General features: G+C 42.8%; 1 protein-coding gene and 1 long non-coding RNA gene across 2 annotated transcripts; both read right to left on the bottom strand.

The window, feature by feature from the left end:
- Positions 1–29557: 29557 nt before the first annotated feature.
- Positions 29558–30257, bottom strand: LOC120527126. Its single transcript, XR_005633282.1, has 2 exons — positions 30225–30257; positions 29558–29669 (listed from the first exon to the last, which is right to left on the bottom strand). It is a non-coding gene; the product is annotated as an uncharacterized LOC120527126 (long non-coding RNA).
- Positions 30258–34252: 3995 nt separating this feature from the next.
- ednraa (endothelin receptor type Aa) lies at positions 34253–124975 on the bottom strand. Its single transcript, XM_039750220.1, has 8 exons — positions 124605–124975; positions 104027–104550; positions 95742–95869; positions 78457–78655; positions 75123–75275; positions 71037–71170; positions 38904–39012; positions 34253–35533 (listed from the first exon to the last, which is right to left on the bottom strand). Exons 2-8 carry the CDS (start codon positions 104477–104479, stop codon positions 35462–35464), a joined length of 1248 nt encoding a protein of 415 aa, XP_039606154.1. The 5' UTR covers positions 104480–104550; positions 124605–124975; the 3' UTR covers positions 34253–35461.
- Between the last annotated feature and the right edge of the window lie 19204 nt (positions 124976–144179).

Below are 144179 nucleotides of genomic sequence, written 5' to 3'. Positions count from 1 at the left end.
AAAGTCAAACAAAATTACACTTTTTATTGGCTAATTGGCTAAGATTACAATATGCAAGCTTTCAAGGCAACTGAGGCCCCGTCTTCAGGCAAGATGTAATCATGTAATTGCTTTGTAATTGAAATTGTTTGTATTTGAAATTGTTTGTAACTGATGTAATTGATTACATCTTGCCTGAAGAAGGGGCCTGTGTTGCCTCAAAAGCTTGCATATTGTAATATCTTTAGTTAGCCACTCGACTTGTTTTCTTCTGTAAACTTGAACTTGAACATTGATGGTGGTCTTCACGGGGGGCACAGTGGGGTGTGCTGTTGCCTCACAGTAAAGAGACCAGGGGTTTGACTGAAGGCGTGGAGTTTGCATGTTCTCCCCGTGTGTGTGTGGGTTTCCTCCTACAGTCCAAAGAAATGCTGGTTAGACGAATCGGCGACCAAAGTGTGTGCGGTTTGTGCGTGTGCGTGTGTGTGTTCGCTGTGCAATGGACTGGCACCTTGCACAGGGTTTGTTCCTGCCTTGCACCCTCTGCTAGATGGGATAGGCTCCAGCAGACCCCCACGACCCTGTTCAGGACTAAACAGGCTTTCAAAATGACAAACCTTGATGTTAAAGTAGTTCGGATTAACGATACCTGAAGGCTTCCCTGCAATTTTCCTTGTTAGCCACTAGAGGGCTCCAAAGTCCATTAAATAAAGTCATCGGTTTTTCTTCTCTCGCCTGCTGAAATCAATGTGAGGATTTCCAAACCAATTCCAACAGGAACTTTAAAATACAACTGCTCTGCACCTTTGCCATCCCTGTCTGTAAATTAATTTTCTGAACATAGTAAGTATAATGACATTAATTCTGCTGGGTCTTACACTTGTACTGTAAATATGTACTGTAAGTTCATTGTTATAGGGCAGCCTTAGGTAAATGGACCTCCTAAATGTAAAGCAAAAATGATATGAGGCTACTGAGGGGAAAAGGCAGGAAGGACTCGGTCAGGGGGGGCAATAAGTCATTTGAGTGGGTGGGATTCCCCTTCAGCTTAACTGACTAACAGGGTTCACCTGGGTGGGAGCCTGGCAGGGATGACTGATAATAATAATACTATTAATAATAATGGATGGCACGGTGGTGCAGTGGGTAGCGCTGCTGCCTCACAATAAGCAGCCCCGGGTTCACTTCCCGGGTCCTCCCTGCGTGGAGTTTGCATGTTCTCCCCGTGTCTGCGTGGGTTTCCTCCCACAGTCCAAAGACATGCAGGTTAGGTGGACTGGCGATTCTAAATTGTTCCTATTATGTGTGTGGGTGTGCCCTGTGGTGGGCTGGCACTCTGCCCGGGGTTTGTTTCCTGCCTTGTGCCCTGTGTTGGCTGGTATTGACTCCAGCAGACCCCCATGACCCTGTAGTTAGGATATAGCGGGTTGGATAATGGATGGATGGATATTATTATTATTATTATTATTATTATTATACATTTTATTTATATAGTGCCTTTCCCATGCTCAAGGTACTTACTGTGCTAAGCCAGTATGGTTACATATTCAGAATATGTGTTTGTTTTATTATTCTGTTATATACACTCAGTGGCCACTTTATTAGGTACACCTTGCTAACACCATGTTGGACCCCCTTTTGCCTTCAGAACTGCCGTAATTCATGGCACAGACTCAACAAGGTGCTGCAAACCTTCCTCATTCCTCCACATTGACATGATGGCCTCACGGAGTTGCTGCAGATTTATCAGCTGCACATCCCTGATGCGAATCTCCCGTCCCACCACATCTCAAAGTCGCTCTACTGGATTGAGGTCTGGTGACTCTGCAGGTCATTTGACTCCAGTGAACTCCTCGTCATGTTCAAGACACCAGTTTGAGATGATCTGAGTTTTGTGACATGGCATATTATCCTGCTGGATGGAGCCATTAGAAGATGGGGACATTAAGAGATGGACATGGTCAGCAACAATACTCAGGTACGCTGTGGCATTTAAACGATGCTCAGTTGGGGCTAAGAGGCTTAAGGTGTGCCAAGAAAATATCCCTCACACCATCACACCTCCCGCCTGAACCACTGACAACAAGGCAGGATGGATCCTTGCTTTCATGTTGTTGACCCCACCATCTGAATGTCACAGGAGAAATCGAGACTCGTCACACCAGGTGACGTTTCTCCAGTCTTCTATTGTCCAATTATGGTGAGCCCGTGTGAATTGTAACCTCAGTTGCCAGTTCTTATCTGACAGGAGTGTCACCCGCTGTGGTCTCCTGCTGCTGTAGGCCACCTGCTTCAAGTTTCGCCATGCTGTGTGTCCAGAGCTTGTGTGTCCAGAGCTCGATTGTAATAAGTGCTTATTTGAGTTTCTGTTGCCTTTCTATCCGCTCAGACCAGTCTGGCCATTCTCCTCTGACCTCTGGCCCTTTGAACTGCCGCTCACTGATATTTTCCCTTTTTCGGACCACTCTCTGTAAACCCTAGAGATGGTTGTGCGTGAAAATCCCAGTAGATCAACAGTTTCTGAAACTCATCTCAGGCCAGCCCGCCAGATACCAACAACCATGTCACGTTCAAAGTCCTCTTTCTTCTTCATTCTGATGCTCAGTTTGAACTTCAGCTGGTCGTCTTGACAACGTCTACAGGCCGAAATGCATTGAGTTGCTGCCACGTGATTGGCTGATTAGATATTTGTGTTAAACGAGCAGTCAAGCAGGCATACCTAATAAAGTGGCCAGTGAGTGTCTATAGCACCTTCAGAAAATATTAGAAGAATCAGGATGAGAACGGGCCATTCAGCCCAACAAAGCTCGCCAGTCCTGTCCACTTAATTGTTTTAAAATAACATCAAGTGGAGTTCTGAAGGTCCCCCGTGAAGTCCTCCTGTCCACCAGACTACTTGTTCTCTTACTCCAGGTGTCTGTGGTCCTCCTGAGTGAAGAAAAACTTCCTCATGTTTATGTGAAATTTCCCCTTCACAAGTTTCCAGTTGTGTCCCCGTGTTCTTGATGAACTCATTTTAAAGTCACCGTCTCGATCCACTGGACTAATTCCCTTCTATAATTTGAAACACTTCACTCAGGTCTCCTTGTGTTTAAACTCTAAAGTCTCAGCTCTTTTAATCTTTCCTCAGAACTCATCGCCTGTAGCCCTGAATCTGCTGAGTTGCTCTTCTCTGGACCTTCTCCAGTGCTGTCATGTCTTTTTGGAGTCCAAAACTGCACCCAGGACTCCAGTTGTGTTATAAAGCTTGAGCAGAACCTCCTGTGACTTGTACTCCACACATCAAGGCGCTATATAGCTTGACATTCTGTTAGCCTTCTTCATGGCTTCTGAACACTGCCTGGCAGTTGACAGCTGAGAGTCCACTACGACTCCTAACTCCTTCTCATAAGGTGGACTCTCGATTTTCAGACCTCCCATTGTGTATTCAACCCTTATATTTTTACTTCCTATGTGTAATACTTTACATTTACTGACATTAAATGGTTAAAGGTCTCAAGTCCTCATAACTCATCCCCTGAAGCCCTGAATCAGCCAAGATGCTCTTCTCTGGACTTTCTCCTGTGCTGTTATGTCCTTTTTATGGACCAAAACTGCCCACAGGACTCCAGATGAGGCCTCACCAGTGTGTTATAAAGCTTGAGCAGAACCTCCTGTGACTTGTACTCCACACGTCAAGGCGCTATATAAACTGACATTCTGTTAGCCTTCTTCATGGCTTCTGCACACTTGTCTGGCAGTTGATAGCTTAGAGTCCACTGCGACTCCTAACTCCTTCTCATAAGATTGACTCTCCATTTTTAGTCCTCCCATTGTGTATTCATACCTCACATGTTATCTTCCTATGTCTAATAATTTACATTTAATTCCATTCCATTTTCTTCAGCTTAGACTGTAAAGGCTCAGCTCTTTTAATCTTTCTTCATAACTCATCCCCTGTAGTCCTGGACTCAGCCGAGTTGCTCTACTTTGGTCTTTCTCTAGTACTGTTATGTCCTTTTTGAAGCCTGGAGACCCAAACTGCACACCGTACTCCAGATGAAGCCTCACCAGTGTGTTATAAAGCTTGAGCAGAACCTCCTGTGACTTGTACTCCACACGTCAAGGCGCTATATAACCTGACATTCTGTTAGCCTTCTGAATGGCTTGTCTGCCAGTTGATAATGTCGAGTCCACCACGACTCCTAACTCCTTCTCATAAGGTGGACTCTCCATTTTTAGTCCTCCCATTGTGTATTCATACCTCACATTTTATCTTCCTCTGTCTAATAATTTACATTTAATTACATTCCATTTTCTTCAACTTAGACTGTAAAGGCTCAGCTCTTTTAATCTTTCTTCAAAACTCATCCCCTGTAGCCCTGAATCAGCCTAGTCGCTCTTCTCTGGACCTTCTCTGGTGCTGCTCTGTCCTTTTTGTAGCCTGGGGACCCAAACTGCACACCGTACTCCAGATGAGGCCTCACCAGTGTGTTATAAAGCATGAGCAGACCCTCCTGTGACTTGTACTCCACACATCAAGGCGCTATATAACCTGGCATTCTGTTAGCCTTCTTAATGGTAGTCTGATTGTGGCAGTTGATCGTGTCGACTCCACAATGACTCCCAAGTCCTTCTCATAAGGTGGACTTTTTGATTTTCAGACCCCCATTGTGTATTCAAACCTCACATTTTTACTTCCTATGTGTAATACTTAATATTTACATACATTATATTTTCTTTTGTTTAAACTGTAAAGGCTCAGCTCTTCTAATCTTTCCTCATAACTCATCCTCTGTAGCCCTGAATCAGTCAAGTTGCTCTTTTCTGGACCTTATCTAGTGATGTTATGTCTTTATGGAGACCAAAACTGCCCACCGTACTCCAGATGAGGCCTCACCAGTGTGTTATAAAGCTTGAGCAGAACCTCCGGTGACTTGTACTCCACACATCAAGGCGCTATATAACCTGACAGTCTGTTAGCCATCTTAACGGCTTGTCTGGTAGTTGATAGTGTCGAGTCCACTATGACTCCTAACTTCTTCTCATAAAGTAAACTCTCGATTTTCAGACCTCCCATTGTGTATTCGACCCTTATATTTTTACTTCCTATGTGTAATACTTTACATTTACTGACATTAAACGGTTAAGGGTGTCAAGTCCTCATAACTCATCCCTTGTAGCCCTGAATAAGCTGAGTTGATCTTCTCTGGACCTTCTCTAGTGCTGCTATGTCTTTATGGAGACCAAAACTGCACCCAGGACACCAGATGAGGCCTCACCAGAGTGTTATAAAGGTTGACGCTTTCACGTTTCTCATGTTTTGTCGTGTCGCAGCTTTGGGTTAAAAATCATTTTCATTGATTTCTTTCCTTCACCAAACAACACTGAACACTCAGGGATGACACAACAAACAAAGGGATTTAGACATCTTTGCAGATCTGTTAATAAGAAACCATTGAAATCTCCCCTTAGCACAAGTACTCAGACCCTTTGCCATGACACTTCGGTGCGCCCCATTTTATTGATCACCACTGAGGTGTTTCTACACAGTGTTTGGAGGACGTATTTGGAAAGGCACTCACTGGTCTGTAGAACGTCCAACAAGAGACACAAACCCAAGCCATGACGTCACAGGAACTGCCTGCGGAGATAAGTGACAGGATTGTGACAAGGCACAGATCTGCGGGAAGGCTACAAAAATGAGTCTGCAGAACTGAAGGCTCTTGGACAAGAATTGCCTCCATAATTCTTACATGGAAGACATACGGAGCAATCGTGACTCTTTGTAGATATGACCGCTTGGCTAAACTTGAGAAATCTGGGGGAGAAGGGTCCAGTTTAGAGAGGTGACCAAGAACCTGAAGGTCACTGCGCAGAACTTGTGCGGAGATGGTAGGAAATTCCATTAGGGACAGGATTGAGTGGAGGCAAAGATCTGGGGGTCATCCACCTGAAGCATAGCAGGGCCCGGCCAGGACTTGGATGGGAAAAGCTTGGGTTGCTCCTGGAAGAGGAGTGTTGGTGAGGCCAGCAGGGGGCGCTTTCCCTGTTGGTCTGAATGTGACGGGGACAAAATGGTGCAAATTGCATAAAATCGAAACATAGCAAACAGATGGACACTTGCCCTTCTATCAAGGTGGATAATGTGATTTCTGTCTGTTCAGCAATTACTCTCTGTTGGACGCATTCAGCGTTAACATTTGCATTGCACCATCTATCAGAAAGTATTTTGTAATTCATGTAGTAATAAAATGGATTGCATTTTTCATTTTGACAGATGGTGTGTCATAGACATTGGCACTGCTTTTATGAATCTCATAACAAATGGCATAAAACAGAGACACAGCAACCAGACAGACACACAGACACTTATCCTTTTATTCAGGTGGATAAAATGATTTCTGTTCATTCAGCAGTTACTCTCTGATTGACGTATTCAGCGTGAATATCTGCAGTGCACCATCTGTTGGAATGAATTTTATAAAGCGTGTAGTAATAAAATGAATCACATTTTGCATTCCAACAGATGGGGCATCACAAACATTAGCACTGCTTTTACAAATCTCATACAAATGGCATATAACAGATATAGCAACCAGATGGACACATGGACACATGTTCTTTTATTAAGGTGGATAAACTGATTTCCGTCCGTATGGTAATTGCTGTCTGTTGGATGTATTCAGCATTAACATCTGCAGTGCACCATCTGTTGGAGTGTGTTTTGTAATGCGTGTAGTAATAAAATGAATCACATTTTTCATTCCAACATATGACGCATCACAAACATTAGCACTGCTTTAATGAATCCCATAACAAATGGCATGTAACAGAGACATAGCAACCAGATGGACACACACACACTTATCCTTTTATTCAGGTGGATAAACTGATTTCTGTTCATTCAGCAGTTACTCTCTGATTGACGTATTCAGCGTGAATATCTGCAGTGCACCATCTGTTGGAATGAATTTTATAAAGCGTGTAGTAATAAAATGAATCACATTTTACATTCCAACAGATGGCACATCACAAACATTTGCAGTAATAAGGTGCACAGCATTTGTCATTCCAACAGATGGGGCATCACAAACATTAGCACTGCTTTTACAAATCTCATACAAATGGCATATAACAGATATAGCAACCAGATGGACACACGGACACATGTTCTTTTATTAAGGTGGATAAACTGATTTCCATCCATATGGCAGTTGCTCTCTGTTGGATGTATTCAGCATTAACATCTGCAGTGCACCATCTGTTGGAGTGTGTTTTGTAATGCGTGTAATAATAAAATGAATCACATTTTTAATTCCAACATATGACACATCACAAACATTAGCACTGCTTTAATGAATCCCATAACAAATGGCATGTAACAGAGACATAGCAACCAGATGGACGCACACACACTTTTCTTTTCATTAAGGTGGAAGAGCTGATTTCTGTTCATTCAGCAAATACTCTCTGATTGACGTATTCAGCGTGAATATCTGCAGTGCACCATCTGTTGGAATGAATTTTGTAAAGCGTGTAGTAATAAAATGAATCACATTTTTCATTCCAACAGATGGCACATCACAAACATTTGTAGTAATAAGGTGCACAGCATTTGTCATTCCAACAGATGGGGCATCACAAACATTAGCACTGCTTTTACGAATCTCATACAAATGGCATATAACAGATATAGCAACCAGATGGACACACGGACACATGTTCTTTTATTAAGGTGGATAAACTGATTTCCATTCATATGGCAGTTGCTCTCTGTTGGATGTAATCAACGTTAATATCTGCAGTGCACCGTCTGTTGGAATATATTTTGTAATGCATTTCCTCTCATAGTCCAAAGACATGCAGGTTAGGTGCATTGGTGATCCTAAATTGTCCCAAGTGTGTGCTTGGTATGTGTGTGTGTGTGTGTGTGTGTGTGCCCTCTGGGGCTGGCGCCCCGCCCGAAGTTTGTTTCCTGCCTTGCACCCTGTGTTGGCTGGGATTGGCTCCAGCAGACCCCCATGACCCTGTACTTAGGATATAGCGGGTTGGATAATGGATGGATGGATGAATGGATGTAATAATACAATGAATCATCTTTTTCATTCCAACCGATGGTACATCACAAACATTAGCACTGCTTTTACAAATCCCATACAAATGGCATAAAACAGAGACATAGCAACCAGACAGACACTTGTCCTTTTATTAAGGTGGATAAACTGATTTCTGTTCATTCAGGAGTTACTTTCTGTTGGACGTATTCAGTGTGAACATCTGCAGTGCTCCATCTGTTGGAACGTAAGGCGTGTAGTAATAAAATGAATCACAACTTTTATTCTGACGGATGGCGCATCACAAAGATTATCACTGCTTTTATGATTCCCATACAAATGACATTTATAATAATAATAATAATAATAATAATGCATTTTATTTATCAGGCACTTTACATTAGCAGTAAATCTCAAAGTGCTACATAAAAAGTTTAAACAAAGGCAACACAAGATAAAAACAGAGATAAAACAACAATAATTATAACATTCTTGTTAATAAGTTTTCCTAAATAGAAAAGTCTTTAGCTGTTTTTTAAAAGAGCCCTCAGTCTGCTGTGTTCTTATGCCCTCTGGTAGGCCATTCCAGAGTCGTGGAGCAGCGGCTGCAAAGGGTCAGTCACCATTTGTATGAAGTTTGGTCACAGGGGGATGAAGGCGGTGGGTATTTGCAAAATGGAGGTTTCTTGCAGTGGATTGTAGTATAAGGAGTTCCTTCAGATATTGTGGAGCATTTCCATGGATACACTGGTGAGTAAACAAACAGAGCTTGTCTTCGATACGGAGGTGGATAGGGAGCCAATAAAGTGAAGTGACTGAAGGATTGGTGAAATGTGTTCATATTTCCGCACCCTCATCAGGATTCTTGCAGCACTATTTTGAATTTCTTGGAGCTTGCTGCGGATCCCGATGAGGAGTGCATTACAACAATCCAACCTGGATGAAGCAAAGGCACGAACTAGCTTTTCAGCATCACATTTAACAGAGATATAGCAACAATCAGACGGACACACAGTCACTTGTCCTTTTATTAAGATGGATAAACTGATTTCCGTCCGTATGGTAATTGCTGTCTGTTGGATGTATTCAGCATTAACATCTGCAGTGCACCATCTGTTGGAGTGTGTTTTGTAATGAGTGTAGTAATAAAATGAATCACATTTTTCATTCCAACAGATGACGCATCACAAACATTAGCACTGCTTTAATGAATCCCATAACAAATGGCATGTAACAGAGACATAGCAACCAGATGGACACACACACACTTACAGTATCCTTTTATTCAGGTGGATAAACTGATTTCTGTTCATTCAGCAGTTACTCTCTGTTGGACGTATTCAGCGTGAATATCTGCAGTGCACCATCTGTTGGAATGAATTTTATAAAGCGTGTAGTAATAAAATGAATCACATTTTGCATTCCAACAGATGGCACATCACAAACATTTGCAGTAATAAGGTGCACAGCATTTGTCATTCCAACAGATGGGGCATCACAAACATTAGCACTGCTTTTACGAATCTCATACAAATGGCATATAACAGAGATATAGCAACCAGATGGACACACGGACACATGTTCTTTTATTAAGGTGGATAAACTGATTTCCATTCATATGCTGCTCTCTGTTGGATGTATTCAGCGTTAATATCTGCAGTGCACCATCTGTTGGAATGTATTTTGTAATGCATGTAATAATACAATGAATCAGCTTTTTCATTCCAACAGGTGGTACATCACAAACATTAGCACTGTTTTAATGAATCCCATAACAAATGGCATAAAACAGAGAGAGACAGAGCAATCAGATGGACAAACAGACACTTGTCCTTTTATTTAATGTGGATAAACTGAACTGATTTCTGTTCATTCCGCAGTTACTCTCTGTTGGACGTATTCAGTGTTAACATCTGCAGTGCCCCATCTGTTGGAATGTATTTTGTAAGGCGTGTAGTAATAAAAGGAATCACATTTTTCATTCCAACAGATGGCGCATCACAAACATTAGCACTGCTTTATTGAATCCCATAACAAATGGCATGTAACAGAGACATAGCAACCAGACGGACACATAGAAACATGTCCTTTTATTAAGGTGGAAGAGCTGATTTCTGTTGGTTCGGATGTTACTCTCTGATATTTATTCATAACTCTTTCAACTCTAATCATTTTTGAGTCTCAAAATCACCCGCTATGTAAGAGTGTAGCTCACTGCCCTTTAGTCCTTCTGGAATTCTTCTGCATTTCTGGCCAGAAAGTCTTTTCCCACCATATGCAAATTCTTGATGCAACACCCCCTACAACATCCCACCTAGTCCCTGGGGCGCAGTAGCTATTTAGTTTAAAAATAATTTGGATCATATGGCCGCAGCCATCAGTTACAACACACAACCACATTTTTTTCAGGACTTGCGGGCTGCAATTGCAACAGCTTACCTGATCTGACCATGTGGTGCAACATGTAGCCAACCACCAGCCGTCCTTACGTCCCACCCCTGCTATTCTGAAATGTTGCGCAGGTCAATTGAATCACGTGGGGCGGGCAAACGTCAGATGGCATCTCCATCTCTTAGTCAAGAGCTGGGTTTCTTGAGTGTTGTTGGAAGATGTGAAGGATGTGCAATACTCTCTCAAGCAATCTGTCATATAGCGCCTTTCACCTTGAGGCACTGTGCCTGAACAGTACAATGCAGCTACCATTACTGACACCATCATAATTCTGGTGAGTTAAGTGACATATCAGGGAAACACAGTGAGCTGGCCAAGTGTAAAGGACATTTGAGAAGTGCCTGTTGTCACACACATGCTCACAGGGGGACGCTGTCAGTGCTCTGATAAGGTCAGCGATACCACCATGTGAAGAGAGGGGGCGCCATTGCTAACAACCTTTGTCTTTCCATTCACAGCTCTGAAGGATGGCAGTCAGAGGATGACTGACCACGTCCCACAATCCCCCTAGCCACGCCCCTTCCTAGCTGTGACATATACAAAAAGCCGGTGTCATTCATTGGACCAGGATGTGAGAGGAAGTACTAAAGAGCTGCACTGTTTGTTAATGGCAGTGGCCGAGCATTTAAACTTTGTTTTGATATTAAAAGTGGAGTACCGAGTTGGCTCCCCAAAATCTTTCTTCCTTCCTTGATATCCATTTTTGCATTAATTGGTCATATAGTGCCTTTCACCATGACAAATTTTACTTGTGCTGTTGAATTCTACAAAAATGAATGACACCATGACGTCATCATTGCAAGGATATTGTGGACGTCCAACCTGGCTGTCACCGTTTACTTCAAAACTCAAACCAACACTGCGCTCGATGACGCGATTCCAGAAAGAAATGTCACCCTCTGGTGTTCTTAACAGAAACGTGCTGGCGATCACGGTCTCTGCCTCTCCAGCTCAACACGCATCAACAAGTGGCACCTACGTGAGGCCTGGGGGTGGGAAGAGGTGGAGGCAGACGCACGAGAGTTCAGAACAAAATAAATCAGAACATTTGTCACGTCATGAGTTCTCCAGTAAGACCAAAGTAAGTTTCAGGGCCCAGCAGTTCATGAGTGTTTGTGTGACTCCTCGCCCAGGATGCAGAAGTAAATTAACTCTTTTGTTGTAAATTCACAGCTTAATTCACTGTCTATCATATAGCGCCTTTCTATCTATATATCTATCATATAGTATCTTTCATATCTATCTATCTATCTTTCATATAGCACCTTTCTATCTATCTATTTATCTATCTATTATATAGTGTCTTTCACTCTGTCTATCTATTATACAGTGCCTATCATATCACTCTATCCATTATATAGTGCCTTTCATTTCTATCCCTTACATAGCACCTTTCTACCTATCATATAGTAATGTCTTTCATATCTATCTATCATATAGCACCTTTCTATCTATCTATCATATAGTGCCTTTCACTCTATCTATCTATTATATAGTGCCTTTTGCATCTATCTATCTATCTATCTATCTATCATATAGTGCCTTTCACTTTGTCTATCTATTATACAGTGCCTATAATATCTATCTACTATATAGCACCTTTCACTCTATCCATCATATAGTGCCTTTCATTTCTATCTTTCTATCTATAGCACCTTTCACTCTATCTACTGTATCTATTATATAGTACCTTTCATTTCTATCTATATATATCTATCTTCTATAAAGTGTCTTTCATATTTGTCTATCTATGTACAATGCCTTTGTTATCTTTTTTCTTCCTGTGCTACATAACAGTTATTGTTGTATGAAATGTTTATTTTGTTGTTAACTTGGAGTGTATTTACGGGGATTTGGACATTGATATTACAAACTAAGTTTGGATTTGAATCATTTTTATGCAATTTGGATTCATCAGTTTGGAGAAAGGTTGAGATCAAAATTGCTAAGTTTCCATCCTTCATGCCCGATCTCTTTTTAACACAAGGGGTTTTGTGTGTGGGTCGTGTTTCACGCATTTTAAGTAGAAGTGCACTATGGAAAGCCTACAATGAATGAAACACTGAGTGGCACCCTACTCGATCAGTGAAGTCAGCTCAGTGTCACCCGCTCCTCTAACACACACGTCTTTGGGATATGAACACAAACCCATAGAGAAACGGGAACTTCATGGCATCTGTAAGAGTTGAACTTTTGGGGGTGTAGGGGCACTGAGGCTGTGACTTGGCTGTATCATAAGCCCCTCGCTTTTTTTTTTTAACCCGTGCGTTTCAGCCTCAGTAAAACGAACCTGCGGTACTGAACTCACAAGGCCCGGAGAGACTCAGTATTCACGGCTCCTGATTGGCTGCCCTTTAAAGGCTTTGTAACATTATTAAATCACATTTCAAATTCAGTAATTATAACTTTTTTTTTTTTGTCTGCATTTCACATTGTCTCTCACAGACTTTCCAGACATTAAAAGGAATCATATGTATTTTCATTGCTCAAAGGCAGGTGAGTATCAGGCCACATCTGTTAAATCTTCGGAGATCAAACTGACTACAGATGGCCAACAAGCAACGCTGGGGCACTTCTACAATTATCTGGGAGTGAAAAGGCAAGAGTACGCGAAATTACCCCCAAAGACCAATTATATCCAATTACAAACTGCTTTCCTTTTTTTTCGAGCCGAGTCTGGCGGCGGCTCGTTAACCTCCGGGCACGTCGACCCCCCCCAAAAGAGTTCGGAGAGTCCGGCTTTACGCGGCACGAAGGTGGCTCGTTTACCTCGTAAGCATCTGGAGCGCCGGGCTGGGTGCTGTTATGTCAAACGAGCTGCTTCTGCAAGTCCTGCGCTTCCGTCTGCCGGTACCGGGAATACTTGTAGCGTGGCGGTTACTTCGCACCTCATTATGGGGCTGGCGAAGGTGAGGAAGAAGGGGAAAAAATTCCGAACGTTGTGTCGTCAGCATTTGGATGGAGATGAGCCTTGGACCACCCAAGCTCGTTTCCGTCCGCTCTGTTCTTCCTAACTCCTGGCACCCATACAGACAAGAAACGCTGATCGTCGTTCTTCATGTATCAGTACAGATATCACGGATGGACGGTTAGCTAATCCAGAAGGTAAAGACGTAGCAGCTGTCGTCAATAAAAGATTTCGGCACAAGTTCGTCATTATATGGGGCCTCAAATCACAGAAACCTTTATGTCATTTAAAGCAACAAAACCTCTTTGGCCACCATACAGCACAATCCCCTAGTGGTCTCCAGGGCCACTGCAACTTTGACTTCTGTCTGGCCTTGAACATCTGTGCGCCCGCTTCGTCTTTACCGTTATCCTGGGTCTCGGCTAAATATCATTATTATGGCCAAGAAGGACTCTAAAAGTAATAGAAGAACAGTCAGTCAGCCATTTCCCAACCCGCTATATCCTAACACAGGGTCACGGGGGTCTGCTGGAGCCAATCCCAGCCAGCACATTGCATAAGGCATGCAGGAACAAACTAATTGATATCATTTCGCATATTTTTCCGGATTCTGCTTTTGATGTTTCTTTAATCCATTTGGCCGGTTTCTTGTCCTTAACCGTTTTAACGATTAATCTCCAGTTAGTCCACACTTTCCCTCCTTCTTCTCCAAAGTTGTTGTTTTCTATACAGTTCATCGTGGGTTTGTAGAGTTTGACGATGTTGACGGCATACGGTCTTTTGCTGGTGGTTTTACACGAGTTATGTTTTCTTAGCGCACCTCCCATCATATATGTTATATATCAGTATAAGTGTACATTTCAGTTCAGCTATTGATGTCTGATTGTGGGTTGACACCTGGTGATTTGATTGGTAATGCCTTGCACATTTGTTAGTTGTTCAAATAAAGACAAGAAAGAAAAAGGCACGCGCTGTCTGCTCCTCCGTTCTTATCAAATGAAGGTGAACTGTATTATTAATACATGACAGTGGCGACGAGATCAAGCAGTTAATTTTGAGCACTGTGACACTGAATAACAGCAGCGAGAACCGCACCGAGTAAGCGGAAAAGCAAGGACCCGACGCGATAGTGCAACGTGAGTACGATAAATTGCAAACATGTCGTACATCGGAAAGATAGATATTTTTGATAGTTCCACGGAAGATTGGAATATGTATGTTGAAAGGCTGCAACAGTATTTCGCTGCAAATGATATTCCAGCTGAAAAACACGTTCCTGTGCTACTGAGTGCCATGGGAGGGAAAGCTTACGGCCTCCTCCGTAGTTTAACTGCCCCAGACAAACCCGCTGAGAAAAGTTTTAACGACTTAGTCCGTGTAATGCGGGATCATTTGTCACCAAAGCCATTACTGATCGCGGAACGTTTCAGATTCCATAAGCGTAATCAGAACGAGGGAGAGACAATTGCGGCTTATGTGGCAGAACTGAAAAAGTTATCAGAATATTGTCAGTTTGGTGACGGGCTAAACGATGCATTGCGTGATCGTTTGGTTTGTGGAATCCTTCAAGAGGGAATCCAGAAGAGGCTGTTAACTGAGGCAGATTTGACATTTAAACGAGCAGTAGAAATTGCTATTTCAATGGAAACTGCAGCTAAAGATGCACTTGAACTACAAAGAGGAGTGAATACGAGCAGCGTAAATAAAATGGCGGCAGCCAAGATAAGCAAAGTACATAAACGGCCCTGCTATCGCTGTGGACGCGACTCCCATCTTCCCTCACAGTGCCGATTTAAAAAGAAGAGTGCAGACAGTGCCACAAAACGGGCCATATTCAAAGAGTTTGTCGTAGTGGAAAGGCAAAGTTTAGTGCGGAACACAAAATGCATCACAGCGACAAGAAAAATGTGCATAATGTTGCAGAAGTCTCTGACATTGATAGTGAAGATGCATTAGCAAGTCTGGAATTATTTAGCCTTAGTGGAAAAGACAAGCAGGCAATCTGGCTCACCCCCAAGATAGATGGCCAGGTGGTAAAAATGGAATTGGACACTGGCTCAGCTGTTTCAGTTATGTCACTGAAAGATTACAAGGTGTATTTCAAGAAGGAGAAGCTGAACCCTCTTCTGTTCTTCTCAGAACATACACAGGTGAAAAGGTTATGCCTATTGGAGTGCTGCATGTGACAGTAGAGTATAATGGAAGAAAAGAGGTACTTGATTTACACATAATACAAAATGGAGGTGCACCATTATGGGGCCGTGAGTGGTTAAGAAAGTTGGGAGTTGACTGGAGAGAGATTAAAAGCCTCCGTGTTTTGCCTGTTGTGCAACAGACTACAGAAAAGAACCTAGAGCTGATATTAAGAAAAGCCGCCCCGGTATTTAAGAGTGGCATTGGGACTCTTCAGCACATTAGAGCTAAAATTGTACTTAAGAGTGGTGCGACCTCACGGTTCCACAAGGCACGTCCAGTACCCTATGCCATCCGACCCCTGGTTGAAAAGGAATTGGATAGGTTGGAGTCAAACGGCATACTTTCTAAAGTAGACTGGAGTCCTTGGGCAACCCCAGTTGTCCCAATAATAAAGAGAAATGGTACAGTCAGGCTCTGGGACTTTAAGGTCTCCATTAATCCTGAGCTACAAGCTGAACAGTATCCTCTGCCGAGAATTGAGGACATTTTTGCCAGTTTGTCGGGTGGTCAGCGTTTTCAAAGTTAGATTTAGCAGATGCATACCTCCAGATGGAAGTAGAGGAAGACTCTAAAGTGTTCCTGACCATTAATACAATAAAGGGTCTTTATCGTTACAACAGGCTGGTGTTTGGGGTAGCCTCTGCCCCAGCTATTTGGCAAAGAGCAATGGATCAGATCCTTCAGTCACTGCCAGGCGTCCAGTGCTATTTAGACGACATTATTGTCACTGGAGCGACAGATGAAGAGCATTTAGAAAACCTCAAAAAGGTTCTGAAAAGGTTAGAAGAGTATGGACTAAGAGCCAGGCGAGGAAAATGTGAGTTCCTGAAGCCCAGTGTCAGGTATTGCGGGCACACCATAGATGCCCAAGGTTTGCACAAATGTCAGGACAAGATTCAGGCTGTATTGATGGCACCACAACCACAAAATGTTTCACAGCTTAGATCCTTCCTGGGGTTTGTGAATTATTATAATAAGTTTCTTCCAAACCTGGCAACTGTGCTATATCCACTCAATGAGCTATTACAAGCTGGAAAACAGTGGAAATGGTCCAAAGAATGTGAAAATTCATTCCAAGATGCAAAGAGACTGGTGACATCTGACACAGTCCTAACCCACTTTAATTCGTCCCTTCCAATCAAGCTGGCTTGTGATGCTTCTCCATACGGCATTGGAGCAGTGATGTCTCATGTTATGGAAGATGGCAGTGAGAGGCCTATAGCTTTTGCATCACGCTCATTGTCTGCAGCTGAGAAGAATTATGCCCAAATCGATAGGGAGGCATTGAGTCTAGTGTGGGGTGTAAAAAGGTTCAACCAGTATCTTTTTGGTAGGGAATTCATCCTTGTCACAGACCACCAACCGCTAACCTCAATTTTCAGCCCGCAGAAAGGAGTTCCTGCCACAGCTGCTGCCCGAATGCAGCGCTGGGCATTGTTTTTAGGTGGACACAGGTACAAGATTGAGTACAAACGTACAGCCTGCCATGCAAATGCAGATGGGTTGTCGCGACTGCCACTGGAGGCTGAAAAAGATGAGTTTGGAGATGAGGAAACAATAGATATGATCTCCATCAGCCAGATTGAAAGTCTGCCCGTCACGGCAGACATGGTGAAAACAGAAACAAAACATGACAAGGTCCTGTCTCAGGTGTATGCTGCCACACTGAATGGCTGGACAGCCCAGCACAAATCCCTGCTGGCTGCATATTACTCGAGACGTGATGAAATTGCCTTAAATGCTGGATGTGTGATGTGGGGGTTAAGAACTATTGTACCCACTAAACTAAGACACAGAGTATTAAAAGAGCTTCACAAGGGACATCTAGGTGTGGTGAAAATGAAGGCACTTGCCAGAAGTTTTGTGTGGTGGCCAGGCATTGATGAAGACATCGAGAAAATAGCGCAGCAATGTAGTGGCTGCCAGATGGTTCAGAATGATCCAGAACGTGCACCACTTCATCCATGGGAATGGCCTACATTACCATGGCAGCGGCTTCATATCGACTTTGCAGGACCATTCATGGGGACAACTTTCCTGGTGGTAGTCGACGCATGCTCTAAATGGCCAGAGGTTTTCATTATGAGCTCCACCACTACTTCTCACACTATTGAAGTACTAAGGAATTTATTTGCTAGAACTGGAGTTCCACAACAACTGGTGAGTGACAACGGACCCCAGTTCACAGCAACAGATTTTCAGATTTTCCTCCACAAAAATGGCATACGGCACATTACATCTGCCCCATGGCATCCAGCCACAAATGGCCAGGCAGAGAGGTTTGTGCAAAGTTTGAAACGAGCCCTTCGAGCAATGACAAATGAGAAGCTGACCCTTCAGCAAAAATTGGCCAACTTCTTATTTGCATATCGAATTCCATCCATGCTACAACTAACCAGACTCCAGCTATGTTGTTCTTTGGGCGTCCTCTTCGCTCTAGATTAGACCTGCTGCAACCAAATATTAAGCAGACTGTGCAAGACAGACAAATCAAACAAGGTCATAAAGCAACGGACAAGGTTACACGTAGCTTTGCCATTGGACAATCAGTTCTTGCCAGGAGCTACAGAGGAGATCAGAAATGGGTTCCTGCACTAGTGAAAGAGCAAACTGGTCCCTTGTCATACAAGGTAGAGGCTACTCAAGGTGTCATATGGCGACGTCATGTCGACCAGTTGAGAAAATCAGGGTTGGTTAGAGCTAAAGAGATACCCACACTGCCTGTTGACTCCCCTGCTGTTGCTCCTACAAACTGTCCAGAGCACTTACCATCTCCTCAAGCAGCACAAGTACAGAGCCCATGTGCATTATCTCCATCACCTTCTGCAGAGGCTAACACTGCTGTAACAATTCAAGAAAAATTACCCTGTGAAGAGAGACGTTACCCAATTCGCATACGCAAGCCTCCACAGAGACTAATTGAAAATTAAATGTAAAGATAGAATTCAATGTTTTGATTTCTTCAGAGAAAAAAAAAAGGGAATAAGTTAATTACTTCTAATTTTTAGATGGGAGGAATTGTTATATATCAGTATAAGTGTACATTTCAGTTCAGCTATTGATGTCTGATTGTGGGTTGACACCTGGTGATTTGATTGGTAATGCCTTGCACATTTGTTAGTTGTTCAAATAAAGACAAGAAAGAAAAAGGCACGCGCTGTCTGCTCCTCCGTTCTTATCAAATGAAGGTGAACTGTATTATTAATACATGACAATATATCCGGCCATGTCCACAACCTTCCCACTCCTTCCTCTGATCAGTTTGCTATTTACACTTGTGTACTTGTAAACGTGTACCATTTAATTATACTCATTGAAAACTAGCGGGCTCCGCCCCCTGCTCGCGGTTTGGTTTACCGGTTTTCCATTTTTAAGAGATTGTTACATATGAATTATTTTCACTTTTACTTTAAAACTTTTGTAAAAACAACACAGGGTGGTCCAGATCTAATTATGCAGATCCATATTATCTGGATGACTTTGATTTTTGCGGGGACGATTTCAGTTCGGCGCAAAGACGATTCTTCATGCCCTAAGTTCGCACACTTCTCAATGGTCCGGGATTTTTTGGGTGATTTTCTGTGTAATAAACTTAATAAGTTATAGAGTAATGAAAACTGCATAATTAGATCTGGACCAACCTACGAGGTGTGGCAGAAAAGTAATGAGACTGATTTTTTATTTACCAAAGTTTTTATTTTTTTCAAACATCAATGTTATCTCCTTCAAAGTAGTTCCCTTGGGCAGCTACACACTGATGGAGACGTTGTTCCCACTGTTGGTAGCAGTGCTGGAAGTCTTCAACCGGTATGGTCTTCAGCATGTCCGTTACACTCTTTTGGATGTTTTCTAAAGTCCCGAAATGACGTCCTTTGAGGACATTTTTCAGTTTAGGAAAAAGGAAAAAGTCACACGGACTGAGGTCAGGTGAGTAAGGGGGCTGGGGAACCACAGGAATGCCTTTTGAGGTCAAAAATTCTGTTATGGAGAGGGCAGTTTTTCGGCACCATTTTGGCACAGACCTTTCGCATGTGCAAATGTTCAGTCAAAATTTGATGAACGGTAAATCTGTTCAAATTTAATTGTTCACTCAACATTCTTAATGTTAAACGACGGTCTTGCTGCTGCTGGCGAACTGCGTGTTCTGCATGTCGCTGTTTTATGAGCTGGGAGCACATGAAGCGTATCTGCCAAAAGCATTCCAACAACTGCTTGGTTAGATATCCGTGAACTTGCTTTAAATGTTATCACACTGCCTTGTCTCACGTGATGTTAACGTGTCTCTTGCGGGATGTCAAATTGTCTTCGTGTGACGTTAAAGTGTCTCTCGCGGCACATCAAATTGTCTTCGCGTGACGTTAAAGTGACTCTCGTGGGACATTAAATTGTCTTCGCGTGACGTTAAAGTGCATAGACATTGAATACTAGATGTCGCATGACCAGCAGCATCATACGTCACCGTCGCCGCCATATTGCGAGTGGCACTGCTGTGGAGTGAAGTAATGGATAAAGATGCCTCACGCATGTACTGTTTGGGATTGTACAAACCGCTGTACGCGCCAAACCAGATCCCGGGAGATCAGATTTCATAGGTAAGGCTGAAAAATTGTTTTGGTTATATTTGGCCATTAGAAAATCCCGTTTTATAATCTTAACTTTAACTACGCCAGGCTAAGCTAACAAAGCTATGCATTTATGTGCTCAAGTGAGCCTCCAGACAGCGTTTTGGCTAAACGTATTTAGTCACTAACTATGTAGATTGTTGATAGCTGTTGTGGTTCATTGCCGGCCATTCATCCACCAGGTTTAGCCCTCCCTGCAGTATGGAGGTACCAGCAGGGAATTATGGACAATGGAGTTTTTATCCACAGCCCTGCTGGAAACCATGGGGGCCGCTAGAAGGCGCTGCAGGGAGGAGCAGCGACTATTTGCCCTACACCTCGGAAGTACGTCCGAGTCACATGGACAAGAGGAATGACGTGCTTCTGGGTTGAAGAAAAGGACTTTTTATTTGACCTGGAAGTGATAAGGAATCATGGACTGAAGGATGGGAAACACTTCTGGGTCAGGAAATATAAAAGGATTCTGGGAACTCCTAAACAACGAGATGAGTTGGGTGGAAGGGTGGCAACGTGTCTGGGAGAGGAGGATAGTGATTGATTATTAATTTATTGTGTATTGGAGATTTATATGAGTATTGTGGAGAGGAGGGTGCTTTGTGCACATTATTATTATAATACATCCATTATTTGGACTTTTATCTGGTGTCTGGCGTCTGATCTGAGGGTTCAAGGGGACGACAAAGCCCTAATCTGTCACACTGTTAACATTTCTCAAACTTGGAAGGTTTCCTAAAGAAATCCACCTCAGGAAGCAGTGGGAGGTCAGGTAGCCCTTAGACGGGATTTGGAGAAAGCTGTCCTGTGACGTGTGCCGTGCTAGTTTGGTAACAGATGCTGTGCCGGCATCATATGATCAAAGCTACCACTCGCTCACATTAAAAATGATGATGATGATTCCTTCTGAGGGTCCAGTCAAGGTGGTCAAAGTAGCTGAGTGTCTTATCTGACAGTCGACATTAGGGCAAGCTGTCAGTGTATCTTTGAATGGACATTAGGTCCCCTTGGACCCTCTGCCTGTGGCTGTAAATACACCCTGGTCATTGTAGATTATGCCACTCGGTATCCTGAGGCTGTCCCCTTGCGTTCAGCTAATACAAAAAATATCGCACGAGAACTAGTAGGGTTATTCGCTAGGGTTGGGATCCCCAAAGACGTCTTAATGGCCAAGGGACTCCCTTCATCTTGGTGACGTTCAGGGAAGTGGCCAAGTGACATAGAATAGGCATGTCAAACACGCGGCCCGCATGACAGATCCTAGTTAGCACTGAACTTGTACAAAATGATTACTGTCGTTTGCGATTGTATCATTCTGCATCTTCAGCGTTACTTATTGACTTTTCGTACTTCCGCCTTCTGACAAAAGTGCGTTTTCCCATGGCATTACGGTACCAGAAACGTCATCTGCTAGTATAGCCTCGAGCCTTGACCAAAGTTAATGAGCCACGATGTCGCAACTGAAGTGCTAGGCTGCAGCAGGGGTGGCCTTAGGCATGTGCAAACTGTGCACCTTTACAGGGGCGCCACGCCAATATATATTGTATATAAAACAGAAACAGAAAATAACGACACAGCTGACGGCAATATGGCCGAAAAACATTGTGTTTCTTGTTAATTAGTACGCTGTATTTACTACTGTCGCTAGAGTCGGAGCAGTAAGCTATATGTAGTATTATAACGTTCTGCCGTAATGAGAATATCATGGGCCGCCACTTGGTTTTCAAGTTAGGGACATGCGCATATAGAAGTGTGTCATGAGCACGAGGTGGCTATGTAGTGTCCGCAACAGACGTGGCCATCCGCCGTGCATGAGATACCATATTGACATTGGCGGGCGAAGGAGCCACCGATTCTTTCTCTGCCAGGGCCGCCACGAGCCTAGAGCCGCCCCTGCTAGGCTACACTACTGGCTAAGCTGCCGAGACTGGCCACTGGGCAGAACTGACCATCATGTGGAGTAATAGTTTCACGTTTTTTTGCTCTAGTTTTATGTAATTTTGTGCTAGTATTGTAACGAACAGTCAGTGCTGACTACAGCTGAAGATCTGAAGTGGACGCGAGAAGTTGGTGAGTTGTTTATTAACAAATTTTTGTGATTTTTGAGGTTGTAAAATTAGTGTAGGTCAGGGGGCTTTTTGCATATCGGCTTATTTTACAATATAATCTTTGAAGTAAACTTAGTAAAGTAAAATTAGATTTTTGGAGGATTTGTTTTCCAATTTGAATTACTGAGCAATGAATTCAGTGAGCGTTTTCGTGATTTCAGTTCACACGAACAGGACTTTTGCGCCGTTTACGTCACCATACTCTTACAACGTTGAGAATGCGCCTGAGAATATCCAAATGCAATTGATTGAACTGCAGTCAGATTCTATTCTGATGGCAAAATACCAACGAAGTTGGTGTGCCAGGCTTGTATGCTTACCTGCCACCCTCGTATGTGCAGATCCGTAAGTTGGCATCGAGAGTAGTGTCTGTGTTCAGAAGCACTTACCTTTGTGAGAAATTGTTTTCGTTAATAAAAGCTACCAAAACCCCACATCGCTCAAGACTTACTGTCGAGCACCTTTCATCCCTCATAAAAGATTTCAAGCCTGATATTGACGAACTGGTTACTAACAAGAGATGCCAAGTGCCGGGACAAAAGAAATAGATCTCACAGTGTAAGATTCCTATATAAGCAATGAATAGAATATAAAAATATAAGGACCTAGCTAAGAGACTAAGACTCTAATTGCATACTGTTGTACGGAGATTGTATGGAAATAAATTGCTTTTCTTTAAATTTTAAGTGTTACATTTTTAAAGTTTTCAGTATTGGAAAGAAAGTGACAGTAACTTTGTATAATAGTATAATAGTATTTGTTACAGTGCGGCCCGCTGACGCACGTATGGCAGTCAAAGCGGCCCACCAATGGTAGTGAGTTTGACATGCCTGACATAGAATACGGCGTCCAAAAACCTGAATCTATCATCCACGGTTTAATCAGAACTTGAAGCAGATGCTATGCAAGGTAGTTAGCAAGGATGGGAGAAACTGGGATCAATTATTCCCCCTCGTCCTTTTTGCCTATCGGGAAGTCCCTCAGGCCTCTACTGGATTCTCTCCTTTTAAGTTATTCTATGGAAGACAACCACATGTTAAAAGATGGTTGGGAGGAAGAGGCCCTTCCCTCCTCTAATATATTGGAGTACAGTGGTGTGAAAAACTATTTGCCCCCTTCCTGATTTCTTATTCTTTTGCATGTTTGTCACACAAAATGTTTCTGATCATCAAACACATTTAACCATTAGTCAAATATAACACAAGTAATCACAAAATGCAGTTTTTAAATGATGGTTTTATTATTTAGGGAGAAAAAATCCAAACCTACATGGCCCTGTGTGAAAAAGTAATTGCCCCCTTGTTCAAAAATAACCTACCTGTGGTGTATCACACCTGAGTTCAATTTCCTGATTACTGCCACACCTGTTTCAATCAAGAAATCACTTCAATAGGAGCTGCCTGACACAGAGAAGTAGACCAAAAGCACCTCAAAAGCTAGACATCATGCCAAGATCCAAAGAAATTCAGGAACAAATGAGAACAGAAGTAATTGAGATCTATCAGTCTGGTAAAGGTTATAAAGCCATTTCTAAAGCTTTGGGACTCCAGCGAACCACAGTGAGAGCCATTATCCACAAATGGCAAAAATATGGAACAGTGGTGAACCTTCCCAGGAGTGGCCGGCCGACCAAAATTACCCCAAGAGTGCAGACATGACTCATCCGAGAGGTCACAAAAGACCCCAGGACAATGTCTAAAGAACTGCAGGCCTCACTTGCCTCAATTAAGGTCAGTGTTCACGACTCCACCATAAGAAAGAGACTGGGCAAAAACGGCCTGCATGGCAGATTTCCAAGACGCAAATTACTGTTAAGCAAAAAGAACATTAGGGCTCGTCTCAAATTTGCTAAGAAACATCTCAATGATTGCCAAGACTTTTGGGAAAATACCTTGTGGACTGATGAGACAAAAGTTGAACTTTTGGAAGGCAAATGTCCCGTTACATCTGGCGTAAAAGGAACACAGCATTTCAGAAAAAGAACATCATACCAACAGTAAAATATGGTGGTGGTAGTGTGATGGTCTGGGGTTGTTTTGCTGCTTCAGGACCTGGAAGGCTTGCTGTGATAGATGGAACCATGAATTCTACTGTCTACCAAAAAATCCTGAAGGAGAATGTCTGGCCATCTGTTCGTCAACTCAAGCTGAAGCGATCTTGGGTGCTGCAACAGGACAATGACCCAAAACACACCAGCAAATCCACCTCTGAATGGCTGAAGAAAAACAAAATGAAGACTTTGGAGTGGCCTAGTCAAAGTCCTGACCTGAATCCAATTGAGATGCTATGGCATGACCTTAAAAAGGCGGTTCATGCTAGAAAACCCTCAAATAAAGCTGAATTACAACAATTCTGCAAAGATGAGTGGGCCAAAATTCCTCCAGAGAGCTGTAAAAGACTCATTGCAAGTTATCAAAGCGCTTGATTGCAGTTATTGCTGCTAAGGGTGGCTAAACCAGTTATTAGGTTCAGGGGGCAATTACTTTTTCACACAGGGCCATGTAGGTTTGGATTTTTTTTTCTCCCTAAATAATAAAAACCATCACAAAAAAACTGCATTTTGTGTTTACTTGTGTTATATTTGACTAATGGTTAAATGTGTTTGATGATCAGAAACATTTTGTGTGACAAACATGTAAAAGAATAAGAAATCGGGAAGGGGGCAAATAGTTTTTCACACCACTGTATATCGCGCAATTACGTGATAGATTAGCTAAAATCAGACCGGTCCTCAAAGAACACCTACCGCGTACTCGAACAGTGCAGGCGCGGTGCTATAATAAAAACACGACCCTCCGGGAATTTCACCCAGGCGATCGCATTACGGTGCTCATACCCTCGTCACATTCTAAATTATTGGCTCATTGGCGAGGGCCCTACGAAGTCAAGGAGCGTAAAGGGCTCATCAACCATTTGGAAAAACAACCCAACCGTCGACCGAGCGAGTGGGTGTATCACATAAATCTGCTGAAGCCGTGGAAGGACAGGGAAGCCAACCCGTTCTCCGGCCAGCCCTGCTCCCTTTTTGCAGAATATCCACACCTTAACTTCGGTTCAGAATTATCCTGGAAACAACGACAGGAGCTGGAATCAGTGATCCTGCCCGTGATGGGGATAGTTAATGAGCAACCCGGCCGCACCATCCTGGTTGAACACGACATCATTACAGACCCAGGTGTGGTTGTACGAGAGAGACCCTGTAGGCTTCCTGAGGCGAAACAGGTGGAAGTGGAGCTGGAAATCAGACGAATGCTGGAAATGGGAGTGATGGAACCAGGCCACAGCCCATGGTCCAGTCCTATTATTCTGATTCCAAAACCTGATGGGTCCTGGAGGTTTTGCAATGACTTCTGGCACCTCAATCAGGTCTCCAAGTTTCATGCGTACCCGATGCCTTTAGTAGATGATTTGTTAGAGAGGCTCAGTAATGCTCAATATATAACTACTCTATACCATTAGCGGCCTCCGCCAGAGACAAAAACGCCTTTAGCACACCTAGCGGACACTGGCAGTATACGGTACTCCCATTTGGCTTGCACGGGGCACCAGCGACTTTCCAACGTCTGGTGGACACTCTGTTAATGGCCCCACCAGGCCTACAGTGGATGGTGACATCATCTTTTCCGACACCTGGGAGGACCATAGACTGAGGGTGAAAGCGGTGCTCTCGACATTGGCGCAGGCCGGACTTTGTATCAATCCAAAAAAATGTTATTTCAGGTTGAGAGAAGCCAAATATTTGGGCTACTTAGTGGGCCTGGGCTCTGTGAAGCCACTGTGTTCGAAAGCCATTCTCATCAATTGGCCCCGTTCCGATTACCAAGAAGCAGGTACAGGCATTTTTGGGATTAGCGGGTAACGTCCTTGACGAATCTGACTAAGAAAACGCCACCCGTGAAAGTGGGTTGGGATGATGCTACTGAGACAGCATTTAGTGACTTGAAAATGGCCCTGACATCAGCACCGGTTCTAATTTTTCTGTCCCTTTTATTCTCCAGACCGATGCATCAGACACCAGACTCGGAGCCGTGTTGATCCAATGAATTGATGGGGCTGAACACCCCGTGATGTATCTGAGCCGGAAACTGTTGGACCGCGAGAGGAGGTATGCGGTGGTGGAACGCGAGGCCTTGGTGATTAAATGGGCGGTGACCCATTTGAGGTACTACCTCTTGGGACGGGAGTTTACCCTGGTTAATGACCATGCCGCCTAACAATGGATGACGGTGGTGCATAGGGACTCTAACCCCCGTGTTACCAGGTGGTTTTTAGACCTCTGACCTTATAGGTTCGCCGTTGTTTACCGTCGGGCCGCCTTGCAGGCCAACACTGATGCCCTCTCTCGTGTTCACGACCTCTTGGTGCAGCTCGCCTGAGCCGGTGGGTTTGGGCTAAGGTGGAGGGGGGGTCATGTCACGCACAAAATGTCGACAAAATCCACGGTGAGTAGACGGTCAAGAGATGGAGGGCTACAAAAGGGTACTACCCTTTCTCTCTCTCTTTCCACAGAAGCAAAGAAGAAAAATAAAACCGCCGTATCGCGGAGCCAAAATGACCGACTTGTCATTCCGTTCCCTCCTCGATGATGTCACGAACAAGTCAGAGCCAAGACGTCACTTCCCCCATTTAATTTCCTGTAGCCATTTTGATTTTCTGTATAAATATCCCCCTGTTATTTTGTCAAATGCTTGGTTGAACCCTTATGTTTCAGCTTTATTTTGACCTGTCCGTTGGACATTACACGGGGCGGTTCCCCAAAACTTTATTCGATTGGCTGTCGAATTTTCTTTCTATTACAATATATATATTGTTACGCATGAGCGTTTAGGGAGCAGCTTAAGGACCCGACGAGCAGCGTGAAAATCGCAAGTCAGGGGACGACGGCGGTGTACTAACCGCTCTCTCTTTGTTTTAACAGGAAAGACGAGAAAACACCGCCATGAATACGGCCCGAAAGCCTAGCCAGCAGGCCGAGCCACTTCTGGGTTCCTTGTTTCCCTCTGGTCCCCCGATTATGAGGTCACTACATCCCATGTGGCTCAGCGCCTCCTTTCCCAGCATTCCCCGTCCTTTTCCATTCCCACTGCATAAAATGTCCGTGTTTCCAGTGTATTCCTATCTGTACCTGCTATTTCATGTCTGACCGTTTCAATTGCAACTCCAGCGTTTACAATACACGGGGACGGAATCCCCAATTCTTAACCACTGTGTTCCTGTGTTTTCTTTACAATATATATATATATATATATATTTGTTCACTTTCAATATATCTGCACTTTATTTTACATCACTGATTTGCATTGCCTGTTATTTTGTCGCCTGGGGTAAAAGGACTGTTTGTAAGGAGTACGGCTTGTTATTATCTGGAGAATCCTCAGGTTAGCCAAGTTAATAGTCTTGCTTGTGTAGTTGTCAGTCTGGGTAAAGGGGTCGGCCATTGCAACGTCATTTTAATTTTCTATTTAAATAGGTTAACATATTCAGATATGTTGGCGGGCAGCAAATTGAAGCGCCGCGCCGCCCCGCCCCGAGCGGCACGAACTCGAGCTTCGCCACTGGGACTATGTGTACAAATCGCTCCAGAATCTGAAAGTGAATGAGCAAACGCTCAAAGCCAACTAAAAACTTTCACGGTGTTGAGGAGTTTGTGTTGTCTTTGCTTTTCTTTAGTGTACTTTCAATTTTATTTTGATCTCCTCTTTTGCAGGTTACCTTTTGACCTCGGTTTTTTGTCTTCTCCATCTGCGGGTCCTTCATAAAACATTCCCTTTTTGCCTTTTCCTCTCCTGTTTTTCTGGCTGAACAACAACAGGTATGTACAAACTCATAGGAAGAGTTCCTATAAATCCACACCAATTAAGACCTTGCACTGGGGTTCACGTTTGCAGAATATTGACTCAATTCCAGACAGCGTTGGACTCATAATTTATTATTTGTTTACTTACACCTTTGACCTTACATTCCTCTAATACTGTTGTACATTTTCACAGACGAGTACAAATCATTGCGGTATAAAGTGAGGTGCAGTAGAAGGTACAGAGCGATTTATCTGAAAAGCCATTAACATTCAAATGCAAACCAACGATAACAACAACCCAACCCAAGAAGACGGTTCATTGTGACACAAGCGCTTGACGTCAGTCCACATGATGTTGCCTTCTTTTACTCTTCCAGCTCAGAGGCCGCCATCCTGTAAATGTGAAGTGAGGGTCTGAATGAGACAGGACGTCCCAAGTGAAGCTCTTCAAGGCTTTTCTGGCTTTAAGAATAAAGCGGCTCACCCATACGGACTGACTAAGCCACTTCAAACGTTCCAGTCATTTGTCCGCTGACATACAACATAAGCTTAAGAGGATTTCATGTGAAGAGACTGTCGTGTCTTGCCCGGGGTTCCAATATGTGTCTCATTTGTTCAATTTGGAGTCTTTGATTTATGCCGACGATGTTAACGTTACTTTTATGTGCATTATTCTTTGTTTTTCATCTTGTCTATAAGCTGCCTATGTTATGTTCCATGTGTTTTGTGGGCGGTCCCCCAAGAGGCGGGGCCACCTGCCAATCAGCACCAGGAACTGCCCCCCTGCCCTTATAAATCCAGAGGGTCTCCCACAGTTCCTGGCGGTTCATTTCAAATGTACCAGTAAGATTGTGACTTTATGTGTGCCTTTTTTCTGGGCTTTTTTTGGGGAATTCTTGGATTTTTGTCCCGTTTTTTAAATTTGTTTTGAATCTGTTTTTTGGGACTTTTGATTGATTTGGATTGTATTTATGTTTTATCAATTCTATTTTTTTTGTGCTAGTCTTATATATAAACGTCTACAAGTGGGAAGTGTGTGCTTCTGTTTTTCTGGCCCGGAAGTGAGAGGTGGAGTCGGGGTAAAGGCTCTACCTTTGAGGAAACAGAAACTCGCTTAGCCGCTAATAACACAAGTGAGGCCAGCATGTCGTCAAAACAAAACCTCAGAAGAAATTCAAAGTAACGTGGCCGCTAATACAGAAGCGAGATGAGCACATCGACAAAACGAAACCTCTGAAGAAAGACAAAGTCACTTAGCCGCTAATACAGAAGCGAGGTGAGCACATCGACAAAATGAAACCTCCTAGAAGAGAGACACTCGCTTAGCCGCTAATAACACAAACGAGACGAGCACATCGACAAAACGAAACCTCCTAGGAGAGAGACACTCACTTGGCCGCTAACACAGAATTGAGATGAGCACATCGACAAAACGACACCTCCTAGAAGAGAGACACTCGCGTAACCGCTAATAACACAAACGAGACGAGCACATCGACAAAACGACACCTCCTAGGAAAAAGACACTCACTTGGCCGCTAATACAGAAGCGAGATGAGCACATCGACAAAACGAAACCTCCTAGAAGAGAGACACTCGCTTAGCCGCTAATAACACAAACGAGACGAGCACATCGACAAAACGAAACCTCCTAGGAGAGAGACACTCATTTGGCCGCTAACACTGAATTGAGATGAGCACATCGACAAAACAAAACCTCTGAAGAAAGACAAAGTGACTTAGCCGCTAATACAGAAGCGAGGTGAGCACATCGACAAAACGACACCTCCTAGAAGAGAGACACTCGCTTAGCCGCTAATAACACAAACGAGACGAGCACATCGACAAAACGAAACCTCCTAGGAGAGAGACACTCACTTGGCCGCTAACACAGAATTGAGATGAGCACATCGACAAAACGAAACCTCTGAAGAAAGACAAAGTGACTTAGCCGCTAATACAGAAGCGAGGTGAGCACATCGACAAAACGACACCTCCTAGAAGAGAGACACTCGCGTAACCGCTAATAACACAAACGAGACGAGCACATCGACAAAACGACACCTCCTAGGAAAGAGACATTCGCTTAGCCGCTAATACAGAAGCGAGATGAGCACATCGACAAAACGAAACCTCTGAAGAAAGACAAAGTGACTTAGCCGCTAATACAGAAGCGAGGTGAGCACATCGACAAAACGACACCTCCTAGAAGAGAGACACTCGCTTAGCCGCTAATAACACAAACGAGACGAGCACATCGACAAAACGACACCTCCTAGGAAAGAGACACTCACTTGGCCGCTAATACAGAAGCGAGATGAGCACATCGACAAAATGAAACCTCTGAAGAAAGACAGTCGCTTAGCTGCAAATACAGAAGCGAGGCAAGTACATCTAAAAAACGACACCTCCTAGAAGAGAGACACTCGCTTAGCCACTAATAACACAAACGAGACGAGCACATCGACAAAACGAAACCTCCTAGGAGAGAGACACTCACTTGGCCGCTAACACAGAAGTGAGGTAAGCACATCAGCAAAATGAAACCTCTGAGGAGAGAGACACCCAGAGTAGTTCCTTTCAGTCACCTGACATCTCTACATTTCAATTTTTTTTCTTGACGATTTAAATAGTTTCTAGTTCCCCGGGCATTTTACAGCAGAGGCTTACACAGCTGGTAAAGCATAAATGTTTTATTTTATTAGTTGTAGGTTTGCATCTGACCAATGGCATTTGTAAAATCTGTGAACTGAGATCCTTTGTGGTGCGAGACCACAGCAATACACTTTGTGACTTTTCTTGAGACTAACCTTTTGATGTTAGCTTCCTGGTTGTCTCCAAACGTTTGCTCCTGTTTCAGGCTTTTTTGATTTTTGACTAATACAGGGTGAGCCAAAATGAAGTAGCACATTTCTCAAGGTCATTGCGTGAGGTATAGGTAGCTGAGTGGGTTGGGGTGGGGGGTCCTTTGATAGGTGACCCTTTGTAGTTTTCAGTCGGCCACATGCCTTGATCCGGTGTGCACACCGTGGTTTTGCTATCGATGTGTTCTTCAAAAACAACAAATCCATCATCATTACGTTATGCGCCTTCCGTGCTCTTCAGCATTCCTCCTAACGGTGACGTCCCAAATCAGAAAACAATTCTTCAGTGGGTGGCTGAATTTAGACAGACAGGTACAACATTGAATAGAAAATCTCCAGGCCGTCCTCCGACTGTACGAACGCCTGAAAACATCCAAGGTGTAAGGGCATCCATTTTGAAGTCTCCTAGACGTTCAGTGCGCTTCTGCCTTTGGCATTTACAACACCTTTTGAATTTTGCATGAGGACCTTAATTCCCGTCCATACAAAATGACGGTAGAGCAGGAACTGACTGTGAGGGACTGAGAGAGCCGTAAACAGTTGTGTGCCAACATTCTGTACGCCGTTCATCTAGATGCCATCGTCTTGTGACATCAGCGATGAGGCATATTTCCATTTGAATGGCTGGGAAAATAAGTTAATTTCACTATTGGGCTGAAACCAACCCTCGTGAACTTTATCAGAGACCCCTGCACAGTAAGCACGTTGCAGAATTTGCCATTGTAGGCCCTTACTTTTTTGTTGAGAGATTTGAGCAACGGTCACCATCACTTCAGAACGTTACATTGAAATGCTGGAGAACTGGAAGAAATAAATGTGGTGGATGCCTGGTGTCAACAGGATGGAGCGACAGCTCATACGGCCTGCGCGTAAGTTTTGTGGGAGGGAAGCTGATCTCCCTGTGCGGCGATGTCGGGTGGCCTTCACGTTCGCCTGATCTCGCTCCGTGCGATTTCTTATCTCAAGTCTACACACACCGACCTCAAAACCTCGAAGCCCCTCAAGGATGCTATTCACTATGAAATCACCGCTATTCCCCTTGAAATGGCCGAACGAGTCCCACGAGCGTTCAGAGATCGTCTCAAAGAGTGTATCGCTAATGACGGCCACCACCTCGAAGAACTCATTTTTAAAACACAGTGGAAAAAAATCTATTTGGTATACCCGTTCTTGTGTCGTAATGAAATTTATTTTATCTTAGCATTAAACGTTTGAAACGTGCTACTTCTTTATAGCTCACCCTGTATTTAGGTGTTGATGAAACGATCGGCTTGACCTTGGCTTGATTTCTGACCACAAAAAAGAAAAACACTTGTGAGTCAGCATCCTGGCTTAGTTCACAATAAATCACAGAGTACTGGTCTAGTGATTACCGTATATACTCATGTATAAGTCGGCTCTAGAAAGCTGAAAAATCGATCATAAAATCAGACCCCGACTTATATGCCCATTCAAAAATGCGACACTTTTTTTTTTTTTCTTCTTGCCTCCTCCAATTTCGCATCAGTTTCTCAGATGCATCAAATTTTGTTGCATTTTGTTTCGCAACTTCAACAAACGTTTCATTTAAAACCATTTTCATATTTTCTTCTGATTGAACGCTCCATCGTAGATAAGGGATGCTCTTACGATAAAGGTATATGAGGGTGTGAGATACAAAAGACACAAATCAGTGCAAACGTCGCTTCAGAATAGTTCGGGTATCACCGTGAGGTCACGTGGGCACGATACATAGAAAAATAAAGGCCGTGTGCTCCGTGGTGACTCTCTCAGGTGGGTGTTAGCATATCGTAATCTCTTGGACCAATAGCGGGAGTTTTCCGCATTTGACTTATACGACTGACAGTATAAAATACCGGAAATTATACGGTAAAATCAAGCCCCGACTTATCAGTGGGAGAACATAACTGTGAGTATATATGGTACATATATTCAAAGAGAATCATAAGCATACATGAAAATAAGTATTACCGTATATACTTGCGTATAAGTCGGTTCTTGAAATTCGAAAAATCGATCATAAAATCAGACCCCGACTTATACGCCCATTCAAATTTGCGACACTTTAATTTTTTTTTTTTTTTACATCTTCTTGCCTCCTCTAATCTCGCACATCAGTTTCTCAGACACATCGAATTTTGTTGCAGCAGCGCAGTTGCCAATTTCTTTCGCTACTTCAACGACTTTTAATTTACAACCAGCTTCATTTTAACTTCAGATCGAATGCTTCATCGTGGATAAGAGATGCTCTTACGATAAAGGTGTATGAGGGTGTGAGATACAAAAGACACAAATCAGTGCAAACGTCGCTTCAGAATAGTTCGGGTATCACCGTGTGGTCACGTAGGTACGATACATAGAAAAATAAAGGCCGTGTGCTCCGTGGTGACTCTCTCAGGTGGGTGTTAGCATATCGTAATCTCTTGGACCAATAGCGGGAGTTTTCCGCATTTGACTTATTATACGGAAATTATACGGTAAAATCAAGCCCCGACTTATCAGTGGGAGAACATAACTGTGAGTATATACGGTACATATATTCAAAGAGAATCATAAGCATACATGAAAATAAGTATTACCGTATATACTTGCGTATAAAGTCGGTTCTTGAAACTCGAAAAATCGATCATAAAATCAGACCCCGACTTATACGCCCATTCAAATTTGCGACACTTTAATTTTTTTTTTTTTACATCTTCTTGCCTCCTCTAATCTCGCACATCAGTTTCTCAGACACATCGAATTTTGTTGCAGCAGCGCAGTTGCCAATTTCTTTCGCTACTTCAACGACTTTTAATTTATAACCAGCTTCATTTTATCTTCTGATCGAACGATTCATCGTAGATAAGAGATGCTCTTACGATAAAGGTGTATGAGGGTGTGAGATACAAAAGACACAAATCAGTGCAAACGTCGCTTCAGAATAGTTTGGGTGTTACCGTGTGGTCACTTAGGTACAACAGAGAGAGAGGGAGAGGTTTGGAGCACATGCCGATACAGCGCATTGCCGCACCCACATGGAAATAAAAAGGCCGTGTGCCCCATGGCTACTCCCTCAGGTGGGCGTTAGCATATCGTAATCTGCTTGTACCAATACCGTGGGTTTTCCGCATTTCACTTATACGAGTGACATTATAAAATACCAGAAATTATACGGTAAAATCAAGGCCCGACTTATGCGTGAGTATATACGGTAAATCTAACTGAAGATCTGCCAGCTTAATAAAATGAATTTAACGGAATTTAAAAACGACACCCGTGACACACTCAATCAAGAACGTCATTCTCAACATGGAGTTTGTCATGTGCACTAATGAAGCGCATTGCATTTTTTATTCCAACAGGTGGCGTATACAGCTGCCACAATAAACTAATAAATCCATCCATCCATTACCCAAACCCACTGATCTAGCAGGATGATGGGGAAGCTGAAGTGTATACCAGCAAGAATTGGGTGCCAGCCCAGCCAAGCCCAATGCAAACATACACACACACACACACAGAGATCAGGGGCCAATTTTAGCTTTGCCAATCTAGATAACTTGACATGTCTTTATTTATGAATTAATTTTTTTTTTTTTACTGTAAAACAGAACACTTGAATTTGGCAGGAATTGTTTTGCCCATCACTAGATGATGTGTTTTGTAATGAACAAGACAAGTCACGGCTCCCTTTAGCGCTCTATGTTGTTTGACCCCGTGCCCAAGACTAATGATCATATTTGCACCACCTTGGGGCCTTCAAAGATGCCACCTGTTTGAAAAGATTTTAAATGACAAGGTTATTGAGGAAATGTCCGAGAGTAGTTGGGTTCAGATTGGCACAGGAAGGGGGCAGAGCTGCTGGCGCTAATGGCCATTATAGGGGACAAATGAGGAGTGGAGCAAATATATTTAGCTATTCTTGAATATGTTTCAAACAATTAAAAATAAAAATTAAAAGACAATAAAAAGATGTGTTGTATAACTTCCGGAAACCCTTGTATAATATTTCCCTAGTTATACATATATATATATATATATATATATATATATACATATATGTAGATATAAACATTAGAAAAGGTTTGTTGACAACAGGTCATACAGCTTACACCGTCCATATTGTGTTAACAGATGCCCAGTCCAGCTTTTTATCATTTTCTTCTTGTCAGGGTTGTGTAATCACTCAATCATACGTCACTAAGCATTGATTAACATCGCAGTCCCAGTCTGTCATCCTGTATTCAATGAAGAAGATGCTCAGTGAACAGAAGAACTTTCATTGTAGGTTTTTACGCAAACCCAGTCAGAGCAATGCCATATATAGTAGCTTATACAGGAGCCACGTCTCTCCACGCCGCTTCCGTTGTGCAGTTCAGTCAGTTTACCCGTGGTGAATGGTGGCACTTGGGTAGAAATGAATTTCACACCACTTGGGTGGCAAGAACACGACATTTTCAATTCTGCCAGTCCTCGTGGGTGACTCACACACCCCGGTCCAGGACATGGCAGTCCAACGTCCCTCTACTGCAGGCTCGTCCCGTTCATCGTTGTGCTCATTACGGTGTTTGTGTGGCAACAACAGCAGAGGCAGGACTGGAAAACAAAGAGAGTTGAGTCAGGTTTATTGTTGTGTGTCCTTGGGCGCAATCACATTCATAAGTGTGCGTCTTCTCAGAACAGTTAGGATAAAACAATAGCAACAAAAAAACAAAAAATACAAAACATGTCACGTGGCACAATACAGTCGGTCCTCTGTGTCCGGTACCAAAATACACTGATGCTCATATCCCTTCAATAAAATGGCGTAGTGTTTAAAGATAACCTCACATACTTCAAATCATCTCTAGGTTACGTGTAATATCTAACACAACGTAAATGCTATGTAAGTAGTTGTTATACTGGATTGTTTAAGAAATAACGACTAGCAAGTGACATGCCTCTTTTTAGAAGATCTAAGATTTTTATTTTCTCATTGAGGTGTTCCCTCTTAGCTTCTGAGGGGCTCCTCTGAAACACTGAATTGCTTTTTATGAGCCATTATATCACAAGAACAAAGGGTGCACGTGATGTGACGCCAAGGGTCTCACAGCACCTCACAGTCGGGATTGCTGAAACGAGGGGCAGCGCTTGTGGCTCTGTGCGACCCTGTCAGTAATGACGGTTTGCGGCAGTTGAAACTTTAGCATTTAAATTACAGTGTGCTGATTACTTACAGCCAGTCAGGGTTTATACAAAGAATTTCCAGCCTGCACAGATTTTTGGATGTGCGCATGTAGAGATAACCTTACCTAAGATTAAAGCTAATGCCCTGCCCAGGGGTCTGCAGGCTGATGGACGGACTCACTTGGGTTGGAGCAACAGTTTAAAAAGTCCCATTACAGTTTAAGGTTTAGTTAGTGCTTGTTTAGTCTTCTTTGTTGGAGTGTCCTTTTTGTTTTTGGAGGATGCCTGTGTCTTTTGTATTTTGTTTAAGAGCTGCAGTACTGTGGGACGAGTAAAGATGGAAATCGTGCACCAAACTGGCAGGACAGGACAGGAAATGAAGCACAACCCTGGCAGAGTCCCACAGCCACTCAGAATAGTGCTGAGGTTTGTCCAAGTATGTGGACGCAGCTCTCTCTGCGTTAACACAGAAGATGAACAGCCTTTATTAGGGGTCCTGGAAACCCCTCCATGTTCATTATATGTTAATTCAGCATATTGAAGTTCTGCTTCTATTTCCTGTTGATTAATTAAATAAAGATTAAAATAAAACAAATCTATTAAATTTGCCTGCCTACTAATGATATAGGTCCTATCACTCTGCCTATCTTAATCCCTTTCCTATCTATCTATCTATTATATGGTGCCATGTTTATCTATCTATCTATGATATAGTGCCTTTCATATCTATCTATTAAAAAGTGCCTTTCATATCTATCTATCATATAGTGCCTTTCATATCTATCTATCTATCTATCTATCTATCTATCTATCTATCTATCTATCTATCTATCTATCTATCATATAGTGCCTTTCACATCAATCTATCTATCTATCATATAGTGCCTTTCATATCTATCTATCTATCTATCATATAGTGCCTTTCACATCTATCTATCTATCTATCTATCTATCTATCTATCTATCTATCTATCTATCTATCTATCTATCTATCTATCTATCTATCTATCTATCTATCTATCATATAGTGCCTTTCATATCTATCTATCTACACTGTATTGCCAAAAGTATTGGGACCCCCCTCCAAATCCTTGAATTCAGGAGTTCCAATCACTTCCATGTCCGAGCAGCTGCAGCCAAGTCTGACATCACGAAGTGCAATGTAAAGCAGCGGATGTAGTGATGTAAAGTCCACTGCCATTGGACTCTCGAACAGTGCAGACGTGTCCTCTGGAGTGGCAAATCATGACATCTGATGGACTAGTCTGGGTTTGGGGGTTGGCAGCAGAATGGCAGAGCGTTAGTGAATTTTCCCTTGGGATTAATAAAGTATCTATCTATCTGTCTATCTATCTATCTAGTGATGGCAGTACAGCCATGTGGCGCCATTACCCGAGGGTGGTCCGGCTCATTGTTGAGAACTCAATTGGCTGGACCAGGCCAAGGGGACGCTAACATAACACCTTGCTGTGGCAGATAGAGGGTCATTTCTGGGACATGGGACTGGACCGTGTGTGTGCCTAGGGGATTGCCAACCAGGATCCTGAGATGTTTTGTAGTGTGGTGGGTACAGCGAGCGACCTGCTGTACCACACTGCCTGCTCCCCGTCCTGACCTAACCTTATTAGCAAAAAAATATATGGGGGGTCATGAGGTCTCTGGAAAGGGGTGTGTGGCGCTCCTGATATCTCAGCAAAAGGACGAAGGTCCAAGGCTTTAGAGTCCTGGTGCTTCCTGTTTGTGAGACATGGACGCCATCCAGTGACCTGAGATGAAGACTGGACTCCTGTGTCTTTTTAGAGAATCCTTGGGTCCCGCTGGTTTGACTTTGTGTTGCTCATGGAGTCCCGAATGAGGCACATGACCTGCATTATGAGGGATCGTCAGTTACAGCACTATGGCCATGTGGCACCATTACCCGAGGGTGATCCGGCTCATTGTTGAGGACCAGGCCAAGGGGATGCCCATGTGTAAAACTGGGCTGTGGCAGATAAGAAGGTGGGACTTGACCCCACAACTGCCCTTTGCCAACCGGGATCCCGAGCTGTTTTGTCATGTGGTGGGCACAGTAACACACTGCACCAGTGCATGCTCCCCAACTTGAACTTTCATTAAACTCATACTATTTTCGCATCTGTGCATATTTCTGCGCTCCCTTATTGATCGTGTACAGAATCCAGCATTTTGTCTACTTGTTCATTTCTTTTGCTGGAGCACTGGATGTAAACTGAGTGGTGGGCACCTTTGAAGTGCTTTACCTGTCCACTCTGATCCGATGTGCAGATCGGACGTCTCCGTGTTCTTGACATTTTGGAAAAGTAGCCCACTGATATTCGGTGGCCGCCATTTTGTTTAAGAAAATCTTGCATCCCTTTCTGTTTTTTGGCTGTTTGTAGGAAAGGCCGCCACTGAGCGATTTATTTATTTATCTGAGTACGCAGTAATTGCAGAGGAACGTTGTGTCCTTTGACAGCCTGCTTTGCTTCGCTTACCCCAAAGTGCCGTGGGCCACACTGGGGACTCGCAGAACACGCCATGTAAACAGAATTTGCGTCAGGTCACACTTCAGTGTCTTGACAGAGTGTCCCCTGCCTGACCTGTAAACTGGCTCCAGTGCTGTGATTAATCGGGGGCCGTGTCACCCACCACCGCCGGGGCAGCAGCATACAGCTGGTTCTCAGCCAGCGAGAAGTGTGAGTCTGCATCCTTATAAAGGAACGGCTGCCAGAAAAGCATCAGGAGAAGTAAGTTAGTAAGAAAAGAATGAAAGAAAGAAGTGCAGCGCCGGCCAAGGGCTTACCTGGAAACAATTTTTAAATTTCTTGCTGACAAAATACAAAGCGATTGGGTTTATACAGGAATTCATTGTGGCCATATTCATCCCGATGTAGTCCAACCCCAGGAGAAATCTAAGGAGGAGAAAGAAAATAAACGTAACCATCACAACAAAGTGCAAAAATACGGAAAATACGTTAATGACATAACTACAGTTCTGCTAAAAGTCACAAATGGGATTATCAGCTGGCATGCAAACAGATGCCCCTTACGATCACCCAATGTGTGAGTCAATCAATCAGCCTTATTCTGTAGCGGTAGAGTAGTACTGGCGGCCAGTAAATGCCTGCTAGAGTCCTTACACGTTAAAGTTGAATCCATACTTGAGGACTCTACCGGTTTACTGTGATCACTTCACTGCAGCAAAGTCACTGGCAGCAGATTAAATATTGCAGTAAGAAACTGAACCTGAAAATAGACACACTTTAGTGTGATCACTAGATGAGGGGTCCCCAACTCTGGTCCTGGTGGGCCGCAGTGGCTGCAGGTTTTCATTCTAACCCTTTTCTTAATGAGTCACCTGTTTGTGCTGCTAATTAACTTCTTTTGAATTCATTTTAATGGACTTGTTTTTTTTTTTTTTAAGATTTGTTCCTCTGAATTTCTTCATTTCTTTTGCTTAAATGGCACCCAAACAGAAATGAAATATGAAGTGAAGGAGCTAACAGACGACCATCTGAGTCAAGGCCTCAAACTCCAACCAATTTCACTCCAACCAGTTGCTTAAAGAGGCACTGAGTCTCGTCGTTAATTAAACTCATTCTTTAATTTCATGGCTTTTTGCTGCTCTCATTGTGTAATAGCAGACATGTCCGAAAGTGTGGATTTTCTCTTTTCTCAGAGCTGTGATAAAATGTTTTGGGGGTCCTGAGCAGATCAACATTCCTGAGACCTTCACTTTTCTTCATTTTCAAATATTGTATAATGGTCACAGTTTGATGGTCCTGTTTTGGCTCATTTTGTATCTCATTATTATTTGGCTGCTAATTAAAGAAAAAGAAAGAATTAAGGGGTCTGAGTCTTCAAGAGCAAGTCAATTAAAATTATTTCAAAAGAAGTTAATTAGCAGCAAAAACAGGTCAATAATTACGAAAAGGGTTAGAATGAAACCCTGCAGCCACTGTGGCCCTCCAGGACCAGAGTTAGGGACCCCTGCAATACATAGTTCACTATGGTACAGTTCAAAATACACTACTGTGAACAACTGTCTTGTCATTTTTCTAACCCTAACTCTAATTCAAACCAGAGTCACGGGGCACTGGAACGCATTCCTGGTGGCACATGGCACAAGGCAAGAACAAACCCTGGGCATGGTGGCACTGCACGCATAGATAGATAGATAGATAGATAGATAGATAGATAGATAGATAGATAGATAGATAGATAGATAGATAGATAGATAGATATGAAAGGCACTATATAATATACAGATATATATGAAAGGTAATATATAATAGAAAGATATGAAAGGCACTATATAATAGATAGATAGATAGATAGATAGATAGATAGATAGATAGATAGATAGATAGATAGATAGATAGATAGATATGATAGGCACTATATGATAGATAGATACAGTGGTGTGAAAAACTATTTGCCCCCTTCCTGATTTCTTATTCTTTTGCATGTTTGTCACACAAAATGTTTCTGATCATCAAACACATTTAACCATTAGTCAAATATAACACAAGTAAACACAAAATGAAGTTTTTAAATGATGGTTTTATTATTTAGGAGAAAAATCCAAACCTACATGGCCCTGTGTGAAAAAGTAATTGCCCCCTTGTTCAAAAATAACTGATAACTGTGGTGTATCACACCTGAGTTCAATTTCCGTAACCCCCCCTACCCCCAGGCCTGATTACTGCCACACCTGTTTCAATGAAGAAATCACTTGAATAGTGTCTAAAGAACTGCAGGCCTCACTTGCCTCAATTAAGGTCAGTGTTCACGACTCCACCATTAGAAAGAGACTGGGCAAAAACGGCCTGCATGGCAGATTTCCAAGACGCAAACCACTGTTAAGCAAAAAGAACATTAGGGCTCGTCTCAATTTTGCTAAGAAACATCTCAATGATTGCCAAGACTTTTGGGAAAATACCTTGTGGACTGATGAGACAAAAGTTGAAGTTTTTGGAAGGCAAATGTCCCGTTACATCTGGCGTAAAAGGAACACAGCATTTCAGAAAAAGAACATCATACCAACAGTAAAATATGGTGGTGGTAGTGTGATGGTCTGGGGTTGTTTTGCTGCTTCAGGACCTGGAAGGCTTGCTGTGATAGATGGAACCATGAATTCTACTGTCTACCAAAAATCCTGAAGGAGAATGTCCGCCATCTGTTCGTCAACTCAAGCTGAAGCGATCTTGGGTGCTGCAACAGGACAATGACCCAAAACACACCAGCAAATCCACCTCTGAATGGCTGAAGAAAAACAAAATGAAGACTTTGGAGTGGCCTAGTCAAAGTCCTGACCTGAATCCAATTGAGATGCTATGGCATGACCTTAAAAAGGCGGTTCATGCTAGAAAACCCTCAAATAAAGCTGAATTACAACAATTCTGCAAAGATGAGTGGGCCAAAATTCCTCCAGAGCCGTAAAAGACTCATTGAAAGTTATCATAAACGCTTGATTGCAGTTATTGCTGCTAAGGGTGGCCCAACCAGTTATTAGGTTCAGGGGCAATTACTTTTCACACAGGGCCATGTAGGTTTGGATTTTTTCTCCCTAAATAATAAAACCATAATTTAAAACTGCATTTTGTGTTTACTTGTGTTATATTTGACTAATGGTTAAATGTGTTTGATGATCAGAAACATTTTGTGTGACAAACATGCAAAAGAATAAGAAATCAGGAAGGGGGCAAATAGTTTTTCACACCACTGTAGATAGATAGATAGATAGATAGATAGATAGATAGATAGATAGATAGATAGATAGATATGAAAGGCACTATATAATAGATAGATAGATAGATAGATAGATAGATAGATAGATATGAAAGGCACTATATAATACATAGATACGAAAGGCACTATATAATATTACGAGATACATAGATGTGAAAGGCGCTATATGGTTGATAGATAGGTAGATTGACAGATACGAAAGGCACAATATAATAAATTGCAGTGGGCTGGCGCCCTACACGGGGTTTGTTCCTGCCTTGAGCCCTGTGTTGGCTGGGATTGGCTCCAGCTGACCCCCGTGACCGTGTAGTTAGGATATAGCGTGTTGGACAATGACTGACTGACTGATTATATAATGGATAGATAGATAGATAGATAGATAGATAGATAGATAGATAGATAGATAGATAGATAGATATAGAAAGGCAATAAATAAAACACAGAAAACTGCTGACTTTTGTGTGTGTGTGCTCACACTCTTATGGACTGGCAGCGCCCTGTCCAGGGTTTGTTCCTGCATTGCACCCATTGCTAGCTGTGATGGTCTCCAGCACCACCTGTGATCCTGTTGAGGAATAAGCAGGTTAGAAAGTGCCCGACTTACTTCTGACTGGACAGAAGCTGTATTCATATATGAGTGGCACAGTGGTAGTGCTGCTGCCTTGCAGTAAGGAGTCAGGGGTTCCCATCAGGTCAGGTGGATTGGAGACACTAAGTTGTCCCAGTTTTGTGACTGTGTTCATCCTGTAATGGACTGGTGCCCTGACTGATTATGCTTTGTGCCTTCCGTCTGCTCTGACAGACTCCAGCCCGTCGTGACCCAGCTCAGGATTAAGCAGGTATGGCTTATTCATTTTGTATGGCACCATACGCAACTCTTTAGCAAAATGCATAATTAAGTGGTGAAAATATTTATAAAAAGTGGCAGAATCAAAAACCATGAAACAGATTTGGGTGGAAATCAGGGAGGATCTTGTAACACACACACACACACTTCCAATAAAAATGAATGCAACAGAAACGGCTGAACTTTTACTTTAAAATATAAGGAGCGCATAAAATGCAAAAGAACTGGCATCATGTTTTGAATAAGAACGAGACGTGACGAGAAGTGACATTTTACTTTTAATTCGGAGTTCAGCAGTCCCGGGGGATGACATGAATGTAAAGCGAACAAATAAATAAATAAATAAAAAGGTCTGCCGGGAAGTAAAAACAGGCAAGTCATTCCAGGCAAATGGGCGCAATTTCGTTTTCAAATTGAGAGATTGTTTATGCGGGTTCTTGGCACGCTAGTGCAGCGACGTTAAAAATAGTCGAATGCGCGGAGCCCTTCATTCTGAAGGGAGTCTGATGACGGGAGCTGTCGGCCACAGCTGTCCAGATAGGCTTTGCACATGGAGGCCGGACAGGGCACATCCAGTCCCTTCCAGGATTCACTAACCTGACTCCACACAAACAAATGAGTCATGACTGCAGGGGCCCATAAGTTATTTCCTGCAGTGCCGTTAGTGGAATGTTATCCTAGGGTGGGCATTTGAATAAATGTCGGGTGCAACTAATAAAACTCGAAATCGGCTGAAACGTCATTGGTAATGACTGAAAGGAGAAGAGTAACCTGCTCGCGAGCACGTGTGTGTGTGCGCGCGCGCGACTATCAGCAAGCGAGTTATCTCAAAGGCAACGGTAAAGTGGTTAAAGAAGACGCAATCAGCCAGTCTGCTAGCAGGAATACTTCTCTGCAAAACAAAGAACAAATATATATAAAAGAAGTTTGGTTCATTTTCAGGCATCTTTTGCCTGTGAGTGCAAGGCGTATAAATCAGATCATGCCGAGTAGACGAGCCTTTTGGGTAGGCACTTCCTACACCGACCCACCAGTAACCACCCCCTGCTCCTGGGAGCCTTTCTGTGGCTCCGTTTTTTTTTTTTGTCCAAACCACTGTCTGTTTTTTTTTTTTTTAATTTTATTCCCACCTTCACTAACATGCAAAAATAGAAAACGTACCCCGAATAACATAAAGGGTGTTTGGAACGGATGGAAGAAATCCAGGGCAGAGTTGCTAGAGGGGAGTGTGGACAAAGCGAACACCCTGCACCAATTTCATAATAGACCGGCTGTACTCCGCGGCTCCACCCACGTAGTAGTGAAACAGCAGTGGTGTAGGGGCTGGCGGAGGGGGCGGCATTAATGGGCAAAAGGCTCAGCGCAATTCGTGAGTAAGAAGTTGGGTTCGGAAAGATATCACTCATGAATACAAAAAGTAAAAATATCTGATTTTTATCCACAAATGCTTCAAAAATAATTTTCAGACTGTCTTTCTGTAACGGCATCAGACACAGCAGTTGAAATTTATGAGGCAATAACACAAATAAACATAAACATTACGCCAATATTCATTTCTAGGAAGACAAACAACTAATTTACAATTTATAATTTTGTTTCGTTATCAATCCCAATGCGTTCTTGCTCTGCGCTGAAAACATTCCCACCTATCACTTGTACACTTCACTGGTTCTGGTTTTTGCAGCGTAATTAAATTAAACTAATAATTACAACACGGATTATCAGTGCGTCTGTACGATATTCTTATCTAGTTGATGCTTATAAATAATTATATATGAAAAATTATTGCTGTTTCTCTCTATATGAATAAATATATGCAAAATGTATCCTAATTTTTCTCTATACGTTATTTCTATTTTCTCTTCAAATAGATTAACATTTTCAGATATGTTGGAGGCCGGCACATTGAAGCACCGCCCCGCGCCCCGAGTGGCACGAACTCGAGCTACGCCACTGTGAAACAGGGCAAACTTTAAAAATCAATTAAAAAAATGTGATCCTGACCAACTCGGGACGTTGTGGGTCGGTGGGGGGAGTACTTCGAAGACCTCCTCAATCCCACTAACATGCCTTCCAATGAGGAAGCAGAGCCTGGGGACTCTAAGGTGGGCTCCCCATCTCTGGGACTGAGGTCACCGAGGTGGTCAAAAAACTCCTTGGTGGCAGGGCCCCGGGGGTGGATGAGATACGCCCGAGTTCCTTAAGGCTCTGGATGTTGAAGGACTGTCTTGGTTGACACGTCTCTTCAACATCGCATGGACATCGGGGACAGTGCCTCTGGATTGGCAGACCGGGGTGGTGGTCCCCCTCTTTAAAAAGGGGGACCGGAGGGTGTGTTCCAACTATAGAGGGATCACACTCCTCAGCCTCCCTGGAAAAGTTTATTCGGGGGTTCTGGAGAGGAGGGTCCGTCGGATAGTCGAACCTTGGATTCAGGAGGAACAGTGTGGTTTCCGTCCTGGTCGCGAACAGTGGACCAGCTCTTCACCCTTAGCAGAGTCCTGGAGGGTGCATGGGAGTTTGCCCAACCAGTCTATATGTGTTTTGTGGACTTGGAAAAGGCGTTCGACCGTGTCCCTCGGGGAATCCTGTGGGGGATGCTCGGGAGTATGGGGTACCGGACCCCCTGATAAGAGCTGTTCGGTCTCTGTACAACCGGTGTCAGAGCTTGGTCCGCATTGCTGGCAGTAAGTCGAGCCCGTTTCCAGTGAGAGTTGGACTCCGCCAGGGCTGCCCTTTGTCACCGATTCTGTTCATAACTTTTATGGACAGAATTTCTAGGCGCAGCCAGGGTGTTGAAGGGGTCCGGTTTGATGGACTCAGGATTGGGTCACTGCTTTTTGCAGATGATGTTGTCCTGTTTGCTTCATCAGGCCGTGATCTTCAGTTCTCTCTGGATCGGTTCGCAGCTGAGTGTGAAGCGGCTGGGATGAGAATCAGCACCTCCAAATCCGAGACCATGGTCCTCAGCCGGAAAAGGGTGGAGTGCCCTCTCAGGGTTGGGGGTGAGATCCTGCCCCAAGTGGAGGAGTTTAAGTATCTCGGGGTCTTGTTCACAAGTGAGGGAAGAATGGATCGTGAGATTGACAGGCGGATCGGTGCGGCGTCCTCAGTGATGCGGGCTCTGCATCGGTCTGTCGGAGTGAAAAAGCTGTAAGGCAAAGCTCTCAATTTACCAGTCGATCTTCGTTCCTACCCTCACCTATGGTCATGAGCTATGGGTAGTGACCGAAAGAACGAGATCGCGAATACAAGCGGCTGAAATGAGTTTCCTCCGCAGGGTGTCTTGGCTTTCCCTTAAAGATAGGGTGAGAAGCTCAGTCATCTGGGAGGGGCTCAGAGTAGAGCCGCTGCTCCTCCGCATCGAGAGGAGTCAGATGAGGTGGCTCGGGCATCTGATCAGGATGCCTCCTGGACGCCTCCCTGGTGAGGTGTTCCGGGCACGTCCAACCGGAAGGAGGCCCCGGGGAAGACCCAGGACACGCTGGAGGGACTATGTCTCCCGGCTGGCCTGGGAACGCCTTGGGATTCACCCGGAAGAGCTGGAAGAAGTGGCCGGGGAGAGGGAAGTCTGGGTATCTCTGCTTAAGCTGCTACCCCGCGACCCGACCTCGGATAAGCGGAAGAGGATGGATGGATGGATGGATGGATCCAGACCAAGCGGAATATGGTGGAATATTTCGGACAAAATAAAATAAATAAATAAATAAATAAATGCGTAAATAAATAAAAGTACTGTGAAATGTGAGCATAAGTAAATTAAACTCTACAGCTCTAATCAGTGGCAAAATTGTTTGAAAAAGCAGCTGCGAATATGCACCTGACTTTATACTCGTAAAACAAGGGTCAAATACTCGTTATTATCCAATATTAGTTGGAGCTGCTTTGGGCATTCCATTTCAAAGTACCTAAACTAATACAGCCGTTGTAGGTTACCGTATATCAAACTGGCTCATTCGCCTTGTGATCGTCTTCTCCGACACACCATATAGATCTGCAATCTGTCGTACGTTTAAACCGCATGACAGAAGGTGTTCTATTGACTCTGCTGGAATGTCAAAGGATGGACGTCCAGATCAGGGAACTGTGTCACCTGAACTGGGGCCTCATGTATAACGCCGTGCGTAGAACTCGCACTATAACATGGCGTAAGCACAAAAGCCGAAATGTGCTTACGCACAGAAAAATCCAGATGCAGGAATCTGTGCGTACTCCAACTTCCACGTTCTTCGCTACATAAATCCCGATCAGCGTGAAAACTAACGCTCGTGCACGCATTTTGTAACGCCCCAAATCCTCCCAGAATTACGCCTATTTGAATATGCAAATCAATATAAATCGCCCTTAAGCGCAGCCTTCTGTGAAAAGACAATGGGAAAAGCACGGGGAAAATATAAGAATTTCAGCGAATACCAAGTGGAGGCAAAGGAAAACATACTATTTGTTCAAATAAACCGTGGTATAATCAACAAAAGGAAGTTGATCGAGTGACATAGCATGTTGGAGAAACTTGAAAGCTCACATTCACAAAATCGCACAGTGCCGGAAATAAAAAAGAAGTCACATATCAAAGTCGCCGTGGAAAGCCGAGTTGTAAGCCCACTGTCTGAGTGTCATATGAAAGCTTATTAGGGTACAGAGAAAAAAGGCACACGGTGGGGAAAAAGCACGAAATGTCAACTTCAATCTCGACATTTCCACTTTAATCACGTAGTTTATTTTGTCATTAAAGTAGAACATCATAAAATTCATCTTAAAATCGTTTAATTAACCAGTTTCTCAAATCACATCGTAATTAAAGTAGCACGTTAAATGCTTTGTTTTGTATTTGATCTTCTATGTGCTCTGTGTGTGTGAATCACTACTTGCTTCTTAAACTGGCTCTCTTCCTCCAACTGGACACAGAGTCCATGACATTCGTGATATTACAGCTCTCTGAATAAATAAATACTGAGATGTATACGTGATGTCATTTTCATGATGGTAGGAGTTAAAGAACGTTTGTGCTCATGACACAAGCATTTAACTTTTGCCGAAATTTGTCGCTGCGTTTTTAGCTGTGTTGTTTTCTCTTTCTGTTTTATATTCAATATATATTGGCGTAGCCGTCACTGCAGTCAGTGCTTTTCTTTCCCCAAGTAACCGATCGCCACACAATCAGCTCTGTAATAGACGTTAAGCCATCTGTAAGCTTAGCCGATTCTTCAAAACGCTTAAAGAACATTGAAATATCTTCGTAGTACATGTTTAATTATTCTGTCCTTAAAGACACTCCCAGTGAAGAATATAGATTATTTAAATGAAGTTCAAGTTTTATGTGTATAATTTAACAAACATATTTTGCTGCATTTCACCTTAAAAATGATATCATAATCATATGTAAATACGCGCTTTATAAAGTGGCTCAGGTTATGCAATATTATAACTATAGTGCTATAAGTTTACAGTGAGGTGATTGTACTTATAAGTCCTAACAGTTCTACAAGGAGCAGTTGATTGGCTGCATTTAAAGTTCTTGGGATTAAACTGTTTCTGAACCGCGAGGTCCGTACAGGAAAGGCTTTAAAATGTTTTGCAGTGGCTGAGACAGCGTGTCCTTGAAGCTGTATACCGATAATTCTCTTTCCGATCAGCTGCTGCTGTGATTCACACTCAGATACAGTGATATAAATACTCTGAGTGGTGCAGTGAGAGAAATATGGAAAAAGATGATCCGCTGTGGCAACTCCTAACGGGAGGAGCTGAAAGAAGAAGGAGAAGAAGAAGAAGAAGAAGTAAGAGTAACAACGCTAAAGCAGTTATGGCATTTGGAATACTATGGCTGTTCCCTGGACCATTATATTGTTACGAGTTAATTACAATCAGATGCATTACACTAATAAACAATATGCGGTTAGTTTCAGTGTATTTATAAAGCCACGTCATGAAAATAATGAGTAATCACACAGGAACAGTAGCACTGCTTTGACGCTGGGTGCCGCCAGTTTGCAAAACCGAGTGGAGAACTTGCGTACGACAAGGCATGAGGTACCGTGGAAAAGTGCGTGGCTTTACGCCAAGTGTAGGTTTTATACATCGCGATTTGAACGTGGAAAAGTTCTTACGCAACATTTCTGTGCGTATGTACCGTTTATACATGAGGCCCCTGGAGTGTAGTAGAGTCTGTTCCACCTGTTCTTTGATAATTTCAAAAATAGTTTCATCTATACCGGAGTCTAAAAGGGCCGCCAACATTGTAGTCCTAATTTCTTCCGATAAATCTTCAGTTCTCTCTGTGAAATACGTAATATTTTCGGCAAAATCCATTTCATCGACAGTAGTAATCATTTTTCTAATTAATTCTTGTGCTATCGATTCACCAATCAGTAACTAGAGGGCGTGTTAGAGCCCACCCTCTCAACTTTGACGAGTGAAAGTGACAGTTTTATTTCAAGTCGTATTTCATGATGGTTTGCAGGAATGTTACGGACAAAATGAAATTAATAAATAAGCAACAAAAAACATATTTCGTGACTTATTTATTTATTTATGCTCACATTTCACGGTACTTTTGTTTATTTATTTAATTTTGTCCGAAATATTCCTCCATAGCGGAAAGTCGGTACGGTATAACATCAGACGTCGCCACTGTATCTGATGGTGTTCAGCTCAGACTGGGCGTCCCCGTATGGGGAAAAGAGCACGTGACTGTGATATCTCTGCCAATTAGCAGCTACCCTCTAAAACACACGTAGCTCTGACCTCTCTCTCTCTCATAAAAGACAAATGTTACTCCTTAACAATCTCTAGATCGGGGTGCCCACACTTTTTTGACTTGCGAGCTACTTTTAAAATGACCAGGTCGAAATGATCTACCTACATTAAAATGCTATTTAAAAAAAAAATTACTTCTAAGAGTATACAGTTTTACTGCACCATACTTTTTGTTTTTACTTGAGTACATTTGTGAAGAAGAAACGCTACTCTTACTCGGCTACATTGGGCGACACTCGACTCGTTACTTTTTTTTCCATCAAATAAAGTCTGACTGACAATTTTCAATCTGTTCTGTGTAGCGGATGCTGTCAAGTTGCGCACACGCCTTCCATTGCGTCTCCAGCTCTGACGCGAGGTTTTGGATGTCCCCCAAATCAAGGCGCTGCAGCTTTGAGGACAGATGTTGCATTTTTCGTTTGAAAGCATTAACTGAGCTAATCATATTGACCACATGGTTTTCTCTTTTCCTTGCAGCTGTAAATTAAGCTCATTCAACATGTTGGTCAGATCGGGAAAAAATGCCAAGTCTAGCAGCCAATGATCGTTATTAAGTTGCTTGAATTCTGCATGTTTAATGACGAGGAGAAACTCCTTTTTCTCCAGCCAGGGGTCTTGAAATCTCAGCAGGAATTTCTCCCTAGCCATCTGCCTCAATGAAGTCATCTTTTATCATCTCTCCATCTTGGAAGGACTTCTTATGCGTAATGATGGAGTGACTCACCCAGGACGATGCTTCAGTGTGTCTGCCTTTGCTTTTGAATTCACCTGAGTGAAAAAATGACGGCTGTCTGATTAACTGCGATTTTAGTTCCCTCTCCTTTCTCTTTCTCAGATCGCTTTTCGGAAGGAAGTCAGTTTTGTAGTTTTTCTGAACAGTTCAGAAGTGCCTTTCCACATTTTCCTTCTTTGGAATAGCAATGCTAGATTGACAGATCAGACAAACGCACTTCGAATGCTAACTACATCACAGCCGGAGTTTTGCAGTAGGTCGCGCGTTTGATCGTGCCTGAGGGATGACCAGTGTGTTAGAAGAAAAGAGATCTCAGACTGGCCGCCCTGTATGTCAATCAAGTGGCAAACGCCATAGGGAGGATATATGACAGACTAATGTTAATTTTTTTTTTTTTAAATACAACACTGCCTTTGCAATCTATGCATTGGGCACCCCTGCTGTAGACTAAGACACAAATCAGCATCCTGTCCTCGCTGTCAGTGTGAGAAGTTATTTGTGGCATAGAACCAATTTTAAATAAATAATTGAGTCCCGAGAGCGTGCGGGCTCAGATTGGGTGCAGGTGTGTGCGTGATGGCACTGCTCCAGGGTTGATTGCGGTGCTTGGCCGATTGTGCAAAAGCTAGCAGAGCGATCAAGTGCCGCATTCACGCCTCTGAGTGGGTGAAGGGTCACATCTGCACCCAATCAAGCTAATGTAAGAGGAGCCTACACGGCTGAGAGGCACAGACAAGATGAAAGGAAAGAAAGAACAGAAAGAAAAAGAGAGACAGAGGTTAAAATGGATGGATGGATGATGTAGACAAAGACAAGACCGGGAGACGCCACGGTGCGGAGGAAATGAGAGGAGGCAGCTGGGAGGAGAGCCCATAGGACAGGCCCAGCCTGTGGTCCCACCAGGGCTCCAGACTGCACCTAATGCAAATGCGACCAAAAATAAATTTGGTGATTATCAATTCTGCTTAGTTCACCAGTGGCAAATGAAATCATTAAAACTTTAAAACAATTATATTGTAACAGCTGCAAAAGGCCGTTTTTTTTTTTGTTTTATTGTTGAGTGTATGTGCTGTTAACATACACTGTATTACAGGGGTGGGCAAAGCAAGTCCTGGAGGGCCGCAGTAGCTGAAGGTTTTTGTTCTAACCCAGTTGCTAAATTAGAAAACATCCATCCATCCATCCATTATCCAACCCACTATATCCTAACTACAGGGTCACTGAAGTCTGCTGGAGCCAATCCCAGCCAACACAGGGAGCAAGGCAGGAAACAAATCCCGGGCAGGGTGCCAGCCCACTGCAGGGCACACACACTAGGGATAATTTAGAATTGCCAATCCACCTAACCTGCATGTCTTTGGACTGTGGGAGGAAACCGACGCAGACACATGGAGAACATGCAAACCCAGGTCCCCTAACTGCAAGGCAGCAGGGCTACCCACTGCACCACCGTGCCTCCCAATTAAAAAACATTCCCTGCCAATAATTACATTTCATGGCTTGTTAGTTGTTTTAACTTTGCTATGTCAGGTCCTTCTCATATCCTTCATTTTTTTTTCCTTTCTAAGGATATTACCCAAATAATTTGAAGTCTAAAACGGAGGAGTAATTCTCAGTCCTTCACTTTTCTCTATAAATCCAATAGTGCATGATAAATACACACAGAGGTGTAAATGGTAACAAGCTAAATGGAGAAATGCTACTTTCCTTTCTTATTTGCATCTTACCACTAATAAGGAGCAATTAAAAACTGAGAATAAAGCTGTTTAAGACTAAAATAAGCAATAAGGGTTCAACATATTAACAAGCGAGACAACAAAAGTGAAGCAGTGTTACTTGAGCAATAAGGGTTTCTTATTAGGCCATTGGGTTGGAACAAAAACCTGCAGCCACTGCGGCCCTCCAGGACTGACTTGGCCCACCAATGCTATATCGCCAAAAGTATTGGGACGCCTGCCTTTACACACATATGAACTTTAATGACATCCCAATTCTTAATCCATAGGCTTTAATATGGAGTCGGCCCACCCTTTACAGCTCTAACAGCTTCAGCTCATCTGGGAAGGCTGACCTCATGGTGTAGGAGTGAGTGTGTTTATGGGGATTTGTGACCAGGAGAGCATTTGTGAGGTGAGGCAGTGATGTTGGACGAGAAGGTTTGGCTCGCTCGCAGGATCCGCTCGAATTCATCCCAAAGGTGTTTTGTCGTGTTGAGGTCAGGGTTCGCTCTGTGCAGGCCAGTCAAGTTCCTCCACACCAGACTCGCTCCTCCATTTCTTTACAGGCCTTGCTTTGTGCACTGGTGCCTGTGCCCAGTCATGTTGCCATCCCCAAACTGTCCCCACAAACTTGGGAGCATGAAATTGTCCAAAATGGCTTTGTATGCTGAAACATTAAGAGTTCCTTTCACTGGAACTAAAGGGGCCAAGCACAACCCCTGAAAAATGACCCCACACCATAATCCCCCCTCCAGCAAACTGTACACTTGGCACAAGGCAGACAGGCGAGTCCTGTTCTCCTGGCAAACTCAGACTTGTCTATCGGATCTCGTGATTCATTACTCCTTCGGACACGTCTGCACTGCTCTCGAGAGTCCAGTGGCGGTGGGCTTTACACCACTGCATTGCACTTGGCGATGCCAGGCTTGGATGGAGCTGCTTGGCCATGGAGACCCATTCATCCCATAAAGCTCTCTCTCTCTCTATGCTGCACTGTTTTTGAGGTTTTGGAAGTCTGTAGCTATCGACTCTGAAGAAAGTTGGCGACTTCTGCCCACCTCAGCATGTGCTGTCCCCGCTCTTTGATTTCATGCGGCCCACCACTTTGTGACTGAGTTGCTGTTGTTCCCAATTGCTTCCACTTTGTTATAATATCACTTACAGTTAACCGTGGAATATTCAGTAGCGAGGAAATTTCATGAATGGCATCCTATCATGGTACCACACTTGAATTCGCTGAGCTCCTGAGAGCGACCCATTCTGTCACAAATGTCTTTAGAAGCCAGCAGTCTGCATGCCGAGGGGCTCGAAGTTATACACCTGTGGCCATAGGAGTGATTGTAATGCCTAAATTCAATGATTTGGGGGTTTGGGGGTCCCAATACTTTTTTCAATATAGTATATGTGAGAGTATGGGTTTCCCTTGCATATCCCTGGGCCACTTAAAGGCTGCTTTATATCCCGTGCTGGGTGTGAGGGAGTCGTGGCAAAAATGATGTCAGTGGTGGAGACGCGCCTGTTTTTCTTTTTATTTTATTAAAGTCAAATAACATTCCATACAAATAACTCAAGTTTTACAAAAAAAAAAAGAGAGCTAGGCCAGCACTTTACTACTTTAAGCTAGTAAAAATAAGTAAATAGATAAATTAATACAGGAATAAAGATACATGGAGTAAAAGAGGGGAGAGAATTCACTTCCTCAGTTTAAATGCTTATTCTAAAATGTTATTGATCAGATCCTGCCAAGTTCTGAAAAAGTTTTGCACAGATCCGCTAAGTGTGAATTTGATTTTTTTACAGTTTCAAAGAGTGTATAACATCAGTTACCCACTGACTTAGAATAGGCGAGTGATCTTCCAGTCGAGCAAGATAAGTCAAGGGCAGTGGTGCCCTTGCGGTAGATCGCAAAGGTAGTGCAGGCAGATCGCGTTGCATTCAAAACATTTTTTTTTAAACGTTAGTCTATCACAGCGTTTCTCAACCTTTAAGTATTTGCGACCCGAATTTTCATAACAGTTTTAATTGCGCCCCCCCTAACGTTTTTTTGAAAGGAGCCCACTGATACCAATTTGTTCTTTTTTAATTAATGATATATCATAGATGCATATTTTATTATACCTACTTAACTTCTTATTGTCATTTATCTGACTCTATATTTATTTTTCTAGTATCAGAATGTAGTTTAAGTTAATTTGTTTTGGTTTCAATAGATGTATTTTTCATATTTCCGATTCTTGTTTTCTTTTTTTCACATCTTCGCGCACCCCTTTTTGTTACTTCGCGCCCCCCACAGGTTGAGAACCACTGCCGTGACGGTTAAGCAAACGTCTTTTTATGTTGCAGGTCGTAGTTTAGGACAAACGCCATATCATTCTAAAACTTATCTCAAAGTGTCATTTTCTTTTTCTGTGCATAATAAAAGTTTTAAACGATAAAAAAATGAACATACGTAACTATCCGAGAAATGTGCTTGCTTTTTAAAGCAAACCAACGAGTTTGAGAACCACTGGTCTATCATATATCCTCCCGATGGTGTTTGCCACTTGATTGACATTCAGGGCGGCCAGTCTGAGATCTCTTCTCTTCTAACACGCTGATCACCCGGCAGGCACGATCAAACGGGCGAGCTACTGCAAAACTCCGACTGTGATCTAGTTAGCCTTCCAGTTTATATCGACTAAAGAAGCGATTTAAAAAAAAAAATGTTTGGGGAGGGTATGGGCAGAATGTGGAATTAGAAGAGGATTTTTTTTTCCTCACAATGTCACAATCGAAGTGTGTTTGTCTGATCTGTCAATCTATTATTGCTATTCCGAAGAAGGAAAATGTGGAAAGGCACTTCCGAACTGTTCATAAAAACTACGAAACTGACTTACTTCCGAAAAGCGATCCGAGAAAGAGAAAGGAGAGGGAACTAAAATCGCAGTTAATCGGACAGCCGTCATTTTTCACATTTAGCTGAAGTCTGGGGCTCATGGGACAGTTTTTGAACTCACAGAGAAAAAGTACCCAAACATGAAGAAATGTGCTACCTCCTTGACTGCATAATTCGGTTTTATTTATTTATGCGAGTCAGCCTTTTCTCACATGAAGATTATTAAATCCAAATACTGTAGTGACCATAAATGTACTGAATTGTTATTGTGCGATAAGGGTTATTCAGTTATGCAAGGTACGACAACATATATTTTATGTATAAAGTATACTCCGTGTCTACGTGTATGTATGTATATATATATATATATATACTCAGCAAAAAAAGAAACTTCTTCTGACTTTCAACTGTTTTTACTTTCAGTAAACTTAATGTGTAAATATTTGTATGAACACTAAGAGAGTCAACACCATAAGACATAAACTAAAAATGTTTCACAATGTGTCCCTGAATGAAGGGAGGCTCAAAATCAAAAGTACCAGTCAGTCTGTGGTGTGGCCACCAGCTGCTTGAAGTACTGCAGTGCATCTCCTCCTCATGGACTGGACCAGATTTGTCAGTTCTTGCTGTGAGATGTTACCCCACTCTTCCACCAAGGCACCTGCAAGTTCCTGGACATTTCTGGGGGGAATGGCCCTAGCCCTCACCCTGCGATCCAACAGGTCCCAGACGTGCTCAATTCCTTCGACGATAAACACGAATCCGTCCATCACCCCTGGTGAGACAAAACCGTGACTCGTCAGTGAAGAGCACTTTTGCCACTCCTGTCTGGTCCAGTGAAGGTGGGTTTGTGCCCATAGGCGCGCTTGTTGCTGGTGATGTCTGGTAAGGACCTGCCTTACAACAGGCCTACAAGCCCTCAGTCCAGCCTCTCTCAGCCTATTGCGAACAGTCTGAGCACTGATGGAGGGATTGTGTGTTCCTGGTGTGACTCGGGCAGTTGTTGTGGCCATCCTGTACCTGTCACGCAGGTGTGATATTCGGATGTACCGATCCTGTGCAGGTGTTGTTACACGTGGTCTTCCACTGCGAGGATGATCAGCTGTCCTTCCTGTCTCCCTGTAGCGCTGTCTTAGGCGTCTCACAGTGCGGACATGGCAATTTATTCAGCAGTCCTCATGCCTCCCTGCAGCATGCCTAATGCACGTTCACGCAGATGAGCAGGGACCCTGGGCATCTTTCACAGTCGCTAGACAAGTCTCTTTAGTGTCCTGCGTTTTTAGAACTGTGACCTTAAATGCCTACTTTCTGTAAGCTGTTAAGGTCTTAACGACCATTCCACAGGTGCATGTTAATTAATTGATAATAGGGTTAATTGAACATGCATGGAAAACATTGTTTAAACCCTTTACAATGAAGATCTGTCAAGTTATTTGGATTTTTAAAACATTATTGTTGAAATACACAGTCCTGAAAAAGGGACGTTTTTTTTTTGCTGAGTATATATATATATATATATATATATATATATATATATATATATATATATATATATATATAATTTTTAATGTTGGTAGATCATTTCGACCTGGTAATTTTAAAAGTATCTCGCAAGCCGAAAAAGTGTGGGCACCCCTGGTCTAGGGAAAATATTGCGCCAGGGCCTGATTAAGACGAATTTGGGCCTGATGCTGCAGCGCAAAAAAGGCCTATTTTTTTCTCGGCATTGGCGCCTGTGCATTCGACACTCACCGTACATGCGCACTCAGACCGACCAAGGAGCCTTAATTGCTTGCGATGCAACCAGCCAGCCTTTATTGAACATGAATAATAATAACGACGTAGTATCGTAACAACTCGAGATTAACATCAAACTATGTAACATCAACATTCAATAGCAATTGTCTGAAAAGTGCACTTAATGCAGAAAACCTAATAATGAAATACACAAAATGTCGCAATTCTCTTACGAAACAGAGTAAGGAAAAATGAATTTGCAGAGACATTGGGTCAAAGTGACTCAGTTCAGGCTTTTGAGGGTAAATATTTGTCCACGATTTAAATTTCATAATAGACCAGAATCCTGTTGAGGACTTTATAAATTCTAAACATCCATGCCGGGCCCGCGGGCCGGCTTTTAGTTTTACCTTTACAGATAACCATTTATATAGCCATCGATTTTTACTGTGCAACTAACTTTCAAGGTGAAAAATGTAGTACGTGGCACTTACCGAACAATAATCAAGTGGCAAGAATCCCCAAGATATTGCAAAAAAAAACGCAGCTAAATTACTAAGTAAACTGTTTAGCGTAAAATCGATAGCATTACATTGAAATCTTCGGTTAACATTAAACACAACGACTTTATAGTTACGTCACAGCGCAAAGAACAATAGTAACTGTATAATAAGTTAAGCTGTGTCTAGGCGTCCGAAAGTCGGACTCCAAATTTCATTCTAGGAATTATTTTGAGGTTAATATTGCAAAGGAAAACTGTTCAGCTTCTGGAAAATTCTCGTCTGTTTTCATCTGGGCCTATTTCAGGAATGGGCCTAATGCTACAGCATCAACAGCACCCACCTTAATCCGGCCCTACACTGCGCTGTGCTGCCGAGGGGATGACCATGAAGTTCAACGAGACGCTGGTTACGCTTGTGAGTAACGAACGAATGGCTGAATATGACACAAACCGTTCATCAGAACAAAGGTGGGCGTGCAAAACATTTGAAATTCCTCTACCCATCATATAGATGCCCTGTTATGATGATATCACTGCCCCGTGGAATTCAGTTGTCCCTTCCGATTTCGTGCAGACACACTAAGGTCTTGTTTTCGCGCATCACTGCATGACGTTTCTCTTCTGATTTAACGCATACACCTCATGCAAAATGCCGGCCTGTCTGTCAGTAAACGTGTACGAGCAGCCGCCAGCCCGCAGTTTCGTCATACACAGCGATGTGATGAAGTCTGCGTTTTAAGGCTGCAGGCAGGGGCGGACTGGTCATTAGGGCATTTGGGCAATGCCCGCTGGGCTGCGGATTCTGGTCTGGTCATGGGCCGCCGTTTCATGAAATAAATCGTATGTGCTGGTTACTGTTTGACATTAAAAAGAATTTTCTAAACTACTAAACTTCTAAACTACTTATCTATCCGGTTCTGTGATGTATACAGTCCTATATAATATACCATATTAGGTCATCACGTTGTTTTAGTTTTCAGTGCACAACATTGCAGCGAAAAATGTCATCAAAACTGCGTTTTGCCGATTTCTGTTTCGATACCGCTACATTTCGGTTAGCATATACATTATTGCAATTTATTTGATCTCATATCTAGTATTTAAATTCTTCGGTAATAAAAATTAGTATAGATTATGTATTATGCATTTTATTGTTCCCTGGTCGTCGGCGTGAGCGATAATTAGTGGTTTTCAGCTGCGATTATTAGTATGACGAAATAAAGTTATAAAGCACAGGATAAGAATTTTTCATATTAGGACGGAACATTTATAATTTAACGTTAAATTAATGGAACATTTCAATCATGTGAGGTTTTCATTATAACCTCTGTTATTTCATTGTAAATGAGCAGTTTGATTATCGAGTTGAAAATAATTGTTTCATACCTGCAATCACTTACTTTGCTTTAGGCCGCCTAATCGCCTATATGGGTAATTATTTAGCATTGAATTAAGTGAAGTTCTGCTAAAAGCAGCGAACTGCGTAAGATACTAACCTACTAGGGTACTGGCACTTGGACATGACATTTGACATGTACTCTAATAACTTGTAAGCCGTGTTACTGGATTTTTATTTTTCATTAAATTTTATTTCTAAGCATGTCGTCAAATTTTAAATTGTGTCTAAACAACAGTGTATAGATTAAGTTGGGTAACAGTTTGGATAGAGTTCATATCATAGGCTTATAGCAAATATAGGGAGCCGCGTACTCATCGCAAGTTTTAAGAAAATTACAACGAATGATGGGCCAGTTTTGAGAGTTGCAGGTGTATTAATGTCGCTTTACCCGGCTGCTCTGTGATTGAAAATGGTATTGAAAAGTTAGTTGTTACTTCAGTCGTTCTGGCGGGCGCACAATATGTTGTGTTACCAATAAATTCTTCACCGGGAGCTCTTCAACAAAGAAACATGGAAAATAAGATTTAGTAAAAATAATAATTTAATAATAATTATAATGAATCATTTATTACTTGACACTTAAGAACTCTGTACAAAGGCTTTTTAAAAATAAATGTACTAATCCACTTTCACGCCATACGTGGTGCCTTGCTCTTAAACATTTACTCCGGTAATTTTTATCTGGGGAGAAAAAAATTCCACGGAAAAGGCGTTGCTGTGGAACTCAAATGTAACCTCCGGTATAATGAGTGCCGTGTGAATGAAATAGTTTAACTTCTATGGAAAAAAAAAATCCCTTGCCTGTCAGGACCAACCCTTTAAATTGGGGTGGGTGGGGGATCTCATATTTCAAAAGGGAAACAAATATTTATTTTTATGCACTTTAAGAGATGTTCTCGGTCAAATGTGAGCAAAATGTTTCTTTTTTTATTTTAAAAGTGGAAAAACAAGTATCGCTACTCCCTCAGATTCTGTTCAGTTATAAGTGTTTTGTTGGTTTTATTAGGCTAGCGGGCAGTGCCAACTTGCTTCACTCGCCAACCCCCGGGCGGGCGCTACACGCTAAGCACTTCACGGCTCTGCAGCTCGGCATATGTACAATTTACGCAGATTATTATTTTCATGGGAATTGTTACATATACGTAATAAAACTAAATATTTTACATTACAGTAAGTAATTAATCATATTAAAAAACAGTAAAACGGAATAAATTGAAAGAAAATTATGTTTCATGTTGCGTTAAGAGTTGTTCGTTGCGTAATGCGATTTCATTCTGTTTGGCTTTGAAATTAACACGCACATTCTTTTTAAACTTACACTTTTACTGTAAAACTTCAGTAAAAACAAAATTTGGAATTCACTTTTCGTCTATCGCATTGAATTTTGATTCTGTGTTTGGACTTTCATCGTGACAACGCAAACTGCCCGTGAGTGAATTTCGTTTCTTCCTCTCTAAGAAATAAACCGACTTTTTCGAATGTTTGTCCCTGTGATTTTGTTAATTGTTTTTGCAAAAGCTAACGGGAAACTGTCAACGTTTTAATGCGAATGGCATATCAAGATCTCCTTTGGTGTCTAATGTTAGATGGACTATATTACCTTTCTTGTCGCCTGTTAAAATTTTACATGTCAGAATTGTTCGACCAATTTTGAATGCAACTAATCTTGTTCAATTGCATAGCCCATCACTCAGACATAAATTACGCAATTACATTACGATACAACAGTGATTTGGCCGGTGGAAGACCAGACGGTGTTAACGGTTGTAGACATTATTCATAATATTGTAAGTTGATGTTTTCATCTTCTGCACCATCACCACCAACTGTTTCAGCAGAGTTTGTTGATACGCATTTAACCAATTTGCTGTGTATAACTTTTGCGTTAATTCATTTCACTTCATCATTTCTCAGTGCTAGGATTGTCCATTTACTCATTTCTTCTGTTGATAAACCTTCGAGATGAAATTCTTTGATAAGATTTGGACATAAGTCTTCTTTAATTGGGAACTTAAAGTGAGGAAAACATAATAATTTATAAGAGCTGAGTGCACAGGAACTGTGTCTGACAAAAGCTTTCACATCAATGAGAGGTGAGAGGACCGCGGGCGTGGGCCGTGAACCAGAAATGGTGGAGAGGAGGGCGGGACTTGAAAAAATCTCATGGCAATAGTCTCGTCTCGCAGGACTTGGAAATAATCTCTTGAAAAAAGTCTTGTCTGGTCCCTGGATTTTCTTTTATAATAGAGAGATACAGTAATCCCTCCTCGATCGCGGGGTTGCGTTCCAGAACCCCCCGCGATAGACGAAAATCCGCGAAGTAGAAACCATATGTTTGTGTAGTTATTTTTATATATTTTAAGCCCTTATAAACTCTCCCACACTGTTAACATTATTAGAGCCCTCTAGACACGAAATAACACCCTTTAGTCAAAAGTTTAAACTGTCCTCCATGACAAGACAGAGATGACAGTTCTTTCTCACAATTAAAATAATGCAAATAGATCTTCTTCTCTTCAGGAGCAGAGAATTTCAGAGAGAGAGAGAGATCGCTCGCAAAGAAAAGCAAACAATCAAAAAATCAATACTTGTGCTTTTAAGTTTGCCGCGGCATTTTTTAGAGGAGCGTCAGTATCTTCTAAGCAAACAGCCTCTGTGCAAACAGCCCTCTGCTCACATCTCCTCCGTCCAGGCAGAGAACGCCAGAGTGAGAGAGAGAGAGAGAGAGATTAAAGCAACAATCAAAAAATCAATACGTGTGCTTTTGTGCTTTTAAATATGCAATATTCAATTTAGACATGAATGCTGTCAAAACAAAACAATGCAATTCCAAATACACAGATATGACTTCTTCATTTGTCATTTTGTCACATGTCACTGTGTCACTTTATTCACAGGTCAAGTCACATGTCTGATGTGTTTTTTAGTTAGTCAGATGACTGGCACTGAGGTGTATGGAGGAGTGGAGCCCCTTAGGTTCTCTCTTCTGGAGTCATTTAAATGTTTGTCTGTCCGTCTTGTTCTGAACTTTGATTTCATGACATTAACGTCAGACTCACCGAGGTATGGAGACCCAAACAAAGAAGATGTTTTCAGAGCTGATTGGTGAAGATTCTTATAGTTCTCTGGCTCTACTAAGCTCCAGAAATGCTGTTGAGACTTTAACTGCACATTATTTTGAAGGTTTACTAATATATAATATATAAAATCCAATGTCTGTCTCTCTGTCTGTCTGTCTGCCTTTCACGAGAGAACGACTTAACAGATTAAGATCGGGTGTTTTTCTAGAATTTGCTTGAACATTCCAGTTGATTTTGTGACTTCTCTCATTTCACTATGTATCAGAGTTCGCTTGCAGTAGCAATTTATTTACGCGAATCCGAGAAACACACAGCGAGCCGAGGGCGGGGCTTTCCTCACTCACTCGGCATCTTTGGGGCGTGGTCCTTAACTCCGCTTAGATAGCGAATGAGAGAACAATTGAATTCAACTTTGTTTGATATTTAAAATAAAGTGTTACTTAGGTCTTGATGAGTTTGAGTCCAGATATTCTCTTAAGTGTCTGCCAAATTGAAAAGATAGACTGCAATTCAGATTGTGGATCGTGATTTTGTGTTAAAAGGATTGTGATGTGATTTTTTGGAAAGATCACCCACCCCTAATTTGACTAATCAAGTTTTCAGACATGCAGGTTAGGTGGATTGGTGATTCTAAATTGGCCCTAGTGTGTGCTTGGTGTGTGGGTGTGTGTGTCCTGCGGTGGGTTGGCACCCTGCCCAGGATTGGTTCCTGCCTTGTGCCCTTTGTTGGCTGGGATTGGCTCCAGCAGACCCCCATGACCCTGTGTTTGGATTCAGTGGGTTAGACAATGGATGGATGGAAGTTTTCAAATTTATGCAGGATTCATTAACCCTTTGGCGAGCTACTTGGAAAGGGCTGGCGAGCTACTGGTAGCCCACGAGTGACGTGTTGGAGACTCCTGGTCTAGTAGTTTGATGTTGGAGAGAAAAGAGGAGAGCTGTTTGTTTGTGTACCTGAGCCCGGCTCATTTACAGTTTCTAATTTATATGATAAAACTGAACCCGGCTCATTTATAGTTTCTAATCTATACTAATAAAAGGCAAAGCCCTCACTGACTGACTGACTCAATGACTCACTCATCACTAATTCTCTAACTTCCCGTGTAGGTAGAAGGCTAAAATTTGGCAGATTCATTCCTTACAGCTTACTTACAAAAGTTGGGCAGGTTTCATTTCGAAATTCTACGCGTAACGGTCATAACTGGAAGGTATTTTTCTCCATATAATGTAATGGAGTTGAGCTCGAAAGCCGTAGGGGGGGCGGAGTTTCGTGTGACATCATCACGCCTCCCACGTAATCACGTGAACTGACTGTCAACGCAGTGCGTAGAAAACCAGGGAGAGCTCCAAAAAGCGCTGAAGAAAACATGCATTATATAATTGAGAAAGCAGCGAAACAATAAGAAGTGAGCGAGTGACATATACTACCATATTCATGAGTGCTGCTACTTCGGAAACTAAGCACGGTGTAAACTTAAAGTTTAAATTAAGTTCATAGACAGGCTACCGCTGGTGTTTCACATGCCCACGGGTAATGCGGGATACAAGTTTAATGAGGGGACGCAGGATATAAACGAGAGTTTTGATCACTTTATAACTAAGTTAAAATTGCAGGTGAAGGGGTGTGCTTATGCAAATTCCGAGAGACTGTGTTTGTGGGGGATTGACGGTTATATGGGTGGGGGGAGTCACGTCATCATCTCCCCTCCCATTCATCTTATTTCGCTCTGAGCTGAGCTCCACAGCTAACGCAGTGTTACGACTTTGTGACGCTGCCACCAAATACTCACAGAAAAATCCACAAGTTAATACACACGCTGTCTCTATAGAGTTTCTCCACACTGAATCCTCCAGGCACTACTTACAAAAGGTCACATTGACAATCGTGTTACGTTATTTTTAAAAACTTTCCTTTTCTTAGCACAAGCACAGCTGAGAAGCTTCGAAGCACGTGCTCCATAAGCGCTAAAAATAATGCATTTAATCACACTTTGCATTACAAGCAAAGGGGAACTTCTGTCAATGCATGATTTCCTGGTACACCGATTACTTTGATCAGCGCATCCCTATTCATTTTACCCTCGCACCACCTTAGTTTGAGAAGAAGTATGAAAAAATATGAGGTTAACACAGAAAAACAGATCACCAATTCAAGCTTTATGAATAATCGATTCGCCATCAATAATTGTTTTGGTAAAGTCATACTCAGTGTAATCCTCCTTCCATTTTATAATTTTTCTGCCACTAGCCATGATTAAATGAACGGTAAAAAAGTAAGAACAAAGCGAGGGTGACTTATTTAGGCAGGTATATATATGACAGCAACACTCATGACAATGTCAATCATGTTACGTTATTATTAAAATGTTTCCTTTTCTTTTCATTACTTCTTTAACACACTACTTCTCCGCTTTCGGTGGGCGGTATTTTGCTATATATATATATATGAATGACCTCCAAAGAGCTGAGACGTTTGATATCGTGAAGCGTGTCTGCAAAACTGGGGTCTCCTGCCCAGCAAAAGTCGAGCAGCCAGCGCCCGCGCATAGCTGTGCCGGCCTTTGAGACGCTGATTGCGCTTCTGCCTTAAGTCAAAGTGAGCACTTTTAATTTTTTTCATCCTCCACCTGCGCTATAGCCCAGACAAGTGCAAACACGGGACCCCTTTTCTACACCACGGCAAACTAATATTAAGGCGATTAGCACTTTCTTTTGCACGTATACGATTATGAGGTTGTCAGCTCGGATTATGAGGACTGACAGTGTCATCACAGCCGATTAATGGCGGGGACGTCTCACCAGTCTACACAAGACCCACCGACTGTCCCCAACAGGCGATCATAACGTCAGCGAACACATCTCTCTATACTATATAAAAGAAAAAGGCAACTTTCCTTTCTTTACACCTTTTTTCCTTTTATCCCAAACCAAAGCCTTTCTCTCTTAACACTGCAGAGGACACAAAACTAATTTTCTTTAATTGCTTGTAATGCTGGTAAGGCACATTACCAGAGGCAGAAATTTGAACGTTCACAGAGAAAATGTAATTTCTATACCACAGCCGTCGTGCAGCGCCTTTCAAAAGGGATCTACTACCGAGAGATGATCCATATACATTTTAGCTGCTGTTAGTTCTACTTACCTGTTGTGTTACACAGTCTTTAAAATGTAGTTTACCCGCAACCACTCCAGTAGTGCTCAACGTACCTGTACTTCTTAAAACGTTAATGTTTTACTGTTTAATAACTTATAGACTATATTTTATTATTTTTCCCTTGCACTCAGTGACCAAAGCTATACACACACATATAGACACATACATATATATATATACACACACACACACGCATGCATACATACATACATACATATATATAATTTGTGTGTGTGTATGTATGTGTGTGTATATATAATGTAGATAGGTATGTATATATATATATATATATATATATGTGTATATGTAGATATGTACTGTATATAGATATGAAGATATGTAATGGTGTATATATATATGTATATATATATATATATATATATATATGTATATATGTATGTATGTATATGTATATATGTATATATATATATATATATATATATATATATATATATATATATATTGTCACACACGCTGTAGCATGGGAGGCAGCTAAAGGGCTCGAGTGAAGGCAGTTCTGAGCCATGCGGGATGTGGCAGAGCGCACTAACTCTCTTTCTCACTTCCCTGTAGACCTAACCGGGAGGTTCCACCTGTCTCTCTGGACGTCACTTCTGGGACCGAGCCAATGGAGACAGACCTTGCCAGCTCCGCCCCTGATGTCACATCCGGGACTAAACCAATGAAAGATGAACACGTGCCCATCCTTATGACCTCACTTCCTGTCTCCCCTTTAAAAGCCTTCCCTTTTCCCTTCTCTGTCAGTCTTGTTTTGGACTCTGTTGTAAGCACTTCAGTGCTGGTATTTGAAAGAAAACGACTTGCAGCCAGGATACCAAATTACATGGGTGGCTGCCCCAAACCTTTTCTGTCTTTGTCTCGTTTTGTGACAGTGGCGTAGTCGGCAGGATGGAGAAGTCCCAGAAGAGAAGGGGACAGGACCTGCAAAACACCCAGGTGGGAGCGTGCGGGGCCGAGTATTCAGGCGGGAGGGTGCCCGTGGTTGGCGAGACCGGTGCGGGCTCCGCTCCCAGCACGCAGAACTAGGCCATCTAGAGGCCAGGGGGTGTGCGGGTGGGGCTCACCAGTGGGCTGCCCTGGAGGGAGACAGAGGGACTCAGTATGCTCTCTTGGGGAGAGTGCCTGCCCCCAGTGAAACCACAGCCCCATTTACCACCTAGGGGTGCCCCAGACTGGCAGGTGAGTAAAATAACAAGTGGAGGTTGGACCCTGAGAGGCCGACCAGTAAACAAGCCTGGTCCTTATGGGCAAAGTATGGCAGTGGCTACGGCCCTTGGAAAACAAGCCCTACCAGGTCATTGAGCAGGTAGCTTGCTATCTGCTCCTGAAAGCACTTCCCAGGGCTTCACCCAGCCGGTCTGGGGCGCAGTTTAAGAACATGTCAGGGCTCATAGAGCTTCTGGAAACACAGAGGCGGCCTCACACTCTGGGAGAGCAGAACCGTCCTTCTGTCAAACTCAGCCGGGTATGTCCCAAGACCTAGCCCCTCCCTGTACACCCGGAGCTTGCATCGGCGTCCGGCCGCTGGGCGCAAAACCGCTTGGAGGCGAGGAGGAATGCAGGTGGAGGGAGGAGGGCTTGGTGTGCTCTGACAAACCCGTTGGCGGTCCCGCATACAGACGTGGTGATCGTTAACGGGTTTAAAACTTCCGCTCTGCTCGATTCCGGCAGCAACATTTCCATTGTTGCTACCGCGACAATGGCTAAAGTTCAAGACCAGTATAACCTGTGTCCACGGGGAAACCCGCTGGTACAGGACCGCCGCTTGTGTCATTAGCTACGGAGGGTCAGTCCAGAAAGTAACCGTGGCAATCCTTCCTGATCCTCCACACCCGGTGATACTAGGGCGGGACTGGTCTGAATTAAAAGCGGTGAGACACATACCACTCCGGGGTTAAGTTGGGCCTCGTTATGGGCGGAGATGAACCGTCTCAAGCTGCCTCCACGCCGTGTAATCAGCCGGCAGAGAGAGGAAGCAGCCGTCCTGGCTGGCGTGGCAACTCCGGGCGTCGCAGGCTGACCGTCATCCACCAGCGCCGGCGGGCGGGAGGAAACCACGCCCATTGAGGTCGGCGCTGACCCTCTCTCCGTGTTGCGGTTTCAATTTAAAAGCGCCGGCTTCTTTCAAAGGGAGCAATGGAATGACGACTCCCTGAAGTTTGTAAAAATGCAGTGGTCCTTGTCAATGGCCAGCGCACTAGTCAGTCGATGCCACAGGGCCCCTACTTTGTGCTAGATAATGACCTCCTTTACCGTGTAGCAATGCATGACGGGCAGGAGGCGAGGCTGCTGCTAGTGCAGCGTACCTTCCGGCGGCAGGTCTGCGAGCTAGCACGCCCACCTCCTAGGTGGCCACCTGGGCACCGAAAAAACTCTGGAGCGGATCAAGCTCCGGTTTTACTGGCCAGGAATTAATGAGGAGGTTCGTCGCTTTTGCGCTTCCTGCCGGAGTGTCAACTGCGACAGATTCCTAGGAGGGACCGTGCTCCTCTTGTTCCTATTCCATTGATTGGCGTTCCCTTCCACAGAATCGGGTCGACCTGGTGGGACCTCTAGAGCCCTCAGCCGAGGACACAAGTACATTTTAGTCCTCGTGGATTATGCTACGATACCCGAAGCTGTTCCGTTGCGCTCAGCTACCTCTAAAGCCATCGCGGGAATTACTAGGGGTATTGCGCGTGGGGATCCCCAAAGAAGTCTTGACAGACCAGGGGACCCCTTCACCTCGGAGCGTTCAAGGAGACTGCCAGATTACTGAAAATAAAGCATTTAAAACCTCGGTGTATCATCCTCAAACCCGGATTAGTAGAGAGGTTTAATCAAACTCTCAAGCAAATGCTGCGTAAGGTGGTCAGCGAGGATGGAAGGAACTGGGATCAGCTCCTCCCCCTCGTCCTTTTGCCTATCGGAAGTCCCACAAGCCTCCACGGGGTTCTCCCCTTTGAACTACTGTATGGGCGACAACCTCGGGGCATATTGGATATTTTGAAAGAAGGCTGGGAAGAAGAGGCTCTTCCCTCCACTAACATACTGGAGTATATCAGCGCAGTTCTGCGATAGATTTGGAAAGATTCGGCCTGTCCTTAAAAGTCACATGGAGGAGGCTCAAGCAGCACAGGCCGGTACTACAACGGCACGTCTCTTCGGGAGTTCCGCCCGGGAGATCGGGTCATGGTCCTAGTGCCTACCTCCCACTCTAAGTTGCTTGCCCACTGGCAGGGGCCCCTACGAAGTTAAGGAGAGGAAGGGACTGGTGGACTATTTGGTGAGTCAACCCAATCGTCGGCCAAAGGAGCGGGTATATCATGTGAACCTGCTGAAACCGTGGAAGGACAGGGACCCGATCCCTCCTCCGGCCAGCCCGCTCACTCTTCGCTCACACACACGACCTTAACTTTGGCACAGACTTGAGACCCAGGCAGCGGCAGGAGCTGGAAACAGTTATCCGGACCGTTCGAGAGGTAGTCAGTGAACACCCCGGAAGGACCTCTCTGATTGAGCACAACATTGTGACAGAGCCCGGGGTTGTTGTCCGAGAACGCCCGTACCGTCTTCCCGAGGCAAAAAAGGCTGAAGTGGAGCTTGAGATCAAGCGCATGCTGGAACTAGGTGTGATTGAGGAAAGTTATAGTCCCTGGTCCAGCCCCATTGTGCTCGTCGGTAAGCCTGGCGGAGTTGGAGGTTCTGCAATGACTTCCGTCGGCAACCAAGTCTCCCAATTTGATGCCTATCCAATGCCACGCGTGGGCGACCTCCTCGAGAGGCTTGGACAGGCTCAATACCTGACCACACTTGACATGACAAAGGGTACTGGCAGGTTCCTTTAACGGACTCCAGAAGGAAAAACGCGTTTAGTACCCCTAGCGGACACTGGCAGTATCGTGTCCTTCCATTTGGGTTACGGGGCTCCAGCAACCTTTCAGCGTCTGGTGGACAAAGTGCTTGACCTCATAACTCATACAGTGCTGCCTACCTAGATGGCGTGGTCATCTATTCCAGCACATGGAAGGAACACCTACAGCATGTCCAAGCGGTATTACGGACACTTGGTGAGGCGGGCTCGGATTAATCCCAAGAAATGTTTCTTTGGATTAAGCGAGGCCAAATATTTAGGCTACCTGGTGGGTCGGGTACCGTAAGGCCACAGTGCTCCAAAATTGATGCCATTCTGAAATGGCCCGTCCATGAACCAAGCGGCAGGTCCAAGCCTTTCGGGTTAGCGGGTACTACCGCCGGTTTGTACCCGGTTTTGGAGAAAGCGCGCCTTGACTGATTTAACAAAGAAGAGGGCCCGAACATTGTGGTATGGACTGCAAAACAGGCTGCATTTGGTGACTTGAAGAAGGCCCTTACGTCCGCACCTATTTTGATGGCACCTAACTTTTCTTTGCCTTTCATCCTCCAGGCGGACGCGGACACAGGCCTGGGAGCCGTGCTGAGCCAAAGTGTCGATGGTGTGAACACCCGTCATGTTCCTGAGCGGAAACTGTTGGACCGGGAGACCAGGTATGCGCGGTGGAGAGGAGGCTCTGGCGATTAAATGGGGATCACTCAGCTGAGGTACTACCTGTTGGGCGTGAGTTCACCCTTGTCACGGACCATGCACCTCTACAGTGGATGGCCCTGCACAAGGAGTCGAATCCGCGGGTCACCCGGTGGTTTCTTGACCTGCAGCCGTACAAGTTTTCGCTCGTTCATCGTCGGGTGCTCTCCATGCCAGCGCTGATGCTCTCTCTCGGGTTCCGACCTCTCGGTTAGGTCGCCCGACCCGGCGGGTCTGGGCTGAGGGGGGGCCTTGTCACACTGCAGCGCATGGGAGGCAGCTAAAGGGCTCGAGTGAAGGCAGTTCTGAGCCATGCGGGATGTGGCAGAGCGCACTAACTCTCTTTCTCACTTCCCTGTAGACCTAACCGGGAGGTTCCACCTGTCTCTCTGGGCGTCACTTCTGGGACCGAGCCAATGGAGACAGACCTTGCCAGCTCCGGCCCCCTGATGTCACATCCGGGACTAAACCAATGAAAATGAACACGTGCCCATCCTTATGACCTCACTTCCTGTCTCCCCTTTAAAAGCCTTCCCTTTTCCCTTCTGTGTCAGTCTTGTTTTGGACTCTGTTGTAAGCACTTCAGTGCTGGTATTTGAAAAGAAAGCGACTTGCAGCCAGGATACCAAATTACATGGGTGGCTGCCCCAAACCTTTTCTGTCTTTGTCTCGTTTTGTGATATATATATATATATATATATATATATATATATATATATATATATATATATATATATATATATATATATATATATATATATATATATATATATATATGTATATGTATATATATATATATATATATATATATATATATATATATATATATATATATATATATATATATATATATATATATATATATATATATATATATATATATATATATATATATATGTATATATATATGTATATATATATATATGTATATATATGTGTATATATATATATGTATATATATATATATATATATATATGTGTATATATATATATATATATATATGTGTATATATATATATATATATATATATATATATATATATATATATATATATATATATATATATATATATGTGTGTGTGTAGACTCAAACCCATTATGACAGCAGCAATCCAAGCTGTGAGAAAACAGTAAAAAGGAGGTGTGCCAGACGTCGTGGTACATTTTCTGATGCAGCTACCGAAAACAACTTCGCTAAATACACAAAATAATTACTTTGACAATCATGTTACATTATTTTTAAAATGTTTCCTTTTCTTTTTCATAACTTCTTTAAAACATGACATCATTTCTGAAGTGCGGGTATTTTGCTATATATATATATCACAGCGACACTCATAACAATGACAAAACAATTACATTGACAATCATGTTACGTTATTTTCAAAATGTTTCCTTTTGTTTCTCTTTCCTTCTTTAATACACTACTTCTCCGCTGCCAAGCATGGGTATTTTGCTATATATATATATATATATATATATATATATATATATATATATATATATATATATATATATATATATATATATATATATATATAGATAGATAGATATGAGAACAACACTCATATCAATGACAAAACAATTACTTTAACAATCATGTTACGTTATTTTTAAAATGTTTCCTTTTCTTTTTCATAACTTCTTTAACACACTACTTCTCCGCTGCGAAGCGCGGGTATTCTGCTAGTTTATATGATAAAACTGAACCCGGCTCATTTACAGTTTCCTTTGTTAAGAAGGAATTGCAATCACAAGGCAGGGCACTTACCCTTAGCTCTCATCAGTAAAATTAGCAAACACATGCTGTCAAGTGGACTTACGTCAGCAGTTCACAGCGTCCCGAATCCTTGTTGTTGTAGAGGGTTTTCTTTAATATTCTGCTGAAGTGCAGTGGGAACCAACACAATGCAAAGATGACCACCAAGCAGAAAACCGTCTTGGCCACTTCCCGTCTCTGGAGAATAAAGAGAAAGAATTATATTTTTACAGCGAAAGAAAATGGCTTGTAAAACACTGACATGGGGTGCTTTATAATGCCATCCAGCTCGCTGAAACCCTAAGCGGGCTCACGAATGTTACGTTATGATGCAGTCTGTGCCGGCCCAGGCCAAGAGTAAGTGGTGGTCAACCAACTTGACGTGATTTCAGGAAGGTTTAGCAAATGAATTAAATTGAAATTATGCAGTTATTGTGCTTGGTTCATTCCAAACATCTTGCAGGTGAGTGCAATAACAATATTACCATAAACAATCGGGAGTGGTCTCCCTTCGACTTTCTCGTATACTCAGATATGGGGATGGATATTTGAGGAGTAAACTGCAAAACAATTATTATATTTTTATATTATGTATATTAAAGAACTGTTGTGGAGTACAAAATTTGTACATTTTGGTTTATATTTCCCTTATATTTTATTAAAGACAAGACAACAGATGAACTACATTCAGGACAAATCAAAGCATGTCTTCTTCCCTGTTATACCTCACTTTTAAAACAGCTGTTCCAACAAAGAAAGGAAGACATACTGGTGGCTTAGGCTATCAATTACTTTAGAACCTTATAAATGATGGACATCTAATTATTTTACAGCCTGGGAAAGGAAGACCTGCCGATACCTCAGAGAACATAAAGTTTTATTGTTTGGGAAAACAGACAATGAATTTATTCAATCATCTTATTGACAGCTAGAAAATTGGAATAATCACATCTTGCAAAACCCCTGGTAGAATTTCAGAATAAATACACCTTGTCTGAGGAGCAATATAGTAAGGAAAGTAGGGAGAAAGAAGAAGAGACGAAGACATCGGAAGAGAACAGAGCGACGTCAACGTGCAGCTGTCTTCATCTGGTCATCAGAAAAGCATCTCATGAATAACTACGAGTGCTTGATCACAAGCCGCCTTCGACACTCATCCTTGTCATCTTTACTTTTTCATAAGCTTTTTCTAAAGACTATATACATATATCCAGACTTTACTATCAGTCCTATTTTCTATTATTCTTTGTTCTACTGGTATTATTATTCCTCTAATAAATACTTTGCTGTATTTAACTTTCTATGCTTTGTCTTAACTCTTTTAGGACAAATGTCGACTCAAGGGGTTGAGGGTGGATGTCAACATCCAGGGGCAGAGGGCAATATAAGTTGTAAACGTTGCTAAAACTCACCATTAATGTTATAGGTAGACCCTCTTTTGCTAGGAGACTCGTTGACTTGACATCGAATCCCTGCGTGTGTGTGAATAGTGGAGAGTAAATGGCATTTTGAATGACATCAACGTCAGGTGAGAGAGCGAAGCAAATGCGCAAAGCAAAATACTTTGTGTGTACCATTTATTTAATTTTTGCAGATTATTGCTGAATCCGGCTCTGACTTATCGAACTCCGATTTTGATGCAAGTGATCTGGAAATTGAACTCGAAAGTCAGGCACCTGCAACAGCTGATCGGTCCCCAGCTAATCGTGCACCTGATGTTCTTACGGCAGTATTCGTCCCGGGAGGACTACATGGACACTTACTGAACTCTGATTTTGATGCAAATGATCTGGAAATCGAAAATGAGAGCCAGGCACCTGCATCAGCTGATCGGTCCCCAGCTAATCGTAGTGATTAACATGCTCGTGTAGCTTACAGAAACAAGTTGCCCTGAGAGGACTACACAGACATAGATCCGTGGGAGGCAAGCTGGCAACTGGACTTTATCAAATGACAGGGATTCTAGGGGACACTATGGATTAGCAGCCCCTCGACTACTTCAGGTTGTGCTTTTCCAGAAGTCGCCTTTCAGCTTATGAGTGATGAGACCAACAGGTATGTAGTAAGTATTTGATTTCACATACTATTGAAGCTCATGGAACATAAAGCAGAAAGACATTTGTCATAAATAAATCATTTATGTTGATTTATGTGTGAAACTATTGCTTTGTGTACTTGTTTGAAAACAGAAGGTTTTAGAAGAATATTCAGCCTCATGGGACAAAACAAAAAAAAAAAATAATTAGCCCTAAAAGAATTTCTAGAGTGATTGAAGTAATAAGGTAGATTTCTTTGAGCACCTGGTGCAGCCTGGTTTATTAAGGCTGAGGGTGAGAACTCCACCCAATAGTAGGGAACAGTACATAAAGTAAGGCATTCTTGGATGATAAGTAGCCTATAGTTAAGAGCGCTGAGCCTTTGTATGTTTTAAATGTATTCTTGTAGATCAAAGGTAATATTAAGGTCTGAGATATCATTAAAACATTGTATGTTGTGCGTGCAGATAATAAGTCTCTTGAAGTTCTGAAAGATTGACAGGCTGTGTTATTCCTAAAGCACTTGTGTAATTTAAAGTGCTAGAGATTAACCAGCTGTGTGTGTGTCATTCATGGGGCACTGTTGTGGTTAGGGTTTGTGTGTATATGTATAGCTATGTTTGTGTGTGTTAATCTTAAAGTGCGACAGTAGACCAACCTGGTAACGAACTTGATGAGTACACTTACCCTTAAAGAAACTAGGTGGAGGGAAATAGCACAATAACACAAGAACCATCAACAACAAATAAAATCGAATTAATAATATATTGAACAATTTTTATAAAAATAAAGTTGAATCAATCAGACTCTGCAGCTGCAAGAATAAAACAATTGCCATGATAATTTTATTTTTTGGCGAACAATTCAGGTAAGTTACCACTTTCAGTAAGCAGAAGAGACTTTATTAATATTTGTAATGTAATACTTGGGCACAAAATTTCTTTACATAAAGCAAAAGCATTCTTAAATATGTACGTATTGCTATTTGAATGTCAAACAGAAAATTACGATAATCTCGAAAACCAGTCAGTCAGTCAGTCATTTTTCAACCCGCTATATCCTAACACAGGGTCACGGGGGTCTGCTGGAGCCAATCCCAGCCAACACAGGGCGCAAGGCAGGAAAAAAATCCCAGGCAGGGCACACACACATGCTAGGGACAATTTTTAGGATCGCCAATGCACCTAACCTGCATGTCTTTGGACTGTGGGAGGAAACCCACACAGACATGGGGAGAACATGCAGACTTCACACAGGGAGGACCCGGGAAGCGAACCCAGGTCTTTGAATGGTAGATTTCATCTTTTGATGATTAATACGAGATTTGCAATCCTTTCCGAAAAACATGTTTTTACTTTGTCAGTATAGGTTATCGAGTGTAGGTTGATTGGCAAAAATTGAAAACATTTTCCATTTAAAATTAAATCTACAGCAGAATAAAGTGGGCAGAAAGTGAAGGGGTCTGAATACTTTCTGAATCGGCTGTGCTCAGATATATCTTATGTGAGGTTTCTGAACTCTTTTTCGGACCCAAAATGGGATGACACGCCGAAGTGTGTCCCAAAGTGCGATCGCCGCATCTGTGGAAGATTGTTTGTCCATTGTCAGGGCAACTGCAGGTTCAGAGCGCTGCAGCGGAGCGTCCCAGAAGCAACTCCGAGCCAATCGTGGTCGTGCTGTAAGTGCCTGTCATCAATGGGTGATGCAGGGTCCAGGATTACTTGGCCACTAACCTGGCTACGACCATGCCTGCCTGACTGCTGTGTCTATGTCTGTGTATAGTAGAGTGGTAGATCCCACTACAATAAATAACCGGTCTGTTCCTGTTTCAAGCTGATTAAAGCTGGTTTTGCTAAAGTACTGAGACTCAGCTTCGTGTTTTGAGGTGCAAGATAGGGACTCACATGTGACACTTGGTATATGCCAGTTCTGATTTTTTCATATTGTAGTTATAGTAATTTTAAGGGAAAAAGTGTAAAATAATTTTCGGTGGTTTTGTGACAATGTTGGAAGGAAGCCCCTACCCTTTTGAAAGATCAAGCAAAGTAGCAAGTGAAAGTGTGAACCCTTGGGTTCCTTCGGTTTGCTCAGTCCCAGCCACACGGATGTCTTACCTGCCTCAGGTGTTCACTGAGGGCTATTCTCAGACTGCCATTCCTCCTGTTGAGCATCTCCACCGTCATCAGCGTGTAGAAGACGGCCGTGCACACCAGCGGCATGCAGAAGTAAAATCCAAACAGCCACCAGTCCTTCATACTGTCATAGAACTGTGATAAGGAAGAAAAAAGTTAAAGATGAACATAAGAAATCTGACAAAGGAGCATTCAGCACGTCTCCGTTAAGCTGTCCATTTATCTCATAGCTAAGCTGTCCCAACATCTCATCCTGATCCTTCTTGAAGGTTCTCTGTTTCAACTCCATGTCTCGGTAGTTTTCGGTGCACGTTATCAATCTACGTTATCAATGAGGATTTTGAAGACCTGGATGAGGTCCCCACGTAGTCTCCTTTCTTGAGACTAAAAACGTGTCATTCTTTGAAGTTGGGGTCCTGGGATGTCCCATGATGCACTTGGTTGCTCTCCTCTGCACAGCTTCGAGAGCTGCTATGTTTTTCTTGTATTGTGGTGACCAGAACTACACAAAGGACTCCAGATGGGGACTCACTAGTGTGTTATATCGTCTGAGCATAACGTCCCTTGACTTAGGTTGAACAGTTTTTTTATGATACGAGGGATGTTCAAAAAGTTTCCGCACTTTATTTTAACTCTATTTATTAAGAATTTCAAAATCTACATAGTCCCCTTCGTTTGCAATGCAATTTTCCCAGCGTCATACCAACATTTTAATGCCCAAATACTAACACCTCCCGCCTTTTCCAACGAAAATATAAAAGTGAGGAAACTTTCTGAACATCCCTCGTATAACTTAACACTTATTTGCCTTTTAAATGGCTTCCATAAATTGCTTAGTCAATGAAAATGTTGCATCAACATAAACCCCTAAATCCTTCTCAGAAGTCTCTTCCCGTAGCTCAGCGTCTCTCATCTTCTATTTATAAAGGACATTCCTTTTTGCCCACGTGTAGCATTTTGCACTTTTCTACACTAAACTCCATTTTCCGAGTGTTTGCCCAGTTCTGACGCTCATCCAGGTCTTTTTTGAATTCTTTTTGCTGCCTCCTCAGCCTCTGCCATCCCTCCAATTTTAGTATCATCTGCAAATTTGACAAGTTTACTAACTACACCAGAATCAATGTCATTAATATAAATCACAGAAAGTAAAGGAGGGTCCTTGGGCAAGACCCCCTGATGACCTCTTCTCTGTACTCGTTGTCTCCTGCCAGTTAACCAGCTAGAGGTCCAGTATTGTAGGAAATCTCTGATGCCTACACCTTGCCTACAATATGCTGTTGTTTGCTTTTTGAAAGTTCTAACATTTGCACCTTTCTAAACTCCCATCCTTTAATGAATGTTTTACAGTGCCTTACATCAAATAACCAGTCCTGGGAATGTCCTCCACCTACAGCCTCCAAATCCTGCAGCTGAAAAACACCCCCACAGCATGATGCTGCCACCGCCATGCTTCACTGTGGGGACTGTATTGGACAAGTGATGAGCAGTGCCTGGTGGTCTCCACACATACCGCTTAGAATTAAGGCCAAAAAGTTCTATCTTGGTCTCATCAGACCAGAGAATCTTATTTCTCACCATCTCAGAGTCCTTCAGGTGTCTTTTAGCAAACTCCATGGGGGCTGTCATGTGTCTTGCCTCTCCTCAGTGTGTAGAGACAACCAGGCACTGCTCATCACTTGTCCAATACAGTCCCCACAGTGAAGCATGGCGGTGGCAGCATCATGCTGTGGGGGTGTTTTCAGCTGCAGGGACAGGACGACTGGTTGCAATCGAGGGAAAGATGAATGTGGCCAAGTACAGAGATATCCTGGACAAAAACCTTCTCCAGAGTGCTAAGGACCTTAGACTGGGCCAAAGGTTTACCTTCCAACAAGACAGTGACCCTAAGCACACAGCTAAAATAACGAAGGAGTGCCTTCACAACAACTCTGTGACTGTTCTTGAATGGCCCAGCCAGAGCCCTGACTTAAACCCAATTGAGCATCTCTGGAGAGACCTAAAAATGGCTGTCCACCAACGTTTACCATCCAACCTGAAAGAACTGGAGAGGATCTGCAAGGAGGAATGGCAGAGGATCCCCAAACCCAGGTGTGAAAAACTTGTTGCATCTTTCCCAAGAAGATTCATGGCTGTATGAGCTTAAAAGGGGGCTTCTACTAAATACTGAGCAAAGGGTCTGAATACTTAGGACCAGGTGATATTTCAGTTTGTCTTTTTTAATAAATCTGCAACAATTTCAAAAATTCTTTTTTTTGTCTGTCAATATGGGGTGCTGTGTGTACATTAATGAGGAAAAAATTTAATTTAAATGATTTTAGCAAATGGCTGCAATATAACAAAGAGTGAAAAATTGAAGGGGGTCTGAATACTTTCTGTACCCACTGTATATATATATATATATTGTGGTGGACACCATATATTGTGGTGGACAGCCTGGCCGGGATGCCCCTTTGATAATGGATTCGGGGGAGCAGTCATGGGATACACACTACGTCCCCCGGGACACTTGGTGTGTTACACCAGAGTTTATCCCTGTTGAACTCTGTGGCTACCACCAGGGGGAGCTGCACAGCTTCCTGAGCCCATGTGGACTGTAATGCCACCACACCCGCAAGTGCAGCCTTAATTAGGTTAATTATCACCTGAAGCACTTCCGGGTGGGCTATAAAAGGAGCTTGCAGCCACTACTTAGCGCGCCAGAGTCAGGAGGAGGATGACGATGCTGCCTGGGAAGAGTGGAGAAAGAATAGTCTGGTTTTTGGGTGTTTTCTTTTGTGTGTGTTTTGGGGATCGTGTAGGACCTGTGGGACATGGGGAAGATGTGCCCCACGGCTGAAGAACAGAAAGAATAAATATTTTTGTTTACTTTTACCTGTGCCTCCATTGTCAGTCAGTGTCGGGTCGATACCTATATAGCGCCTTTGCCACAATATATATATTTATATGTGTATAGTCAGTCAGTCAGTTATTATCCAACCCGCTATATCCTAACACTGGGTCATGGGGGTCAATCCCAGCCAACACAGGGCACAAGGCAGGAGACAAATCCCTAGGCAGGGCACCAGCCCACCACAGTATATGTGTGTATGTATGTGTGTATATATATATATATATATATATATATATATATATATATATATATATATATATATATATATATATATATATATATATATTTATATAATGTATATATGTGTGTGTATATGTGTATATATATATATATATATATATATATATATAAATCACGAGCAGGCAAATTATGACAGGAAAGGGTGAGGGTAAACCATCCACACAAGACTTCACAGCAGGCACCTACCTTCATGAATGAGGACTGGGCATTCAGCATACATATGTGGTAATCACGCCCTCGGTATTCAATGGAGATGATGTCAAAGCCTACGGCCTCTGGAACTGCAAGCAGGATGGACAAGACCCAAATGGAAATGATCTTGATGGCCGTGAAGACGGGAATGCCCACTCCCTGGACGCGACTCCAAGAAGCAACAGCCTTATACCTAGAAGAGTGGACAGCAGACAGTTGAGTTTTACGTCACCTAAATGAGGTTCTCATGGATGCAAAAGTCAAGTTAAGTCAATTGTCATGTGTATGTGCAGTAATTGAGTTCTTTCTTGCATGTTTTCTGTTAGGGTTCCTCCTCTGGCTGGGGTCCATGTTCTTGTTTTTTGTTCACTTTTGGGTCATTGGTTCATGCTCATGTTACTATTCATGTGTTATGTGCTGTGGCTGGGTGTGAGAATGAGCAGCCATGCCACCTGCACTCCAGAACAGGTCACCCACCTGAAGCCAAGCCTGTCTGGGCCTGGCCAGTACTTGAATGGGAGACCATCTAGGAAAGGCCTGGTTGCTGCTGATGAAGCCAGCAGAGGGCACTTAATCTGTGGTCTGAATGCGGATCCCAATGCCATCAATGCAGTAACGGGGACACCGTGTTGTAAAAATGGCGCCGTCTTTCAGATGAGACGTAAAACCGAGGTCCCAATTCTCTGTGGACATAATAGATCCCTGGCCGTCCTTTGTAAAGGCTGGGGGTGTATCACGAAGTCCTGGGTAAATTGCCCTACACAGCTTAGTCATTCTGGCTCCCTAATTATTCCCTCGCTTTAACTGGCTATCTCTCTCTCACAACTTCACTACCTAATAGCTCATGTGCAGTGAATGTATTGGCACACAAATGGCTGCCGTCACATGACCCTGGTGGATGCTGCACATTGGTGGTGGTTAAAATGGCTCACCCATCACTGAAGCGCTTTGAATAGTGAGAAAAACACTATAGCAGGGGTGCCCACACTTTTACGGCTTGCAAGCTACTTTTAAAATGACCACTTCAAAATCATCTACCTACATTAAAAATGCTATATACAGTATATGTGTATATATATATATATATATATATATATATATATATATATATATATATATATATATATGTCTGCAGCTGGAGATCCACAAAGGGGAGAAAATGAATCACGTATCATAAAGTAGTTTTTATTCCTGAGCTTTCAACCCCTGCATATGCTGGATTTATGTCCAAATGTCTGTTGATGGCGTTCTCATTTGATAACCAGGATTCAGCCAGCTCTCTTGGCTTTAAATTTTACTTGTACATTGTTCCAATTAAATGTATGTCCATTTGATTTAGTATGCGTATAGAGAACGCCATCAACAGACACTTGGACATAAATCCAGCATATGCAAACTTAATAAGAACTTATTCATAATAAACAAGACTTTACACCCAATACCCCCGACCACACGGACTTAGCCACACCCTCCCCACCCCCCTCCATGTAATTTATTGCTATATATTGCCTTTGATTCTTGTAAGTCTAAGCATTATCCTCTGATGAAGACCCCTGGTAGGGGTTGAAAGCTCAGGAATAAAACTACTTTATGATACGTGATTCATTTTCTCCCTTTGTGGATCTCCAGCTGCAGATATGCAAACCGTATCACAGACCTTCTCTTCCATATATATATATATATATATATATATATATATATATATATATATATATATATATATATATATACACTGAGTATCAGAGGTGGGTAGTAACATTTTACAGTTACATTTACTTGAGTAACTTTTTAAAAGATTTGTACTTCTAAGAGTAGTTTTACTGCACCATACTTTTTACTTTTACTTGAGTACATTTGTGAAGAAGAAACGCTACTCCTACTCGGCTACATTGGGCGACACTCGACTCGTTACTTTTTTTTCCATCAGATAAAGTCTGACAGACAATTTTCAATCTGCTCTGTGTAGCGGATGCTGTCAAGTTGCGCACACGCCTTCCATTGCGTCTCCAGCTCCGACGCGAGGTTTTGGATGTCCCCCAAATCAAGGCGCTGCAGCTTTGAGGACAGATGTTGCATTTTTCGTTTGAAAGCATTAACTGAGCTAATCATATTGACCACATGGTTTTCTCTTTTCCTGGCAGCTGTAAATTAAGCTCATTCAACATGTTGGTCAGATCGGGAAAAAAAATGCCAAGTCTAGCAGCCAATGATCGTTATTAAGTCGCTTGCATTCTGCATGTTTAATGACGAGGAGAAACTCCTTTTTCTCCAGCCAGGGGTCTTGAAATCTCAGCAGGAATTTCTCCCTAGCCATCTGCCTCAATGAAGTCATCTTTTATCATCTCTCCATCTTGGAAGGACTTCTTAATGATCGAGTGACTCACCCAGGACGATGCTTCAGTGCGTCTGCCTTTGCTTTTGAATTCACCTTAGTGAAAAAATGACGGCTGTCTGATTAACTGCGATTTTAGTTCCCTCTCCTTTCTCTTTCTCAGATCGCTTTTCGGAAGGTAGTCAGTTTTGTAGTTTTTATGAACAGTTCGAAAGTGCCTTTCCACGTTTTCCTTCTTTGGAATAGCAATGATAGATTGACAGATCAGACAAATGCACTTCGATTGTGACATTGTGAGAAAAAAAAAAAATCCTCTTCCAGTTCCACATCCAGTCCACAACCAACAATTTTTTTTTTTAAATCCCTACTTTAGTCAATATAAATTGAAAGGCTAACTAGATCACTAAAGGCGCTTTTCCACTGCATAGTACGGCACAGCACGGTTCAGTACAGCTCACCTTGGTTCGGCTCAGTTCGGCTCGGTTTGCGTTTCGACTGCAGTATAGTACCGCTTTAGAGTGGGCGGGATTATTCACGTGTCGTTAGAGTTGCGCCGCCTACTGCCGTGACACCGTGGAACTTTTACAACAACACGCAGACAACGACAACACTTTAGCTCGACGACGCGCAAGGGTAAGCATCTAAAAAAAGCACATCACTAGCTAACTTTTCACTGTTGCAAAGCATAAAATGAACTTAACTGCCAGTGTAACATTAAAATGCTGATTCTGTATATTACAGATCTTCCACATTTTGCAAAAAAGTCGCCGCAACAGACCATCTGTATGGACATTTAACCGTGCTTCAGAGTGGTGGGATGTGATTGTTCCCGGTTTTACAAACACTCGGTGGCTGGAGAACTTTCGAATGTCTGAAGAAACATTCATCCACTTATGCAACAAACTGCGTCCAGCGATGGAGAGACGGGACACAAACTTCCGCGTGTATAAAGAAAAGAATAGCCAGTGACGCAGTAATGACGATTTTCTCCGGCCAATCAGTGACCAGCAGTTTACATGTCACGTTTTGGTAACGGTTCGGCGCGCTTGGAACCTCGACTGAGGTGGTGCTAAAAAAAGGACCAGGTACCAGGTACTGTTCCCAGTGGAAAACCCCCCAAAAGTGTGCTGAACTGAACCGTGTCGTGCCGTACTATGCAGTGGAAAAGCGCCATTAGATAGCCGGGGTTTTGCAGTAGCTCGCGCGTGTGCTCGTGCGTGCGGGATGACCAGTGTGTTAAAAGAAAAGAGATCTCAGACTGGCTGCCCTGTATGTCAATCAAGTGGCAAATGCCATCGGGAGGATATATGATACACTAACATTTAATTTTTTTTTTTAATGCAACGCGATCTACCTGCACTACCTTTCCGATCTACCGGTCGATCGCGATCAACATATTGGGCACCCCTGCAATATAAAAATGAATTATCATTATTATTAATAATGACAGCTGAGCATGCAGTAAGGAAATTTTCAGGCGCCAACTCGGTCATCCCTTTTATTATCCAAAGACAGCAAAATAAACAGAAATAAACAAAAACAATTCTCGTTGGTGTGCGTCCCTTTAGCGGGAATTTTAGAATAAACAGTCTCTGCTAGCGGAGCTCCTTCCGGCTGGTTGCTCTTGACAGTAAATGACGCCTCTTTCTGGGATGCTGGGGATTTTATGGTGGCTGGACCAGAAGGGGTGGAGTTAAATGCCTTCACTAGGTGGCTTCTCACTAATGTGGGAAAGGAAAGAGTGTGATAGTGTGAGCAGCAGTGCCCCCTATCGACTCAGTTGGTTATTACATAAAAGTTTGCAATAATTGTTCAAACAAAATCAGGCAGGTGCATAAATTTGGGCACCACAAAAAAGAAATGAAATCAATATTTAGTAGATCCGCCTTTTGCAGAAATTCCAGCCTCTAAACGCTTCCTGTAGGTTCCAATGAAAGTCTGGATGGTGGTTGAAGGTATTTTGGACCATTCCTCTTTACAAAACATCTCTAGTTCATTCAGGTTTGATGGCTTCCGAGCATGGACAGCTCTCTTTAACTCACACCACAGATTTTCAATTATATTCAGGTCTGGGGACTGAGATGGCCATTCCAGAACGTTGTACTTGTTCCTCTGCATGAATGCCTTAGTGGATTTTGGGCAGTGTTTCGGTCGTTGTCTTGTTGAAAGATCCAGCCCCGGCGCAGCTTCAGCTTTGTCACTTTGATTCCTGGACATTGGTCTCCAGAACCTGCTGATACTGAGTGGAATCCATGCGTCCCTCAACTTTGACAAGATTCCCAGTCCCTGCACTGGCCACACAGCCCCACAGCATGATGGAACCACCACCATATTTTACTGTAGGTAGCAGGTGTTTTCTTGGAATGCTGTGTTCTTTTTCCTCCATGCATAACGCCCCTTGTTATGCCCAAATAACTCCATTTTAGTTTCATCAGTCCACAGCACCTTATTCCAAAATGAAGCTGGCTTGTCCAAATGTGCTTGAGCAGACCTCAAGCGGCTGGCTCTGTTTGTGCTTCCTCTTCATCACTCTCGCATACAGCATCTCCTTGTGTAAAGTCGCAATGGTTGAACGATGCACAGTGACTCCATCTGCTGCAAGATGATGTTGTAGGTCTTTGGTGCTGGTCTGTGGGTTGACTCTGACTGTTCTCACCATTCGTCTCTTCTGTCTATCCGAAATCTTTCTTGGTCTGCCACTTCGAGCCTTAACTTGAACTGAGCCTGTGGTCTTCCATTTCCTCAATATGTTCCTAACTGTGGAAACAGACAGCTTCAATCTCTGGGACAGCTTTCTGTATCCTTCCCCTAAACCATGATGGTGAACAATCTTTGTCTTCAGGTCATTTGAGAGTTGTTTTGTGACCCCCATGTTGCTACTCTTCAGAGAAAATTTAAGGAGGAGGGAAACTTACAATTGACCCCCTTAAATACTCAGATTCACCTGTGTATGTAGGTCAGGGGTCACTGAGCTTACCAAGCCAATTGGAGTTCCAATAATTAGTTCTAAAAGTTTGGGAATCAATAAAATGACAACGGTGCCCAAATTTCTGCACCTGCCTGATTTTGTTTGAACAATTATTGCACACTTTCTGTAAATCCAATAAACTTCATTTCACTTCTCAAATATCACTGTGTGTGTCTCCTATATGATATATTTAACTGACATTTTTTATCGTAACAACCAACGATTTATACAGGAAAATAATGACTATTAACAAGGTTGCCCAAACTTTTGCATCCCACTGTACCTCGACTGAGCCTGCGAGGAGGTCCTCCAACGCACATACGTGACACTGCGTTGTGCACTCTGCCAAGTGTTTTGATAGTGGATCCCCCCAAGTGGCAGGGCCACCTGCCAGTCACCACCAGGAACTGCAATCTGTCTTATAAATCTGGAGGATCTCCCTCAGTTCCTGGTGGTTCATTTTCAAATGCACTAGGTAGCTGGTGAATGTTCTACTGCGCTTTTGTGATTTATTTTTTTTGGTGATTTTTCTGGATCTGCGGTGGGTTGGTGCTCTGCCTGGTTTTTGTGTCCTGCCTTGCGCCCTGTGTTGGCTGGGATTGGCTCCAGCAGACCCCCGTGACCCAGTAGTTAGGATACAGTGGGTTGGATAATGGATGGATGGATCAATTTTTCTGGATTCCTGACCTTTGTTGCTGTTTTTTCTGATCATTCTTTGGATTCTGTATTGACTTCTGCAGGCATTGTTTGCCTCTTTGGAATTTCACATTGTGACAGAGCTTTTGTGAAATGAACCAGTTCTGCATTTGCCCCAATTACTAGCCAGGGTCTGATGGTGATTTCCCCCTCTTTTTGGAAGTGCTTTTTGGGACTTTCAGGTCATGACATCTCTTTATTAGAAGAGTTGACAATGCAATAAAACACAAAAATAAATAACTAAATAAAAAGCAGACATATCATGTAGCATGTCTGCTGTGTTTCAGCCAAGGTTCCTCCCCTGGAGTTCAGTTCTTGTTTTATGTTATTTTGGCATTATTTATTTATGCTAATGCTACCTTTGTTAATTATCTGCTTTGCTCTCCATGCCTGTGGTATGTTCCATGTGCTTTGAGGGCGGTACCTCGAGAAGCAGGGCCAACTACGTCCATCATGGATAAAGGACCGCCTCCCAGCCCTGTAAAGGCTGCTGGGAGTTGAAGTCCAGGGTGGTTCATTTGGTGGATTTTGATGGGTCTCGTAAGTACTATGCGAAAGCACTATATAAATTATTATTAGTTATTATGAATAGTATTATTATTATTTTTGTATTATTTTATTTTATTTTTATTATTATTATCGGCCTAAGAGAAGATTTATCGATGTGGTGAGAAAGGAGGTGATGGGTGTAACAGAGCATGATGCAGATCACATGAAGATATGGAAAAAGATGATCTGCTGTGGCAACCCCTAACAGGAGCAGCCGAAAGAAGAAGATTATTATATCAGTTAGTCATTTTCCAACTTCCTATATCCTAACACAGGCTCACAGGGGTCTGCCGGAGACAATTCCAGCCAGCGCAGGGCACAGGGCAGGAACAAACCCTGGGCAGCGTGCCATCCCACCGCAGGGTACACACACACACCAAGCACACACTAGGGACAACTTAGGATCGCCAATGCTCCTAACCTGCATGTCTTTGGACTGTGGGAGGAAACCGGAGCACCCGGAAGAAACCCATGCAGACACGGGGAGAACATACAAACTCCACGCAGGGATGACCCGGGAAGTGAACCAAGGTCTACTGACTAAGAGGCAGCAGCGCTACCAATGCACCACCGCGCCACCCTTAAGATGATTATTATTATTATGTATTCTTGGATTTGTTTTCTCTGGTTTTTGTCTTATTTTGCTCTGCATCTTGGATCGTTCTTGTGGATTTTGGTTTGGGACATCTGTGTTGCATTGCTTTTAGCCAAGTCCTTTCTTGGTCATTTTTTTGCTATTTTTGCACTTTTGTTGCATTTTTTCCTTTTCTACATTTGCATTTATTTGCTTAGCAGGGTCTTTTTTGTAACATGATTTACAGAGTAGGTCAACATAATCGAGTAACATCAGTCGATGGACTGTTTTCAACACGTGTAGCAGGACAATTTTCAAAACTTCATCACCATAGATGAAGCACTATAAAGGTGGCATAGCAATAATATGATCAATTTACGAATAAGACAGAACCAGGATTGACAAGGCAAGGGCAGTTTTCCACAGTCTGGGCTTCTAGGGACCTCTTCAGTTCCAAAGTGATGTTAGTCCTGCTCTATGGAGCTGAGATATGGAGGTCCACTGAAACCACCACTAAAACGGTGCAGACATTTATTATCAGCTGTGTGAGAAGATTGCTCTGGATTTGCTGGCCTGATACCATCAGCAACCAAAAACCTGTGCAGAGGACAGGACAAGAGCTGGTAGAGGAAGAGACTCTCCAGTGACGTAGGAGGTGGATAGGCCACATCCTCCATAAGTCTCAAGCATCACAAAGCAAAGGAATCCACAGGGGAGGAGGAAAAGATGCCATCCAAGAGACCCCTGGCAATCGGGACCTGGAAGCAGATGCCAAGAAGATAGACTATGCCTGGGTGTGGAGAGCACTTGTCAGTGGCCTATGCCCTAAGAGGTCCACCAGGCAAAAGCAAAGTAAGTAAGCCTCATGACCTGATGACCAGTACCCATCTCCATAGACACGCAACACCGGTGCCAACTTAAGGCCATCACATCATTATTCTTCACGCCAAGAACCAGACACACATGGAATAAATGAGCCAGCAGTGTGGTAGAGAGCAGGGACCTTCACATCTTGACTTGATGGTAATTTGGACAATTGAAGTGAATAGGATGGACAAGCTTGTTTGGGCTGAATGGCCTGCACTTGTCACAATTGTCTAATGCTCACTTTGCCCTCTTGGGACCCTTAGATGTCTGTGCAGGCCCTTCCTGCTCTTTTCATATTCCATGAACTGTAAGTCTGCAAAATTCTACCGCAGAATGCTTGCTCTGCATGGCGCTATATGGGACATTCCCCCTAAAAGGCTCTCGTTCAATAACCAGTATGGGATGATGGCCTCGAAATGCACTTTTGTGTTTGCAGATTTTTTTCAATGCCAAATATATTTTTAAGAGTTTTCTTTCCATATTTCCTAACAGATTGGCATCTTGGCCCACAAAAAGGTGGAGATGTTCCCAGATAAGTGCGCTTTGAGGTCTCCTGGATCAAAAGCTGGGCTCTGTTTCAAGTGATGGCAGAAGTACAACGAGAGAACAACTGGAGCCGTAAGTCGCTTCCGTTCAGATAGTCATCAGCATTCTGTTGTAAGTGCTCGCTTTTTAAGAGTCTCCCGGGACTCTCCACCCACCAACAACCTCCCCAGTTCAAAAGTTTATCCTGCATCCTGGTAAGATGGGTGACCTCCTGCCATGCAGCACACCCTTACTCTACCAGGACTGACATTCTTTGTGAGATCCGCCGGCAGAGAGGAGCGGGGCACTATCCTCACATCTCCTCTATGATCTCACACATCAGACCTGCAGCTCAGAGTTCCTTTTGTGCCATTAAATGCCCGCCAGGCACTCGCAGTGCAAAGCCCACCATCTATCAGGAGTTGAAGGAGACACAAATGGATTGTGCAGCTGTTGGGTTTTGTGGAAAGCATTCGAGTCTAAATTGGTAGATAATGCCACGCTCCACCGTTAAACCCGTAGCTGCCTGTGGTGGTGATGACTGCTGATTTTTGTAACGGGAACTGTAAGGCAAAGATAAAACAGTGCCATCGATTTGTGTCACTATGGCATAATTATGTTGTCAGATTGGTGAACCTGAGGGGGGAAAAGACTTTTTAGTCATTGGCCCATTTGTGGCGATGGATTGCAGTGGTTTATGGTGGAGGATTAAATCTTCAAGTGGAGACACAGCCGCCTTCACTTTCTTCACACTTTATAGTTCTTGAAGATTCCATTTAAAATGGATACATTTGCCAGTCTTGCCCCCTCACTCATAGACACTCAATGATGAGAATATGAAAAAAAAAAACACATTGGAGGGAATGTAGGGGTGAGCCTCCTTGCCAGGATGGACTCCCTTCCCTGACCTGACCAGACCTGGCATAAAGAAGAGTGGTGGGGTGTTCTCTGCTTTAGCTTGGAGGGTGGCAGAAGACCCTGGGCAGGGTTTGTACCGAAGTGCAATACCCAGCCGGAAAGGACTGAGGGAGATAACCTGGGCTTCCCCTGATATACTAGATGGCAGCGTCCCTGGGTCAGGGCACCCACAAGGCATGCTGGGACCTGTAGTCCAGTGAGGCAAACCCTATTTATTGCCAGGGGGAGCTGCTGGGAATTTATGAGACATCTGATTGACCTGGATGTGCTTCCATCAGGCTATGCCTCAGCACCAGAAGTATTCCCGGGTCCAGGTTTAAAAGGAAGCCACTGGACCTCATCCAGGTGAGTCGGAGTCGGGTTTTGAGGACCGACAAAGCTCACCTGGGAGGTGTGGAGGAGAAAAGAGAGAGAGAAAATAATTTGGATGAGTTATTGGGTTTATTTAAGGGAAGGTGTTTGTAAAACCAAACCGTTTATTGTACCGGAACTTGGGTCTGTGCAGTTGTGTTTGGTGTTGGGGCTCTGGGGTGCCCCCTGGTGGTTAAAATGTTTTCAAAAAGGTTTTCCACTCTCAATCCCCATGCACCTCTGACGATCACACTGATTTACTAAGGGGTGGAAGACACTTACTTGGGAAAAGATGGGTCCTGGCACCAAATAAGGTTGAGAAACCTCATTCTAAATAACAGGTTTTGTTTGCCTTATGTCATAATGTCCCAATTTTTCTTTGAATAGTCCTGACCAATATGTCAAGAAGTTTAGTGGTAACCAAAACTCTGCTCCCCCCCATCTACAGGTATTTCCACACTATAATTAGAGGAATATTAGCGTATCGGTATACAGACTACCCGGCTGATCATCTACACAGCCGTGAACTGACGTTAGCTCTTGAATGCGTTCTCACGATGTTACTGTAGCAGGTGGAAATTTCTGTCCTCTTGCTGTTTCTGTCACATGGGAATTTTCCAGCAGCCAGTTGACGCGGACTGGGAATGAAATTGTCATTTACATCGCCAGCTTCCACTCGTTCACCTCCCCGTTCACTTAAGTGAACAACGCTACAGCGTCTACAGCGCTAAGTGAAGACCTCCAATGAGTAAGGGGACAATCAAGAGAAGTTTAACGATAAGCAACCACAAAGTTGAGACCACTGTCTGGGGTGGTTCCGTATGTATTAAAAGTGCTCACCTGTTAGATGGAACAGACCCATGGCTTGGTGCCACCTTAACACATGGGCACCCTGGGCAGTTGCCCCGGGCCCTATGCTAATCTATGTAGATTGTGACTTGCTGAGTGGTTGTGTAGTTAGGGGTCCCCCAGTGCATTGCTTTGCCTGGGGGGCCTATAATACCTTGAAGATGGCCCTGCCATGGGAAAACACTTTTGGGAGTTGAATAAGTGCGATGGGCAATCCGAAATTCAGTGTTTTGAAGACAAAAATAAAGACAATCCTAACAAAAATAGCTTTAAGGGAAGGTCCTACTGATCAACTTTCTTCACGCTTTACTGTGCTGTAGATTTGCCATTTTTTATCCTCAATCGACACTCAGCAGGCCGTAACGACAAAGTGAAAAAACACATTCTAATGGGCGGGCCTCCCTGCCGGGATGGACTCCCAACTCTTATCTGGCCAGAAGGCCCAGATGGCAAATAGGCATATAGAATGGCAGGGTGTTCCCTGCCTTAGCCAGGGGGCAGGCAGAAGATGCAAGTGCAGAAATGGGCATGTCGATGTCCCCAGGCAGGGCTGGGCTGTGTTAAGGGATGGTCGCACTGATAGGCTTTCTGCAGGCTTTACTGTGCTGTAGATTTGCCATTTTTGACCGTCAATCAACACTCAACAGGCATAACGACAAAGTGAAAAGCACATTGTAATGGACGGGCCTCCCTGCCGGTATGAACTCCCTTCTCTTATCTGGCCGGAAGACCCAGGTGGGAAATAGGCAGAAAGAATGGCCTTAGCCAGGAGGGTGGCTGAAGATTCAAGTGCAGAAATAGGCACTCCAATAGGATGGACTCCCTTCTCTTATCTGGCCAGAAGACCCAGGTACAAGATATGCAGAAATGATGGCGTTAGTCAGGATGGTGGCAGAAGATGCCAGTGCAGAAATGGGTCCGCCAATGTCCCCAGGCAGGGTTGGACTGTGTTAAAGGATGGTCGTACTGATAGATATTCTATAGGCTTTACTGTGCTGTAGATTTGCCATTCTTGACCCTCAATTGACACTCAGCAGGCCATAATGACAAAGTGAAAAAACACATTGTAATGGATGGGCATCCCTGCTGGGATGGACTCCCTTCTCTTATTTGGCAGAAGACCCAGGTACCAAATAGGCAGAAAGAATGGCCTTAGCCAGGGGTCTGGCAGAAGATGCCAGTGCAAAACTGGCCACACCAATGTCACCAGGCAGGGTTGGACCGTGTTAAGGGAAGGTCTCATACTAATAAACTTTCTGCTGGCTTTACTGTGCTGCAGATTTCATCTTTAATGGTGTCACACATGTACATTAGAGGAGCACCCTCCCCAGCTCATCCCGATGGGGGCGAGAGATCACAGCTGACCGAAACTTCTGACATGACAATTCATTCTTCTTATTGTTCAAGGGCTGAATTGTAAGATGCAATTGGACATTTGAACCCCCCTCTCATACTTGACGTGAGACGACGAACAATGAATCCAAAAATCGGGCTGACTCAGAAGATCAGTCTGCGAATGCCAATCGGGCTTAAAATGGCACCACATACTTGAGGCAGCAGCACTCATCACACTACTGGAGAAGAAAATGAGGCAATGGCACTAACCACTGTGTCACTGTCCCGCCCTGAAATGGCTCTCCTGTCATAGTCTGAGACACTTTTTTTTTGAAGTTCTCAGTAGTTCATCAAAGAGATTTCAAGAAAAGAATACCATGTCTACCAGGGGGGTATCCCTTACGCTTTTACCAGATGTTTACACCACATACTATACTTATGGACATGATGGTCTTCTGATTTACACATTTTGACCACCAATCACAGCATGGAGAAAGTCTTGTGAGCATAACACACACACACACACACTTGCCACCCCCCCCCAGGGTTGTATTTTTTCTTTGCTACAGCAGAAGGGAAATGCCCCTCCCCCATGTTTCCTCACTCCGAGGTGCCATGCCTAAGAAGCGTAGGGTGGCTTGTCGAAAATACAAGCGGCCTTTCATGTGGAAATGTGCAACACATTATCTGGATTCCGCTTGTAATTCCGAGTAGCCAGAGGTGATCAGGTCCTTACTTGTGACCTTTGGCCCTACCACCAGAAGTGAAACGCTTCTAACCAGGATGATCTCGGGTATTTTTGCAGCCCTGGGCAGAACTGTAAATGGTGTCCCACCACCTTCTTTTCTACGAGTGGAATCAATGCAACCAGATACTTCCATAGAAACCTGGAGACACGAGAGAGGTGCCAGGACTGAGAAGAGCAAAAAAGTATGGAGGGTTTGGATCAAGGCTGGATTGAGAAAACCCCCAACTGCAGGCTCCTGGGGGGGACTTACTCCTTAACAGAAAGTTGATCCCAATGCAGCGTGTGGACACCAGCAGAATCTCTCAATTTTGATTTTGGGTCCTAAGATCGCTTCATCGAAGGCCCCCCTTGAGCATTTCAGTGTGCGATTATGTGATAGTTAGAGCGATGTGGTCATCTTTGGTCAATTAACTTGAGAATATTCAATTATTTCGACACCTGGGGGGTGGGTCACCCTCAGTCATTTAGACTTTCAAATACTTGCTTCATGAAGTGCGGTGGGACCCCCCGGTGGTCACCATTGATCTCTTCAACTTGCGGATGCTCAGTTGTTTCATTGATCACTTGGTCATTTTGACTTTTGGATATTCGATCGTTTTTATCAAGCAGATGGGCCCTCGTTGGTCATTTCGATTTGTGGACACTTGATCACTACATAGAACATGGGGGTGGGGCATTGTGACCCTTCATTTCATGAGGTGGGGGGCACCTTTGGTCATTTCAACTTGAGAGTATGCAATCATTTCCTAGAATGGGGGAGTGTCCCCTTTGATCATATTGTCGTGCGGACAAATTCAGGGAGCGCACCCTTAGTCATTTGGACTCTCAAATATTCCATCACTTCATGAAGTGCGGTGGGGGTTTCACCGTCGATCTTTTCGACTGTTCCATTGATTACTTGGTCATCTTGACTCTTGGATACTGGATCGCTTCCTCCTAGGTCATTTCGATTTGTGGACACTTCATCATTATATGGACCGTTTTTGGGGGGAGCGCATTGTTACCCTTCATTTTACGAAGCAGGGAAGGGGCGGGGTCACCGTTGATATTTTCGACTTGCGGGTACTTGATCGTATCATTGAGCTTGTCACCCTCGATCATATTCTCGATTGTGTCATCATGCCAGTCGTTTAATCGTCCTTGGTCATTTCGGCCATTTGTGGACACTCGACCGTTTGGGAGATGGGGGGGGGGTCATTGGTCATTTTGACATGTGAATACTCACGAGTTGGTGGGGTGGACACTTGATCATTTCATAGAACGGGGAATGTGTCACCCATATCATTTGGATACTTGATGATTTCATCATCCCGTGGGGGGTATATTCAACCATTTCATCAAATGGGGGTGGTGGGGCGGTCAAAAGGCGTGGATACTTAGTCCTGTCATTGAGTGGTGGGGGTCGTCTTTAGTCATTTTGAGTCATGGACCCTCACGAGTTTAGTCACCATTGATCATTTTCACTTGCAGCTACTCATAAATTCATCGAGTGGGGAGGGGGGCCTGGTCACCTTTGGCCTGTCTGTACTCATGATTGGGGGGGGTCACTTGATCATAGAACGGGGTTGGGAGGGGCAATGTGTCACCCTTGATCATATTGTCATTTGGATACTTGATGATTTCATCCTACTGTGGGGGGTACACTCGACCATTTCATCAAGTGGGAGTGGTGGTGGGGGGGTCAAAATAGATGTTTTCAACTCACAGATACTCAGTCCTTTCATTGGGGGGGTCATCCATGATCATTTTGACTCCTGAACCCTCACAATTGGGGGGGGGTTCACCATTGATTATTTTGACTTGCAGAACCTCATAATTTCATTGAGTGAGGAGGGGGGCGGTCACCCTTGATCATTTTGACAAATGAATTCTCAATCATTTAATCGAATGGTCATTTTTGACCATTTGTGGACCCTCGATGATTTGATTGAGTGATGGGAGAAGGGGGTCTCCCTTGGTCATTTTTGACACGTGCATACTCACAAACCGGGGTGGGGGAGTCATCCTTGGTCATTTTGAGCCATCAATACTCACAATGGGAGGGGCACTTGATTGTCTCATAGAACGGGGGTGGGTGGGGGTAATGTGTCACCCTTGATCATATTGTCATTTGCATACTTGATTATATCATCCTACCGTGGGGGTACACTCAACCATTTCATCAAGTATGGGGTCAAAATTGATGTTTCCAACTCACGGATACTCAGTCGTTTCATTGAGTGGTGGGGGGTCATCCTTGGTCATTTTGACTCATGGACCCTCACAAGTGAGGGGTGGGGGTGTCACCATTGATCATTTTGACATGTGAATTCTCAGTCGTTTTAATCGAATAGATGGGGTCGTCCTTGGTCATCTCAACCATTTGTGGATCCTCAATGATTTCAATGAGTGGTAGAAGAGGGGGTCACCCTTGGTCATTTCAACTCATGGACACTCACGAGCAGGAGGGGTCACCATTGGTCATTTTGACTCACAGACAGTCAATCATGTTGTGGTTTACGGTCACCCTTGATCATTTTGACTTGTGAATACTTGATTGTTTCAACCTATGAGGCGGGTCATTTGGTCATTTCGACTTGTGGACACTCGATCATTTCATTGAGAGGGGGGTCATTTTCGCTCACAAATACTGAATCATTTAGTACAGCAGTTGGGAGGAGATGTTTGTGTCAAAGGAGATCTTTCCAACTCGTGGATACTCAATCATTTCATTGAGTGGTGAGTTGGAGGTCAGAAATTACGAGTTTTGTGTTTTTCTCGAATGCAGCGTAGGGACGGACCATCAAAGACCCTCCCCCTTGGAGATTTGAGAAGGAAAAAAAAGCACAAATGAAGATGTGAAGAGTCACAAGGGAAGGGAGTCACAGATGGATGGACTGGGGGGTCAAAGTGTCGCGTTGTTTATAGAAAAGCAGCCCGAAACAACGAGACCCGTAAAAGCATCAAAAACAGCACAATTGTGAAGGAAGACCACAGACTTGACCCCCCTGCTACACCTGAAGAAAACAAAGAAATGTATGAAAGCTGAGTGCAGTGTATCCTCAGATTGGGAAAACTACACGTAAGTCTTCAGACATTAAAAATAAACGGCGTAATTATGTGAGAATAAAATAAAACAATGTAATCGGAGAGTCGAATCAAGACTGAGGGCTCGTAGGTCTGTTTTATAGCCCTAGGCGGCCACTGAAATTCACCTAAACGGTTGAGCTGACCCTGCTTCACATGACTTTATTTGCACAGATGGTGACCAGCAGTTGCCATAACAAGTGTCAGGGGTCAAAATGTGGAGGGACACATGTGTGTGTAAGTGCTACAATGGCAAACGGCCAATGACAATGGAAAAGTCCCGTCTAAGAAGGCGCTGTCAAGTACGGCATTGGGTTTCATGGACACTGCATTTAGTCTTTACTTGAAATTCCCTTCCTTTCTCCATCAATCTGCTTAATCCCATGCAGGGTCATCTCCATTTATTGTTTGTCTTTCTGTAATCCTGATAAGACTCGGGCGCTCCGCCAAATTACTATTGTCAAGCCAGCTGATGACATAAAGAGACTGCATGGCATCTGTGGCACCAGCAACTTGGGGGGGTTTAGAGGGACAGACTGACGAGCACAAACTGAGATGGACACCAGGAGAAATGTGGCTGGTGACACAAAAGGGTGCCATTGTCATCTCAAACTAAGACACATGTTGTGGGAGTGTCTCACTGGTGCTGCCCCATACGTCTTCAGCCTCTTCTATTATATAGTGCCTTTTATCTATCTATCTATCTATCTATCTATCTATCTATCTATCTATCTATCTATCTATCTATCTATCTTCTATCTAGTATCCTTCTATCTCTATCTATCTATCTATCTATCTATCTATCTATCTATCTATCTATTTTATAGTGCCTTCTATCTATCTATCTATCTATCTATTATATAGTGCCTTTCATATCTATCTATCTATTTTATAGTGCCTTCTATCTATCTATCTATCTATCTATCTATCTATCTATCTATCTATCTATTTTTTAGTGCCTTGTATCTATCTATCTATCTATCTATCTATCTATCTATCTATCTATCTATCTATCTATCTATCTATCTATCTATCTATCTATCTATCTATCTATCATATAGTGCCTTTCATATCTATCTATCTATCTATCTATCTATCTATCTATCTATCTATCTATCTATCTATCTATCTATCTATCTATTTTATAGTGCCGTGTATCTGTCTATCTATCTATCTAACCTGATGTTGAGGTCATGACCCATGTGACCACGCCCCTGACAGACCGACTAGCGTCATGATGACGAAACCAAAGCATGGCATGAAACCCAATGATAAATATGAATGTTGTAATACAAGTTAACGTTAAATTTATGTTAAAAACATAAAATAACTACTGAAATCGTAACCTGGAGAAACATAAACAAACAACATGACCATCAAATTGGGACAACATCAAGTAATAAGAAAAGGGCAAATGAAAGAGCCAAACGAGTTCAGTTGGTTAAGAAGTATAATGTTGTCATTTTTGTAAAAAGTAGCATTAAAGGTGCACCGTACGTACCTGTCTACGCTGAGGGCACAGAGGCTCAGTATGGTGATCCCCACCGACGACTTCTGCAGGAACGGCACAAGTTTACACAGAAAAAGCCCAAAGTATGAAGTTTCAAAGGGCCACTGCTGGGCCAGCAGCTAAGGAGAAGAAGAAAAATCCAACTAAATATTCGGCAGTACAGCTGATACTCCACCAAGAACATGATCAGGTTTGATCATACCTCTTCTTGTTTGTAGTAATGGCAGATATAAACTTTTAATTTCAACTTGTTAATAGAGAATGAAGACAGCAGGGGTCTATGGTGACCAATGCTGAAAAAACCAGCCAGCCACCACACTGTTTTTCTAAAGTTTTATCAGCTGGGGGTTGAGTCGCCTTCACTATGAGTTAGCATTTCATCATGTAAATGAGCAGCTTCAGAGCCAGCTACAGGAAAACCTATAAAAATGGCAACCTTGCAAACTCACATATGATTTCCATTCTACATATAACAAACTACATAAAAGAGCCATCTACAGAGGAAAGAGTCCATATTGGTGTTTAGCATCAGTGTTACGTTGGTGTTAGAAGTGGGATGAGTGAACATTTACAGCCCAACTTAGTGAAATGGCAAGTGCCGGGACCTAAAATGGACTTGCTGGGTGCCTCTGGAGAGCATTCAAGGCTAAAATCCAGAATCTGGAGGCCTGGGAGCCTGTTGAAAAACACCAAACGTGCCATTGTGCTTCTGCTGTCATATTCCTAGCGTCTGAGCCTCAGTTTTTAAGGTTTGTCACGTATCTTCAGTGCTCTGCTGATTCTAACTCTTCCACCCCACACCAAGACTACATGTTCCTTATTACACGCAGTTCTGAGGCTCGTTCATGAGAGGACCAGTGGCCCAGTTCCGCCTCCTCTCAGTAACTCCGCCCCTTCTGGCCTGATGCCACATAACTCATCTGAAGCTGGAAGTCTTCATTCATTCTGGAGCCAGCGTTGAAGGAAGTCAAATCTCTAGACGAGCCAAAGGAAACGATCTGAGTTCTGCACTCTCGTGTGCCTCTTTACTTGTATGGGGTCCTCTACTTGGAGCCCCAACACTCATTGTGAATTTCCCCTTGGGATTAATAAAGTATCTATCTATCTATCTATCTATCTATCTATCTATCTATCTATCTATCTATCTATCTATCTATCTATCTATCTATCTATCATATAGTGCCTTTCATATCTATCTATCTATCTATCTATCTATCTATCTATCTATCTATCTATCTATCTATCTATCATTGGTTGTAACGGTCTTCCTTTTAAACCTGATACGGTTTGTTTCTGGGTAATTTATATTGTCTGCGAAACCGTTTGTTATTTTTAGCACTCTTTCTGAATGCCAGGTCCGCGGGTGCAACCATCATGCTTCACACTAAGACACCAACTGCCTACAACATGACCATGTTGCTGTGTGTGAGAACTATGACAATATGCAGGAATAGTAAAGAAAACTAATGGGATGTTAGGTTATATAGCGTCTCAGGTGTGGAGTATGAGACACAGGGCCCCTGTGAAAGGCACGGTATAAAAGATGGATAGATAGATAGATGTGAAAGACACTATAGTAGATAGACAGATAGATGTGAAAGGCACTTTATAATCGATAGATAGATAGATAGATAGATAGATAGATAGATAGATAGATAGATAGATAGATAGATAGATAGATAGATAGATAGATATGAAAGGCACTATATGATAGATAGATAGATAGATAGATGTGAAAGGCACTATAGTAGGTAGATAGATAAATAGACAGACAGATAGATCTCTATAGCCAGCTTTATTAATATGTACAGTTTCTTTTCCTGAGTCCAGTGGAAAGTCAAAACATTTTAAATTGCAGCCTTGTGAAAAAATGAAGTGCAGCCCAGCTAAATAGAAAAGGAAACGTCTACTTGATCTTATATAGGAAGCTCATCATGACCGGAAGGAAGCACAAGAACACCCTCTAGTCAGCTTAGTACTGAAGCCAAAAGCAGCTGGCAGCCTCTCTGTAAATGGAAGTCGAGCACCTGAGAGCACACGGCCTCCCACATTATACTGAGAGACAGGACTTCCTCGCCCTTCCCAAGTACTCATCCATTGTACAGTTCTTTCCATATTAATCCTATGTAGTACTTTTCACTTCTATCTATCTATCTATCTATCTATCTATCTATCTATCTATCTATCTATCTATCTATCTATCTATCTATCTATCTATCTATCTATCTATCTATCTATCTATTGTGGCAGACGGCTGGGGGTAGTGCCCAGCTGGGACACCCAGGAGGACCGGAGGAGGGCTCGCGCCTCCTCCAGACCATGAGGGGGCAACCGCCCTGGTTGCACTGGGGACCATGGGTACAGAGCTTGGAAGATCAACCCTGTAGGGGCCCGTGGTCACCGCCAGGGGGTGCCCGGTGCCTGGAGAGCCCTGGACCTCAGCACTTCCGCCACACCAGGAAATGCTGGGGGGAAGAAGACTGGGGACAACCGGAGGGCTTCAGGGTGCGCAGCCGGCACTTCCGCCACACAGGGGAGTGTCCGCAGAGGAGTGTCGGGAAGCAGCTGGAGCCCATCCGGGCTTGTTTAAAAGGGTCCGCCTCCCTTCATTCGAAGACTGGAGTCGGGCGAGGAGTGGCCGAAGTCTTGCTGGAGAAGAGTGGAGGCGGCCCGAAGAAGGCAGGCACTGGAGAGAGAGGCCTGGACTTTGGGGGATTGGTGCTGGAGGCTCTGGGTTGTGCATGGACCTATAACTTGTAAATATTGTAAATAAATATGTGTGTGCTGGGTGAGAAAACGTTGTCCGTTTGTCTGTGTCCGGGGCTCGTTCCACACTATCTATCAATATAGTGCCTTTCATCTATCTATCTATCTATCTATCTATCTATCTATCTATCTATCTATCTATCTATCTATCTATCTATCTATCTATCTATCTATCTATCTATCATATTGTGCCTTTCATCTATCTATCTATCTATCTATCTATCTATCATCTACCTATTTTAACCCTTAGTTGTTTGTACCAATGATTGTTAACCGGCCTCACGCACACTCGCGTGTGTGTGTGTGTATCTACTCCTCATCTGTTTTACTGCTATTGTGTTATGGTTGATCATTTTTGCGAGTGTTCTGGGCTTGTTCTGCATGAAGGGTGTTGTACCAAAAACAACTGAGCTGAAAATGAATGAGTGACGCAGCTCTGAGAGACCTAAGAGATGTATGAGATTTCCGACTCAGTTTATTGTCACGTCTTACTTGCACGTCTCTCTGACAATGAGACAATAAGGACAGACCAGAAGCAAGCAATGCATAGAAGATCATAGAGTGATTGAAATACAGTATAAATAGTGCACAGAAACAACATATTCAGGGAGCCTTCACTTTGTTCACATTTTGTTATTTTGCCGCCTTTTCCTAAATTCTTTTATATTGATTTGTTTCCTCATCAAGTGACACTCAGTACCCCAGAAAGAGAAAGTAATAACAGAATTAATAGAAGTAAAAATACTAAAATGCACATTGACGCCAGTATTCAGACACATCCCATTCTAATGCTCCTCGTGTGAAGCCAACCTGCGGTCATTTCAAATGATTGGACATGAAAGTCAAATGGCCCTAACCCCCAAAGAATCCTGGTGCCTAACAAGCTTCTTATGGCAGCACATCTGGGTGAGGCAGAAGTGCTGCCAAATAGAGCCCTGCAAATGTCCAGGTGCCCCCTGGTGATGGCCACGGGGCTCCAGCAGGGTTGAGCTTCCATCCTTATAAGCCATAGTCCTGCTGGAAGCCATGGGAGGCTGCCCTCTATCGGTCTGGGGAAGAAACGGTCACTCTTGAAAATACTCTCTCCTCCAGCCCTTCCATGGTCAGGTTCATTCCGGACACCCGCCATAATATATATGTTGTCACACACGTGAGTATAGGAGGCAGTCAAAGGGCTTAACTAAGGATAAGATGTCGAGTCGGGGGGTTAATGAAGCACACTGGTCTGTTTAATCCCTCTTCTACAGATAATCAGAAAGTAAATCCAGTTAAAGTGGCAGCAACTTCCCACATCCCTGTCCAGACCACGCCCCCTGCTGACCTCACTTCCGCCACTCACCTCACAGACCCGCCTCTTCCTGCACACCCAACTATAAAAGCCAAGCACCTCTCTTCCCAGTCAGTTCTGTCTGGACTCGGTCCTTTGTGATTACTCGGGTGAAGTTTGTTTCGCTGCATCTTTTGCGCCCTAATATGAAGGGTGGATCCCCAAATCTTTTTCTCTTTGTCTTCTCCTTATTACAATATATATACAGTTATATAAAAAAGTTTGGGAACCCCTCCTAATTCTTTGGATTTTTGTTTCTCATTGGCTGAGCTTTCAAAGTAGCAACTTCCTTTTAATATCGGACATGCCTTATGGACACAGTAGGATTTCAGCAGTGACGTTAAGTTTATTGGATTAACAGAAAATAGCAAAATTAGACAGGTGCATAAATGTGGGCAACAGAGATATGACATCAATACTTAGTTGAGCCTCCTTTCGCTAATCTAACAGCCTCTAGACGCTTCGTATAGCCTCTGATGAGTGTCTGGATTCTGGATGGAGGTATTTCTGACCATTCTTCATACCAAATCTCTCCAGTTCAGTTCAATTTGATGGACACTCTGCTTCAAATCCTCCCATAGATTTCCGATGATATTCAAATCAGGCGACTGTGACGCCATTCCAGAACATTGTACTTCTCCCTCTGCATGAATGCCTTTGTAGATTTCCAACTGTGTTTTGGGTCATCGTCTTGTTGGAATATCCAACCCCTGCGTAACTTCAACTTTGTGACTGATGCTTGAACATTATCCTGAAGAATTTGTTGATATTGGGTTGAATTCATCCGACCCTTGACTTTAACAAGGACCCCAGTCCCTGAACTGGCCACACAGCCCCACAGCATGAGGAACCTCCACCACATTTGACAGGAGGTAGCAGGTGTTTTTCTTGCAATGCGCTGTTCTTCTTCCGCCATGCAAAGCACTTTTTGTTCTGACCAAATAACTCCATTCTTGTCTCATCAGTCCAAAGCACTTTGTTCCAAAATTAATCTGACTTGTCTAAATGAGCATTTGATACAACAAGTGACTCTGTTTGTGGTGTGAGTGCAGAAAGGGCTTCTCTCTCATCACCCTGCCATACAGATGTTCTTTGTGCAAATTGCTCTGAATTGTAGAACGATGTACAGATACACCATCAGCAGCGAGATGTTCTTGCAGGTCTTTGGAGGTGATCTGTGGGTTGTCTGTAGCCATTCTCACAGTCCTGCTCATATGCCGCTCCTGTATTTTTCTTGGCCTGCCAGACCTGCTGGGTTTAACAACAACTGTGCCTGTGGCCTTCCATTTCCTGATTCCATTCCTTACAGTTGAAACTGACAGTTTAAACCTCTGAGATGGCTTTTTGTAGCCTTCCCTAAACCAGGAGACTCAACAATCTTTGTTTTCAGATCTTTTGAGAGTTGCTTAGAGGATCCCATGCTGTCTGTCACTCTTCAGAGGAGAGTCAAAGGGAAGGAAGCACAACTTGTAATTGACCACCTTAAATACCTTTGACCACTCGTGATTGGACACTCCTGTCTATGAAGTTCAAGACTTAACAAGCTCATCATACCAAGTAATCAGCACTGAGCAGTGACAGGCATTCAAATCAGCACAATGACAAGGGGACCCTCATTTGTGCACAGCCAGTTCTTCACATTTGATTTTATTTCATGCAACTAAATACTGCGTCACTAAAAATCTTTGTTCAAAAAACACCGCAGTACTCCTAGGAAATGACAGACATACCACTGTGATCTGTTTTGTTGAAAGGAGAGTCAATTATTATGCACACTGAGTAGGGTTCCGAAACTTTTTCATATGACTGTATATATAGATATACCGGCCATGCTATAATCTCAATTCAGTTCTGTCTGGAGCTCACGTCTGTAAAGACCCTTACCTGCATTCACATATGGGGTGGATCCCCAGACCTTTTTTCTTTGGCCCTGTGATTATTTGACAATATATATTGTGAACCACCAGGGGACGTACAGCTCACCAAACACCTGATACAACAGACGCAGAGCCCAAGTCCAGCACACAACACCAGCTTATTAAATGTTGTTGCCCCCCCCGCCCGTTTCCCACCACTCCTGCACAGTACCAGTCAGTCAGTCATTGTCCAACCTGCTATATCCTAACACAGGGTCACGGGGGTCTGCTGGAGCCAATCCAAGCCAGCACAGGGCGCATGGCAGGAAACAAACCCCGATCAGGGCGCCAGCCCACTGCAGGGCACACACACCCACACACAAAACACACCCTAGGGACAATTTGTAGGATTGCCAATGCACCTAACCTGCATGTCTTTGGACTGTAAATGCCGTACATATGTGAAAACATCTCATAAGTACGTAAAAGTATCGCATAAATACGTGAAAACATTTCGCACGTGTGTAAAAGTATCTCGTTCATACGTGAATGCATCTCGTACGTACATTAATCCCATACATACGTGAAAACATTTAGTAAATTTGTAAAAGTATCCTGTACATACGTAAAACATCTCATATGTTCAAGTTATTTTCATGTACGTACATGTATGAGATAAGGATTATCCCATAATTTTTTTAAGTCTGTGGTTCAGAGCTTCCGTATTATTAAGTATCTTAAGGCCTCAGAATTGTATCGTACTTTTCAGACGTTTTACAAATTTTAACGTAAATAAATAATTGATGTTAAAACCTCCACCCAGTAGATGGCAGTAATGGGTTATTGGATATCATCCCAACCTGCCAATATTTGGAAGAAGAAGACGGAGGAGAAGGCTTCTCACTCGGGACATGAGTCACCCGTGCCATGGAGCTCCAGCCCTGACTCCATTTCACTACAGCCTAAGGCCATACTTGACTTTGTTTTTTAATGTCTGCTAGTGAACAGGGTGGTTCAGTTTGCACCCCAACATCTCATCTTTACTCCTGTCTTACCCTCGATGGATGACAACAACGTATGCACTCAACACACTGTAGATACTTGGAGAAATAAGGCTTCCGTCTCTACTTGAGAGCTTATGATATAGGACCCTGCCCTAAATGCCCACCCATCCTTCTTCTGCATTTCCATTATTGAACTTCCTAAGCCAGCTCATCTTTGACAGCAGAACTGATTTAAAGTTAGGAACCAATTCTGGATGAGGTGTCTTTAGAGTCCTGGTGCTTCCTGTCTTGCTATATGGTTACGAGACATGGACGTTATCCAGTGACCTGAGATGAAGACAAGACTCCTTTGGTACTGTGTCTCTCCATAAAATCCTTGGGTACCTCTGGTTTGACTTTGTGTTGCTCATGGAGTCCCGAATGAGGCACATGACCTGTATTGTGAGGGAGCGTCAGTTACGGCACTATGGATATGTGGCGCGATTACCCGAGGGTGATCCGGCTCGTAAGATCCTTATTGTTGGGGACCAGAGTGGCTGGACCAGGCCAAGGGGTCACCCACTTAACAATAGAGGGTCTTTTCCGGAGTGTGGGACTGGACCGCGTGTTTTGTATTGTATTAACCCCCTTCTTTTTGACACCCACTGCACACCCAACCTGCCTGGAAAAGGGTCTCTTTTTGAACTACTTTCCCCAAGTTTTTTTCAATTTTTTACCCTACAAGGGTTATGTTTTTGGGAGTTTTTTCTTGTCTTCTTAGAGAGTCAACGCTGGGGGGCTGTCAAGAGGCAGGGCCTGTTAAAGCCCATTGCGGCACTTCTTGTGTGTTTTTGGGCGATAAAAAAAATAAATTGGATTGTATTGCCTGGAGGGGCTGCCAACTGGGATCCCGAGTTGTTTCGTCGTGTAGTGGGTGCGGCAACGCACTGTACCAGTGCATGCTCCCCAATTTGACTTGACTTGACTTGTGCCAGTCTCTCACATGGCACACTCAAGCACGCATGCCCTTGGGGACGATTTAGAGTGACCAAAACTGAAGTTGCATGGCTCTTACTGGCCCACAGGGACACATGGAGGATGTATAAACTTCACACAAATTCAAAATTTGAGAGAGACGGTCTGCCTGGAGTTTGCACGTTCCCCCCGTGTCTACCTAAAGGTTTTACTAATCGGTGATTCTTGATTTTCTCAATTGAGGAGGTCCCTACATTGCATCTAATGCTGCCACGTTAGGCTCCGGCTCCCTTCAAACCCCGAATGGCTGGCTTTGGGACAGTCTTAGTAAATAGAACAAAGAGCACCCTGCTGGATGTCACATCTTACCTTGTATGTCATAATCGGGATGTCAATGACAATGTAGATGAGGTCACCCAGGGCGAGACTGGCGATGAGGGCGTTGGGTCCATTCCTCATGCATTTATTTTCATAGATAATCCGGAGCAGGGTGGCATTCCCAAATATTCCAACTATAAATATGATGCACGAAAGCACTGTGGTGACATATTTCAGAATTTTGTCAATATGGGCCTTCTGATGGCACATTGGGTTGCTGGGGTGGGAGGATAGTGACGTGTTTTGGAAAAGCGTGGGAAGTGAGACAGTCGACATGTTTGGAGTCACATTGACCTGCAGCTGTTGGATGGCTGGAGAAATCCTCTGGACTGGCTTGCTGCTGCTCTCTGTGATGTCCTTCACGCTGACATTGTGACACACGGCAACTCCTGCCACCACCATGAAAACTGAGAGTCTCCTTAGAGAAAATGATTGCCACTTCATCCTGGAAGCCCAATGAAGCAGCCAAATAATTTCAGATAATTTTGTTTAATTTGTCCTTTCTGGCTTGTCACCTGAAACACAAACAGAAGGGTCCAATGAAAAACCCACAGCTTCACATGTCCAATTAGCACAACATCTCGGACCTCCCATTCCCTGCTCATGCAGATTTAGCTTTGTTTCATTCATTTGGTCTTTGTTATTGGCCTGGTGGCGCAAAGGTTAGCATTTCTGCCTCACACATCCCATTGAGTCCTTAACCTAAGCAGTGTGCCATCTGTTGGAATGACAAATGCAACACGTATGTCTCATTTATATGCCATTTGGTATGGGATTCGTAAAAGCAATGTTAATGTGTGTGTTGCGGCATGTGCTGGAATGGCCAATGCGACGCATATGTTTCTGTTATATGCCATTTGGTGAGGGATTCATACAAGCAGTGTTAACATTTGAGACGCACCATCTGTTGGAATGACAAATTCAATGCATATGTCTCTTTTATATGCCATTTAGTATGGGATACACACAAGCAGTGTTAATGTTTGTGATGCGCCATCTGTTGGAATGACAAATGCAACCCTTATGTTTCTGTAATATGTCATTTGGGATGGAATTCATAAAAACAGGGTTAATATTAGAGATGCACCATCTGTTGAAATAACAAATACAATGCATATGTCTCTTGAATATGCCATTTAGTATGGGATACACACAAGCAGTATTAATGTTTGTGATGCGCCATCTGTTGGAATGACAAATGCAACCCTTATGTTTCTGTGATATGTCATTTTGGATGGAATTCATAAAAACAGGGTTAATATTAGTGATGCACCATTTGTTGGAATGACAAATACAGTGAATATGTCTCTTGTATATGCCATTTAGTATGGGATACACACAAGCAGTGTTAATGTTTGTGATGCGCCATCTGTTGGAATGACAAATACAATGCATATGTCTCTTGTATATCTGTTACACACAAGCAGTGTTAATGTTTGTGATGCGCCATCTGTTGGAATGACAAATGCAACCCTTATGATTCTGTGATATGCCATTTGGGATGGAATTCATAAAAACAGGGTTAATGTGTAGTGATGCATCAATGACTTTTATCAGCTTCAGGTGATTTCAGAGACAATTGTGGGGTCTTCTTTATTCATGAAGGGGTACCAGCAAATGTATCCACTTCTGTATGTCCATATACAGTAAACCCTTCAGTAATGTCTGGTTTAAAGGTGGTGCCCTTGGGGTGGCTGCTGTTCTACAGTCCATTTCTAACACAAGTGCATGCTTTGTTAAGCTCTTGTTACTGAGCAGTAAGTGACCAGTTGATGCACCATAGGTGGACCTCACAGTAAAGTGATGTCACTGGGCCTTATTGTCTTGTTAAGCTCAATCAAGATATGAACTCAGCTTTTGCTGTTGGGCTTCCATTTTCAACAAGTTGCGTGCAGTAAGGGACATCACATGTGTCATATTAGAAACTTTGTAATTAACGAGTGACATTCAGAGTCCTATCATGCTACAGAGAGAACCATTTGGCTTAGCACATGGAATCTTCTACGGGTTCCAATTCAAAAAGACTGGCAGATGATCCGAGTGGTACGTGACTTGGCAGATGCAGAGGGCCAAAAGAGCATCACTGGGGTCCTGACAGCGAGATTCCCATAAAAAGACCATCTCTGGGGCTTTACTGGCAATGGGAGACATCCTTTGGATTGTCTTTGATGTGATAACTGAACTGCTGTATACAGTCGGGCTCTTTGCATCTCCAGAAATAAGTAAAGTAAGTAATGAGAGCAGAGCCAGTAAAACAGCGCATTCCTACAGTCAAACGTATGAGCTTTTGAGACGCGGGGTTACATGGAGGGGGTCTATGAGTGAGATGAGGGAACCATTAGTGACCATGGAGTGAGTTGTTAGGAACTGTTAGGCGTCAACAAGGAAAGGGTTATTGGGGTGAGGAATTTCTGGAGAGCTGGAGCTACTGGTTTAGCGATTTGTCTTACTGACGGAAAGAAAGAGCAAGCAGGGTAAGTGAAGAATGGAATCGGGAGAAGGAAAGAACAACTTAGACGAGAACATTCAGACCAACAAGCCCACCAATCCTGTTCACCTTGATTCTCCATAAATTACTGTAGAACATTAGAACAATCAGGACGAGAACAGGCCAATGAGCCCAACAAAGCTCACCACTCCTGTCCACTTAAATATTTAAAGATAACATCAAGTTGGGACCTTCCACACGGCCTCAACCACCACTAAAAACAGAACTTTTATACATGAAAACCACTATCCAGCTAAGAACTGAAAATCTCATACTGACCTCTAAGGATTTATAAAACATTCTGACCTGTCATTGTTTACACACGTCTTAAACAACTATTATCATACACTGATAATTTCTGTATTATCTATATCTATTATTTATTATTTATTTACTTATTATATTACATATCTTACACATCAATATTGCTGCTACTTGTTTGTCCTATCTTTGCACAATGTCTTGTCTTGTTTGTGTTTTAATTATACATTTTAAAATTTTTATTCTATTTTTAATTTACTATTTGCACATCATGTTGTTGCACTGTGGACCCTGAGCTTCGCAATTTCGTCTATCTGTATACTTTTATATGGTTGAGATGACAATAAAGTTCACTTTGACTTGACTTTGAGTTTGTGTGAAATTTCCCCTTTACAAGTTTCCAGCTGTGTCCCGTGTTCTTCATTAACTCATTTTAAAGTCACCGTCTCGATCCACTAGACTAATTTCCTTCATAATTTTAAACACTTCACTCTGGTCTCCTCTTCATCCCCTTGTGTTTAAACTGTAAAGGCTCAGCTCTTTTAATCTTTCCTCATAACTCATCCCCTGTAGCCCTGAATCAGCCTTGTCGCTCTTCTCTGGACCTTCTCCAGTGCTGTTATATCTTTATGGAGACCAAAACTGCCCACAGGACTCCAGATGAGGCCTCACCAGTGTGTTATAAAGCTTGAGCAGAACCTCCTGTGACTTGTACTCCACACATCAAGGCGCTATATAACCTGACATTCTGTTAGCCTTCTTAATGGCTTGCCTGGCAGTTGATAGTGTCGAGTCCACTGTGACTCCTAAATCCTTCTCATAAGGTGGACTCTCGATTTTCAGACCTCTCATTGTGTATTCAAACCTTACATGTGTAATACTTTAAATTTAATTACATTACATTTTCTTTTGCTTATGACCAGCACATGTGAACCTGGAGGGACTGTTTAACCTCTGGGGGAGCTAGGGGGGTGGCGGTGGTCTTAAAAAGTTTCAAGAGTACTTCCAGTAGTGGGAATCGAAGATTGTTTTTTTAAAGTATGATAATTTTGGGAACAAATTGCAAAAAAATGTAATAGATAGATAGAAAGGCACTATATAAGAGATAGATAGATAGATAGATAGATATTGGGTTTCATGCCATGATTTGGTTTCGTCATCATGACGCTAGTTGGTCTGTCAGGGGCGTGGTCACATGGGTCATGACCTCGACATCAGGTTAGATAGATCTGAAAGGCACTATATAATAGATAGATAGCTAGACAGATACAAGGCACTATAAAATAGATAGATAGATAGATAGATATGAAAGGCACTATATAAGAGATAGATAGATATGAAAGGCACTATATAGATAGATAGATAGATAGATATGAAAGGCACTATATAGATAGATAGATAGATAGATAGATAAGGCACTATATGAAAGATAAACAGATTGATATGGAAGGGACTATACAATGGATGAGCTGTTATGAAAGGCACTATATAACAGATAGGTACAGGAAGTCCTGTCTCTTAGTATAATGTGGGAGGCCGTGTGCTCTCAGGTGCTTGACTTCCATTTACAGAGAGGCTGCCAGCTGCTTTTGGCTTCAGTACTAAGCTGGCTACAGGGTGTTCTTGTGCTTCCTTCCGGTCATGATGAGCTTCCTATATAAGATCAAGTAGACGTTTCCTTTTCTATTTAGCTGGGCTGCACTTCATTTTTTCACAAGGCTGCAATTTAAAATGTTTTGACTTTCCACTGGACTCAGGAAAAAGAAACTGTACATATTAATAAAGCTGGCTATAGAGATCTATCTGTCTGTCTATCTATCTATCTACCTACTATAGTGCCTTTCATATCTATCTATCTATTTATTATATAGTGCCTTTCATATCTATCTATCTATCTATCTATCTATCTATCTATCTATCTATCTATCTATCTATCTATCTATCTATCTATCTATTATATAGTGCCTTTCTATCTATCTATCTATCTATCTATCTATCTATCTATCTATCTATCTATCTATCTATCTATCTAATTTGGCCTTTTTGACACTGATCAATGGAATGAAACTATTTAATGTCAATGTAAAAGTGCTCTACATGAGCTACAAAAATAAAACCCAAAATAATTGATCTCATGCATATTCCCCCCTTTAATCTGACACCCCTAAATCATCACTGGTTCTGCCAGTTGGTTTTAGAAGTCACAGAATTCGTTCAATGGAGGTCTTATCTGATTGTAGTATGAGCGCACCTGAAGGTGGAAGTTCCAACTTCTGCTTAATCAGTACGCTGGCCTGACCTGCACAATGAAGACCAAAGGACACTCTAAGAACTCGTGAAATGCACAGGTAAGGGGACTGGAGACAAGAAACTATCCAAGTGACTGAATATCCAGTTATAACAATCATTGAGAAATGGAGAGCATGGCACAGCTGGAAATCTGCTAGAGCGGGCCATCCACAAAAACTGAATGATTACGGTGCCAGAAGTTGAGGAGGCCACCGAGAAACCTCTGAGAAGTGTGAAGGAGTCACAAGCTACAGTGGTTGAGATTGGAGTGACCGTGCAGAGAGCAGTTGTTGCCCGGGTGCTTCCACCAGTTACAGCTTTATGGAAGAGTGGCAAAGAGAAAAAAAAATGTTCAACTTCATGTTCATCCTTGTATTTATTCAGCGTGTCTTTAGAATTTATGAATGAGCAAAAATAGAGGAAATCGGGAAGGGGGCAAATACTTTCTCATGGCACAGTAGGACCAGCTGAATTGCTAAAAGTGACTTTGTTTGATGGCTTTGATTTCTGAAGGCAGCCTCTTTTTTAGGTGCCATGACACTGAATGGCACTCTGGCACCAGCCGGTGGGTGTTTGTGAGTCCAATCACATCACACACACACAGCCGCCAGTCCCAAGTGTTCAAGACAGGCTGACAAGTGGAGCCGCCAAGCCTTCTCTAACACTCCCTATCAGGATCCACATTTAGCTCAGTGCTTTTACGACCACTGGGCATCATGGCTGAAAGATAAGATAACAGCACAGGGAAAGTGGGCTTCATGAAGCACTTAAGGGGGTCCTACAAGAGCATAGAGAAGGGGAGTAAAAATAAAAGGAAATTGAAGCAGCTGGTTAATGGTGCTTCTCAGCAGCAAATTAAAGAATCCCGGTGAGGAAATGAGCCAAGTGCGCCTCATCTTCATTTTCTAAGCTTTCCCAGTAATGGAGTCACCCGATTGCAGTGACAGGAATTTGTGACCTTCGCGAGGCTCCTTTTTTAAAAACGAGGAAAGAAGACGGCAGAGTTTAGGGTCAGACGTGGTGGACGCTTCACTTTTCATTTTTTTTAAGTCCAAAAACCCTGAAAGCTGACGGAGGCAGCGATGCCAAAATACACAGGGAGGCAGACTCCAGATGTGAGGGACGGAATGGCAGCTGGGGGGGCTCAGGGGTGATTTGGTCTGATGCAGCAGTTAAAAATAAAATAAGGAGACAAGAAGGGAGAAGGAAAGAGTAGGGGCGAGACAAATGGTGGACACCTCCTGCAATGCCCATCACTTGAGTAGAATTTGGAGACCAAAGATATCCAAGACAGGGTGGCACAGGGGATATGGGCAGCAGTCGGACTAAATCTGCAAAGACACGGGTTCAAGTTCTACTGCTGCGGCATATAGGCCAGCCATCAAGATGTTAGAACAGACTTGCGTGATTATCTATAGGAACGCCTAAAAAAAGAAAAAAGACCACGCGAGCACCTCTGGTCCTGAAGAAACGACAACTTGTTCAAGAGCTCTGCCAGGCTGGATGGAGGACATCGGCGAGGAGGACATCAGCGACTTTCAGGTCTCTCCAGAGACGTTTAATTAGAGTCATCGTCAGAGGGAATGATTAGACATACGGGAATCAATGGCAATGTATAGCAAATGAGGAAGGGGTGGGGTGGTAGGTGGGTGTAATGGCGGGTGGGGGATCAGTAAGGTGTTGGTCATAAAGTCTTATTTAATATGCGGATGTTCTTCCTTTTTAGCATATGCAGGCTTACAAAGACGAACATCTGAATAATAAAAAAGACTTTATGCCCAAGGGCAGCATGGTGGCATAGTGGGTAGCGCTGATGCTTCACAGTTAGGAGTCCCGGGTTCGCTTCCCGGGTCCTCCCTGCATGGAGTTTGCATGTTCTCCCCGTGTTTCCGTCCAAAGACATGTAGGTTAGGTGCATTGGTGATCCTAAATTGTCATGGGTGTGTGCACCCTGTGGTGGGCTGGCGCCCTGCCCAGGGTTTGTTCCTGTGCTGGCTGGGATTGGCTCCAGCAAACCCCTGTGTTAGGATATAGGATGTTGGACAATGACTGACTTTATGACCAACAACCTTATTGATCCACCATCTTGCACTCCCAGCCCCTCGTTTGCTGTATATTGCCTTTGATTATTGTGTGTCTAACCGTTTTACTCTGACGATGCCTCCTGGTAAGAACTGAAAGCTCAGAAATAAACAAGTATATATCTCTCTATTATAAAAGTAAATCTTCAGATGGGACAAGACTATTGCCGTGAGATTTGTTCAAGTCCCGCCCTCCTCTCCACCATTTCCGGATCACGCCCGCGGTCTTCTCACTTCTTATTCGTGTGAATGCTTTTGCCAGACACACTTCCTGCGTGCTCAGCTCCTATAAATTTTTACGTTTTCCTCATTTTAAGTTCCCAATAAAAGAAGACTTATTACATCCAAATCTTATTGAAGAAATTCATCACGAAGGGTTATCAACAGAAGAAACGTGCACACGGGCAATCCTAGCACCGATGAAGTCAAATGAATTAACGTGAAAATTGTCGCTCGGTTACACGGCAAATCGGTTAAATGCGTATCGATAGACTCTGCTGGAACAGTTGGTGGTGATGGTGCAGAAGATGAAAACATCAACTTACAATATCACGAAGGATATCTACAAACGTTACCAACGTCTGGTCTTCCACCGGCCAAATTACTGTAGAAAGAAGGACTTATCGGAATGTAATTGCGTAATTTATGTCTGAGTGATGAGCTATGCAACGGGACAAGATTAGTTGTATTGAAAATTGGTCAAACAATTCTGACATGTAAAATTTTAACAGGCGACAAGAAAGGTAATGTAGTCCATCTAACATTAGACACCAAAGGTATCTAATATGCCATTCGTATTAAAACGCTTGCAGTTTCCTGTTAGAAGAGCTTTTGCTCTGACAGTTAACAAATCACAGGGACAAACGTTCAAAAAATTTGGTTTATTTATTAGAGAGAACGAAACGAAATTCACTCACGATGAAAGTCCAAACACGGAATCAAAGTTCAATGCGATATTGATGAAAACTTCATTCCAAATATTGTTTTTACTGAAGTTTTACAGTAAAAGTCATTGTCCAACCCACTATATCCTAACACAGGGTCTGCTGGAGTCAATCCCAGCCAGACAGGGCACAAGGCAGGAATAAACCCCGGGCAGGGTGCTAGCCCACCGCAGGGCACACACACCAAGCACAAATTTAGGATCGCCAATCCATTATTATTTTTATAATTCAATTCCAAAAGTGAAACTCCTAAGTTCTATCAATTCATTACACACAGAGTGATATATTTCAAGTGTTTATTTCTTTTCATTTGGCTGATTATGACCTACAGGTAATGAAAACTCTAAATTCAGTATCTCAGAAAATGAGAATATTACGTAAGACCAACTAAAAAAAAAAAAGATTTTTGATACAGAAATGTTGGCCTACTGAAAGTCTGTCCATGTAGGCCCTCAATACTCGGTCGGGGCTCCTTTGGCATGAATGACTGCATCAATGTGGCATGGCATCTCAGCCTGTGGCACTGCTGAGGTGTTATGGTGTTTGATTGCGACCTTCAGCTCGTCTGCATTGTTGAGTCTGGTGTCCCTCATCTTCCTCTTCTATGGGGTTTAGTTCAGGCGAGTTTGCTGGCCAATCAAGCACAGTAACACCACGGCCATTAAACCAGGTATTGGTACTGTTGGCAGTGTGGGCAGATGCCATATCCTGCTGGAAAATGAAATCCGCATCTCCATAAAGCTCCACAGGGAAGCATGAAGGGCTCTAAAATGTCCTGCTAGATGGCTGGCTGTGCTGACTTTGGACTTAATAAAATAACAGTGGACCAACACCAGCAGGTGACATGGCTCCTCAAATCATCACTGACTGTGGAAACGTCACACTGGACCCTCAAGCAACTTGGATTCTGTGCCTCTCCACTCTTCCTCCAGATTCGGGGACCGCAATGTCCAAATGAAATGCAAAACTGAGGACTTTGGACCACTGAGCGACAGTCCAGTCTGTTTTCTCCTTAGCTCAGGTGAGACGCTTCTGATGTGGTGGTCTCTGGTTCAGGAGTGGCTCGACACCAGGAATGCTGTGACAGTTGTAGCCCACGTCACCGGATACGTCTGTGTGTGTGTGTGTGGTGACTCTTGAAGCACTGACTCCAGCCGCAGTCCACTCCTCGTGAATCTCCCCTCCAATTCTTCCCAGTCCTCTCAAGGCTGCGCTTATCCCTGTTGCTTGTCCACCTTTTTCCTTCCAATCAGTCAGTCAGTCATTATCCAACCCGCTATATCCTAACACAGGGTCACGGGAGTCTGCTGGAGCCAATCCCAGCCAACACAGGGCGCAAGGCAGGAACAAAACCCTGGACAGGTCGCCAGTTCACCGTAGGACACACACTAGAGACAATTTAGGATCACCAATGCACCTCACCTGAATGTCTTTGGACTGTGGGAGGAAACCCACGCAGACACGGGGAGAACATGCAAACTCCACGCAGGGAGGACCTGGGAAGTGAACCCACAGGTCTCCTTACTCACTACCACTGCACCACCGTGCCACCCTACAGTAAAAGTGTAAATTTAAAAAGTATTTGTGTGTTAATTTCAAAGCCAAACAGAACAAATACCTTTAACGCGCAGGGGTGTCGAACTCCGGTCCTGGAGAGCCGCAGTGGCTACAGGTTTTCATTCTAACCAACTTCTTAATTTGTAACCAGTTTTTGCTGCTAATTACCTTCTTTTGCCTACATTTTAATTACCTTGACTCAGGCCCCTTAGTTGTTTCCTTTTTCTTAATTAGCAGCGAGACATAAAACAGGAAACCATATGAACAGCTCACCTGTGCCCATCACAAAATATGAGAAAATAAAGAAAGGGGAAAGTCTCAGTAAGGTTGATCTCTCAGCTCAGCAAAACATTGTGAGGGTGGTCTTAGAAAAAAGAGAAAAATTCAACAATTCTGGAAACGTCTACTGTGGCAGAATGAGAGCAGCAACAAGCCATGGAATTAAATAACGAGTTTAATTAACAGCAAGAATCAGCTTCTCATTGTGAAACTGGTTGGAGTCTGAAGCCCTGATTTAGTTGGTCATTTGTTGGCTCGTTTCATGCCTCATTTCTGCTTAGCTGCCATTGAATGAAGAAAGGAATCAATTCAGAGGAATGAATCCTTAAGAACGGGGCTATTAAAATGTAGGGAACAGGAGTTAATTAGCAGTGAAAACGGGTCACTGATTAGGAAAAGGGTTAGAATGAAAAGCTGCAGCCACTGCGGCCCTCCAGGCCTGGAGTTCGACACCCCTGCTCTAACGCAACATGAAGCCTAATTTACTTTCGATTTCTTACTATGTTTTACTTGCTGTCATGTAAAATAGGTAGGTCTATTATACATATGTAACAATTCCAATGAACATACTTCTTCTTTCAGCTGCTCCCGTTAGGGGTTGCCACAGCAGATCATCTTCTTCCATATCTTTCTGTCCTCGTCATCTTGCTCTGTCACACTCATCACCTGCATGTCCTCTCTCACCACATCCATAAACCTTCTCTTGGGCCTTCCTCTTCTCCTCTTACCTGTCAGCTCTATCCTTAGCATCCTTCTCCCAATATACTCAACATCTCTTCTCTGCACATGTCCAAACCAACACAATCTCGCCTCTCTGACTTTGTCTCCCAACCGTCCAACTTGAGCTGACCCTCTAATGTCCTCATTTCTAATCCTGTCCATCCTCGTCACCCCCAATGCAAATCTTATCCTCTTTAACTCTGCCACCTCCAGCTCGGTCTCCTGTGCCACCGTCTCCAGCCCATATAACATAGCTGGTCTCACTACCGTCCTGTAGACCTTCCCTTTCACTCTGTTTAAATTGTACATACGCGAGTGGCAGAGCTGCAAAGTGGCTAGTGTGGCAAAGTGGCTAGTGTGTAGTGCCCGCCCGGGGGTTGGCGAGTGACGCGAGCAGGCAGCAGAGCCCCCTAGTGTTTTAAGATACGTGACTCATCTTCTCCCTTTGTGGATTTCTAGCAAATTTATATACAGTTGTGCTTGAAAGTTTGTGAACCCTTTCGAATTTTCTATATTTCTGTATAAATATGACCTAAAACATCATCAGATTTTCACTCAAGTCCTAAAAGTAGATAAAGAGAAACCAGTTAAACAAATGAGACACAAATATTATACTTGGTCATTTATTTAATGAGGAAAATGATTGAATATTACATATTTGTGAGTGGCAAAAGTATGTGAACCTTTGCTTTCAGTATCTGGTGTGACCCCCCAATAACTTCAACTAAACGTTTCCGGTAACTTTGATCATTCCTGCACACGGCTTGGAGGAATTTTAGCCCATTCCTCCGTACAGAACAGCTTCAACTCTGGGATGTTGGTGGGTTTCCTCACATGAACTGCTCACTTCAGGTCCTTCCACAACATTTCGATTGGATTAAGGTCAGGACTTTGACTTGGCCATTCCAAAACATTCACTTTATTCTTCTTTAACCATTCTTTGGTAGAACAACTTGTGTGCTTAGGGTCGTTGTCTTGCTGCATGACCCACCTTCTCTTGAGATTCAGTTCATGGACAGATGTCCTGACATTTTCCTTTAGAATTCTCTGATATAATTCAGAATTCATTGTTCCATCAATGAAGGCAAGCTGTCCTGGCCCAGATGCAGCAAAACAGGCCCAAACCATGATACTACCACCACCATGTTTCACAGATGGGATAAGGTTCTTATGCTGGAATGCAGTGTTTTCCTTTCTCCAAACATAACGCTTTTCATTTAAACCAAAAGTTCTATTTTGGTCTCATCCGTCCACAAAACATTCTTCCAATAGCCTTCTGGTTTGTCCACGTGATCTTTAGCAAACTGCAGACGAGCAGCAATGTTTTTGGAGAGCAGTGGCTTTCTCCTTGCAACCCTGCCATGCACACCATTGTTGTTCAGTGTTCTCCTGATGGTGGACTCATGAACATGAACATTAGCCAATGTGAGAGAGGCCTTCAGTTGGGGTCCTTTGTGACCTCGCCGACTATTACACGTGTGCCTTGCTCTTGGAGTGATCTTTGTTGGTCGACCACTCCTGGGGAGGGTAACAATGGTCTTGAATTTCCTCCATTTGTACACAATCTGTCTGACTGTGGATTGGTGGAGTCCAAACTCTTTAGAGATGGTTTTGTAACCTTTTCCAGCCTGATGGGCATCAACAACTCTTTTTGTGAGGTCCTCAGAAATCTCCTTTGTTCGTGCCATGATACACTTCCACAAACATGTGTTGTGAAGAGCAGACTTTGAAAGATCCTGGTCTTTAAATAACACAGGGTGCCCGCTCACACCTGACTGGCATCCCATTGATTGAAAACACCGGACTTGAATTTCACCTTCACACTCACTGATCATCCAAGAGGTTCACATACTTTAGCCACTCACAAATATGTAATATTTTATCATTTTCCTCAATAAATAAATGACCAAGTATAATATTTTTCTCTCATTTGTTTAACTGGTTTCTCTTTCTCTACTTTTAGGACTTGAGTGAAAATCTGATGATGTTTTAGGTCATATTTATACAGAAATATAGAAAATTTGAAAGGGTTCACAAACTTTCAAGCACAACTGTGTACATTAAAAACATTTCCCGCGGCTCCGACCGTGTGGTAGTGAAACAGGAGACTCTTTAAAAATCAATAAACAGAAAGATATCGCTAGCTAAGTGAAGGCAAGTTACACTCCAAAGCACAGAGGCAGAGCGGCTCCCCACTCCTGACGTCACGCTTCCCCTCTGCTCTCTCGGATTAGCGTCAATATATCTCTCCTGCAGGTGAACTATGATTCTTAGTGCGATGAGAGAAGTCGCAAAATCAACCGGAATGTTCCAGCAAATTATAGAATAAAATCCCAATCTAAATCCGTGAAGTAGTTCTCTCGTGAAAAGCGGACACACAGACAGACAGACGTTGGATTTTATATATATACTAGCAGGAGTCTATAACCGGTGAATTTCCCAAATGAAAGAAACAGAATATAGAAATAGAAGAAACAGTTTTCTGATATACTTCATTCATCCCCGAGGGGGTACTGTCTTTTCTCATGACCTTTGGACCTTATCATTGGACTGTCATTTAGAGACCTACAAACACAAATTTATATTTAAGGTCTCTGTTTTTCTTTTCATTATGTTTCTGTCTTATGTCAGTGTGCATTTGATATGTATTATATACTATGTATTCATTATTATTCTTCAGTAATTTAATTTTTTGTTTGTTTGTAACTACAGTACTTCTTTGGCATACTTTAAAGCACTTTGAGTGACATCCTGTGCATGAAAATGTGATATACAAATAAATGTTGCTGTTTTGTGTTATTCAAAATAGACACCCAATTAGTTTAAAAAAAAAATTAAAAAGAAGAGTGTGAATTCTGTTTTATTACATATGGACAGAGGCAGCAACGGAGTCAAGGAAGATTCCAGTCGGATTTGATTTTATTTTGTTCCCTTTTACGCTTTCACATGCATCCTGAAGAACTTTATCAATGCTTAGAATGTTGAGTGAGTGACAGCACAATCAAACAGCGGGTGGGCACGAGGGGCTGTCAGGGGTCAGGTCACAGGACGTGTCACCTTGGGAGTGAAGCAGCATGAATTATCAAGCAGGCATATGGCCAGCACCTGTGAACCTGGAGGGGCTTTGTAACCTCTGGGAGCTGGAGGGGTGGGGGTGGGGGTGGTCTTGGAAAGTTTCAAGAGTACTTCCAGTACTGGGAATTGAAGATTAATTTTTTTAAAGTATGATAATTAAGGAAAAATTGCAAATAAATGTAATAGATAGATAGATAGATAGATAGATAGATAGATAGATAGATAGATAGATAGATAGATAGATAGGTTTTAATTTTAGTGTAGTTGGCAGGATAAGACATATAGATAGATAAATAGGAAAGACACTATATAATCGATAGATAGATATGAAAGGCACTATACTGTATAATAGATAGATAGTTATGTAAGGCACTATATAATAAATGGATAGATAGAGAGATAGGTTTTAATTTCAGTGTAGTCGGCAGGATAAGACATATAGATAGATAAATAGGAAAGACACTATATAATCGATAGATAGATAGATAGATAGATAGATAGATAGATAGATAGATAGATTGATGTGTTTTAGAGGGTAGCTGCTCATTGGCAGAGATATCATGGCCACATGCTCTTCCCCTCACGCGGGGGACGCTCTCCCATCAGAACTGAACACCATCAGATACAGTGGTGACATTTAATGTTGGAGTGCACCGACCTTCTGCTTTGCCAAAGATACCTTGCCAACTTTTTACATTTTTGGCAAAGAGATCGCAGCTACATTCTCGCCCCTGATATCAAAACCAAAAATCTTATATATCACGAGACCCTCAGATATGAAAGCTATCAATATAAGTTCTTCTCAATACAAATTATTACACGTTTTTATTGATTGTTTTAAAGTTTGTCCTGTTTCACTATAGGTGGGGCAGCTAGTAGATATTAAAAACAGCAGCAACTCCACCACTGCCCCCTGATGGTCACCACTCTTCATGTCAGCCAATTCTAATGAGGTTCCTCGCACCTTCACCCTTCCTGTGTCTGAGCCAATTCTGCACCCACCTACACACCACACCCTTCTCATGTGGCACCTTATCAATTTCTTTCTGAAAGTCCAGAAAAATAATCTCATCTGCTCCACTCTGATTATTTCCTTTTGCTGCGTCCTCATAGAATTCCAGCCTGTTAGTAAAACACGACCTCCCTCTTCTGACCCCCTGCTGACTGTTCACTGACACTCCTGTCCTTGCCATGTGTTGCTCAGTCTTACCCTTAATAATTCCTTCCATTCATTTTCCTGTGATGCATGTTAAGCTTACTGGCCTATAGTTGCTTGGATCTGCCCGCTCATCCTTTTTAAATAATCAGATAATATTTGTCATTTTCCAGTCCTTCGGCATTTTTCCAGTGCACAGTGACTTCCTAACAATAAGCATTAAGGGTTTATATCTCTACTCGCTAACCGCCTTAAGAATTCGAGTGTAAAACTCGGGCAGAACATACAAAGTCCACTCAGACGATGACCAGGCGCTGGACTGGACCCCAAGATGTTGGACCCCTGAAGCTGGGGTGTTAACCACCGTGACGCAGATTTCAAAATATCCCGTCAAATCCAAAGCGGCACAGCGAGCGCTCCGAGCCGCAGCCTGGCATTAACAAACCTTTACTTGGCTTAGTGCCACACGAGGGGGTGGATGAGGCGTTGATTAGTCAGAGTCTCGAGAAATGGCCTGGGGGGGGGTCCCTCACGTTTGTTTAAGCAGTCCTTTGCGTCACTTTTGATTTTTGAAGCTGGAAAATAATTTTGTGGTTCCTTGTAAGTGGGCACTTACAGAAGCTGCGAAGCTTCAGTTTACAAGAGAACGGAATGGCGGAGCCGCTCGGCTTCTAATCATGAAACTGCTAACGTGATTTCGACGGAGTGACTTCTGCATTTTTGACAGCCCTCGTATCTTTTTGCATTTGCAGAACTTGAGCACATCGTATCGGACAGCGCAAACGTTTCTATTTTTTTGCCCACTTTCCTCTGTCCAGGCACTGCTTTCAAAGCCCCCGTCCTTCATGTTTCACAAGGCGTTCCCACGATTTTTTTTTTCGCTGCCCCTGGCAGGCAGGAGTAAAAGTTCAGTTCAGTTTTACGTCGCACAAGCGCCTCACTCTCCAGAGATAGCATACTTTGGCCTTTTGTCACTCTTCCAAAATAGTTTCCCAGGCAGAATTTAACTTATTTTTTTTTTGCTATTCACCAAATTGTACAAAAGTTTATTGCCTATGTTTGAATTTTACAAAAAGGGAATCGCAACCGGCTAGACATTAATAATGAGCCGTCATCCACCGCAGCTTCATACAATTAAAGGAATCCAAAGCTACTTCAAAAAAACGCAGATAAAGAACCAATCGGCCGATCGCTTCCTTCAGTCTGTTCTTCATCCTTCCAAGGTGGCACGAGGAGCTGGCATCGACTATTAAGGCATTAGCCAACCCTAATCGTTTGTAGGGCACTCGCTTACACAAGGCGCCAACCCGTTTAACACGCGCTCTGTTTGGCATGTGGGGACAAACCCGGAAAAAAACTCCAAAAGGGTCCGCTGCCAGGCCAGGATTTGAACCCAGGCTCTCAAAGGGATGAGGCAGCAGCACTGCGCCACTGAGCCGTCCGCAGTCAAACAGCGGATAAACGGTTATTAAAAATCACAAAAAAAACCGTTATAGCGCTGGTGACAATTACCGGCAATTGAGCCCAACAAAGCTTATCAAGGAGCTTCGTCTGATGTCTCCAAAGTAACATCAAGTCAGACTTTGGGGGTCCCTAAAGTACTGCTGTCTGCCCCACCAGCTGGCATTGACACAGACGTGCGCATATTTCAACAGCAACAACATTTACTTCTGGAGCACATTGACATGCACAGGATCGCAGCTCAAAGTGTTTTACAAAAACTCAGAGAAAGAGTTGCAAACAAGAAGAATAATAAGAGTGTTAATAAAAATAAATAATAAAAAATACGGCCTTACTAGCGTATATAGTCATAAGTAGGAAACAAAAGAAAACAAATACATTATGCCTATACAGTATATATGTATCGCTCTCTCTCTCTCTCTCTCTCTCTATCTCTATATATATATAATATATATGTGTAATATGTAATTTCACCTTTACAGAATAAATATATATATGCATATATTCTGTAAAAGTAGAATATTCTTTAATAATAAATAAATAAAACATTATCTATCTATCTATCTATCTATCTATCTATCTATCTATCTATCTATCTATCTATCTATCTATTATCTATAGTGCCTTTCTATCTATCTATCTATCTATCTATCTATCTATTATATAGTGCCTTTCATATCTATCTATCTATCTATCTATCTATCTTATAGTGCCTCTCTTATCCATTATATAGTGCCTTTCATGTCCTCCCTTCTGGAGCACATTTTCATACACAGGACTGCAGCTCAAAGTGCTTCAGAAAAACTCAAAGAAAGAGTTACAAGCCAGAAAAAAAGGTAAGAATAACAATAAAAAACAAAAAAATAAACCAATATGGGTTTACATAGAGTAAATATTTAATTAGCAGAAAGGTAGGCTAGTTAAATGAACAGAAGAGTCCTACTCAAGTCTCTAAGGATCAGGTCAGATGGCCAGGGGGAAAGAAAAAAATCGTAAAATTCTAAACTCCGAAAAATAAATGTAAACGTCCATCCGTCCATCCGTCCATTTCTTAACCTGCTCATCCTGGTCAGGGTCACAGGAAGTTGGAACCTATCTGAGCAAGCATCGGGCACAAGGCAGGAATTACATGTGGGCAGATCGCCAGTCCATCGCAGGATAAAATACACACATACACACAGAGAACACATTGGGAGGCCAATTCAGCAAAATCCACACAGACACAGGGAGAACACGCATATTAGACACAGGCAGCACTCAGCCACCCATAAATATATTGTATGTATATGCCACACAGTCACACACCCATATATACTATGTATACATATGCAGTATATATATGTGTGTGTGTAAATATACACACATACTGCATATATATATTTACTTGAATAAACTTTTTACAGTACAGTATATACTGTATGCATGTATACAGTATATTCCAGTAGAATACATATATACTGAGGGCTACACTAAATGAACAGACAGCTTTAATGTAATCAAATCTCTCATCTCTCCACTTATTTCTTTCATTTTACCAAACAGTTTGTGCTCATCCTAGCAGCGCTGGGTAAAAGATGGGTACCACTCACTGGGCAGCACTCACACTATAGCAGAATACAGTACACACACACACACGCTATATATATATATATATATATATATATATATACATATACACACATATATACATATATATATTACACACACATACACACACACACACACACACACACACACACACACACATATATATATATATATATATACAGTATATATATATGTAGTGGTGTCACAGTGGTACAGGGGTTCGCTTCCCAGGTCCTCCCTGCGTGGAGTTTGCATGTTCTCCCCGTGTTGGCGTGGGTTTCCTCCCACAGTCCAAAGACATGCAGATTAGTTGCATTGGCGATCCTAAATTATCCCTAGTGTGTGCTCGGTGTGTGTGTGTGTGTGTGTGTGTGTGTGTGCTCCCTGCCCAGAGTTTGTTTCCTGCCTTGCGCCTTGTGTTGGCTCCGATTGGCTCCAGCAGACCCCCGTGACCCTGTAGTTAGGATGTAACGGGTTGGATAATGGATATATATATATATATATATATATATATATATATATATATATACATACAGAATACAGTACATGTACACACACACACACGATATATATATATATATATATATATACATACATATACTGTACACACATATAGGCTTTATATATATATAGATATACACAGAAAGGCTTTGTGTTAGAAATGAGGGTAAAAATGGCTACCTATAGTGTGTCTAAAAGTCACATATTAGTATATAAAAGGACATTAAGAAATGCTCTGTATGGCCTTATTAGGAAATATAAAACACCAAAGAGACATCAGGTCAGAGCTTCACCGACTGGATCAACTAGTCACTCACTGCTGGGTAAGAAGAGCTCAGTAAAGACGTCCATTTAATACCAATAAGGGGCAGACAGCTGGTTCTTACAGTAAATCCCCAATGCGTCAGAGTTACTCATTGTGCATATATACTTTATAAATAAACAGTACTTATACTTATTAAACATAATCGATTAAACATCAGTCTGACCAAGGACAAGGTTACGTAACTGATCACCACAAGTGTATAGCCAAACAGAACAACACAAGATGAGCAAATCTTCCATTGGTCACAAGAACCCATCAAAGCCCTCATCAGTTAAACAGACATACACTGAACAGGAGAGTCATCTTAAAAACCGTGATGGAGTCGGTCCCTCAGAGAAAGGTGGGCCACTCATGCCATCTGCACGGAGCTACACATGAAAAGAGCCTGGATTGAGATTTGATGCCATGCAGAGGTGGCATCACTAAATGTCATTTAACAGCAGACCTGAGTGCTTGAGGAGGAGCAGAGGATCTACAAGTGTCTCCATTTATGTGAGTGTTGACCTGTTGACTGCATAGGCAAGCATCAATATAAATTGAAACACTCATATGTAAATATGAAGTCCACACACACACATATAGATTAGATCAAACTTTTTTTTAGATAGATAGATAGAAAAAGATTATTTTCAGACTGAATCGTTTAGAGGTTTAGAGTAGAGACACACTCATCACTTTTGAGTCTTCAGTGTATATATTATATATAGATACCTATAATGTATATAGTAAATATAAAGTACACATATATCTGTATATGAAGCATATATGGATATAGATATAAAAACATGTATATGTGGATTGAGTATATTTATATATTTATGTTTTATATGATGTTTGTATAAATAAATAAATAAACAAACATATATTCATATATATATATATATATGTAGGAAAATGTAACAAAAGAAACCAAATACATTTATGCCTATATGTATGTATCACTATCTCTCTCTCTCTCTCTCTTTATATATATATACTGTATATATGTAATTTCACCTTTACAGAATAAATATATATATATATGCATATATTCTGCTAAAGTGGTTTCCTTTTGTAATAAATAAAGCATTATCTATCTATCTATCTATCTATCTATCTATCTATCTATCTATCTATCTATCTATCTATCTATCTATCTATCTATCTATCTATCTATCTATCTATCTATCTATCTACTATATAGCGCCTTCTATCCATCTATCTATCTATCTATCTATCTTATAGTATCACTCTTATCCATTATATAGCGCCTTTCATGTCTATCTAACTATCGAACAGATCAGTTATTTGTTGACAGCCTTTGCTCTGTTTTTGAGTGTTTTCTTGATATGCACACACACTCGCCCATTGTCTATAAACACACACACTCACACACACACACTTTAACACACACACTTGTTTCTTATAATGCTATATGTTACACACACAGTATAGACTCCCCCTTATTTGCCGTGTCTATCAGAGTCCAAAGGCACATCTAAAAATGCACAATCAGCTCCTCCATTTCTGCTTTCTAGTTTGTGAACAACTCAGAAACAAGACTCTTTATTTTTCTCCAATCTTGTTTGCTACTTTTCAAGTCCGTGCACCTCTCTGCTCTCCAGACTGCGCCTGCCGGTGTGGTGCGGATGTCCCACATTCGCTGATCCACCTAACGCCAGTCAGCCGCGCGTTTTTAAGTTTCAGCAGATCAAGAGCTCCGATATGTCAGTCGGGTCAAACTTGGAGGAGATCTGCACCTCACTTGCTGTGCTGGATTTGTGAGTGCAACCCAAAACAAAGTTAATAAACGGTATAAATAATAAATGCTTTGTTTTTTTTTTTTTGGTTGTTTTTTTCACCTACCGTTTCTAAAGTGTTCTTTTCCCCAGGAACCAAAGAACGCAGTTTCCAGTAGAGCCCCCAGACATGAGTATCATCACATCACATGCGTAATTAACAGACCGCCAGACTATCAAAGAGTGTGAGTATCCCACTTGGATTGTGCGTCTGCTCTGAGGTGCTCAGCATTCTGTCTCTTGCTTTTCCTGTTGAAGTTTTTTTTTTTTTTTCTCTGCCTCTAAGCTTGTCTGGAGTGGAACAATTTGACTGGGTGGGATCACGAATCTCCACCTCCACCAAATCACATCTTAGGCCCCCCAAAGGAAACGGCAGCCCTAAGTACATTGCCTGCTGACAATCATTGCGGAGCTGTGGCTCACAGGAGTCTGGGAACAGAAAGCCCATTCCCGCACAAACCCACCCCCCTACTACCGCCCCCCACTCCTCCTCTCCATCAACCTTCACTTGCCCACCCTCCCCCATCTTCCATGTTGGGCAGCAATTTATTTTTGCGAAGCTCTTCTAAGCAGAAGTGAAAAAGAAAAAGAAAGCACAGGGCGCCCCTCTGCTGTTTCCTGATTACATTCAGGGGTCTGTGGTGGGACACTCAGTGTACTTTGCCCCTTTTTTATTAAGGATTTCTTAGAAAGTGGGTAATTATTGCTAATATCAGACACATAGATAGATAGATAGATAGATATGAAAGGCACTATATGATAGATAGATAGATAGATAGATAGATAGATAGATAGATAGATAGATAGATAGATAGATAGATAGATAGATAGATAGATAGATATGAAAGGCCAGGTACCTGCATATCTACCTTTGGGACTGAGCTTTGAAATACATGACATCACTGAGAGGGTGGGATGCACTTCACCTCAAGTGCCCCCTCCAGGATAGGGTCCTGCCCTTGGCAGGCTTTGGCCCCCTGTGACACTGAACTGAATTAGTGGGGCTGACAACATTATGTGATACAGGGGGCGTGTTTTAGTGATGGCATCCAACCCAGGATTGGTCCCTGCCTTGAAATGTCCCCGCCCCCTGGTGGTGACCTTGGATTGCATTAAGCAGGTCTGAGGACTTTCTGGTGGGCTGTAGTTCGTTATGCTAAGTTGTTGTAGGTTGGGTTATAGAGAATGGCGTCCCATCCAGTGTTGGTTCCTGCTTTGACATCTTCTGATCTCCACGTGACCCTGAGTGGAAATAAGCAGGTCTGAGGGTCAGAAGCTTAAGTGGGTTTGGGTCTGGCTTGCACTTGGGTGGGAAACCATTGAGGAAAAGCTTGGGGGTACTTCAAGTGACACTGTCATGGGGAGTTCACCTGCGGTCTGTGTGAGTATTGACAAGATTCCCATCCTTCAGATGAGATGTCCAACTGAGGTCCTTGACCCTTCTAATGGTGATCAACTTCAGAGACCCGGGTTCAAAATCCCAGCCTGTAAGATTTACATTACATTTACTTTTTTTGGCCGACGCATTCAACCAAGACAACTAAAAGCATCCCAGACACAATTGGTTCCATTTCTATTTGTTGTTCCATGAGGAACACAGGCTGGTAAAATGACCCACTCAGGGTCACATGGTGTCAGCAGTGGGATCTGAACCCACAACCTCAGGGTCTGAAGTTCAAAGTTTTAACTACTGCGCCACACTGCCTTACAACATCTGAGAAACAATTGGTGACATTTCTTTTGGTTGTTCCATGGAGAGCATGGGCAAGTGAAGTGACCTGCTTGGGGTCACACAGTGTCGACAATAAAATTTGAGCCCACAACCTCAAGGTCTTGAAGTTCAAAGTTTTAACTACTGTGCCACACTGCCTTCATTTGGCGGCTTACAACATTGGAGGTACAATTGGTGACATTCCTTACATTTTTTCAATTGGAGCCCAGACAGGTGTAGTGACCTGCTCAGGGTCACAGGGTGTCACTAGTGGGATCTGAACCCACAACCTCAGGACTTGAAGTCCAAGTTCTTAACTACTGTGCCACACTGATTGTTTGCCACAGGTCAGTTTGATTGCCTGGCAACACTAAAGTGTGGCTTGCTTGTGAGTCGACCAGTGCCCCCTACAGGCCTGATTTCTGCATTGCACGACAGTCATTCAATGATTTTCAATTGAAATCACTTGGCTTGAGAAATGAATGACCAAACAATAAGAAAACTCAATGATAAGGTAGATATGGAGATACCAGGATGAGCCTCCAATTGGATATTTGTGACGGGTTTGGCCTCATCCAGGGCTGGACCCCACCTTGTATCCCATACAACCAGGACAGCCTGTGGCCCCACATGGCCCTGAGTCATCTTAAGTGAGAACAAGAATGCAATGATATGGAATGTCAATCAATACTAACCACCCAACCTTTATTTTATATGGCGCCTTTTTACAGTGTGCACCTCATTCACACTAGCATTCATCCAATTCTGGGAGGCTGAAAGTCTGTGCCTGTCGTAGCTGGGAACCACATACTGCCCCAGGAGTCTCAAGTGTCAGGAAGGGACTAATAATTGACACTTCAGTGGGCCACCACAGGGCACACAAACACACACACACACACAAAGACGTGGCCAATGAACTTACCAAATGACATAAACTGCATGTCGATGGAGTGTAGAAACAAATCTCACAAAGAAGCACCTTAGAAGAACTTGAGATCACAAACCTTCACACAATTCATGAAAAGTTAATATGTAAAGCCTGTTAATGACTTATGAATGGAAGTAATTGTAAAGGTATCACTAGATGATTTACTGTTTATGACATTTTTAACAGTTTAAACAGACAGACAGACAGACAGATAGATAGATAGATAGATAGATAGATAGATAGATAGATAGATAGATAGATAGATAGATAGATAGATAGATGAAAGGCACTATATAATAGATAGATATATAGATAGATAGATAGATAGATTTGTAGTAATAAAGTGCATTACATTTTTCATTCCAACAGATGGCACACCACAAACATTAGATAGATAGATAGATAGATAGATAGATAGATAGATAGATAGATAGATATGAAAGGCACTATATACAGTACAATGTAGATAGATACCGTGGTGGGCTGGCACCCTGCCCAGGGTTTTGTTTCCTGCCTTTGCGCCGTGTGTTGGCTGGGATTGGCTGCAGTAGACCCCCGTGACCCTGTAGTTAGGATATAGTGGGTTGGATAATGGATGGATGGATGGCTTTAGATAGATAGAGGCAACCTATAATAAATCAATAGAAATTGAAGGAGCTGTACAATAGATTGGTAGGTAGATGTCCAAGGTACTATTTATTAGACAATGTGAAAGGCACTATATAACAGATAGCTAGCTCTTTACTGATCTTGAAAAGAAAGGTGCGATAGATAGATAGATACTGTAGACACCTGATAGATAGAAACGTATGACAGGCATAGCATAATACTTACAGTAAATACAAAATGTGCTATACAGTAGATACTGTAAATACAGTAGATAGTACTTTATTTGTGACTGTACAGTAACTGGTATTGGCTGGCTGGTCGTTATTATTCTACAGGGTGTCACACATGTACATCTGGGGGTCACCTTCCTGGCTCTGTCCATGTGAACAGTACCCCCCTAAGATGAGAGGGGGCGCTGTCACTAACACTGTCTTCTCCACTACCTGCAGTTCTGTCAGACGCCTAGCCCCGCCTTCATCCTCAAGCAGGCCACACCCCAATATAAAAGGGTGATCCCCTGAAGCTCACTTTGAACCAGCCAGCAATGGAAACGGAGCTCTTACTGATGGAATCCTTTTACGTGAGCTGGGCTAAAGTTTCTGGTGCACCTGTTATTTGTGCTCAGAGCACTGGACTGACTTCTTGTTCTACAATTAAATGGCTTGTGCCACGATTATTTTCTTGGCTTCTTCTCAGTCTGCTCACTTTTCACAATGGTTACTAAACAAGTGATAAGTTCAGAATTTGAACCCAGGACTTGTTAGCCCCCGAGGTGTACTTGTTCCATTTGGACTCCAGCCTAGTGATTCCCTCAGAGTGTGTTACTGGTAGGGATTGAACTGGAAGCCTTGGGATTGCTAGTCCAATGTCTTGTCAACTACACCACGCAGCCTGCTTTTCTTGTGAATCTGAGCCCCACTGTGCTGCCTTCGATTGTCGCAAACTTCCTTTGCATGTTAGCTGTCAAGTCTGAAAGCGTCCACTTGGCCATAAGTCACCCCTGTGACGATGGAGCTCTGACTTGCGTAATTTCCAAACTTGTTCCTTTTTTTGGGCTGTGGTTGGTGTGACTGAAGACAACTGAGTTACTGCAGACTCACTTCTCACACACAGGCATTGCAAACTGAAATTTTTACCCTTCACTTGATTGTCATTGGATGATCCAACATTTTCAGTTTCCTGTTTTAAGAATTTGGACTTCAAACCCTGTGGTTATGGGTTCATATCCCACTACTGACACCATGTGACCCTAAGCAAGTCACATGACCTGCCTGTCCTCCTATTGCAAAACCAAAAGAAATGTCACCAGCTGTATCTCAGATGTTGTGAGTCACCCTGGATAAAGTAAAATAAGTAAAAGGAGAAGTAATGTCGCCCCCTAGTGGCCTGTTTAATCACCTAATCCAGTGCTGTCTCACTGAGTGATCTGGAGTGAGCCACTTCACTTGCCATTGTTACCTGTAAAGCACCTTAGCAAGGCACTATATAAGGGAAAGCTTGCTTATTTCGTTCATGTTTGCAGTTTCTTCTAAATGAATTGATACTCAAGAGCCTTCTTTTTGAATCATGTCCACAGCTCTGGGGTTAGTTGGGGCGCTATTGGGGTCATCACATGTGTCACGACTGCTGGCTTCACGACGCTTCATGTGAGGCGGTGGCTTCTTCTTCATCCTGCGTCTGTGTGGGTTTGTCAGTGAACCCCAAAGTGGCCCAGTGTGAGGGAATCTGGGGGTACCCATGAATGAGATCTGGCATCCAGTTTAGAGAGAGGCAGCAGGTCTCTGTCACCATAAACAGGACAATCCAGATAAACTGTGACAGCAGTGCTTTCAGCTTGATTCTTGACATTTTTTGAAGCTTCACTAACACAATGAATGATACATTAATTTTTGTCATTTTGTTCAGTAAAAGGCAAGATATGGTGTTGTGTCAACTCAAGTCAAGTCGTTCACGTAACACCTGGCTGCGGCAGATAGAGGGTCATTTCTGGAGGGTGGGACTGGACCACGTGTCTGAATGGACGGTTGCCAACTGGGATCCTGAGTTGTTTCGTTGTGTAGTGGGTGCGGCAACGTGCTGTACCAGTGCAAGCTCCCCAACCTAACTTGACTTGACTTTCAGTAAGCTAACAGACCACAAGATTCGTATCGTGGAATAAAGAAATGAGTCTGTAAAAATTAAAAATGTATTTGTTTAGAATGAAAACCATCTTAAATATAAGGGCAGTGGAAATAAATCACACAGCTCAGTGGTTAGGGTGTTGAGTCAGAAAGCAGAAGGATGTCACTGACACCGACAGGATGACACACAGTAGAAATTCTGAGTTTGTACACACCCTATACCGCCTATATCTAAAAAAAGTTTGATCTAATCTATATATGTGTGTGTGTGTGTGTGTGTGTGGACTTCATATTTACATATGAGTGTTTCAATTTATATTGATGCTGGCCTATGGAGTCAACAGGTCAACACTCACATAAATGGAGACACTTGTGAGGTCCTCTCTCTCTACATAAATCGTTTGCAATCCTAACTAGGAAAAGAAAATCTGAACATATTTCTCCAGTTTTGATGTCACTACACTGGTTACCTGTGTCATTCAGGATTGACTTTAAAATTCTGCTTATGGTTTATAAAGCCTTAAATAATCTCGCTCCATCTTATATATCGGAGTGTCTGACACCTTATATTCCAAATCGTAACCTCAGATCCTCAAATGAGTGTCTCCTTAGAATTCCAAGAACAAAACTTAAAAGAAGTGGTGAGGCGGGCGGCCTTCTGCTGCTATGCACCTAAAATCTGGAATAGCCTGCCAATAGGAATTCACCAGGCTGATGCAGTAGAGCACTTTAAAACACTGCTGAAAACACATTACTTTAACATGGCCTTTTTATAACTTCATTTTAACTTAATCCTGATACTCTGTATGTTCAGTTCATCATAATAACTACTCATGGTGGCTCTAAAATCCGTACTGACCGCTACTATATATATATATATATATATATATATATATATATATATATATATATATATATATATATATATATATATATATATATACTAGCAGAATACCCGAGCTTCGCAGCGGAGAAGTAGTGTGTTAAAGAAGTTATGAAAAAGAAAAGGAAAAATTTTAAAAATAATGTAACATGATTGTTAATGTAATTCTTTTGTCTTTGATATGAGTGTTGTTGATATATCTATATATCTATATATATATCTATATATATATCTATATCTATATCTATATCTATATATATATATAGCAAAATACCCGCACTTGGCAGTGGAGAAGTAAAAAGAAAAGGAAACATTTTAATAATAATGTAACATGATTGACAATGTGTACATATATACACACACACATATACTATGGGGTGCCAAACAGGCAAATAAATTGATTTTGTGAATATATAAAGTCAAAATGGGCGGCACGGTGGTGCAGTGGTAGCGCTGCTGCCTCGCAGTTAGGAGATCCGGGTTCGCTTCCACATGGAATCTCAATGGGTTTAATTTGCCACAACAGGAAAAGAGTCTTTAATGTCAATGTGAAAACAGCTCTCGGTAAAGTGGTCTAAATGAATTAAAAAATATCAAACACAAAATAACTGACTTTGGATTCGCTCCCTGTCATGCCCGCAGCTTGGCATCACCTGTTTCCTGGGACATCGAAAGCCATGTCCTGAGAATGAATCAGGACAATGACGACTCAGACAACAAGAAACGGTGCAAAGTGTTTAGTGCGTTTGTTCCACCAACAAAAGGAGTGTCCATTAAAAGTGCAGGGCAGATTCTTCAATTAATAAATAATCCAGAAAAATGGAAGGTGTTTGTGGGTCAAATCAAATAATAAATCTGAAGGACTGTTAAAATAGGGTGGTGCAGTGGTAGCGCTGCTGCCTCGCAGTTAGAAGACCCGGGTTCGCTTCCCGGGTCCTCCCTGCGTGGAGTTTGCATGTTCTCCCCGTGTCTGCGTGGGTTTCCCCCCACAATCCAAAGACATGCTGGTTAGGTGGATTGGCGATTCTAAAATTGGCCCTAGTGTGTGCTTGGTGTGTGGGTGTGTTTGTGTGTGTCCTGTGTGTGTTGGCACCCTGCCCAGGATTGGTTCCTGCCTTGTACCCTGTGTTGGCTGGGATTGGCTCCAGCAGACCCCCGTGACCCTGTGTTCAGATTCAGCGGGTTAGAAAATGGATGGATGGATGGATAAAGTCAAAACTTGAATATATAAAGTCAGCGTCGGAATTTATAAAGTCATTCCTGATTATATAAAGTCAACATCGGAGTATATAAACTCCTGAATATATAAAGTGAAAGTCAAAATCTATTGATTGAAACGACTCTGAACTGAACTAAGTGAAGAAAAACGTATTCAGAAAAATAAATTAAAAAAACACTGTTCGGTTAATGTGTTGAAAATGATGCATGTGCCCTGCCCAGGATTGGTTCCTGCCTTGCGCCCAGTGTTGGCCGGGATTGTCTCCAGCAGATGCCCGTGACTCTGTGGTCAGATTCAACGTGTTGGGAAATGGATGGATAATCCAGTGCTTACTTTATATATTGAAGTTTTGACTTTATATATTCAGAAACAAGTATTGACTTTATATATACCAACCCTGACTTTATATAATCAAGTTTTGACTTTATATTTTCGCGAATGACTTTATATATACAAGTTCTGACTTTATATAGTTAAATGTAGTCATCATTGCATAACTTTTTCTTTACCATAGAAATTTAAAGACTAAATTCAACTTCCATTCCTAACAAAGATATTTCTGGCGACTAAATAGAACCTACTTATATCCAAATTCGAGCTATTGAGCTGTCGCGTGCCTGCCTGAATAAGTCACCCTCGCTTCGCTCTTACTTTATTTACCGTTCATTTAATCATGGCTAGTCACGGAAAAATTATAAAATGGAAGGAGGATTACACTGAGTATGGCTTTACCAAAACAATTATTGATGGCGAATCGATTATTCATAAAGCTTGAATTGGTGATCTGTTTTTCTGTGTTAACCTCATATTTTTTCATACTTCTTCTCAAACTAAGGGTGTGCGAGGGTAAAATGAATCGGGATGCGCTGATCAATGTAATCGGTGTACCAGGAAATCATGCATTGACAGAAGTTCCCCTTTGCTTGTGATTAAATGCGTGATTTTTTAACGCGTTATGAAGCACATGCTTCGAAGCTTCTCAGCTGTGCTTGTGCTAAGAAAAGGAAACATTTTAAAAATAACGTAACACGATTGTCAATGTAACCTTTTGTAAGTAGTGCCTGGAGGATTCAGTGTGGAGAAGCTGTAGAGACAGCGTGTGTATTAACTTGTGGATTTTTCTGTAAGTATTTGGTGGGAGCGTCACAAAGTCGTAACACTGCGTTAGCCGCGGAGCTCAGCTCAGAGCGAAATAAGATGAATGGGAGGGGAGATGATGACGTGACTCCCCCACCCGCCTTAACCGTCAATCCCCCACAAACACAGTCTCTCGGAATTTGCATAAGCACACCCCTTCACCTACAATTTTAACTTAGTTACAAAGTGATCAAAACTCGTTTATATCCTGCGTCCTCTCATTAAACTTGTATCCCGCATTACCTGTGGGCATGTGAAACGCCAGCAGCAGCCTGTCTATGAACTTAATTTAAACTTTAAGTTTACACCGTGCTTAGTTTCCGAAGTAGCAGCACTCATGAATATGGTAGTATATGTCACTCGCTCGCTCGCTTCTTATTGTTTCGCTGCCTTCTCAATTATATAATGCATGTTTTCTTCAGCGCTTTTTGGAGCTCTTCCTGGTTTTCTACGCACTGCGTTGACAGTCAGTTCACGTGATTACGTGGGAGGCGTGATGATGTCACACGAAACTCCGCCCCCACGGCCATCCAGCTCAACTCCATTACAGTATATGTAGAAAAATAGCTTCCAGTTATGACCGTTACGTGTAGAATTTTGAAATGAAACCTGCCCAACTTTTGTAAGTAAGGTGTAAGGAATGAGCCTGCCAAATTTCAGCCTTCTACCTACACGGGAAGTTGGAGAATTAGTGACGTTGGAAAGTTCAATATGGCGGCTGACAGTGGCGTCATACCACCAAAATAATTACGTACATTGGTTTCGGTTAGCGCAGGGAAGCCGCCTACCAAATTTCGTGAAGATGGGGCCATAAATAATAAAGTTCAATATGGCGGATGTTGTTGACTGTTATGACCGTTACGTGTAGAATTTCGAAATGAAACCTGCTTAACTTTTGTAAGTAAGCTGTAAGGAATGAGCCTGCCAAATATCAGCCTTCTACCTACACGGGAAGTTGGAGAATTAGTGACGAGTGAGCAAGTGAGTCAGTCAGTGAGGGCTTTGCCTTTTATTAGTATAGATGTGTGTGTGTGTAATATATATATAGTGTGTGTGTGTGTGTGTGTGTGTATGTACTGTATTCTGCTATTGTGTGGGCACTGCCCAGTGAGTGGTACCAGTCTATCTAATATACATCTTGTTTATAGTGCCTTTCATATCTGTCTACCTATCAGAAATGCAGTCAGGTGACTTACTATCGGCTAATGGACTGAGTGTTCATCTCATGTCGCTAGTAAGAACTTCAGAAGATCCAAGCCCACGGCGACAGGTGATGACAGCCTTTCTAAATATTGCGCCTGTGTATAAATAACAATGCCCCCCCACCACCCCAACACACACAAACACACACACATCTTCTATTAATGCCATTCTGTCTGAACTAAAGCTTGTCAGTTCAACAGACTCACTCGTCTCCAGTGCCATCTGTTAAAGTGCAGTAGCTGTCTGGGAAAACGAGCAACTTCAATGTGCAAGCAAATCTTGGCTGAATTTCACCATTTCAGTCCTGTGAAAAAGTAAATACACCCCATGGAAATTGATGGACTTTTTCTAATGTTTTTTAAAAAGTCAAACTACAGATCTTCATACATACAGTGCCCAGACTAAAAGAATCAAACTAAAAATGACACACAAAAATACTAAAAATCCTACTATAATAACAATGTTCATTTCCCTTTAATTGAATATTACATGCTAATATATTTTTTAATATTAATAACTAGAGGAATAAAACTAAAAAAATCTTAGCCATCTTCCTTTTAGTTTAATTGATATTGCATATTAATATTTATTTTAGCCACAATATTCTTTGATTCTTTCAACTCATAAAATAAATATATTTATAAATTGTTATTTACTTTTTCTATGTGTGGTGCTAAAGAACTTAAAAAGGTGAAAACAATTCCTAGGCACATTAGATCAGTGGTATTGGTTGAATAATGAAGAATCCACCTTAATGAAGGGATTAAGTGTCTGGGTGTCTGCAGTATGTGTCCATGCAGTTGCTGTGTCTCTGTCATTCCAACACATGGTGGTGGTCACAAACTTTAATACTACTTTTATAAGTTCCGTAGCAAATGGCATATAACAGAGACAGAAGCATTGCATTTTTCATTCCAACAGATGGCACATCATAATCATTAACACTGTTTTAAAGAATCTATTGCTCAATAGCATATAAGACAGACATATTCATTGTATTTCTCATTTTAACAGATGATGCATTGTGTTAAAAAATCCACTACCAAATGGCATTTCACAGAGACCTGGGCTTTACATATGTCATGCCAGCAGATGGTGCACACAAACATTTGCAGTAATAAAATGCACTGTATGTGTCATTCCAACATATGGTTCATCATGAACATTTACACCACTTTAATGCATCTATTACTAAGTGGCATATAAGACAGACATATTCATTGTATTTGTCATTTTAACAAATGGTGCATCGCAAACAGCAATGTTGCTTTTATGAATCTCATGCCAAATGGAATATAGCAGAGACATAAGCTCAGCAAAAAAAGAAACGTCCCTTTTTCAGGACTGTGTATTTCAACAATAATGTTTTAAAAATCCAAATAACTTTACAGATCTTCATTGTAAAGGGCTTAAACAATATTTTCCATGCATGTTCAATTAACCATAATCAATTAATTAACATGCATCTGTGGAATGGTCGTTAAGACCTTAACAGCTTACAGAAAGTAGGCACTTAAGGTCACAGTTCTAAAAACGCAGGACACTAAAGAGACTTGTCTACCGACTGTGAAAGATGCCCAGGGTCCCTGCTCATCTGCGTGAACGTGCATTAGGCCTGCTGCAGGGAGGCATGAGGACTGCTGATGTGGCTAGGGCAATAAATTGCCATGTCCGCACTGTGAGACGCCTAAGACAGCGCTACAGGGAGACAGGAAGGACAGCTGATCATCCTCGCAGTGGAAGACCACGTGTAACAACACCTGCACAGGATCGGTACATCCAAATATCACACCTGCGTGACAGGTACAGGATGGCCACAACAACTGCCCGAGTCACACCAGGAACACACAATCCCTCCATCAGTGCTCAGACTGTTCGCAATAGGCTGAGAGAGGCTGGACTGAGGGCTTGTAGGCCTGTTGTAAGGCAGGTCCTTACCAGACATCACCAGCAACAACGCCGCCTATGGGCACAAACCCACCTTCGCTGGACCAGACAGGAGTGGCAAAAAGTGCTCTTCACTGATGAGTCACGGTTTTGTCTCACCAGGGGTGATGGACGGATTCGTGTTTATCGTCAAAGGAATGAGCGTTACACCGAGGCCTGTACCCTGGAGCGGGATCGGTTTGGATCGATGGCTAGGGCCATTCCCCCCAGAAATGTCCAGGAACTTGCAGGTGCCTTGGTGGAAGAGTGGGGTAACATCTCACAGCAAGAACTGACAAATCTGGTCCAGTCCATGAGGAGGAGATGCACTGCAGTACTTCAAGCAGCTGGTGGCCACACCAGAGACTGACTGGTACTTTTGATTTTGAGCCTCCCTTCATTCAGGGACACATTGTGAAACATTTTAGTTCGCTTCCCGGGTCCTCCCTGCGTGGAGTTTGCATGTTCTCCCCGTGTCTGCGTGGGTTTCCTCCCACAATCCAAAGACATGCAGGTTAGGTGGATTGGCGATTCTAAATTGGCCCGTGAGTGTGTTTGTGTGTGTCCTGCGGTGGGTTGGCACCCTGCCCAGGATTGGTTCCTGCCTTGTGCCCTGTGTTGGCTGGGATTGGCTCCAGCAGACCCCCGTGACCCTGTATTCGGATTCAGCGGGTTGGACAATGGATGGATGGATGTCTTATGGTGTTGACTCTTTTAGTGTTCATACAAATATTTACACATTAAGTTTACTGAAAGTAAAAACAGTTGAAAGTCAGAGGACGTTTCTTTTTTTGCTGAGTATATGTAGTGCCTTTGTCATTTCAACAAATGGCAAATGCACTAATACTGTATGAAAAAAGATGGTGTGTTACAAACATTTAAACTTCTTTTTTGAATCCCAAACCAAATGGTATAACACAGAGACATGCAGTATGCATTCTATTTTTCATTTCAACAGATGGTGCATCAAAAATATTTAGACTTATTTTCCAAATTCCATACCAAATAGTATATAACAGACACCTATGCATTGCATACCCATGTGCATTGCATTTGTTATTTCAACAGATGGTGCATCACAAACCTTAACATTGCTTTTAAAAATCTCATACCAAATGGCAAATAACAGAGACATAAGCATTGCAATTGTCAATCCAACAGTTGGTGCATCACAAACATTAACACTGCTTTTATGAACCCCAGACCAAATTTGTACATCACAGAGACATATGTATTCTAGTTTTTATTCTAACAGATGGTGCATCAAAAAATATTTACACTTCTTTTCCAAATCCCATACCAAATAGTATGTAACAGACACATATGCATTGGATACCCTTATGCATTGCATTTGTTATTTCAACAGATGGTGCATCATAAACATTAACATTGCTTTTACAAATCTCATACCAAATGGCAAATAACAGAGACATAAGCATTGCATTTGTCATTGCAACAGATGGTACATCACAAGTATTTGTGGCTTTGCATTTTCACACTACACATGTTTGTGTTGCACCATCTGTTGGAATGACACATGCTTTGCATTTTATTACTACATGCATAATCATTCTGATAGATGGTGCACTACAAATGATAACACTGAGGTCTATGTCGGTTAGTTAGATTTCAACCCATCTTAGACGGTTAGCACAGGTCGTACACCACTCAGTATTCACATAGGTCGCAGTCGAAACAACATTCACTCACTGTGAGCAGCTCATGGTTGTAGGTACTCAAATGCATGTCGCCTTTGTCTCCTTAGATGTTTTTTGCTTCCACGCATATTCAAGAGAAGAGATGAAAACGTTCATCGACCAGCTCTTTGAGTTTCCACCGAATCGAAACGTGAACAGCATCTTTATTCTTTAAAAAAATTGAAATTTTACTTGAATAAAGAACAATATATGGGGGTCCTGCCCAGACCCCTAGGAATTACCAACCTGGGGAATCTTGACCCACACACCTCATTGGGTCTGACAGTGTCTACAGGTAAACGTGATGTCCTTAAATTAATGACACCTACAATCGTGTTCAATCTTATAATCTAAATGAACAAAAGTGCAGATTTGACACATGGAAGAAGTGGGTGGACTCACGTTTTTCCCCAAGAAGATCATTACACCGACTGATATTTTTGTTAGATGGGCACATTTTCCTCAGGTCTGTCACCTTCATCTGTCCGCGTGAAGCTCTAATGCCTGTCTGTTCAAATACACTGAAAAAGGTTAACAGTTTCCATGGAGTCTGCTTACATTTCACATAGCCGTACGTAAAGGGCCTAATGGTAAAAGGAGGGTCCTGCCAAGTGAGGACTTACTGTATGAAGACGTGCCGAAGTAGAATAAAATAAAAACAAAAACAAATGATAGAGGAATTTATACAGGAAGAGAGAAATTTAAACAAAAGTGCTTCCCCGTAGCCAAAAGGAAATGAATCAGTGGGCCGCTGGCGGTCTTGATGACACACCGGTCACCCGCTGCTCATGTGAAGGACGGGTCCACATGATCTTACAGCCGTCCGTTTTATATCTGCTTCAGGTCTGGCCCTCTAAGTCTAGAAATAAATACGAGTGTAAATACGGGGAGAAAAGTGGAACCAGCTTGGCAGAACAGAAGACCCTCATGTTGGCAATGCATACTGTGTTGAGACCCCTGTGTTGCAGATGAAATCTGAAATGAATATGTTTGTCATTTGGGTGGCACGGTAGTGGCACTGACTGTTCCCTTGCACTAAGGAGACCAGGGTTCACATCCTGGTCTTCCCTAAGTGAAGTTTGCATGTTCTCCCCGTGTCTGCGGGGGGTGCTTCGGTTTCCGCCCCCAGTTCAAAGAGATGAAGATTTAGGTGAACTGATGATCCTCAATTGGCCCTACTGTGTGGTTGGAGTGTGTTTGCACAGTGCCCAGTCCAGGGTTTGTTCCTGTGCCAGCTAGGATAGGCTTTGGCAGACCCCGTGACCCTCTTCTGGACTAAGTGGGTTAGAAAATGTCTGAGTGACATTTGTCATTTTCGCCCGTCAATTGACATGCCATAACCCAGCATGACAAAATGACGACATATTTCCAGAAAAGGCTTACTAAAAAATGAAAAACTGAAATATCTCCTTCCTAGAAGTATTCGGACCCATTGCACTCCAAATTGGTGGGCTTGGTGACCTTCGTTGGCCTGTTCTCGTCTCCATTGTTCTGATGTTCCAAAAACACAGGCCAAGCAGATCGTAATTAATAAAAGTAGCCTAAACATAAATGAGTGACTTAACAAGAAATAAAAAGGGACATAAAACAAGATGTTGAATTGCAACATAACTTGAATTTATTTAGGACACGATTAGGGTCTGTGTTTTTCAAAACTTTCCATTTTTCGCCCAATGATTTTGTTAATGCTGAGCTGGCACTCGAATCACAGGAATGGCTGCAAAAGAAGAAATTAAGGGCTGGTGCTGGGTGTGGGAATGAGAGGTCATTCAAATCGGATATGGGACACCGGCCGAGTAGTCCTCTTTGAATAAGGAAAATCCAACAAAAAAACGTGGCTTCAATAAAGAGCCCACATGGACTGCGCGCTGTGAAATATCAGGGTCAGTCACTGGAGCTCCGTCTGATGGTCTGCTCTGCTTACTAATAGCACCAATGTCCAGACAGCTGGACCTTCTTATATTACCTGGACTGGAAGGGGTGGAGCTAAGTGACCTCATTGGGGGAGAGAAGCAGAAGAGAATGTTTGTGACCACTCCCCCTTCTCTTGCTCTCTCACCCTGCCAATGGCATTTCCTTCTGGGCATCCAGGCATTCTTATATTACCTGGACCAGAAGGGGTGGAGCTAAATGCCCTCACTGGGTGGGGAGAGAAGCAGAAGAGAAGGTTTGTGACTACGCCCTCTCTCTCTCTCTCACCCCGCCAATGGCGCCTCCTTCTGGGCAACCAGGCCTTCTTATACTACACAGACTGGAAAGGGTGGAGCTAAGCGCCCTCATTGGGCTGCACTTTCAGATCCCAACTTCCAAAAATACCCCTTCAGGTGTCCCGACTGGATTCCCATGTGAGGACCATTGCCACCTATTGCATGGGGAATTGAACTGCTCCCGACTCCTGGCTATCTCTGATTCTTTCATTTATTTACACTGGCCCGGTACAAAGTTATTTATTTGTTTTGCTGGCCAATCCATCTGAGTTGTCACATTGGCTCCCCGTCTGGGTAATGACTTCTTTTCTTTTCGGACCGGGATGTCTGTTCTCCTCCTACAAGGAAAATGCAGCAAAAAAAAAAAATGGCTTCAATAAAGAGCCAACTTGGGCAAAATAAGAAACAATAGAAATGAGTCTTTTTGTCGCGGAATATCAGAGTCAGTCACTGGAGCTCCATCCGGCAGTCTGCTCTGCTTTGCAATAGCGCCTCCTTCCAGCAAGCTGGACCATCTTATATTACCTGGACCTGAAAGGGCGGAGCTAAATGCCCTCACTGGGCGGGGAGAAAAGCAGAAGAGAATGTTTGTGACCACTCCCCCTATCTCTCTCTCACCTCGGTCAGGTTGTCACATACCTCGGTCGAGCCCGTGAGAAGATCCTCGGACACGCGTGACAAGGTGACAAGGGTTATGCTCTGGCCTCGTCAAAGCCTTCATTTGAATCCCATTGAAATGTTAGAACAGATGGGACCTGCAAAAAAAACCCACAAACATCTTGCAACTGAAAAGATTTCACACAGAGTAATAGTCTTCAGTGTCACCAAGTCGATGTCAGAGACTGGTGGGCAGTCATGCAAAACGGCTACAAGGAGTCATTTCTGCTCAAGGTGGGAGCAATGGCAACCTCTAACGCCAAGGGTGGACTTCCAAAACTCTCCATTTTGATCCCATCCACGCTGTAATGCTGAGCTGGGAAGAGCGGCTGAAGAAAATCCGAACACATTTCTCCAGTTTTGATTTCACTACGCTGGTTACCTGTGTCTTTCAGAATTGACTTTAAAATTCTGCTTATAGTTTACAAAACCTTAAATAATCTCACTCCATCTTATATATCGGAATGCCTGACACGTTATATTCCAAATCGTAATCTTAGATCATCAAATGAGTGTCTCCTTAGAATTCCAAAAGCTAAACTTAAAAGAAGTGGTGAGGCGGGCGGCCTTCTGCTGCTATGCACCTAAAATCTGGAATAGCCTGCCAATAGGAATTCACCAGGCTAGTACAGTAGAGCAATTTAAAACACTGCTGAAAACACATTACTTTAACATGGCCTTTCTATAACTTCACTTTAACTTAATACTGATACTCTGTATGTTCAATTCATCATAATAACTATTCATGGTGGCTCTAAATTCCGTACTGACCCCAACTCTCTCTTCTGTTTCTTTTTCCGGTTTCTCTGTGGTGGCGGCCTGCGCCACCACCAACCTACTCAAAGCACCATGATGCCCCAGCATTGATGGACTAAAAGCCAGAAGTCCACGTGATCATCATCATCATCATCAAATCCTTCCGTGAAAACCATAAATACAAGAGGACTGTTTCATTTATGTTAGGTAGATTCCCAGAGGGGACTGGGTGGTCTCATGGCCTGGAATCCCTGCAGATTTTTTTTTTTTTCTCCGGCCGTCTGGAGTTTTTTTTTTTTTCTGTCCCCCTGGCCATTGGACCTTACTCTTATTCTATGTTAATTAATGTTGACTTATTTTATTTTCTTACTGTGTCTCTTATTTTTCTATTCTTCATTATGTAAAGCACTTTGAGCTACTGTTCTATATATATGTGCTATATAAATAAATGTTGTTGTTGTTGTTGTTTTCAAAAGTCTCCGTTTCCTGTGGCTTGGTGGGTGTGGACGAAAGGCTATAAAATGAAGACGGAATTTTAGAAGTGCAGGCAAAATAGAATATTTTAAACCAAAACGGAAGAGTGCTGAGAGCCGGAGAGGTGCGAGACCCCCCAAGTGCTGAGTGAAGGAGTTTGGAACGGAAGGTGGGAGGGAACTACTGGGCCAAAGTAAAAGGCTTTGCTGTAACAGGAGTGTGAAGGCATACTTGGGAAGTGCAAAGGATTTTTTTCCGTAAATCGTGAGTGGGCTTCTGCTTTTCTGCAGGGTTTTCTTACAGTTGAAACCCCAGGAGCTCATCTGTGATCTACACTTTGGTTCCACCTGCAATTCAAGAGATTTTCTCGTAACTTCTCCACGTGCTCACGTCCACACCGTGATTTTTACTTTACCTCTTCATTTTGGAAAAGGAACACGGCAGACCCTCAACTCCACACTTTATCTTTTTCTTCTTCTTCTTTCGGCTTCTCCTGTTAGGGGTCGCCACTACGGATCATCTTTTTCCATCTCTTCCTGTCCCCGTCATCTTGTTCTGTTATACCCACCACCTGCATGTCTTCCATCACCACATCCATAAACCTCCTCTTAGGCCTTCCTGTTCTCCTTTTACCTGGCAGCTCTATCCTAAGCATCCTTCTCCCAATATAACCCTTATCTCTCCTCTGCACGTGTCCAAACCAACGCAATCTCCCCTCCCTGACTTTGTCTCCCAACCGTTCAACCTGAGCTGACCCTCTAATGTCCTCATTTCTAATCCTGTCCATCCTCGTCACGCCCAATGCAAATATTAACATCTGTAACTCTGCCTCCTCCAGCTCTGTCTCCTGCTTTCTGGTCAGTGCCACCGTCTCCAACCCATATAACATAGCTGGTCTCAGTACCATCCTGTAGACCTTCCCTTTCTCTCTTGCTGATACTCGTCTGTCACAAATCACTCCTGACACTCTTCTCCACCCATTCCACCCTGCTGGCACTCTCTTCTTCACTTCTCTTCCACAATCCCCATTTTTCTGTACTGTTGATCTGTCAACCGGTCCATCACCATTGCAAGAAGGGCTCAGAGCTGATCCCTGATGTAATCCCACCTCCGTCACTCCTTCCACAGACCTCACCACGGTCACATTTCCCTCGTACATATCCTGTACCACTCTTACGTACTTCTCTGCCACTCCCGACTTCCTCATACAATACCACAGCTACTCTCAGTCACCCTGTCATATGCTTTCTCCAGGTCCACAAAGACACAATGCAACTCCTTATGTCCATCTCTAAACTTCTCCATCAGCAACCTCAGAGCAAACATCGCATCTGTGGTGCTCTTTCTTGGCATGAAACCATCCTGCTGCTCACTAATCATCACCTCCCTTATTAATACAATGCAATTTATTTTTTGTATCGCCCAAAATCACACAAAAAGTGCCACAATAGGCTTTAACAGGCCCTGCCTCTTGACAGCCCCTCAGCCTTGACTCTCTAAGAAGACAAGGAAAAACTCCCAAAAAAAAAAACCCTTGTAGGGAACAAAATGGAAGAAACCTTGGGAAAGACAGTTCAAAGAGAAACCCCTTTCCAGGTACGTTGGACGTGCAGTGGGTGCCAAAAAAAGGAGGTCAATACAACACAATACACAGAAGAGATACAATATAATAGTAAAATAAAAATATTACAAGTACAGAGCAGAATTTAACAGGAGATGACATCCCATAATAGGATTTGGATTTGTTTAGAGTCCTGGAGACCTCGGCCATCAAGCTGCCTCCCACTATGGGCCATTGAGTCAGTCCTGGGCCAGCCAATCCAGTTACAGGACCCCTCTACCACACGATTCCTGCGATCCTCCATCAGAGATGACTTTACCTTAGGCATGCAGAACAACTTGGCAGGTGGGCAGTGGCACCAAGTGCCACATTTGAGTACCGAGAAGAGAAGCAGAATAGGTGAGGAGGGTTTGTAACAAATTAAACTACCATATCACTTCTGTTTTAGTGCTAATGACTAACAACAGAGACGCAGTCTGTACATTTAATCAGCAGCTCTAGTCAGGGTGTGCTAAAATGAAGTTGTGAGTCGTCAGCCGGGATTTAAAAGCTGA

This window comes from Polypterus senegalus, chromosome 4 (genome assembly GCF_016835505.1).
Source record: "Polypterus senegalus isolate Bchr_013 chromosome 4, ASM1683550v1, whole genome shotgun sequence".
Lineage (NCBI taxonomy): Eukaryota > Metazoa > Chordata > Cladistia > Polypteriformes > Polypteridae > Polypterus > Polypterus senegalus.
Note: the sequence above shows the minus strand (reverse complement) of the source record. Positions and strands in the feature narration are given on the sequence as shown.

Bases quoted from the DNA above. Each gene is read 5' to 3' on its own strand.
- ednraa (XM_039750220.1), bottom strand. From the start codon at position 104,479: ATGAAGTGGCAATCATTTTCTCTAAGGAGACTCTCAGTTTTCATGGTG. The intron at 78,656-95,741 runs GTACGTACGGTG...CCACTCTTCTAG, and splicing joins TGTGCCCTCAGCGTAGACAG to GTATAAGGCTGTTGCTTCTT. The intron at 71,171-75,122 runs GTAAGACATCCG...TTTATTCTCCAG, and splicing joins TCAGTGAACACCTGAGGCAG to AGACGGGAAGTGGCCAAGAC.